General features: G+C 45.6%; 1 protein-coding gene and 1 long non-coding RNA gene across 3 annotated transcripts; both read left to right on the plus strand.

Annotated features, from left to right (window-relative positions):
- Positions 1-53,461: 53,461 nt before the first annotated feature.
- LOC129784341 (uncharacterized) lies at positions 53,462-70,925 on the plus strand. Its single transcript, XR_008746961.1, has 5 exons — positions 53,462-53,754; positions 55,324-55,434; positions 58,113-58,367; positions 65,601-65,659; positions 70,881-70,925. It is a non-coding gene; the product is annotated as an uncharacterized LOC129784341 (long non-coding RNA).
- A 5,004-nt stretch (positions 70,926-75,929) lies between these two features.
- On the plus strand, positions 75,930-121,428 carry CD96 (CD96 molecule). 2 transcript variants are annotated; one of them, XM_055802504.1, is made up of 16 exons: positions 75,930-76,025; positions 87,711-87,831; positions 92,356-92,575; positions 95,529-95,954; positions 99,458-99,567; positions 101,040-101,262; positions 105,545-105,600; positions 107,906-107,996; positions 108,365-108,541; positions 109,844-109,897; positions 112,475-112,549; positions 115,298-115,375; positions 117,072-117,152; positions 117,795-117,884; positions 118,876-118,999; positions 120,071-121,428. In XM_055802504.1, exons 3-16 carry the CDS (start codon positions 92,518-92,520, stop codon positions 120,177-120,179), a joined length of 1,752 nt encoding a protein of 583 aa, XP_055658479.1. In that variant the 5' UTR covers positions 75,930-76,025; positions 87,711-87,831; positions 92,356-92,517; the 3' UTR covers positions 120,180-121,428. The 2 variants fall into 2 exon arrangements, with proteins under 2 accessions (XP_055658479.1, XP_027642570.2); XM_027786769.2 differs by lacking the exons at positions 75,930-76,025; positions 87,711-87,831 and having other exon boundaries at positions 92,149-92,575.
- The last annotated feature ends 468 nt before the right edge of the window (positions 121,429-121,896 follow it).

A 121,896-nucleotide genomic window follows, 5' to 3' on the forward strand; every position in this document is an offset into this window, starting at 1 on the left:
CACTCCATGTGGGGCTTCACAAACGTGGAGAGAAGGAAGGAACAGTTTCTCTTGACCTACTGACTACACTCCTACCAGTACAGCCCGGTAGGCAGCTGGCCCTCGCTGCTGCAAGGGCATGCTGCTGACCTGACCCCGGGTGCTGCTGACACCAGGGTCCCCGGGTACTCCTCTGCAGAACCCAACACTTGCTGCCTGCTTTTTGGTCCTCTGGTTTTGAACATACAGCTCAAGTAAAGCTTCTGGAACAGAGGAACTGCGTCCTGCTAGCTGCTTGGTTTAGTGCAGCTGTGTACTGCGCGTCAGGTGATGGTGGGTAGTGGTCACTGAAATTTGACCTTGATAAAAATGGTGACTCCCCGATAAAGTGAGAGTTTGCTTTGTGTGTTTGGTTGCGCTGTGGGCTTGTGGTCTACTTGTCACGCTGCAGGGTCATGGTTCACTCCACTGCCATGGTAATGAACCAAAGGTTATTTGCAAACTGCACAGCTACGGTAGGTGCAGCTCACGACGAGCTCAGCCTCTTAATGGTGCCTTTAATGCTGCTTCATAATCTCCAGAGACCTGCTCCAGCTAAAATAGTTTATTAAGGAAAAAAAAAATCTGATTATTTGTGGGTAGAGGAGGGATCAATGATGCAGTGACACTTTATGGCCCTGTTTCTTCATAAATCCTGTTGTATGGACAGAATCACTTCAGCAGGTGATCACACAGCATGGCTTATTGTCATGTGTAACTTCATAACAGGATAATTTCTAGTAACTGTGTCAACATATGAACCTAACCGGTCTTTTACCTTTATCACAGGTTTTGGGTAATTAATTTTTAACTAAGACTTTTCATAGAACTTTTCCCAGTTTTCAGGAAGCTGTCTCTAACTTAGTAGGCGTATTAGACTCGTTGTGCAAGAACGCGTTTTTTCACGCTGCTGTCCTTGAATCTGCTTTGTTGTTGTGTTCGGATCTCAAAGGGGGAAGGCAAAGCAGCCTGGCACAGTGACCTGTCTGCTGTCCTGCAGGCATCCTTCCCTATCGGCAGCACGTGAATGTGATCTGGTTTAGGTGAAGGCAAAGGTGGGGTTTGCTCTCGGAGTCACTGGAGCACCCAGATTCAGTGTTTATGGAAATGGAATCATGTTGAGGGTCAAGGGTTATGAGTGGGAAGGAACATGGCTTGCTCTTTGTCAGGATAAAGACTGATGGACCTCTGTGGGTGTGCCAAGTCGAATTAAAAAATAATGTGCTATATATACACACACACACACACATATATCCGGTCCCTGAAAACAATCCCACAAGCAGCATGGTAGGGGTTGGTAACAAATAGTGAATTATTTGGCATCAGAAATGAAGTCAAGGGGTAGGCACGGTCCGCTTCAGAACTCTAATTTTAAACTGTGCTTGTCATTCTTTGTTGTTGATCTACTCTGCAGTTCTTGAAAATAGAAAATTAGTCTTGACCAGCAAAGGACACGAAGGTTTGAAAGTGCCGTTAGCTGCCGGGGGTTCGCGGCTCGGTCTGAAGCAGCCCCTTCGGTCCCCTCCGTGATGCAGCGGTGGGAGGTGGCTGTGCCCGGGCTTCACTGGGGCTGCCTCAAGCTGACAGCGCAAACAGGCTTGTCAGTGATGTGATGAGCAGCGAAAGAGGGACGAGGATTAGTTGTGTATTGCTAGTTAAGCATCTTAATGTCCAAGCAGATTTCTGTTGGAAACTCACTTGGGTAACATTTATGAACCTGGAGAAAAATGCTGTCTGAACTGACAGCAGCAGATTAAAGTGTGGCTCTGACTTACCCAAGCTGCAAATGAAATTCGAGAGAACGCAGGCTACTTGTTGCTTTGGGTGTAACAGATCTCATACCATGTACCTCTTGAGTCTTACAAAGTCCTTACTGCAACTTAGAAATTTTTTTCGTGTAGTCCTGGATATTTTATCTGTAGAAAAACCAAAGCAAGTAGTGTCCATGTTTCCCAGGGAACAGAAATGCTTTCATCTTCCCAGTTTGGATGGTGAGTTGATCAAAAGCCTGGAAGGTGAACAGTTTCCCTGTTTTTACAGACACTTGAGCTCTGAGACTCAGGTTGGTGCCTGGGGGAGGTGGGCATGTCCCCTGCTGAGACATACGGAGCACTTCAGAACTGGAACATAAGACATGGGGGATATCTCGGGCTGTGAAAGTGAGCTTCTCCACCGCCACAGCTGGCTGCTCTTCTGTTTGCTTTCACAGGCTGGCATTGCTTCCCCTGGAAAGCTGCTGTTCTGTGAAAGACTGTTCAAACACCTGATAGCTCTGCTGGCTGGGGCCCTCCTGATCTCCAGTGTGCAGGTATATTTGGCCAATCCGTGCTATTTACTTTTAAGATGTATTGTTTTCAGTTTGAATTCTTCCTTTTTGGTGGTGCGGTTGTTACCTCCTGGTGCATCTGTACGCAGCAGCTGCCTTTCTCCTTTGCCCTTCACTGGGCTGGATTTAAAAAGTAGAGCTCTCCATGGGCAATGCCAGACTGAGGGATGTAACCACCCAAGGGACTGACAGCTCCTGAGCCCTCCTCTGCCCCCCTTTGTCGAGAACAGTTGTTATTTAGGCTTTCAAATCTCCTACCAAATAACCCCATCCAATCTCATATGTAACATACGTGTTTTAGTAGCATTATTCATTAAAATGTACAAGAAGGGTGGGTTTTTCCCATCCATGGGAAACAGCATGGGGCATGTGGTTCCTTTGCCACATGTGGTGGCATTGTAAACATTCGCAGTGGCTGCCAGAGAATTAACCCGGCTTTAATTATTAGAAATGCTATTTTTGTAGGAGGAGGATGCATAATATGAACATGGAGGCATTGGGATGAAATTAATTCCATCAGAGCGGCCAGGAAGCACTGTAGACTTGTAGCGTAGTTGAAATCCTACCAATTAGTACTGTTGAGCTCTTGGGGCACTGCTGAAGTTGCTGGCTGGTGAGCTGCGAGTGGGAACAGAGCATCTGAAATCAGTCAGGCATTGCTGGAGCTGTAATTGCCTCTTTGCTCCCACCCGGCGTCCCCCTTGCAGCCTGCGCAAGGAACCTGCTGCCTGGGGGTTCGTTAATGACTTGTGCCACTTTTAAAGCCTGCTGCTTTTTTGCATCCAAAATAGATACTTGGTGTTCACTGACACCAGGGATGGGAAGCTGGGGGTTGCAACAGCAGTGATGCCTTTGAGTGAGGCTTCAACAGCATGCAGCAGAAACTGAAACCCTAGGATTTTTTACTGTAACTCAATTAGACAGCTCCACTTTTATGAGATACGTGAGCACCAAATGAGCTCCCCCCACCCACCCAGCATTTTGCACAATAGAGGTACAGCCGGCGAAGAGCCGGGGTGAACCTGTGCTGTGAAGGGTCCGCACGGTTTGTGGCCACCCTGGAAGAGGCAGGACAGGAGGCATGAGGGCAAGGACTGCTCTGAAATGGGAAGGTTTCTCCCGATGGAGGTGTGCTTTGGTTTTTTTATATGAACAATGAGATGTTTGCTAGAGAGGAGAGAAAATCCAATACCTTTATGAAGCTATCTGGTGGGCAGACAGTGATGTTTCTGTCCCTGCTCTGGTTAATTTTTCAAAACAGAGAAGTTTCAGCAGGGGATGCTGGGAGCCGGGCTGGAAAAGATGGGAGTAGCCATCAGCTCCCACATCGAAGCATCCCCGTACAACGGAGGCAAAAGTTGCTTGGAGAGGAGGTTTTGGAGTTGTTTTTTTTCTGGCTCCATGGTAAGTATCCTCATTTTACTGGTTAATTCTGGGGTTCCGTTTCTTCTTACAAAATAGCAGTAGGTCCCTGATTCATCGAAGAATGAGGAAATACTGCCAACTCAGAGCTTTTCTGCTAACTCTTTCCAGCCCAGGTATAGTCATGGTTAATTCTGTCTGATTTTGCTATGGTAATTCACTGCTTTGTGGCAGCTTTCGTGTCTTCTGCTAAGCAGGTATCACTGCAACTCAGAGGGGTCGATATTTCACTGCTGGGCAAGTTGTTGGATGTCTTGGGTGTGCTTCACCAAATATACAAACTGTCAGGATCTTCCAGCGTAGAGAACAGTCTGAAGCCTAGGTGCTGCTAGTATTACAAAGTAGGAGGTGTCAGAGGCATGATCGAGCCAGGCAACAGGGAAAACTTGAACCAATTCCTGCTGTAACACGGCAAGGAATAAAGGGCACCTCCCCAGCATCCCGGCTCCGTTGAGGTGAGGATGGTACCTGAGGTGTTACAAAGCCCGTGCCTTTCCTTTTGCCTGGTTTTCTAGCATGTCTGAAATAATGAGTCAACACGTGACTAACGAGCCGCCAGCCCCATGGCAGAGGGCTAGCTGAGCCTGGGCATGGCTAAACCCGCCGGTCGCCGAAGCACGGCACAAGTCAGCCCAGCAGCTCCCACCTGGTCGGGTTTGCAGCCCGAGCGCTCCCGCTGCCAGTGTAACCAGCAGAGCTGAAATCTCAGGGTTTGTGGGTTTCTTTTCCTTCTGAAAGTGAACTCTGCCAATCAGTGTTGCCATGGAGAAGTGCCACGTAATCATCAAGGGCAGACGATGAACTAATTAATTGTAGAAATCTGACTGCAATGCTGATAATACCCCTGGGGTATAAACCAGTTAGTGTAAAATTCAAATCACCGTTTTCAGGGGAGCAGTATTTCCTCAGATATAGTGTAGTGCTGGCTGATCAGCTATGACACATGCAAGTTTAGGCAGTGGTGGATGTGTAGCCAAGGATGTGGATGCTCAACTTCTTATAAATGAATAGACACATCCAATTTCTGCCTTTGTACAGACGTGGGCACAGGAAAGTGGAGAAAAGGTTCTTTTATGCCCAGAAACACACATATGCTTAGTTTCACAAACATTTATAATATGTAAAAACTTTTTTTTTGTGGTTTACCATTTTATTATTGGTCTAAACATGATACTCTGAAAGGAACTTGCTGATTGCCAGGGGGTTTCTATGTAATTATTCTCCCTTTTTTTTTTTTTTTCTTCTTCTTTATCCTACCTGGTTTTGTCTAGGAAAATCCACAGCCCTGCCTTCCTGTCCTGAGCTGCTTGCTGAAGAGCATTGTTAAGGAGCAGCGTGTAGCATTTAAATAGAAGCATTACTGGAAGTGCTGAAAAATAGATATTCCACAAAATGCATCAAGAAGTTAGTTTGGGAAACTGGATATCCGGTGTGAATTCTAAGGACTTTAAATCTTGCTAGCATGAAGGCACCGATCAGTCTCATACCAAGGGCACATCAAAAATCTCAAAAGGCTGGAGAAAGAGGTACAAGATCAAGTTGCCAGCATTTTGAAAAGGAAGTTTTTAGCTGTTGAGGAAAGCAGTTAAGCATGGGGGGCAGCCTGCCTTCCTTGCGGTGGCTGAGGGGAGATGCCACACGCAGCCTATGGGCTGGTACATCGGTGTCCTCCCTGCAGCTTGGAACGTGCCAGCTCATCCGTCGGTGCAGAAAAGGGTAGGGAGCATTTCTTTCCTTAACACTCAGAAGTGCCTTTGAAGTGAAGACCTGGGTTTTTTCTAGAAGGATGCAGGGATGTGTCCTTCCTGGGTATAAATCTGAAGTGACACGTATTGTGCTTGTCCTGGTTCTATCCCCTGCATCTCTGCTCCTGCACCTTGGTAAGAAAGGTCCATCTGTAGTTACAGCGGAGCCTGGATTGGTAGTGTGGAAGAATCTGGAACACAAACATCTAGATCCATTACTGAATAATAAAGAAAATTTTAACTAATTGGAGGGCCTGGAAGAAATCCTTTGCAGTGCCATGGTGTGCTAAGCAAGACGCTTGTAAGGCTCTTCCAAGTCCTGGGTAAACCGAGAGTTTACCCAGACCTGCCAAAGATGGGCTTGTGCAGCTGCTGTGGGGTTTGCAGCTTCATTTGCAATGTAAAGGTGCGTTCGTAAGTGCCTGGTGAGACGTGCCCGGCCGTAGCTGTGTGCTTTGCAACAGCACTGACCTGTCTCGGCTCCCTGGCGGTGTAAGGAAAGCTGGGTGCTAATGAGGGGCTCGGCTGTGATCCCTGCTCCCCCCGTCTGCACGCGGGGGGCTGCCTGGCCAGGCAAGGAGGGGTGCCAGAAGGGGAGCTGGGTGCTGTGGGGTGGCATTTTTCTATCAGCTTTATGGAGAAGGGTGCTGTGGGCAGACCTTGGATCGTAGGGAGGGGAATGTTCTCCTGACTCAACATCTCTAGCAGGTGCCTTGGTTTGGGGAAGAATATCCAGCAGGGAGGGCAAGCCTGCGATGGGTGGGTGCTGCCAGGCTGTGGTGCTGAGCCTGGGGCTGAGTGCACGCAGGTTGGTGTGACTTCAGGGGGCAAAACCTCTTGTGCTTCTGCAGGCACCTGCAGTGGGACAGCTTGGCTGTTGTTGCAGGGAAGTTACTGGGTTGGATTTGCCAGTGGTTTGAACTGGTGAGGGAAATGCTGCTTTCTCAAGGCTGTTTACCATACCAGTGCTTGGAAAGCTACTGGGTTTGTAGTGAAGCAGAGCTAAGGGGACGCTTGAGGAGAGCTGGCATTTGCAGAGCAGCAGACCTTCCGATCTGTAGGTCATCTCACTTCTAATTGCTTTGATGTTGAAAATTTAAAAAAAAAAAAAAAAAAAAAAATGAAGCAGAAGCCTCTTAGTTGTCTGCTTTTTTTTCCCCGGTCGTTGCAGCAGTGCTGGAGGGAACGCTGCCGATGGGAGCTCATTTACTCAGGGATCCTGTTGCATCTGTTCTGTAGCAATGAGCTCTGATATTGGAGCCCCTGTTCCTGGTACAGCACTGAGAAGGACGATGCTGGGGAAGGAGGGGAAAAGCTAGTGAGTCATTGAACTCTTCAGGGGGTATTTTGGTCACAGACAACACTTGAGTGCAGATGAGTAAATAACAAGAAATCTGCAAGAGGCTGCTGCATGAGGTTAAAGAATGGTGAAAAGTCAAATTAGCATAGAAATGAAAATGAATAGGTACAGGGAAATGAGAAAACTAAAGTTGCACCTGTGCTAAAATGAATTGGTAGGGTTGAGTGTTTTTACTGACTGGGAAATAAATAAATCAGAGTTCCAACTAAGATGGCATTGGAGCACGTACCCAGAGGCTAACCCAGCCTTTGTGCTGCCAGGATAGCTCCGCTGGATTCAAAGCTAGGAATTAGCTGCCCCGGGTGAGCTCCTTACAGAGACCAGCAATGGAGATGCTGCACGCAAAGGTCACCCAGTGCCACATGGTAATACAGTGACAAAGGGAGGCAGCAGGCGCTGCTGTTGTCTTGCCTGGTAAGACTGAGAGGTTTGCACCACTGTGACTTTCAGAGGCTCCAACAAGTCCATCGCTGTCTCTCCGCACACCAGAGGGATCTCCTGGAGACCTCCCCTCTGTGGCATACCATGTCTCAGGGCAGTCCAGGCAGCTAGCAAGCTCACAAAAATCTTCCACGGGAACTGAAAACCCTCCAGTGTGCTCCAGAGCTGGCTCTGCCTCGGGTGTGTTCTGCAGAGGCGGTTCTCTGCAGTGATGGGTTGGTACCAGCAGGCAGGACCGCCCGAGGAGAGCTTTGGGCCAGGCTGCATTAGCAGAAATCCATTCTTCACACGTACAGGAGGGCTCAAAGGTGGTAAGGTGCGGATGGGTTTTTCTCCTCCTGTAAAGAGATGATTTATTTTGGTTCTTGGTGTAGTTTTCATAGTCAAGTAGCATCTTTAATTCAAGTGTAATTGACTTCTCATCCTTTTTCATGAAAAGCAAAAAAGGTGCTTCAAGTAAAGGAGCGAGACACTCGGGTGGTGTGTCATTAAGCTGGACCCTGGAGCACTGAGGTCTGTTTCCATGGTGCAGTGGGGGGTTCGGAGTTCTGATGCTCACCCATTAATGCATCTGTCCTGTTTCTAAATTCTGCATATTTCTGACAACATACCCTCCTCTCATTGGGCAGTGGGCTACAGAGGTTGATCTTTTTGTGTTTTAAAAAAATGCTGCTTCTCCCAATTTCTCACGTCAAGTGCTATTGTGATCAATGCCATGGGAATACTCAGGACTTGGGTATATCTTCCAAAGTTTTTACTTCATGTAAATGGCTTAGGCTAAAATTAAAGCTAGGGTGTTCATCTCTCCCTGTAGGTAACCAGTCTGTTAGAGAATCTTTCATCCTCCTGCTCTACCTCCTCCCTACCACCTTCCCTATCCCAGCCAAAAACCAAGCAAACTCCTTCATCAGATTATAGTTTTACCGATCCTACTGCCATGCCTCAATCCGTTGCCACAACAAGGTGGAAACAGCTTCTTTTTCTTCTCCATTTGATAACTTAGCACAGTATGAAACCATAGTTTTAATTCAACTGTATAGCAGCTGATATTTGCAGGAGGCCGTACCAGTGTCTCAGCTGCTTGCTCCCACTGCGTCCAACAGTTCGTCTTGTCTGGCTGTCAGGAAAATGACAGATGAGTTGACTCCGATCTGTTTGTGGTTATTTTGAGGGGGTTGATATTCTTTGGCTGGATCAAAGGTTTGCACGGCAGCCGACCCCGTCGATGGGAGGTGGTGTGAGCACTCAGGACAGAATGGGGGTGGTGGTTGGGGGGTTGGTGTCCCTGGGGGAGCCAGCCCAGCCCTTGGGCAGTAGCATCCTGTTTGGCTGCATTGGGCACGTTCAGTCTGAAGGCTCTATCCATTGAAACTTAATGCCTGTGTTCATCTGAAAATTACAATATATGAGCAGTAAAATGATTTCAATAGGATAAATTCAGAGACTTCGTTGCTGCTTCTTGACAAAGACCAGGCACAAACTAATTAACCCTCATTGGAATGACTGGCCCTCAAAGTCTTTCTTCTAGAGAGACCAGTAATTACTGAAGGAAAGAGTGTGAGCTTGAGCAATAAATGTCTGCAGAGTTAATCTAGTTAGTTAATCTAGTTAAGCTTTCAGGAATTAGTCTCTGCCTCTGCTAGAATGTGAAATTACTCCATAATTTGGCAATTATTTAGAGTGCTAAAAGTGAGGCTGCTTTCTCAAAGTAAATAAGCTTATTGATATAGTTTGTTTGGATTTGTGCTGCTGCACCCAAGATGAGAATCTGGCTGGGAAATCCAGTGCCTTCTGCTAGGTGCAATCAGAACTGACTACACAAGGCACAGACTGGGGGAGCAAGACCATAAACTGGGCAGAAGAAGGGAGTTCCCGTGGGCAGCTCCAAACCCTTTTAGAAGTTCTGGTTCATTTCCTCACGGGGGGCAGTGGCAGAAGAGCTAAGCGTGTGGTGGTGGCTGAGATCTGTTCCCCATGAAGATGTTAAAAGCTCACTGGAACCACAGAAAAGCTCTTCAGAGGACAGTAGTGCCACAAGGTTATGTGTTCTGCTGCACAGATGCATATGCCTGATATAAAATCTCCTTCCCTAGCAAGGAAACAAATCTATTAACTTGATTTGTTTCGGCTTGAATCTGCAACAGTTATTATCACTCTTCCAGAGCTTAGCAGGATGATCTCTGAACTCAAGGGAGCCCAGTACGTGGTTGCTGCGGTGCAGGACGTGGCGGAATCTGTGGGTAATGCTCATGGCAACAATGCAGCGGTTTAGGGATGTGAGCGTACGGCCGCTTCTTGTCAACGCCTCTGAAATAAATACAAGTCAACCAACGTAGTCCTTGTGCAAATCATCGGCTGCTAGAAAATCTGTCCTCCAAAAAGTTTTCTCATCATCTCCAGTGAGTCTTTTTCTTTGATAATAAATCTTAGCTGAATGGCACGCTTGCCATCTCTCCTACTGAATTATTTATTCACTTCCAGCACTTACTTGCTCATTTGAAATCCTGCGCTGTCATGTATTCATCACGGGAGCTGTCTTTGTTTAGTCTGAGCAACTGCTCAGACTGTCCATATCAAAGCAGCTTACTCTTCCTGGGAAAGAGGATTGTTTGGAAGAGGTGATCTTCCTCCCTTCCACTTCTTTTGGCCTCTTAGATTTGGAACTGATGAGTAAAGCAAAAAGAAAATATGGTGTGGGAAAAGTGATGGACTTGGGCTCGGTGACGGTACAAGGGTTGGACCCTGTGTAGGGCTGAGGCGCCAGTAAATCCACCTGTGTCCGTGTTCTCATAAATCGGTTATGATGTTACATGGAAATGCCAAGGAGGAAAGATCTGCACAAGATCAAACCTGATGCGTGAGAACTCACCCTGGCGCCACATGAAATCGTGGCTTGGGACCGGACTGACACTGGTGGGACATGGGTAGCAAGGACCTTTCAGGATAAAATGGATGCTGCTGCTGTGAATCCTGCTGTCTAGGGCTGTATTTACTGTGAGGCCGTCTCAACAATTTTTGGATAAAAGCCTGAACCCACTTTCTAGTTCTCTGCCTCTTTATGACTAGCTGTAAACCCATTTACCGCCATTCTGGATGCATTTTTCATTCTTCTTTTAAACACTGTCTTCCCAGACCAGGTGCCTGTTCCAGAATCTGCCCTTTGCGAAGAGTAAGATGATGTATTTCTCCTGCACATCAACCATGTCCACTCAGTTTTGTTCCCCAAAATCAGCACGTGGGAAGGAGGGACAGCTTTTCCATATAGGTAGGTCCCAGAGTCTCCCAAAATAGGAAGATGTTCAGCCTCCCAGCAGAGTGACGTGGCAGGGTGAGACCCTCAGGGAGGTGTCCTGATGATCCATGAGCAGTGAGGTGTGCTCCCTGCTCCCATGCCTTGCAGCAAGGCAAGTCTGGGATTGAGCTGTACCTTTTTTTCATCACCCTGCTACCGAGTTCTATAGTACTGTCAGAGGCTTGAGTGAAAAAAAGAGCTTAAATGACGTAGTTTGGAGGTGGGAGGAGAAAAGAAAGGGAAAAAAGCAACAGGCTCAGTGTTCTTATTGCTGCTGTGCTGTTATTTAAGCGTGACTGATCGCTGTGGGCATTTAAAACTCATGTGGGCTCGGGACGCAGTCTGGGGAGGTTGATCCGCAGGCTGACAGCCCTGGCGTGTCGTGGTGTCGCAGGGCGCCAGGGGTGCCTGTAGATGCAGTTAATGCCGTATGAGCTGGCAACCAGTGAATTCTGCTACGTGAGTAGGAGTTAAAAGGAGGGCGCTAACAATAAACACTGTCAAATGCAAACTGTTGAAAGATGAGATGTTTCAGATTTCCTATGGCTTTTTTTGAAGGTTTCGTGCCTTGTTGGGAAAGGTGATGCCATTGATTAAACTTCACTGGCACTCCAAAGGTACTGCTTGGTATGCCGGGCTTGCAAACAAAGATTTCTTTGTAAAGATACTGTTTTAATTCCCATTTGAATAGCCTTAGTCTGAAAAGACAGGAGAGTGATATATTTTTTCTTTTCATTGTGCTAAAAATTATTCCCTGGTAGAAACAGGAATGAGGAAGAATAATATTGGCATGAAAGCATTTTTAAATAGCTTCTCCCTGGACTTGGCAACCTTTTTGGTATGCCAGATCATGATGTGCCTTGCTAAAAAATTATAGGTGAAGCGTGCTCGTAAACAACAGGGGAAGCTGGAAGGTTGCCCCTGGGAGGCAAATGCCATCAGGAGCTGACAAGCAGTGTGTTGTACCTCTAAGAGGAGGCAGGGCTCCTGGCAAAGCAGAGTTCGGAGTGTGCCTGAAGCTGGAGGCTGCTGCCTCTCCCCAGATGCCACAGCTCCCACCGGTGTCACTCGTGTCTTCTCACAGGCTGTGCTGGGCGGCCAGAGGCAACGAAGCCCAGAGATGGCTTTGGCTGAGCTCTGTTGTGATGCGTCGAGAATGAACTGCAGCGTAGGGGACCGTGCCAAAAATGTATTAATTCATAGCTCATGTGTGTAGCTGCCTGGGTGCTTGCACAGATCTGGCCACTTAAAGAAACTACTCAGAGAACTGTTGCTCAGGCTGGGGTGAATTTTCCCATTAAACCTTAAAATTCATTTTTTGGGCAAAAGATGTGCTTTTCAGTTAAATGATGATGCAGAAATCATAACAGGTAATTCCAAAGTTCAGGCACGTGCTAAAAGGGATGAATCATTGTGTCTGGCTTCTTAAAAACTATTGTATTAATACTCAGCATGTATTGACATAACCTCCAGGAAGTTTTCCAGCAGTGTTTTATCTCTAGCATTTTTGGATCAATAACACAAAATTAGAAATGGTAAAGCTTTTTCTCTAGTGGCTACTGCTGACTGGCTCAAATAGGATTCCAGTCAGCTGATATTATTCAGAAGCCGTTGTATGTAATTGTAAGATGCTGATTAGTTATAATAATACGCTGCCGACAATTGATGAGTCTTGCCAATAGTCAGATAAAGAGGTTTGAACAACAAATCTAAATATAGCATATAGAAAGAAACAGGAGAATCTGACGTCTATTACCAAGGGCATTGCTAGCACAGCTGTTGGAATACATGGCAGAATAGAATAAAAATTGTTTGCAGTATGAAAATGTCAGTAAAACCCTGCTGTTGCCTCTCACAGTGACTGATCTGACAGGTAACCGAGAAATTTATTTGAGCACACTTTTACCTATGCAATGCGCACTAGTGCCAGCGTGCTTATTGCATATGAAGTTTTATTTTGGCTGCAGAAGGTCAGATTTGGATTCTTAAAAATTCGTTGTTCTCTTCCCTTCTTCTATTTTACTTTTCCATTAGCCGAAGGGGCCATGAAGCCACCTTCCTGGGACTTCCCAACCTCAGAGCGTGTATCACGGTGTCTGGCATAGAGCCACAAGCCATTCGGGGGGGAGCTTGCTGACTTTGGTGTGGTTTGGATGTTCAGAAGGGGTGCTGCATCTGGGCAGCAGCTCCCTGGGGTGGCAGAGGGACAAGGCCCAGCTGTACAGACATCTTGGCTGTTGCAGGTCACAGCTGGATGACAGAGGCTGCTGATGGATCTGTCGCACACCACCTGATAGCCTCTAGCTATAGAGGAAGAAAGAAATCAAGCAAGCAGCCTGCAAGACGCAGCATCCAGAGGTGAGCTGGTTAAGAGGAGGAGCAGCTGAGCTGCTGGGCCAGCTGGTAAGTATAGCAGGGGGTGGTGGGTGCCCTGGAAGGAGGATAACTGGTGTCAGTGGTGTGCTTGGGGGTGCCAGAGGCTGGCACACGGATGTGCACAGCTTCCTCTAACAGAACTACTGTTTGCTGGCCTGACCACACATCAGGGGAATCAGTACATGCCAAAGTGCTGTCTCCACTTTGCTTTATCTACCGATAATTTAAGTGAGGGGGTTGTGTGGACCCAGATGATGCTTTTTGGTGCCAGTTCTTTTATTTCTTTTACAGAAAAGCTAAGGGCTTCACATGGAAACCTTTTTGAAAATCAGAGTGAATATGTGGCCCTTGAAGTTAATTGCACAGTTCGTTTGGATGTTGTTATTGTCTGTGAACCCTCAGCATCACTGCAATAGAAACAATGTTCTAGGTGGCATATGAATGATGAAAAGAATTCTCATTTTCAGGGATTATTATTTCTTTTCAAGAGAAGATCTGCTTCCGGTTTGTTTGGTGACCTACCAGCCTTCAACATGAGCATTTTTTTGGGCTTGTTGTACCCTGCTTCTTGCAATAATAATTACAAAATCACAGCTGCTCAGATTATAAGGTATTCTTTATTGATTCACCTGAGTCTGCACTTTCTACAAGTAATTCCATCTTGTTGTTTTGATGCATTAGGAGTCCCCTTTTGATCCTCGTCTACAAAAGATGTCCAATGGTTTACCACTCTGTTCTGGAGTCATGCCTTCAGCTGTCAAGTTCCCTCCTTTATTCCTTGTGCAAGCTACTCTCCTGGTAGTTGTGTAAGTTATAACGGGAAGGGGGGAAGTGTCAGGTGTACCCTGAGTGCCCTGCACCTGTGGTGAATTTTGCAAGGCACACAGCCTTGTAAATCGTACAATCATTTAGGCTGGAAAAGAAATACTTGTATTTCAAGTTCTTGAAGAGGGTGCCTGTATCTAACAGCTTTGTAAAAACAGTGAAGTAATGCAGAAGGTTAGTTTCCACATTAATTTAGAGCTTTTAAAAGTACATGAGAAGTGTACAGGAGAGCAAATACTGAAAACTTTGCAAAATATGTTAATGTTCCTTTTAAGAGTCTATAGCTGAAACTGTCTTGGCAAGTACAAGTGTTGCCAAACAGTAGCTTCACACTTCTGCTTAGACGGTTGCAGGAGAAATATGTGGCTGTGGAAAAACTTTGCTGTGAGCATGTGTCAGTGCAGGTTCTCTAGCATCGGCCCAGGGTTTGTGCAGCCTGTCTCAGAGGGGGCTCGAAGAAGCCCCTCTGCTTTAAGAAAACCTGCCAAAATAAGCGTTTGACAGAGCAGTGGTTCTTTTAGCTCTATAAGAGTTGCGTCCCTGTAAGCTTTATTTAGAGAGTGGGACATGCCTGAATCTGAGCCTCTGTTTTTACTGCCAGGGAGGGGTATTTGCATGCCTTCCTGCCCTCAGCTGCAGCAGCCGAAGCACTTGGCAGGATCCCAGATGAATAAGAAGTCTGAAGTGAGCCCAGCTGTGGCAGGAGCGTGTCTCCGCGCACAGGCTGCTGCGCAGGAGCTTGGTGCGGTTACATGGATGTGGGTGCTCGAGGGGTGTCACGGAGCATGATTTGGCTGGTGCTCGGAGGTTGCTGCTCCTCAACGGCAGAGCAGGTTCTCTGAAGGACTTGTGGTCCCAACATAGATGATGACTGATGCGTTGGAAGACTACTGATGTGTTTCGCTGTGAACAGCAGGTGAAGCAGGTCCCTAGGCACCAAAGCTGTGGGAGGGTTCCTTGCTCAGCCCACTGGTTACATGCCAAGTGGGTCAATGATCTGTTGTAGCTATTTCATGGCATGTTGTTCAAATGACTACGTTATATGTGGCAGATGAGGAATGATGACAACTTTTACCAAATTGGTTTAGACCATGAAGGAATGACTTTGGATGTCATATGAAGTCAAATGTTCAAAAGACTTGTGGGTGGGAAGTGTCATAATTTCGACACCAGAGCTCCACTGAAGGGAGAGAAGACAAGCTCGTTGGATAGCCACGTGCCTCAGTACATCAAAAATGTATTTGTTTGGGGTAGATGATGTTTAGCTTTGTAGTAAGAAGGAAGACAAATTAGTGCTAAAATATTTTCTTTGAATGTTATGTTCAGCACACTTTGCCTTTGTATAAAGCAAAAAGGGAGGTGTTAGAGCAATAACACAAATGTTAGTCATAATTTTCTTTCTTAGATCACCGTTAAGCAGCTGTCTTATTCATTGCTTCATTTCCACTAGGGGCCGATGATTTGGAATTGCAGTACTTTTACAGCTGCATCTGCCTGAGCCGCTTTGGAAATGTTAGCTTGTTAGCAGGAATCCACTCTGAAATGCTCCACCTTGCTCATCTCTGGCTCAGCACAACTGGTAAGCAGAGGAAGCGCAGATTTTTCTCTCCAGTAAGCTGAATAAAGGGCTGCTGTTGAGTTTTGTGCACGTGCGTCATGCAGGCTGCACTCGGGACCTCATGGCATGCGGTGGGTTGCAGCTTGGTCGCAAGCAGTCCTGGAGGGGTGAGAGTTGGCTGTGCGTGGGAGAAGCCACACAGCTTGAGTGGAAGCTGAGGATAAAACTGTTTCATAAGGTTTCTGTTGTTTGTTTTATCCAGCTGGGCTGTTTATACAAAGATCTCTTCTTTAGTATTACATGTGTTTCCATCATTACTTTCTTCTGCCTCTGTGAATCAGCAAAGACTTGTATAAAAGTTAAGAGAGTTAACTTGGCAAGTACTCAAAGGCTCTCAAGGTTGAAGAATGGTTGGAAGTGGATGTTCAAATTGACTAATCCTGTTTGTTGTCCTTCGGCAGCAAGGGATGCTGTCAGCCTGCTGTTGCATCTGAGTCTGAAGCACAGAAAACAAGCCCAGTGTAGGCATTAGAGCACAGCAGCCAGGGCAGTCTGGGGCTGTGCAGCCCCTTGAGGGTTCCCAGGGAGGTTCAAGGTGGTGTAAATTGCTGTTGGAAATTCCAAGACATGTTCTTGGCTGCTGGATCAAGAGGTTACATTGTCATACGTAAACCAAGCATGCAGCCAGCCAGGTGTTCTCAGACTCACTGGAAACAGTAGTTATACAGAAGACTATGGGAATAGTATGTCAGGTGTAAGGGTGGCTTAGCCAGTTAGTTGAGAAGCTTTCCAACTGCTCCCTGCCATTCTTCGGAGGAAAATAGAGTATACAAAATACCTCGAGGACAGCCAGTGAATGTCGGTTGCAGTACAGTTACTTGCCGATCCAGCTGTCTTGTGGTGTTTGGCCCGATGTGATGCTTGCACATCTTCTGGCTGTAGATGATCACCGCAAGCAATGAGGACTCATGTTCCTGCCCTGATGTGCATCCATAGGCTCAGATAGCACATCGTGCTGGAAAACAGTTTTGCGGACAAGGACCTGGGGGTCCTGGTGGACAGCAAGATGACCATGAGCCAGCAATGCACCCTCACGGCAAAGGCAGCCAACGACATCCTGGGCTGCGCTAGGGGGAATGTTGCCAGCAGGCTGGGGGAGGTGATCCTTCCCCTCTGCACACTGCTGGCAAGGCTGCATCTGGAGCAGTGTGTCTGGAGCTGGGTTTCCAGTGGAAGAGAGACATGGACATGCTGGATAATCTAAGGGCCATGGAGACTCATGGCTAAGGGACCAGAGGATTCTTCATGTGAGGAAAGGCTATAAGAGAGCTCTGACTTGCCAACCAGGAGAAAAGAAAGCTTAGGGGAATCTCATCAATTCTAAATATCTGATGCGGGGACGAAGGAAGACCGTGCCAAATTCTTCAGTGGTACTAAGTGGAAGGACAACAGGCGTAGTGGGCACAAACTGAAACAAAGAAAATTCCATCTAATTCCATAAGAAAACACTTTTTTTTTTTATTATGTGGGTGACTGAGCACCGGCGTGAGTGCCCCAGAGAGGTTGTGGAGTCACCATTCTTGCAGATATTTAAAGCCTGCCTGCCTGGACACAGTCCTTTGCAACCTGCTCCAACTGACCCTGCCTGAACAGGGCCTGAACGAGGCGATCTCTAGAGTTTCCTTCCCACCTGAACAATTTTTAAAACAGAGATGAGTTGTGTCTGACATGGAAGATGGAATGTGAGGACAACTTCATTCAAGTAGAATTTGGATTCAAGTGAACAGGTTTAGCTCAAAACAGACCAGCTGTCCTGGTTTTGTGAATATATGTAACTGTAGAGGATGCCCTTAAAATATTCAGTCTTCTACAAGCTGCACTCTGCGTGGTGCTTGGTGTAATGAGGATGTAGCACCGCAGACCCTGCTGGCCATAGAAGGGTGGGTTCTTCAGTGGCTTTCTGCTTTCCTGGGAGGCCTCAAAAGATAGCTGTAGGCAATTACTTGCTTTCACAAATTGGACTTTTCTGGATCACACCAAATGTATTGCCCTGCAAGCTCTTCAGTATGTATTAAGGGGTTGTTTTGCATGAAAATGTGGCTTTTTTTCTCTGCCAGAAGGTGGTAACATCTGCTTTTCTAAAGTACATTATACTTGGAAAAAAAAAGCCTATTTCATTTGGTTTATGCTGTCAGGACTTGACTGACTTTTTCACAGCCCTAGTAGATTAAGATCCACTATATTTAGTCTCTGTGAAGGCCAGTTAGTCTAGGCAAAAGAGAAAACCCTGCAAGTACTTTCCAGACTTCAGATACTGCCCATGAAGCATTGCATTCAGGAGAGGAAAGAGGACCAGCAGCTTCCCCTCCTACTCGTGCTCAGAGATGGACATTGAGGGGATGCTTAAAAAGTGGCATAGGCTTGTTTTGTGCTCTGCTAAAGCTACCGCTCAGTTTTTCATGGTATATTTCAGCAGACTCATTGAAAAAATTTACTGAAATTTGGCATCAAACGTGTGAAGGAAGTGAGGCTGCAACAAGGTGATAGAAGTCATGTCTATGAAACCTGGTCATAATGAGCACAAATGGTAACTGCACTGATAAACTTTCAAGTGCCAGAATCCAGCCATCAGCAAAATACATATATGTACACACACACTTATTTGGCTGACTAACAAGTGCAGTAAGTGCGCAGCCAAGAGCAGCAGACGTCTGACTGACTTGTACTTGTTTTTTCCAGAACATCTACTTTTGGGAATCACACAATTTCCCAGTTTCCAGCTGCTAAACTCATGATCTCCATCACTTTCAATCTGATCTACGTTTGTAGAAAAAAAAAGTAATCCAGTGATTCTGTGGAGCAAAGGTTGCTACTTAAAGAACCTGGTGCATTCGCATCCATTTATAGCTGGATCTGGGGTGGGTGGTTGGTTGTGGTGGTTTTTTTCTTAAATCATCTTTTAATTACCTCCCAAGCATTTGTTTTGCCTATGAAGGGACATAATTAGCTTGAAGGGGTTGGAAGCAACACAGAGAAGTGCACTCTGCTTTTCAATGGCTGCAACTGCACACAAAGCTTGAGGACACTTGTGTTTTGATACTTGGGGAAGGAGTGGGGTCTCTGGGTCATTATAGCCCTGTAACCTGCTTACCTTGTAAGCTTAATCACTTCCTAAAGCCTCAGGACTCTCTAGGCTTTGCCTGATCTTGTCTTAACCAGCCTAGAGCTTTAGTTTTGTTCGTTTAGCTGCAACATTTATTTATTTTTATTTTTTATGACAAGCATGCTATTGCCTAATTTGTTTTGCTCTTGCTTCATCTTGTATAAGCATATGGAATCACCATAATTTTATATAGGCAATTGTAACAAGTAGTGATTAGAATGAAACATTTATGGCCATAGCATAACGTAATGTGGGGTAATGCAGGCAAGATAGGGCAGTAGAGGCCACCAACAAAGTCATAGGGTGCAGTGTAGAGTAGAGGCACAGGGTGATGATGGAAGGGGCAGAGGACATTACTGGAGAACTTGGGGCTATTGACAACACAGCCATGCTCAGTTAAAGAACTGCAGATCTGGACAAAACCACTTAGAGTTGTAACAAGGAGAAAAGTAGCAGGTACCTGACTTACAGAGACAGAAAGTTTCCTACCTGTAGCAAATCTGGATGTAATCTCAAGTTGCACATCAGTGAAGAAAGATTGAAGTGTAAAATTGTTCTTGAAAGTGTATAAAAATACTCAAATGTGGGCCCTGGAGGGAGAAGGAAGAAAACATTGACAGCATGCTCCTCAGCAAAGGAGTGGAGGAAACTATCACGAGCATGATGCTCCTTCTAGCAAAGGACTGGGGATGCTGACAGCATGGTACAGCCCCGGGCCCCCAGCTGATTCTCGAGGCTGACTTACTGTCACACTTGAGAGCCGGAGGGGCAGGGTGAGTGGGATCATAACACCAGAGAAAGCTTTTGTATAGCAATTTTTTACTCTATTACTCAGCTGTGCGTTGTATTGTTTAGAAAATTGGGACTCTGAAGGTTGGTATCATTGTAACTGCACTATAATAACAGTTTATTGTATTTTAGTTAGGCTGTTAAGATTTTAATTAGTCTAACAATAAATTCTTCGCTTCCTAAATGAAGCGTTTCCCCTTTTGCCCGTAATAAGGCTTTGAGTGTAATAACTTGTCACGTAAGTATTACCAGGATTGAAGAATGATGACTGTGTTCATAGAGAATAAACAAAGGACTGTGCTGGTGCACTGCAAGAAATCATGGGGAGAAGCAGACAAAGCCAGAATGGTCTTCATCCCGATGACTAATGATAGAACACTTGCACTGTATTACTTATGTTATTTTAGCAATCTCCTGAGAAACCCAGTGGGAGGTGTTCCCGGTGATGTATGAAAGAAGCCAAAAAAAAATAACAGCTGTCTGAAAGAATTTTTGTGCTTAGGTAAAGTTGGGATTGGGATATGATGGGGGGGGGGGGAATGTTCAGATGAGATAGCTTGCATAATTCATGACAATTTCTGCTCTTAGTTTGGTTCACAGTTGATTTGCTTCATACCATTTGCAGGGAGGGGAAGCACTAAAGGTCTGTTTCTTTAATGTTCCCAGTATATTCTTGGTAAGTTGTGGGGTTTTTTTCCAGCTGGGCAAGTTCAGCGTTGTGATGGAATTGGGAAATTGCCATGAAGTTGGCATTGACTAGAGCCAGCTACAAATTTAATCGACGCCAACTGACAGATGAGGTACAACACTGTAATAAGACAGTGAGGAGATGTGAAGGAGACTCAGTCCAGGATGATTCTGATCTCCTGGAGAAGTATTCCAACCCCAGACTGTACATCTTTATCATGAAAATACTATTGTGCGCAGCTCCTGGCAGCTGTGGTGTTTTCGGATGATTTAGGTCATACACATCTGTCTTTACCGGGCACTGGCACCTGAAACTACTGAACAAAGTCAAACAACTTACAGCTACGTGTTGTGATGATTCCTAAGCAGCGATCAAAGCCTGTTGTGTTACTTGGATGTGATGTGATGCCTGAGGCTTCTCGGAGATGCTGGTTTTACGCTTTAAAACTTTACTGGCTTTCACGGAGACACTTAATGGAAACTGGAGATTGTCAATTAAGGCCATAAGGGGGTGAAAGGTTGCTTGTTTGCCTTGCAAATATGTGGAAACTAATTATTCCTTATATTCTCAATATCTGATCTTGAGCTTGGGGAGTGTTTTATCCATAGGGTTTAAACTTTATGAAAATAAACAACATAAACTAACACACACACAAAAAAAAAAAAAAAACCAAAAACCACCACCCAAAACCAACCAACCAAAAACCCCAAACAAACAAAAACCCAAGAGGGCAAAAGTAAGACTTTTGAAGACTAATGAGAATGTATTTGCTGGTAAGTGGAAAAGGTAATTTCGGGACTGAAACTTGCATAAACACTTGGACGCATCCTTGCTGTTCGTAGTTAACTGTATTTCATATTGTCTCTAAAAAAAGTTAAACTAAAATTCTTTTCCTTCTTTCTTTCTTCCTTCCTTCCTTCCTTAAGGAGATATGGAGGAAGAAAGCTTGTGTGTGTGTGTGTGTAATAAGTTCAGTTTCTTTTGAAACAATTTTTTCGGGGGGAAGAGTGTTAAATGATTCGATCTGTTCAAACCTGCGTTTTCTGTGTTGGCCCCCAGGACAGTGCTGCCCACGTTGCCAGCATGGAGCAGGCACACAGCAGTGCAGCGCCATTCCCAGCTCCCAGCTTTCCCTACAGGCTAGCAGTGCCAGAGGCACAGCAGCACGCTGGGACCCAGCTGCCAAGCGAGAGGAGAAACCAGGTTGGAAACAGCACAGAAAACTCCCATGGCTTTTCCACAGCATGCCGGTGTGGAGGGAGCGGGTGGGGATCGCATTCTCCATGAGCATTGCTTCAGACCTTACCGTGGTGCCAGCCTGGCAGGCTCGTGCTCGGGATGGCAGCCCTCGCTCCTTGAGCAGGGCATCTGGCAGGGTATGGCCGAGTACCCTTGGACAAGCACCATGGGCAGCTGGGAGCAGCCCAGAGAGCAGCGCCTTGTTCTCAGGATGTGTGGGAGGTGATGCAGGATGTGTCCCAGGGCTTTCCCATGGCACAGTCTTGAGCCAGGAGCCTTTAGCATGGAGGAAGGAGGAGATGTGGGGAGGAGGCACTGGTGCACCAGCAGCTCCAGGCGCTGAGCTGGGCCTGTCTCACTGGGGAGCTGGTGGGAGCAGGGCTGAGCCCCCCTTCTGGCTGCAGTGGCAGCCCCGAGCTTGGGGCAGGGCAGGGAGACCCCAGGATGGGGGTGCCAGTGTCCCCACGGCAGGGTGGCGGCATCCCAGTGTGCTTTGGAATGCTGAGACTGCCAAAGGGAGCAACTCCGGATCAAATACAGCATTTGCATTGCTGGGGCATATGGGAATAACGGCGTTTAGCACCAAACCCTGATGAAGACCCCTGTGCTGTGATACAGCTCCGCGCCCGGCATGCCGGACTGACCGGGGCACCGCAGGCACATGCTTCAGGCTCCGCTCCCGGGGCAGGAGGGCTGCTAGGATACAAAATTTTCCTCTTTTCCTACAAAGCAGGCAGTTAGCTGAGGCGCGAAGGAATTGATCTGATCTAGCAGCAGGAGCTGGTACTTCCTTGTGCTGCACAGCAAAAATCTTTGTATGGTGTGTGCGGAACGGACACAGGTCAGACAGACCTGCCTCACCAGCAGGTAGCAAAAAAAGAAAATACTGATTTCCTTTTACCTTGCACCGAGCTCCATGACATGGGGGGCTGTATTTTTAGTTTGTTTGGGTGGGGTTGGGGGGGGGGGGGTCCCTTATGGCAGAGATGGGCTCTCAGGTTGAAGCTGTGAGGTAAGTGTGTGCTGCTCTTCTCCTACAAAATGAGGTGCCAACCTCAAACGCTGGGGTGAGCTGATCTGCAGAGTGGCCTCCTCATGGATTTTCTTTAATCTAGAAAAGAACTTCTGCCTTCCAGTGATGCATCTGTTTAGCTTCCCAAAGTTGACAGCTATGCTGATCGAGTGTGCTGTTTGGTGCTACAGGAATGCAGTTTAAGAGAAAAGGGAGGTTACAAATGATTATTAATCCCTTGGCGTCCACAGGTGCAGGTAGGTGGTAATTTGATCTCCTCCACTGCATGAATTATTCACAGATTTTTTAGAATGTATAGGTAGACACTGAATGATTCTTCTGTACCCAGATGAGATGAATGATTGAAACAAACGTAAAAACCGAGAAACAAAAAACACACCTGTACTCCAAAGCAGTAAGTCAGTACAGAGTCTCATAATGATTTTGGGGTTTACACCTTAAAACTTTGAGTTGTGATAATCTGTCTAGTGAATTCAAGTAAGGGGAGAATGACTTATGAAAAATATGAAGGAAAATTTAGCAGGAATAAATGAACTCAGTACTACTTGGAGGCTGGTCTGACACAGGTATATATTCCTTCTGCAGAGAGGTTCTTGGAGAGAGTGTTTTAGAGGGAGGTGGTTAGGCATAAAGTATAGCATTAAGTCGTCAGCCTCGGAGCCATTGTTGATTTATTTGGATATGATGGGTGATGATGTTATAATGATGTTTTGGAAGACATGAAATGAAGTGCATTCCAGTATGTGGATGACCCTTGGCTTCCAATTCCAGCAGATGACAGTTACTGGGCACATTGGTGAGGGGATAGAGGGAAACTGGCACACTGTGCCAGTGCAATCACTGTGAAGCTGTGTCATCTGTTGGAGCTCAGCAGCAGATTTGGGAAGAAGCCAGAGGAAGCTCTAATTAAAGGGTGGGTGGGAATAGGTTAACAGAAATGCTGCCTTCATTCTTTATAAAAGTGGCTTTGATACGTTTAAACCTCCTGGCCTTCTGCTGAGAAGCTGGATCATGGGACGTATGATACCACATGTGAGGTAGCTGTTTTGCTTTTTGTCCATTTTTTTTGATTTGTTCCTTTTGTCTGTGACACACGGGTGGTTTGGTTATCCACAGTTCAGTTGCTGTGCCTCCTGCTAATACTGTTGTGGTGGTGTAAAAGAATCCGCTTTGCTTAGCAGCTCTGTGGCTGCTCCTCTTTCCCACCTCATTTTCTGAAGATAAAGATGCCAAATAAGCAATAGTCATGATTCTTGGAGACCTCAGGGGACGTGTTATATCGGAGATATGCTTGAACACACAGATTTCCTTTCAAAATAGCTGCTGAACACAGTATTAAAAAATTGTATGTACATCTTAAAGCTCCATCCCAATAGCGTGACAACCAGTGGGAACAAAATGTGGGAAGTCTTTACCATTGGAAGTCACCTTTCTCCAACACTAAGAGATAGCATTAATGAATCAGCTTGCTAAAAAACTGAAAGTCCTTTTAAAACATGAAATAAGACCTTTTTGATCTAACTCTATAGAGTGTGAGATCTGATTTCGGGTTGTGCAGGACTGTTGTGTCTTCACTTGCGCTAGTTGCAACAAAGGTGCAATACTCAATAGTGTAAGCAGAAGTATTTATCTATAAAGATATTTATTTTTTTTAATGTTAGCTCACCTCTCTGTTTACTCTGCCACAAGATCTGCAACAAAAAGTCTATCCAGATTTGCGCATCACTCTTTCAGGAAGAGAAGGCTCAATCAGAGGGAGCTTCGAGAAGCAAAAGGAGAGGACAAGGTCTGGAAAACTCTGGGTCACCCACAGGCGCCTCAAAGAGTAGACTGCCAGGGAGTGTAATGGTAGTCTTCAAATACGTAAAAGGACGTTGCCATATAAAGAGATATATATTTTTTTTTTCTTCATGTCCTTGGTGGATAAGTGGGAGCATTTACTGCGACACAGGAGATTCAGGACGGACTTCAGCGAAGCTTGCTAAAGACAAGAAAACATCAACAAAAGTGGCATGCAGTGGTACAGCTGTGGAGTCTACATTAATGAAAGTTAAGAAAACAAGCCAGGAAGGAGGCTGTCTGGAACAGCTATAATTGATAGGTGGTGTTAACTCTGCCTTGCTGCCTTCAGTCCCTTCTTAAAATTTGATATGATATTTCTGTGTTATATATAATGTATTTTTCTGTTAGAACATTGTTAGTAGATTGTGTTCAATTACAGTCATTTGTCAGTAAATTACCCTTCCATGTTCTGTTAGTAATAGTATTATGCAGCTCTAATATGTGAAGGCTGTGACGGATACTGGGAGTTTTAGCAGACAATAAAAGCCTGTAGGAAGCCCTCATGCTAACAAGCCTACAGCCTGAATAATAACCAGATGAAAAGTGTGAAATGGAGGTAATAATTTTTGCAGAAGGCCACGTTTTCCTTAGAAAGATGTGACCTGAAAGATGTCTTTTGAGTCCAGGTATCAATTTGCTGTTTATGAGTAGAAGGAACTTGCACTAAGGCTGGAGGTGGCATGTTTTACAGGGTTTCTTTCTGCTTAGTGATGGATTATAGCTCGAATACCTTAGCAAATTTGAGCTCAGAAATTATCCGTTGAGAGACATGAGAGAAAAGGAGGCTTTGCTTGTAGCATGAGAGGGAGAGAACAATGCGACTGAGCCGTATGGGCTTTGTGCTTACACGTGGTTTGGCTCCGCAGGGGACATCGTTCTCCGGCTTGTCAAAGCTCAGCACACAGCAAAAAGTTCTGATGTAACTGATATTCTTTTTGAGAGCAATCATTTTGTCTGGAGCCTGAGCCTTTAAAGCTGGCCAACAGGAAAATTCTCTCTGTTGAGACTTGACTGGCAGACAAACAGCACTGGAGTTTTCAGTATTTCTGATATCTCTGAAGGATGTGGGTTTCCTTTATAATACCTTAATTAGAAAAGCTATGCTTTCAGGATCGCTTTTAATTAAATACTCTTGTTTAGTTTCTTCCTGGCAAGTGGATTTCCCGACTCCAGCCCACACTGGCTAGCCAGAGGAGTTCCCTGCAGACTGAAAATCATTTAGATAGTCTATTTTACTATGTGCTTAACTCTTTGTACACCAACACATGTATCAGCTAATGGATTTGAGTCTATCAAATGGAGATATCAAATGTAGCTGTACGTGGTGATCCTTACGGATCCCTTCCAACTCGGGATATTCCATGATTTGATTTTCTATATGGAAAGGTCACTAACAAGGACGAGGCTTAAAAGCGGGGCCCCCAGCTCCGCCGCTTAAATGCTTTTCCACTGCTTAGGATTCCAGCTCAGAAAGATGGAGGTGAAAATTAATTCCTTTAACAGCAAGTATCTGCCTAATTTGCAAGCCCTTACAGTGCTGCTGAAACAGCACTTACAGGAGGGTAAAGAAATGCAGCCCGTACTTGAGACAAACACTGCAGCTAGAATCAAATGCTCATGGTGTCTTCCCTTGGCACAGCTTCCTCTGTGCTGGCATAAACATTTGGTGAACAAATGTCTCTAATCCCAGGGGGGAAATTTCCATCCCATCTGGTGCAGCCTCACAGCCTTGGCTGTGGAACAGGAGAGTAAAGGTTGCTGAGCAGGAATGACTTTGCCTGTGGAGTTTTCTGGTTCCTCAGTTTACATGTCTTGTTAGTCTTTGCTGAAGGTGCAGCCTCTGAAACACATCGTTACAAAGTCCTGTATGGAGGAGAGGGGAGAAAAGCACATTTGAAGAAATGTCATAAGAAGGGGAGTCATGTTTGCTTCTTGTTTTGATCCCACTTCCCGGCCAGTTTGGAGGCTGTATGCAGTTCTGATGAATATGTTGTTTTAAGTTCACCTAATCAGGGGAAATAAAACACTAGTTTTGTCTACTCATCAATACATTGCTGATAAAAGAAGGGTTTTGTTGTTTGTGGTTGGGCATGCCTGCTGAAGCCTTGGCTGAAAGCCTTTTGTTCTTGCTTTAAACATGGTGAAAGAAACAGAAGATGGGAAAAATAAAGTAGGTGTGATTGCAGCAGAGTTGTGTGGGGTTATTGCTTTGATTCTTTCCACAAATTGACCAAAATGGAAATGAAAACTGGCTGTTGTTTTTTAATGTAGTCAGTAAATCTGCAAGTAGGGTGTTGTGGGTTTTCTTAAGTTTCAGATTTTGGGTAATGAATGCACACAGAAGCCTTGGAATCAGTCATTCTTGTGTAATATTTCCTCTCTGCAATTCCACAATGAAAAATAGTAATAATAATAATAAAAAATATCTAGAATTCAGTGCTGCTTCAGAGGATTTTCATTTAGCTCTGAATAGGGTACTAATTGCAGAGATTTGACAGCTCTCAGGCATTCATCACTTACTCTTGCTCTTACTTGTTCTTACTTTAGATGTTTAATTTAGTTCCAAAGTAATTCTTCTTGAATTTGTTATTGTAATAATTGTCATTAATAACCGAGCAAGGTAGTTGTCCTTTGGCATTCCATCACAGCAAAAATGATAGTAAGATAGCTCTTGTCTGAAGACTTGGAAATCTAGAGAATTTTGGGGGCTGGCAGTGGCTGAGGGGGTGGTGAAGACAAGGAATACCAGAAATGAGACATCATGACAGGCATCTTGGGGTGTTTGCAGTTGGGATTTATGCAATAGGCTTATGTAATTGGGCTGTACTTCACAGAGAAAGAAGACAAGGCATCAGATGCAAAAGAAATAATAGGGAGGATGAGGAAGATGAAGGCAGAAGAGTGAAATGACAGGCGGTTGGGAACATTTTGGAAGCAGAACAAAGCCATGTGCTGAGAATAAAATCGATTGTGGCTCACGTGACAGTGGAGTAAGAAGTACGTTAGCATAGGTAGGTTGCCCATTTCAGCCAGATGAATAAGATATCTCTGTTATGGTGTGATGCTCCAGACAGTGAGATGGGCTTCCCAAAGTAGTAAGTCTAACAGTAGCTGTCTCCCCTTCCACTGGTGGTCTGCTGCTGGTGCGGTGGCCTGGCAGAAGGCACAGAAAGCAGCAGTGACCTCTCCTGAGGGTGCAGCAGAAGCAAGGCTGCCCCAGGGTGGCAGGGGGCACTGAGCCAGAAGGAGTGGTGCGGTCTTTCAGTGGCCCTGAGGTGATGCCCAGGGAGCCTGGTCAGGGCTGCAAGCAAAATTGTGCATACACCCAGGCCTGCCCAGGGCAAAATTGTGTCCCTGGGCCTGGAAAGAGAGGGGGACTGGAAGGGGGGGGTGGGGGGGGTGGGGGGGGGGCGCAGGATAGGGATGAAAGGCAGGTCACAAACTAATGCTTATCAGTGCCACTGGGGCACAACAGGGCTGGCCCTACCTTATGTTAAAAAGAGTTAAAAGAGGGTTGAGACTTTTAGCAGTAAATATGACCTGCAGCCACCTAGTATGCTGTCTGCCTTTTTCCTGAGGCTAGCCCTTCCTTTGCTTTTCCCCTGATGCTGCCTAAATTGCAAATGATTTTGGGAAGCCAACCTCAGGACATGGCTATGAATAAAAAAAGTACAGGGAGAGTGTGTGTGCCAAAGACAGAGGCTGCTGTGCCAGGCAACTGCTGGAGGCAGCACGGCTGCCCACGCCGCAGCCGGGTGTGCATGTAACTGAGCAATAGTCTGGAGCCAGAGGTCAGCGAGTCACGGGGCCAGCCAGCTCTCGGGAGTTTCTCGCTCATACTTGTGTCTCTGCCAACCTTCAGGCTTCTTGGGCATGAGTTGACTGTCAGGGCCTGTGAGTCAGCAGTTACTGTGTCTGGCTTGGGACGCTTGTGTTGTGGTTTTGTTTTAAACAAGGATCAGGATTGTTTTCCCCTCCTGCCTTTCTTGCCCATCTTGTGTGATGGTTAACAAAGCAGACTGAACACGGAGAGGCAGGGCATAAAGGCTCCACGACATACACTATCTCACTGGTTCTTACAACAAAATTAGTATGTGTGAGAGAGTCAGCAGTTACTGTTTCTTGCTTGGCACTCTTGTGTGTTGTGGTTTTGTTTTAAACGAGGATCAAGATTGTTTCCACCTCCCCTCCCCCGGCCCTTCTTGCCTATCTGGTGTGGTGGTTAAAGGAGACTGAACACAGAGGGGCAGGGCATAAAGGCTCCATGATATACACTTTTTTTTCTGGTCCTTACAACAAAATTGGTATGTGTGATAGTCAGCAGTTACTGTTTCTGGCTTGGGACACTTGTGTGTTGTGGTTTTGTTTTAAACAAGGATCAGGACTGTTTTCCCCTCCTGCCCTTCTTGCCTATCTGGTGTGATGATTAAAGCAGACTGAACAGAGAGGGGCAGGGCATAAAGGGTCCATGACAAACACTTATTTCGCTGGTTCTTACAACACAACCGGTGTGTGTGGGGCGGACAGAGGAGTCACTGCGCTCTGCCGTGCCCGGCTGGGGCTGGGGCTCCCCCGGGCCGCTCAGCACCTCGGACAGCGCCGGCAGCGCCCCGCTCCCCGCCCCCCCCCCCCCCCCCCCCCCCCCCCGGGTATGTTCCACCGAGAGGGGCAGTGAGGGGTCACCTGGACACAGTCCTCCCTCTCCAGCCGGTGAACTGCTCGAAGTGATTTCTGTCCCTTTATTAGAATGGAGAAGCATCTTACCTAACTTCTCAGTGAAATAGGGGATATTGTATCTCCTTTTTTTTTTTCTGTCTGAGCAGAATTCTGTTCTCTAAAACAAGAATTTGCATGTCATTCATAAAAATTTAAACCTTCCTTATTTAATCAGTAAGGAAAAAAATTGACCCTGCCTATCCTGAGCTGCCAAAGCATGCAAGAGCGGTGTATAGAGATCGTAGGTACCGTTAGAAAGCATCGATGTCTGGTTGCTTTAAGGTGAACCATGAGGGAAGATGCAAGTTATCTGTTCCTGCTGCTGTGGTTTCATTTGTCGATAAGAAAATCAGCCTTTGGTACTCACTTTTGCTGTGAAGAGGTAGGGTTGATTAATAAATGTGTGTTCCTTTGTAGGCAGTTGAAGAATATCGGTATATTTTTGCAGCAAATTCTTACTGGAGAATCTCAGAAACCTTTGGTTTGGGTTGGGTTTTTTTTTTTTGTTCTGATACAAGTGGAATAAAAATAAATTTCTTTGCTTCTCATTTGCAATTCTTGGGCTGCTAAAGCCTCTATATATCTTTTTTCAGTTGTAGCACAGATATTTGAATATGTGACCTCCAAGTTCTGTAGAGAAGTTGTAGCTTAAAAGGAGCTGTCATGACCCAAGGAGTGGCAAGACTGGACTACGTGCACAGAAAGTTCACAGAAACGATTCCCTGGCTTTTAAATCCAAATGGATGGCCTTCATTTGCCTGTTGAGTTTGTGAATGATGGAAAGTCAATGGCTTTCATTCGAAAAGGAGGTAATAACTTGATAAAACGTGGTAATGCGTCCGTCCTTGATGTTCTGGAACACAGTAAGTGTTTAGCGTGGTGTTCTTCCACCTGAACAAATACTGCCGGTTTGCACTTGGAAACGTGTCATTTCTGTCGATGTAACGTCTCTTTCTTGGCTTCTACCGCACCCTACTACATGTTGAGCATCCCTTCAGTAAAAGGGCTACTTAACTGAAACAAAAAATCTAATCAGGAACATAAGTCCCTAAAGAATAAGGCTTTATGCTATGGGAGAGAGTTTGCAGCAGATAAAAGCAATGGCCTGTGTAACTGCCAGGTCAACCCAGCCATGGAACAGAAAGCAAAGGCTTTGATTGCTGCTGCTCCCATTCCCGAGTACACAGTGGGCTGTCGCTGCCTCAGCCACTTCAGCTCCTGTCCTTAAAACCTCTTAAGCTGCCTTTCTGCTGGTGATTCATACTTCTAGAAACAAACTTGCAATAAGGACATTAATATATATTTTGAAATCACACTCATCAAGCCATTATTCAGATAAAGAAGCAAGATTTTAAAGGAACAACATTTTTTTTTCTCCTGGACATCTGACAAGAGACACCTTGTGTGTCTTTGTAGGCTTTGATATTTAATCATTAGAAGAGGTATGTTTTCTTTTGTTTTCATTATTATTTTTCTTTTCTGCTGAGACAGTCAATCTTATCAGTTGACTTCTCTAGGTTATCAGGGACATGTGTAGATAGAGGGCAGTTCTTGAAGGAAATCTAGGTATAAAATGTGCTGCTAGTGGCTGATCTTTGCCATTCAGATGAACATAGTTTACAGGATCTTTCTTCACTGTTAGAGTGATTCCTTTCACTCCATTATTTTGGCTGGGTTTTGGTGGTTTTTTTAGTTCTGGGGAAAGGAAAACATGACAAGTTGGTCAGTGATCCAGAACTAGCTCAAGTCAGCAGGAAAAGACAGCAATTACTGCCTGACTCCCACGATCTGTTTTAGCCCCAGCTAAGTTCTTAAGGAGTGATGTGAAAAGCCTTTAACATTGTCATGTTTTGTTGATAGTAAATCAACTCCTGAGCAGCCTCACAGAGCAGATGAAGATTTCTTAGTGACTAGTGAACTAAACTGTCACACTGATGACTTGACAGCTTATTGCCCCGGACTTGGGAAGAGAGCATTACAAATCCATTTGATTCACTCTGAGAAGAAAATGAAGGTTTTGGCTGTCAGTCTAGGACCTTACTAAACAGTCTGAGGAAAAGGTTGCTTTCTTTTGCTGCTTTTTCAATGAATGAGGAGGGAGTCACCACAGTTCAAATGAGCTTTGGAAGCTGTAGAGGTCCTGTTGGGGTCGGAGTCACGAGCTCAAGGCAGGCAGCCTGCACAGCGCTGCCACGTTGGTGTGTGTTGTCCATTACACAGAATCACACAGGAGGGTTGAGGTTGGAAGAAGGATCTTCTGGAGACCATTTAGCCCACTCCCCTGCTCAAGCAGAGTCAGCTAGACTCCACAACTCCTCTGGACAACATGCTCCAGTGTCTGACCACTTTCACAGCAAAGCAATTTTATTTCTTCTGTTCAAGTGTCATCTCCTGTATTTCAGTTTGTTGACTAACTTCTTACATGTTCTGATGTGTCTGCTGAACCTTTTTTAGGGGGGAGGGATCCTAAATTTCTAGAAAAAAAAAATATTTTTTTTTTTTTGGCTACTTACACTCCCTTTTTTTGACTGCTGGGTTTGCTGATTCCATCTGTTCTCTGAGGCTGCAGTCTTGTAGTTTTAAACTTTCTTCATTTTGCTGGGAATTTCTTGCCTTGTGAGGTGAAGGCTACAGGGTAACAAAACCTGTAAAACATGCTTTTTCTGTGTACCAGCAGCAGAACTTGAAGGCCTGGGGGCTGCAAATGAGTTGGTAGCACGTATGAAATAGCTGTCTTAGTTAAACTCATCAAAGATTCTTCTTTGCTATCATGTTGCTGCTTGCCCCCTATTTTTACTCTTTTTTTGCTTTAGTATTTGTCTCTCTCTCCCCCCTGTGGTTTGATCTTTGTGTGTGACCATCCAATTTTTTTCATCGGACTAGAGGAGATTTTTATTCTCACTAGCACTGCAGGGTGTGCCTTTAAATTTTCTATTTGTGACCAAATATATTTTGAGAAGACTTCTAACAGTGCACAGATCACCTTGAAGACTGAGCATTCCAGGTAAGTTATTCTCGGGGGAGGGGGGGGAAGAAAAAGGAAAAAAAAAAAAAAGAAAAAAAAAATGCAATTAAAAAATTTATCTGGGAAAAACGCTACCGTTAACCTTGAGAGCTTTGGAATACAGTTGTTCTCTTTTAGAATGGGGTAAAAAAGAAAAAAAAAGTCTTATTTAGATTTTTAGATTTTATCAGAATGGTTCTGCAATGTGCTAAATATTTCTAGGAAACGGGGAACAGGTTCAACCCTTATTCTAGAAATTAATTCATTTAATGAATGTAAAAGTATATATTGATTTTGAAGGGAAAAAAAAAAAGGGCGGTTATCCTTGCAGAAGCCAGAAGGATTGCTGCCTCGACTTTGCATCCTTTACAATCCTAATTACAATTTGATTCACCACTCCATTTGAATTAAAAAAAAAAACCAAAACAAACCACTAACCTGTTAGCTTGGGACTACATCTGTGTTTTCCAGAAATGCTGTTTCTTTTTGCAGAAAAGAAGTAATAACTTTATGTGTGTGTTTTAACTAATATTCCCCCATCTGTGCTTTGCTTATGTGCTCCCTTTGTGGGAAAACTGAAGTCACAACCCAAACGCCTGGCAACAGGAGCAATGGGCTTGATATTTATATTAGAACTGTAACACATGGACATCTGTTGTCTCTACCCTTTAAAAGTTATTGCTTCCAAAGACTAATATTTGGCTTTTTCAGCTGTGAGCTGTTGCTGGTAGACGAGGTTGGTGGCAGCCTGGGAAAGGACTGGGCTGTAGCCCACGGGGTAGCCCCTGCCCAGGAGATGCCCTAGGGTGGACGGATGGGCAGACAGGCAGAGGGCTTCTGTCATACCCCACAGCTGGGTAGCACTGGGTTGGCCTCCCAGTTAGTACTGGAATAGAGCTGAGTGACCCAGAGCCCTCTTTCAAGTTGGCTGCTGCTTTGCCGAGAGGTAATCCCTTCCGCCTGCCTCTGCATCCTTACACAGAAAATGAGAATATTGAAACCAATCTCACTTGATCAAATATATTTTGGGGTCTACTGAAGGAGACGTGCTGATGGCTGAGCTATTCATTGGTGACACATGCGCATAGAAAAGACAGAGGACCGGAATAATTTCAGTGGTACAGAACAATAATGACAGGGAGGATGCATTAAACCAGAGCAGAGTATTTACCCTTAATATGGTGTATATGTCTGAGCAAGATAATTACCTTCCTCCTGATTTAGGGTGAGATCTTTGTGGCATTCCATCTTCTGTTCAGTTTTGAAGGAACAGGTGGGTCGGCATGTCTGCGCTTTGCCTTTTTCCTTTGGGACCTCAGTGTCTGTTACCAGAAAATGTCAGTACCCTGCGCTAAAGGTCTTGGTAGGAGTTTCAGCCCCCTGATGCTGGGCTCAGCTCCCCAACACACACATTCACATAGCACTGCAATTCGAGAGCTGCCGGCATGGATGTTGTGCTATTTCTTGTCTTCCTTCTTAAACATACTTTAAGTGTGTTTCCTTCTTAAACATGCTTTAAGAACCCTGAACTGTGATTGTGAAAATGCCTCACAGCCGTTGCCAGGATGAAATGGAAATATCTTACAGCTACCACTGAAACTGTGGCCTGCCTTTAGAACAAATACAGCAAAGAGAAGACTAGTGTCTTGCTAAAGAGGTGTCGGATTGTTTACATACCTACTCCTGCATTATTTTGCAGGGGTAATGGACCTAATTATCCAGATGCAAAACAAAAGCAGTGGGAGGACCCTTACACAGACTCTTTGATAAGGCACAAAAGCCGGGCTGGGCCACCCAAACAGGGTGCTCAGCCTCTGCCCTGCTGCTGGCTGTGGATTGATTTTGGTTTCTGGAAGTTTCTTTGTGGCATTTCTGTTTAGGTAAGGGCATTTCTCAGGAGCTAGGCTGAGAGGCAAGGGGTAGAACAGGGAAGATGGCAGGAACATTTCACTCTGATTTCTTCCCACAATTAGTTTATTCCATTTTCCAATGCCATCTAAAACAATGTGAAGGGTTGTGGTGCCAGACTATCTGTCTGGCAGGAGTTAGCTTGCACTGCCTGTGTGCCTTCCCTCCTCACTATACAGCACTGTACACTTCCACCACCTCTGCAGCGCTCCCGGCCAAAAGATGGGAAGCTGTCAGTCTTGAATGAGCTCTATGTAATGCAATAAGCCTGGGGGCGAGGGGAGGCAGAATTTTTTCTGTGCAGAGAGGTGGGAAAGTTAAACTGTTCCTGGTACAAAGCTTGCTCACAAGGCTCAGGCAACAATACAAACAGTAGGAAAGAAAAACGTTGCATAAGTAAGACAAGGCACTTCGCAATGGCTATGATTCAGTGATAACCACGACCTGAAATGTTTGGGAGCTGACTCACAGATCTGTGACTCTTAAATCACTGGAGAAACAACACAAAAGAAGAGTTGGAGAATCCAGGCTGTTCTGTGAGAAGTTCTTGAAAGCTTTGGTGTGCTGCTTGTCATCTTGGAAGAGCTTACCCTTCTCCCCTGTACACCTGTGCCAGCCGGTAATAATTGCCTGAGCTGGAGACGTGCCATAGCCCATCACCTGGCAGTCCTTCATCCAGGTCCGAGGTTATTGATCCCCAACCGAATGTCCTAGAAATTAGAGCAGAGAGTGCAGCGAGGCATCGGGGTAGCAAAACGGTCCCATCCTGACTCGGAGCCTTGGGGAAGGAGGCGGCAGTGCCAGTGAATCCAGGTGCTGTAATCACCTGCCGGGGACTGAGTGGCAGCTCTAGCTATTGCTCCCTTGTCGAGGGGACACCTCAGTTCCCATCCTCTTCAGCATGCAGCAAACGGCCTCCCATGTTTCCCACCAAGTCCTCTAAAACCTGACTGGAGAGGGGAGAAAGGGCCTCAGGCATCGATCTCTCCCCTTCCCTTCCTTTGGTGAATAATGCTCATGGTGTTTTAATTGTATTTTGTGGGTTAAAATCATCAACATGGGAACAGAGTGGTTTATTTCAGCACAGACAAAACTAACTTCATTTATTTTTTTTAAAGACAAAACAATAATCATTCTAATTAGAAAAAAAATTTTTTACTTAACAATGAAGCTAAGAAATCAATTATTTGTGTAGCCCTATTTCATATCATCGTTACAGTGATGCCAAGCTGTTTCAGCTTAATTTCATTAGTGCAGAGTGTAATCTTAGCTATGTTAGTCTTGAGTTTGCTGATTTTTAAGCCTTTTTTGTAATTGGCAAAACTCTGAGGGAAAAAGCTTATGATGGAAGCTTCCAATAAATTCAATTGGCTGCAGACAGCTGAACGAATCTCTGCCTGTAATAAGTAAAGCTTGTGATAGTACATGGATTTAAAATGGTGAGTGGGAACTGTAGATTGGCTAGTTTGGCAGCTGAACAATTTAACAAAATAGTTAATTTAGGCTTGGACTCAAATTATCTTAGCAAATCCACATGCACTGATGGCTTTACTGAAATCATATAGAGTGTTACCAGAAAATGGGTAAATTCAGAACTTGTCTGCTTACTGGCGTAGCTCGATGTACTAGTAATGGGAGGAGTTTGTAGCAATGGATGTTTTCCTGATTCAGCATTGCTGAATATATCTGGCATTTTGCAAATTATTTGAAATCTGAGGCAACTTGCAAATGACAGAGTAGCAAGCATCAAAGGCGAGGTTACTGAGGCACTGATCAAGATTGACTATTTGTACGACTCTGTTTTGGTGACATGCCTCTTGATTTAGCCGAAAGCAAGCTGATCACATGCGTGGGGGAACTGAGAGCAAGAGTCTGCTTCACAGACCTGGAAAGCAATAGGTTGGAAGAAAGCAGAGGGAGCTCGGGGAGTCCTGCCCTAGCTGGAGCTGTCAGGGAATGCCTGTGGCAACGAGAGGTCAGCAGGATGTGTAAATAGAAAGAGAAAAAGAGAAACACCAAGGGGAGGTGGTTCCGCCTTCTAAAACATGTGAAGACCTTTTGCCCAGCTATCTATCCAGCCTGTGGTTCAGTGTTTCAGTTGTACTGGACAGCCCAACAGTGCTCTAGATAATATAAGGTGGCCTGAAAAGCTTCCCAATGAGACTTGACAAGTTGTTCGGTGCCATCATTGGAAGAAGGTGAGAAGCCTGGTGTCAGAGCAACAAAATCCAGTGGCTGAAGGTCCGTTTATTTCATGGCTCCAAGTAATGCAGGCTTTTATGTATTATCCTTCGGTATGCTTTTCCATATTGAATCACTTTGTTAAGGTAAGGGTCAGGTCTCCCGGGCTCAGGGTTTCAAATGCTTACCTTCAGGAGCTCATGTCCCAGCATAGATCTTCCTCTGAAATGCTGTGCCTTGACTGTGGCTGGAGATGGAATGCTGTAAAGAAAAATAGTGGCTTCAAATGGCAGAGCATCCCTTCCCTCCAGTTCTGCGTTGGTATGTTTGTATGTCTGCTCAGAGACTCTGCATCGGACCAAGAGCTATTAAGGGATTTCCTGCTGGGATGCCCTGACAGTGAGCTTTGGGGTCATTTATTTCTTCTGCAGCATGGTATGTAACCTGCATTGGGATCAGGTGGGTGTATTTGGTCTCCTCAGCTTTCTGTCATTGTTGGCCTTGTGCCATGTCCTGCCTTTGCCTCCTCCAACACGTCAGTCTTGGCGATGAACTGAAGATTTTGGTCCTCTCTTCCCCTCTTCACATGGAAAAATGTTCTGGAAAGCTTAACGATGTTTGCTCATCAAAGTGTCGCTGTGGTACGGGTGTCTGTTAAGGGAGGTAGAGGGCTGATAAGGGTTACAGATTTCAATTCTAGGCAACCTTTTGAAATATCATGGTGTTGTTCTTCCAGCACTCACTTGGTTTACAAATAATGCATCTGCTTTGCAGGAAGAATTCCTTACATATCTTATTTGTGACATCTAAGACCTGAACTCTGCTCTCTTCATCTTCAAAGCCCCTGCAAATGCCTAAGCTGATGGCAAATTCTCACACTTTTGCAAGTAGCAGACTTTGTAGGCAGCCTAGAGATAGAAGTGAAGATGATACAGCTTTGTTTAAAAAGGGGTGATAAGTTTGGGGGGGAGGGGTGTCATTGCTGTCTCATCTCCTTCCCTTCCAGCGATCAGAAACAAATGTTTCGTTAACACAGATTCATGACTGATGGTTGAAAGGAGATCAGGTCAATCTAAGGCTGTTTCTTTTGAGAAGCAGATTTCTAGTCCCTAGAACTCTTATTTGAAGTTGCAGCTGCACACCTTTCTACCTCTGTAGTTCAGCAGCTGGTGTAGTTAGGTTATTTTAGTGAATTGCTTGTTAATTTTCTACAGTACAATTGTGATCTACTTGATAGAAAATATTTTTTTAGAGGTATATGACCTCTCTGAAGCTTATGACTGCAGCTTAGGACCAGTCTGTTGCTGTGACATGTGAAATACATCCTAGTCCATTAAGATCAGATGAATGGGGCTCTTGCTGGCAGGGGCAGCATCTGCAGCCAAAAGTATTTATACTGATTAACTGCTTTTTTAGAACCCTATGCCTGGATTGCTAACCTCCAAATAAGTCACCCCTTAGGAGACCATCGATGACACAGCCATTTGTCTCAAAATTCAGGCGCTTGATCTTTATTGAACTTGATGAGCAAACAAATGATAATTGAGACACTAATTAAATGCTGTGCCTGGACTCTTAGCTCAGGATTGAAAGGAAAGACTAAATTATTTAATGGTAATTTGGGGAATTTACAGGTGTAGGTCTTCAGCAGACTTGTAGGGAGGAGGGGTTTGTTCAGGTGTTTGAACTCCATCTGCTGCCTGCTTCCCTGAATATCTCAGTTGATCCCACGGCTTAACAAGGGCATTGCTACGATCCCACTGGCCAGAGTTTCCTAGCGAGTGTCAGGACGTTATATTTGCTCCAGTGAGCAAAATCAAAATGTGGGACCTCAGTTTTGTTCTGCACTTTCTTGTAATCTCCATTGTGCAGTCTAGACACTATTAATCCATGCCTGCTTTTGTAAATTCACCTGCCTTTTGGAAATCATGGCCTGGCTTCTGACTACAATTGAGTTGTTTAATTTTATATTTTCCATTTCTTCCCTATTCCCTTCGTTTCCATTCCTAATAAATTAGTTGTTTCTTCCAATGTTTCCCGCCCTGCCCTTTACCACCGTCCATGTACATCCCTACATTTCTGCTCTTTTTCCTGCCAGACATACTTAGGGCATTTGTTAAGGTAGTTAGGGTATTAGACCTTATCAAAATGTCTCAAGCTCTTTAGCCAGTCACATCTAACTCTGTTCTCAAATGACAGTAGCTGACTGTTCCTCCCAACTTACTCATGTATCATTGCTACCCCGTCCAGGAACCAGAGGAGTGAGAATCATGCTTGGCATTTCCACAGAGATCTTGGAGGTAGGCAAAAATGTCATCGTTGCCAGTAATTTGTGCCCTGTGCAGAACAGATTTGTTCATCGGGGCCGGCACAACACATAGGAGCTTGGTGCAGCGCCAGTTTTGCTTCCTCCTCTCCTCTCCCTTCGGTACCGCCAGTGTGCAGCAGATCAATTTCCTTCGCTGGGGGGAGTCAGGAACTGCCACGGGAACAGATGCTAGGGAAGCAGATGGGGCAAGAGTTGATTTGGAGCAATGACAACTCTGTAACCTTTCAGCGTCAGCCTGCGATTGCCACTTTCCCCATATTCCCTAGCAGAAGGCAAGTCCAGGCACAGGCGAAAGCACAGGCTTAGTGGTAGGCAGCAGCTGGGCTTCTGGGGTGCAGTGAGCTGGCCCCAAAAAGGCAGCTCGTGGTGGGTGGAGCGGGGCTTTTTCCATCTTATGTTAGATAGCAGCCTTTATTGCAGCGAGGACCTCGAGCTCTTTAAGTTAAGTCTGGCAGGGCTTATCAGCCCAGCAGCATTATGAACTCTGATTTTACACGTGCAGAAACAAAGAGACTGACAACTGATCAAAAGTTGCTTCTCTAGTAAGGGACATCAACTCCTACACTGTTCTGAAAAGGTGAGGGATGAGTGTCCCCGGCCACCCGGAAGGTTGGGGCAGAGCAAGGCATGAAATGGAGATGCACAGCCTCCCAGCCACGCAGTCGGGAGGCAGCTCCCCATATGGAGCACAACTGGGCTTCCACAGGGGCTAAGGCGGTCAGGGGTGGTGGTCCTGTTTGTCTTTTGTTAGGGGGCAGGGGGGATGTTTGGTGTTTGTGCTTGCACATTGAGGGGGACAGAAAAAAAAGAAAAGAAAAAAAGAGCAAAACACAAATAATAAAAAATATTTTAAAAAAAAATTATCTAGTTCTCCACTGCAGTATATCTGGATGGCTCATAGTAGAGTGGAGAACTTCAAAAGTCTAACCTGCCTGACAAAATATTCAACCTCACACAGCATTTTGAAAGCTCCTGGACCTCAGCTTGCAAATGTATACTGTACCTGGTGTAGAGGAGTCATGAAACCAGTCGAAGGGAGTAAGTTTTCAGTAGCCAATTTAAATTTACTCTTTCTGCTGGGTGAAATCCTATTTAAATGTTGAAAATGGGAGTTTAAAACATTTAGTAAGGGTCAGGAAGTTCCTTCTTTCAAAGTATGTAACCCAGATTCCCTGTGTGGTTTCTTCAGGATGCTTTGCAAAAGTTTAGTTATGGCAAACTACAGGATTAAGGCTGAATAAGTGCTTTTTGGATCACATATTTATTCTTTCTGATGACTGATAAACAAGATTGTGAAGATTGAGATGTTCCTTACCTTTAATTTTAAAATTTACTGTGGACCTGGCCAAGTGACCATCAGAATAATTCATATTTTTTTATCCTGAGCTTTACCTTGATATATGTTTTAGGTAATGGAATTTTGTCTTCTGAAGTAGAATGACTTAACACAGAATCTGACTCTAAAGCTGCCTTCCTAAGCATGATTTATTTAGCAGGGAGCCAACGGTAATACATTAGCACATACCTGAGGATGCTCGGTCCCATTGTGATGAGAAGCCTTGAGAACTATGACATACATGTGATGGGACTGGGAATAAAATTAAACACAATTGTATATTTAGTGCGCTTGTTCACAGAGCTCCGAGAGATTTTCTTTATTAAGTGACTGTCACTGGAGAAGCAACAGAAGAGCAGAAACAGATGACTTTGTACAGCAGATCTTGGTTTGCTATATTACTCTTCAGCGTAAGATTTTACTTTGTGTCTCAGAACCGTATGACTCATAGTGAAGGGAAGCTGATGGCTTCCTAATGTGGTGGTGGTGTGTTTTTTGGTTTGTTTTTTTTACATGTGCCTGTCTATTCCCTTTTCCCTCCGTTCATCCAAAATGCAAAATTAAACTAAGAAAAAAAAAAAAAATAAAAATCAGGCATCTGGCTGAAATGCTTTTCTGTGTAAATATTTAAACCTGAATCAGAGACTTTCTGCAGTGCTGTGGGGTGGGTAACTCGGAATAAGAACGCTGCCCAGCTGATGGCTTGTGCTGGTCATACCTGCAACCCTTGTCCAACTTCAGGGTTTTCATGGTGCAGAGTGGAAGGTGAATGCAAAATATACCCACATGTGTTACCAGCTGTCACGCTGAGCTTGAGAGGCATGGTTACGGTCCTCACCCCACACCTCGTGGGGTGGGAATGCTGCGTTTGTCTGCAATGGGCAGAGGCCAGGCTCCTCGGAGGAGATGTGCCCAGAGCAGAGCTGCAGTGGTGGAGGTCCCTAACGTGACACTTGTCACCAGCCAATTCAGTCTCCAAGATGGGAGAGCAGTCTGAAGAGTTATTACATTACTAATGATATTACAATATCTGGCGCTGTCACACATTGTGCACTGATTTATAGTTTAAAAAAAAAAAAAAGTCTTAATCTATTGCTTGGTGAGAAGGCTGGTGGCAGCTGCTAAAGCTGTTCTGTGTCATTCCAAGAAGCCCAGTCTCATCCAAATAACTTGTGGAGGAGCAGGGATGTTTGGAGAAGAACTGTCACAACCTGTGAATAAGTTCTCTTACATCATGAGTGCTAGGAGACAAAGATGAAAGCCAGCTGATCAGCTAGAGGCAATCTTTACTTTACCTGCTGTACTTTACCATAGGGAAATGCTGGGTGTCAGAAGAGGGGAGGGAAGGAACGCCAAGGTCCAGAACCCCTGTGGGCACTGCAACCACCTGAAACCCCTCACCCCTACTCAAACTGCTTTTAATAAGCTTTAAGACTCAATACAAACAATGAATACTTGGTAAAACATGTTTTTGTAGATCATTTGAAATACTGTATTTGCTAATTTACCCTATTTATTCAGATGTAAACAGTCCTGAGTATATAGATTTTTTTTTTTTGCATTACTTGCATGAAGTGTTATGCTAAACAATAGCACACAAACCACATGCTATTTCTTCCCATTTTTCTATAGCCTGCTTGACTTATTTTTCAACAGCTTGCTTGACTTAGAAAATACAGTTAGCCTTTTTTCTTGGACCCTAGACTTTAGAATGTGATGCATAAACTTTTGCAGTAACAGTCGTATGCCTCAGAGTAAGTATTTAAAAGCTCCAAATGTGGTTATTAGTTAGGTACCTTTTTCAGGCTTTGCACTGAAAAAAATCAGTTACTTCCTTTATAAAGCCTTTCAGTTTCAGCAAAGTGAATCGCTGTCTGAAAGTTCAGTGGGAGCATGTTCTTCCAGGATGGCTTCACTCTTTCACAAAGATGCTCGGTGAGCAGCTCAGCGCGCTGGCAAGCCGCATCAGCCAGGCGTTTACTCCTACAAGTGCCACCTGCTCTGCTACAATCCTCGCCTTGCTGGAGTCACCGGCATCTTTCTGTTTGCTCTGTGGGGTGGCTCCCTCGCCTTGGACTTGGCTGCCATCTCAAGGGACGAACAGTTTGCTTGGCCTCAGGGAAGCCAATGCGTTCAGCTGGGGAGTGGACACACGTGCGTTCAGGGGGCACTGCTGTGTGCTCTGTCGGGTGGCGATACTTCACGCCGTGTGTGTGCCCTGGGGGCCCTTGCTGTGCGGTTGACGCAGCCCCCAGGCATCGCATCGAGCAGCTGGAGCGGTTGCCGCAGGAGGTTTAGTGAGGGAGCATGTAAGAGCCAAAGTGGCAGGCTGAATTGAGATATCGCGGAGGAGGCAGCTATTACCTTCCAGCTCTCTTTAAAAACCATCCTGAGGCTTTGAAGGTCTTGTGTTGTGCTTGTTGCTGGATGTAAGATTGCTGACTGCCAGGCGGTGAAGGTCACTTTGTGCCCTCCTCTTTAAGTCAGGTTGCTGCTGTTTCTATTAACGAGGGAGCAGGAGTGCTGGCTAACTCCTGGCACGTTAACCCGCATCTCTCCTGGGGAACAGGTCTCCGCCGGACTCCCCTAGGACCTTCATGCAAGTCAGAGAGTTGCGTATCACATAGATGTCAAGCCCGATCAGATCTTCCTTGTCAGGATGTGTTAGGGCAGCTGTCTGCAATTTGTGTGACAGGGTGCATCTCTGCCAATAAACTACTTTTGCTCTGCGTTGTGCTGCGTCTGCTGTCTGCAGTGCCGCTGGGAAAGCTGCCAGCGAGAGAGCAACTGCGTGCACAAAGGTGGCTGGGTGGCACCTCTTGTAATCTGTGTTCTGCACAGTGTATTGATTGGCTTTGTGGATGGATCCCAGGGGGTGAACACGAACATCACGTACCAGAGTGTGACATTTTAATCAGACAAGTTTAACTATTGGGAGCAGCTGTGGTAATGTCTACTTAAAAAAAAACAAAAAACTGCACCCAAAAAACCCACCAACCCATATGGTGGTTATTGCTTAGGAACTACATGTAGTTAAGTGTAGAATACAAATGAGTGGCTTGTGACAGGACTGAGAGCACTTTGAAGTAAAGCTCTAGTAAGTGCTAATCAGTGATGCAAGTTATTTAGTTTTTTTAAGTATATATAAAACCTGAAACAAGCTTTTTGCACATGCATGTGCACCCACCCTGGGTAGGCGGCGTAGCCTGCTCCATGCCACACTGTTCCTCCCTGCCAGCTGTAAAATTATTTGTTCCCCTGGATAGAAAGGTGTTTGTGCTGCGGGAGATGAGGCTGGTAAGGGGCAAGAGAGATTTAAAAGGAGAAGGTGGCTGGAGTTTGTACTGATAATGATACGGAGTCGTGAGAAAGATGGAGGTCTTGTGGGGCTGGTGTGCCAGCTCACCCCACAAGCATCATTGAGAAATGACCACCCTAGGTTATCTTAGGACCACCTAGAAGGTTATCCTCCTTAGCCTGTACCACGCTGTGTAGCAGAGGAGTTTAACCTGCTGTGGTAAAATCTCAGGGTCCCAGAAGAGCTCTGTTAACCTTGAAAGCCTGTGTAGTATGTTACTTTCTACCTGCAAAGTAGAAAGCGCCACTTATTCACAGGCATGAATGACACTGAGCCTGGTCCAGAGGTAGACTTGAAAGGATGTTCATCTGCTGTTTGTGGGAACTGAACTGAGCAGAAGCTTCTGAAATGCCAAAACACAGAGAAATGCAAAATTATTCCCAGTGCGCTGCCTGTCTGCTAATTAGTGGCCATCTCCTTTCATGAAAAGAGGTAAGAGATGTAGCTCACACAAACGCAAGTGCTTGCAGACTTCTAGGCACGACACTCATCTTTCTTCCTTTTGTTTTCAGATGTTTAAAATGAGGAAAACAACACATCGGAGTTGAGAGAAAAACCAGCCTGTTACCTTGGTGCCTGATGATGGAAGGCAGGCCCCCCTGTTCCCCACCCCCTCCACCCCCGGTGCTGCTGTGCCCCAGGGGACAGCACTCAGTTCAGGGCTGGAAATGCCCCTTTGCTCCCCCCGTGGCCACACGGACCGGGGGCTGCCCACCTGCCTTGGGAGAGCAAGGGACATAGCTTTTCCCAGTAGAAATGGAGCAGCAGCTTAGCCAGTTATCTCCTGCCAATAAAAAGAAGCAAGGAGATGAGTCTTGCAGAATGATTATTCCCTGGCTACTGACGTGGCTGAGATGGGTTTTCTTGTGAAGAACCACAGTAGGCTATAGCTATTAAGTAGCAGTAATTTATGAAATTCATGCCCAGTTTTGTAATTCAACTTCCTTTCATTGATTTAAAAGTGAGATTTTGTCCTGAGTACTGTAAGCACAGAAAATAATAGAAGCTGAGAGGAAAACTGTTTGTTCTTGATATTCAGTTACAACTTTACCATGTGTGTTTTAAGGCTCCAAACGTACTGGCTGCTGGCTGGCATTTCCATCGTGTTGGAGTGCCCGTGTTCCTCTTGTGTTTCTAATGAGGCACAAAGTATAGAGAGCATAAATGCCAGGGAAAAGGCTACCGTTTTTCCAGTGACCAAAATCATACATATTTTAGAGCTCTAGCCTAAGGTTAGAGCACAGCAAAGCAGCTAAAGTCCCTTTCACCTGCAGTTTACATGGAAACTAGGACCAAATTTCTGCCTCCCCAAGTAACAGAAAACAGCAGAGAGTCCCTGGTAAAAAAGCAAAGTCGTGCCTCACCTGGCACTGTAGAGTCTAAGTGAGTTATTTTGTAAGAATCCAGGGATACCTTTCTGTGTAGGAGTAAACCAGGTAAGGGCAGGGCAGTCAGAGAGCCAATGAGCCAAAAGAAAATGAAGGAAAAATTAAAATGAGCCAATACTGTGAAGCTTTTAGAAAAGCGTGTTACCACATCTGACAACATGAGACTTTAACTTGGACACCCATCACGTTTTTCCCTGCCTCACTAGACAATGGGTTGTGTTGATTTTGCTGTCAGAAATTACAAACTGCATCAGCTCTTCTAAGCTCTTAATGTACATCACACCTTTTGTATGATTTTTTTTTTTTTTTTTTTCCAGAACTCTAGGGCAATTTTCTGAGATGAGAATTATTTTTCACCACCTGCAAATTGCACTTTTGTGAGGAGCTGTATCGAAGGAAAAATAGGCGAGATGTTGGTGGGGCAAGCTGGCGCACCAAGGCTGCACAGCTGATGAACAAGATTTCTGACAAGGGAAGGTGTAGAGGAAAAATGAAAAGAACAAAGTTCAATTCCTGGTGACTCTAACAGACTGGTGAAATTGCAGGCTGTCATCAGGAGAATCCTGTTTCTGAGATACAAGCGAACAGGGGACACTGACATGAAAATGCCAGCGAGAGTCAGACCCTGAATTATGTTGTTAGGTGTAAATAGGCTTTATGCGGATCTTGGCAAAGGGCGGGGAGCAGGGTTTTTGGCAAGCTCGCTCTTACTGCTTACATGGCAGCAGCATTTAGAGGCATGTTCATGACCCACTACACCAACTGCAGTCTTCACAAGCAGCATACGTTGAAGGTATTTGCATATATGTGTACAGTGGTATATACATGTATGCATATGTACATGTGGTAAGGCCCTCTGAGAGCCATAAAATCCTTTTGGAGAGATGAATGGTGAGAAAGGGAATCAAAAGAAATGGCTTCTTTTCCATCTGGGGAGATGCACCTGAGAAAAATGAAACACTTAGCTAGAGTTCCAGGGAAAGCGTGACAAAAGCCAGGAAACATTTTTTGTCCCTTGCCCCCATGTCCTGCGTGTTTTACCAGGAGGTGTTATTGGAAAGCAGCGGCAAAGCGTCTGCGTGGTTTTCAGGGTTTCTTTTGCACTTTCCTGTGCACAGCAGAGTTTCTGCACGATGATAGAGCAGAAGCCCGAAGGCTTTTTGTATTGTCTGGACACACGGTGCTGGTGCATGAATTTGTTCCTTGGGCTTGAACTTCCATTAAGTCAACTCATGCTGAAGTACTAAAAATGTAACAAAATTGAATTTGGGGAAGATGAAGCTGATAAGTGATTTGCTGCTACTGGGAGTGTGAATCAGGCTTTTTCTGCAGCACATTTGCAAAGGTTACCCGAATGTTGAGTGTCACGGAAAGCACTGATCACAGAGACGGTGAACTTCTCTACTGGGTTGCAGCTCTGATCTGATAGTGGGGAGTTCCTATTTGTTTTAGTACTTAAGCAATTGTCTGTGAACTAGCGACAAAATGAACTATCCAAGATGTTTTTGATAATTTTCAGGCAAGACGGCATAATGAGCATCACAGCTATAGATGTATGCTTTGATATTAAGTCGTGCTTTTTGAGATGGTGCGGTGGGTTTAGCTTATATTTAAGTAATGCCTTGGACTATCATTTCTGAGATGTTTTCATGTCTACCTTTGATCTGAAATGTGTTAATCTAATGAGTGGGTAGAGGAAATGGGTTACCATGGGAACAACGTCTTTCTCTAACTTACTGCCCCAGTTGGATGCTCTGGTAATCGAAACACACTGCAAAATGGAGCGAGGCCACCAGAGACAAACGTGCATTTCCATCTTAGAGGGGACTTTTTGAGGCTGGGTTTGGGGTATGAAGGGTAACAGCCAGCCTCTGGGAGCTGTATCATGTGCTTAAAGCAAAACAAGAGGAGGAGGAGGGAGCTGCGATCTAACAGTGATAAAGAAAAACCCCAACAAAGCGAGAGTCATCTGGTGGGAAGGAGGCAAAGGCACTGCTGCTGTGTTTCTTGGAGTGTAACTGATAAATGATCATGGGCGGCTGTTAAAGCTTGAAGCTTTTAAATCTGCTCTCATCATCATCAATATGTTCCATTGTTAAGCATTTCTTCATTAAACAGCTCTTTGAGCTGCATTTGCTTCCTGTTTTCTGCTGTAGACTCACAGGAGAAGCCATCGGTACCAAACACAGTGGTGGGACCTCTTCTGCGCTGGGGAGCCACGGTACCTGCCGCCACTGCTGCTGACCCCGGCACGTGCCTTGGCTGCAAAGCACCTGACCCTGTGGTGGTGCTACATTTCCTCGCCTTACAACTCCCTAAAAACTACTGCATGATATAACACGCGTGGAGAGGAAAAAGCTGAATTCCTCATTATTGCTCGTGTAATCAGGGGGAGAAGTTTTCCCAGAGTAGAAATGTTTTAATCCTATCTTTGGCTCACTGCCTGCACTAGGCAAAGGGAAAAGCACGTGTCCATCCCACCTTCCTTCGGCTTGCTACCTCCCAGCAGCGTGTGAGCATTGGCTGGGTGCTCACCCCGACTTCAACACCCACAGGTGAGTGGGAAATGCTGCCTCTAGGCAATTCGTTACTCCGATAACTTCATTCCTGGCTACGTAATGTGTGTCACTTAGTTTGCCTGCTCTCGTGGGAAAAAAGCTGTCCATTTTCTGTGGTTAAATCAAATCAGGATCCAAGTAGTCTGATTTATGCTTTTTTTAAAAAAAAATGAAAAGTAATTAAAGAACAATCAGTGAAATACATGTTCAGGACCAATATCAACAGTGTAAACCACAATATGAGACATTAACATTTACAAATGCCTACGACTTTCTGAATTGCACTCTGCTGCCACTCTCCTCCTCCAAAGTCTCTCTCCACAGTCACAAATTTTCATACCATTTTATTTCTTTCCAGGCTGACTCCTGCTCTCAGAGCCTCTTGGTAGTCCCATGCTCACCGTGCAATCCAGCTGATGGTCCACCTAAGGAAGCTTTGTTGTTGGTAATTTCCTTCCAGCACTATCAGGTTTTGGGCGGGTGCCCTGTCAGACAGACAGCTGTGGGTCTTACACCGACCCCTGGGTTACACCAAGGCTGCCCTTCTGGCTGCTGTGGTGGTGGCAGTGTCGCCGGGGGATTGCATGGACCCCCCACACCTGCCCTCAGACTGATGCCTGCCCCATTTCCATCACTGAGCCTGTGCTTCTCTGCCTGCTGCCCACTGCCGTGGCACTTGGATTTATCCAATTTCTGGGTCTTTCTCCAGCACCCTTACAACCTGAGCTTCATCCCTCCAGTACCATTGCTGATGTTTAATCTTCTGCTTATTACTTACCTTGTTTATTTGCTGCTTTTGTCTGTATGCCTCTCTGTTGGAAACCTCAGGGACTTGTTTAACTTTCAGTTCACCTGCCCGTGAGCACTTAGCAGGGGTAGGCTGGGCCGCCCTGTCACACGTGTGTGTGTCTGTATGTGTGTGTGTCCCTCTGACTGTCTTATGTGCCACAGTCACATCCCAAAGCCAGCTAGAGTCACACCATGCCTAAATCTTTTGAAGAGAGGATTTATAACAACTGAGGCTGCCTTTCTTCCATGTTGAGGCTCGCCGATGAAAACAACAGCAGTAAGTACGGCACCCCAAGCTCCGCGTGTTGCAACACCTGCTTCCCCAGCCTGCACGAGCGGAACAGCAGCATCTCCCTACCTGCCTTCGGCACCTGTGCCTCTCCACCTCTGGCGTGTTCCCAAGCTCCTCTCCAGAGAGCTTTCAGTGGTGCAAAGATGTCAATAATACAAATAATTAATGTCAAGTGGCTGTCAATAAATTCTAGCTCTAAAAGCTTAACATGTGTAAACCATATTAATTAATTGCATCTCACTCCGAAATTTAAACAGTAAGCAAATTAAGAGGGGTGGTATGGTGAGAACGATCAATGCTTATTTTTTTCAGGGAAATGCTGAGAAGCAGAGCAGCTTTGGCACAGGTAATTCCTTACTGGAGTTTTATTATATCCAACCTTGTCTTGAAAATTCGCTTTCAAAATATTTGATAGTTAAGGGTATCATACTTGCTTTACAGAAAATAGAGGTATGCAATCACAATATTAAAAATTCCTTTAATGTATAAAAAGAGGAATACATAGAAAAGCAGCAAATGGGAAATTATATTTTATTTTGACACACAGACAGGTTTCTCATGTGATCTGATCCACATTCTTGCTATTTGTTGTTCATACTTAGTCCTTGCATCTGGTGTGCTTAGTCCACTCCAGTCCCCTGCTCTCAGAAGCATTCCAGCATCTTCTGCATGAGGTGGAGGGGCAGGGACTTCATCCTGGCACACACAGACCTTGGAGGGGGCTGCAGCAAACAATGCACATCAGACCAAGTCTCCACCACCACCATGCCAAAAAGAGCCCATGTGAAAGATCTCTTTTATATAAACATATCGATATTCATGGGGTGGGAGCTGGTGGGTTTTTTTCTCTGGTCTTTATAAGGCAGATATCTGATAGCATCACGTTCTGTTTTCTATGTTTCAAAAAAAATTTTGCAAAAAAAAAGGGTAGAAGAAAGAGCTATAGGAATAAAAACACAAGCTTTGGAAAGAGCTTGATTTTTAATATCTAAAATAATCTCACTACAGTGAGCAAGGAAGAGACAAATAGGGGAACAGACTAATTTATTTTTACCTTCAGAATTATACATGCCTGTTTAATCTGGTGTAAAGTTTTCAATGCAAGTTTTGGGTGTTTTTTTTCCTTTGCACACTCAGTGTGACCCAAGACCAGGCTGATGCCAGTACCAGCCCTTGGGTCTCTTTCCTGCAGCTTCCCTGCCAGTAGGTCCAGGATCAGGTGAGAGCGCAGGGAAAACACCCACCATTCTGGGGCCAGTTTTCGGAGCGGTGGGTGGCTGTGAGCATCAGTGCAGCTACGGGGGCACGGCTTTGGCGTGGGGGGAGGAAGCTGGAAGGGAGTGGGCTGGCAAAGACAAGGGCAGGGAGAGCCTGGGCTTGTGCTGCTCAGTGACCACCTTGCACTGGATCTGGGGGTGCATGGCCTGAAGGTCTTCCCTTATCTAGCAGTGAGTATCACTTCTAAGATTGGGAAGAGGTGGCTGGGAAAAAGCTGACTTTTCACTGGGACCTTTCAGAGCCAGGCACACAAGTTGTCCACCATGAGTGGCAGACCTGAATCCTGGGTTAAAGGTTGTACTTGATCTTGCAAACACCATGTTGGGTGGGAGTGTTGATGTATTGATGTGCTGGGGGCAGGAGGCTCTGCAGGGGGTCTGGGCAGGCTGGGCGGATGGACCAAGGCCAGTTGTGTGAGGTTCAACATGGCCAAGTGCCGGGTCCCGCCCGTGGGTCACAGCAGCCCCACAGCGCTGCGGGCTGGGGGCAGAGCGGCTCAAAGCTGCCCCATGGAAAGGGCCCGGGGGTGCTGGTCAGCAGCCGGCTGGACATGAGCCCCCAGTGTGCCCAGGTGGCCCAGGAGGCCAACAGCACCCTGGCTCGGATCCGAAACGGTGTGGCCAGCAGGGCCAGGGCAGTGCCCGTGCCCCTGTGCTCGGCGCTGGTGGGGCCGCACCTCGAGCCCTGGGTTCAGTTTCGGGCCCCTCAGGCCCAGAGGGACGTAGGGGGGCTGGAGCGTGTCCAGAGCCGGGCAGGGGGCTGGGGAAGGGGCTGGGGCACACGGCTGGGGGTGCTCAGCATGGGGAGGAGGGGGCTCGGGGGGGACCTGATCGCTCCCTACAGCCGCCTGACAGCGGGTGGTAGCGAGGGGGTGTAGGAGGTGTAGACATCTCCCAGGTAAGTAGTGGCAGGGCAAGAGGAACCAGCCTCAAGTCCTGCCAGCAGAGGTTTACTTTGGCTATCAGGAACAATTTGTTCATGGGAAGGGTGGTCAGGCACTGGCACAGGCTGCCCAGGAAGGTGGTGGCATCACCATCCCTGGAGGTGTTTAAAAAATGCATAGATGCGGTGCTCAGGGACATAGTTTAGTGGTGGGCTTGGCAGTGTTGGGTTAATGGTTGGACTTGGTGATCTCAAAGGTCATTTCCAACCTAAGTGATTCCATGGTAAGGACCCCCCTGGAGGATCCCCACCCACAGCCAGAAGGTGTCTGAGTTCAGCAGCGAAGGAGTGAGGAGGTGATGAGGGGTGGGATCCTGCTCAGCCATGAACATGCGGAAACGTGCGAATCATCACATCCAAGCAGGTCGGTCCCGTTGTGAGGAAACAGGCCTTTGTGAGAGGAAGGGCTGGGAATCACCCCAGGTTTTCCCACGCATCTTCTTCTTGTTCTTCCCTTGAACTCCCTGGCTTCCACAGCAGAGGAGGGACATGGCAGGTGTCCAAGAATGACCTTTTCTTGGCTAGCATTGCTGTGGGAAGCAACTGGAAACCTCTTATCTGGGAGAGGAAAAAAGTAAAGGAAGAGCAGGAAGAGGAAATGAAACAAAATATGCATAGGTCATTAAGCGTTAAGGAGGCTGTTAGGTGCCGCTGAACTGAAATTAGCTCTGTTGCTATGAAAATAAGGAAAGTTCCAAAGCAAGCTTCTTAATTTTGGGCATGCTGGATATACTTCCAGCTGAGCAGCACAATTTGTCGAGCACAATTTCTCAGATTGCTCTGCGGAGTCCCTTTGGATGCTGAGAAACTGAGCTGTTCTCCAGGCTGTGGTGGAGTAGCCAGTGTCATCGAAACATGGTGAGCTGCAGCAATTCCTGCAATTACTCATGACTGATTTGTCACTTGATTGTAGGAATTCAGTTTAGATTTTTTTTTTTTCCATCTCCCTTGCTCCCTAATTGATTTTTTTTTCTGAATCCTGAATCTTTGACTTCTGCTCATAAAACAGATTAGAGTCATTATAGCTGCATGCTTTTTAATCATTCTGCTGCATAATTACTGTTGCTGCTGTTGTCTTCTGGTTTACACTGTTTCTTTATTAGCAGCTCTTATTGCCAGAAGCTTTAAACGTTTAATAACCTGTCAAGGTGGTAATTTGTTGGGGTTTGGTTTTTGGGTTTTGTTTGGTTTTTTTTGTTTTTGGGGTTTTTTTTACTTGAAGACCTTTTCAGTGATATCTTCAAGCACCTGGCCTGGTCAGATGCTTTAACATTCACTTATCTCTGTCTGGTTGGCCCCATGTTAGTTTTAATTACCCTTCTTCTGTTAGCCAAAGTTACCTATTCATCATATAGAAAACGTAAGCAGGTCACACGCAGCTGTATCAGGGAGGAGGAAAACAGACCCTGCAGAAACAGTAATGAGGCTGATGGCCAAAGATGACACATGGGCAAGCCTTCGGCTGTGGTCACTAGCAAAAAAGCCTTATTGCAGCCTGATGCAGCATTCATAGTAAATTCAGACTGTAGTCGTTTCCATACACAGAGGGATTATATCACTATTTCTTTTTTTTAATGCTTTTTGGGGTTTCCATTCAGGGTCCCTGCAGAAATACAGCCAGCCTTCTCCCCAAGCTCCTGTGGGCATTTTCTATACAGCACGCCAGCTCTGGAGCAGCTTGCCTTTCTCAAATGCCAGACGAAGCCAGATAGTTCATGGGTGGTATTTTATCTCCACAAAAGGCTTTCCGATCTCAATTCTTGCTGACCTGAGCATAAGTCACAGGGCTGTGGCTCCCCAAGGAGTCCTGTGAGGCTGTTCCTCAACTGCTGCTGTGTCCATCAGCCTTTGGCCATCACTGATGGGCAGGGCTGCTGAATGATGGTCATCTGTGGCACTGACAAACAGCAGTCTCCTCGGGGGTCAAAGCCATGAGCTGCAGCACTGCCCAGCTCACGTGGGGTGCACAGCCAGGACACCTTGTCTCCCAGCAGGACAAGGCACTGGTGGTCCTGCCTCCCTAACCCAATGTGCCCGCTGGAGCCAGCATCCTGGCTTCTTGTATGGACACCCCCCCCGTGGTCACGGGATCTTAGAGGTGGGGCAGCACTCTGCAAGGCAGCTTTTTGTGCATCCCCGAGGCGATCGGTGACTGGAGCACATTGGGAAGGGCTGGAAGAGGTGAATAGACCAGTGAAATCAGGGACACGGTGGCTTGTCGGTAGGTAAAAGACGGCAGCAGCAAGAAGATACTCTGTTCTCCCCATCCTCAGTGGAAAGGACAAAATGTAATGGGTTTTCCTGGGCTGGCAGTAAGGAAGAAACTTCTCAGTACTGAAAGATGGTGAAGCTTGGGAGCAGAGCGCCTGGGGACCTGGTGGTATTTCAGCTGCTGGTGGTTACCAAAGAGTGCATGAGATGCCCTCCTGTGGAATACGACGCAGATATGGTGGGAGCCTCCCTGCTGGCCAGGCAGGTCAAACTGCCTCTGAATTCTCTTCCCCATCCTGCTTTCTGTGCATGGAAGTGCAGGCCAGATGGAACAGAAGTACTGGGATTTGCATGTGCTAATCTCCCTGGAAGATGAAAACAAAGATACAGGGTAAAAGTTGGGTCAGGGTTTTGATGTACACAGAAAAGAAAAAAATCCAAAGGAAGGCAGCAGTCATTTATGACTGAGAAGAATGAAGAGTCAATAATTACTTGTGGAAAATAAGATATTTAATTGTATTTTAAATAACATCTGATCGAATTATATCATCTTTACTTTACAGTTGTGTGTTGGGGAATTGGTTGCTGTTTTATCTTTTTTTTTTTGGTGTTCCTTCACCCATTTAGGGGTAAGTTTCTCCATTAATGGAAATAACTGCATTTCTTTTAGCACCTTGCCTGTGCCTTATTTCATCTTGCCAGAGGAAACTGGTAGATATTAATTCTTGGGGTTTTTCTTGTCTATATGATAATTTGGACAAGATTTTGACGATTTCAGTACAATAGCCTCCTCTCAGGAAAGCTTTGATTGCACTAAAACACACTCTGAAGTGCTAATCTCTTAACCTTCTGGAGTTCATTATTTGGACAGATAAAAATTGAGTTTAAAGTGACCCATAAGGTCTTCTTGCCAAGATATAATCTAGTTAAAATTTTCTCAAATTGAATTATGTGGACTACATACCACGTATTGATTTTAAAAAATCTTAATGGAGTCATATAGTAAGACTCTTGACATGATTTTTTTCCCCTTTTGACAGAGTTGTTTTTTTAATAGAAACTTCAGCATTTTGTTTTGTAAAGCTGTCACCAGCTTGATGGCTTCTCAGTCAGATAAAGCTTTGACCTCTGAGCCACTTCCTCATTTGAGGAAAGCACAACTGCAAAATTAACTAGCCCTGTGCCACTTCTTTGTAAGTTTCTCACACTACATCGATATGAAGAAGCTGAAGGCTGCTTTGAATTATCTCCTGAAGGACCGGTGCTGTGGCCTTAATTCAAGATGCATCCTTCACGCTTTTGAGATAGAAATTTAATGCATCCTCTGCTTTCTAAGTAGAAATTTTGGTAAGTGCTGTTTTCAAATGTCTCCTTTGCCATGATTTATAATTCTTCATTAAGTTCTTTTGCAGACTAGAACAAAACCAAACAAAGGAGCAGTTGAGTACATTGAGGAGACAGATTCAGCTATGGCTCATATTTTCTGGAAGGTGGGCAAGCAGTCAGGCAAGTTGAAATCAAGAGCTGTTCTGTTGTGTTGGATAAGGACAGTCCCAGCTTTATCACTGCCTTATCTCATCCCATCTATGGCTTTACTCTGCAAAATCTTTGTTTTGTGGATTTGGGACCTCTACAGCCATTGCCTTTATGTCCCTGGGCTGTTCAGTGACCTCTGCTGGAAGAGAAGAGGTCTGATGCCTCCACGTTGGTTAATTCCCAAAACATGGGGGGGGGGGCGGGGAGTGAAATGAAGGGGAAGCGGAGTCTGGAGACCTCTGCAGGGACAGAACTTGAAGTCTTACCGTGGACCTTAAAGGGCAATTTGAATGTGCCCAAGAATGATGAGTCTTTGAACTCTGTCTGACCTCCTCTAGTTGCTTTGCTTTTAAAAAAGGTGGCTCAATAGTGATACTGGGTTTCTGATGCTCTGTGGCTCATCTACAAAAAGTAGATTTGATTGAGTTGGCTGAGGAGGAAGGGAATAGGTTGTACTGTGTAAAATAAAAAGTAAGTTTTTAAAAAAATCCATTTGGGTTTAATTTTTGTGTTGAAAATCCCATACAAAAAGCTTTTCTGGTAGGCAGATCCTAGTCACTTAATCAAGACCATAACTTGGTTTCAGTAAAAATCAAAAATTTAAAACTGACTTGTCCTTTTTTAAGGATATTTTGTGGCAAACCCCAAGATGACAAGATTTGTTTGATTCATTGTAATTACTAGAAATGCTTCATCCATTCAGAAGCTTTCATGATACCCTCAGGGACTGCTAAGCTTTAATATAAGCTGGTTTTCTCTTTATCTCTGATTTTTGTCTCACATGATTTCCCCTTTTCTTCTGTCTAGATGTCTAGTTTCTTGCCATAGCATTAATTTTTTTCACTTGGAAAAGCAACAGCAATGCAACGTGTTTCAAATCTTTTATCTGAATTTCTAGGGCTCAATTCTTACGTAGAACTAAGCTGTTTCTTGCTAAAATTACGTTGCAGGTTTGCCAATGAACAAGCTTAATAAATCAATCGTTCTTGTTTGATAGAGTAAATAAATGATGTTGTGGTATGTGATAATCTCCGAGTTTTCCCACCACCTAACAGAAGGCACATACCGAGGTGGGAGTGTGGAAATGGAGGAATTGACAGGCCCAGACAAATGAACAATTAAGTTGGTGGACTGAGGTCTGTGGCAAGGCAATAGAATAAGGTAGAAGACGTGCCTGGAATATCAAGACCTTCCATGCGAGTTTAAAGTGTCCCAGGAGAGCTGCTGGACAGATACCGCATGGAAAGCGAGCAATATTCTCATTACAGCAGATTAGGTGGCTTATCAATGACCTAAAATACGGGGAAATGAGCCCAGAACTGTCTGAACACGGGAGCATGGGTATATATATTTCTAAAGCAAAATTCTGTTTATTTTCAGGAAATACATTTTCAAGGAGGATGAGGCTTGACATGTGGCGAGGAGCGAAGTGTGGCGAGTTCTCAGCGGGAGGTCCTTCGATCCCGGGTTGCAGACTGGCCGGTGATGCCTGTAAGTCGTACAAGTCGTAAAAGTCACAGATTTCAAATGTCATCATTATCCAGTCACATTCGCAGCGTCGCAAGCGGCAAAACGGCAAGGAGAACTGGATGTGCTCATGGTACCTCTTGCTTCTGTTTTACAGCCACACTGAGATGTTTGCTTCTATGAGATCTTCAAGTAATAAAAACATTTAAGTAAATGAGTTCTTATTTAAGTTCTTATTTAATTAATTAATGATCTTATTTAAATAACTAATTAATAAGTAATTCAAGTTATTTAAGTAATTAACTCAAGTTCTAATTTAAGGGTTTTTTTAAAAAAAACCCAAGAATTTAAAAAAATTAAGTCAATTTAAATTGACTACAAACACGTGTAGTCAGCGTAGGACACTGCCCTGCACCCCTAATGCAACATAAAATGCAACATAATTGATGAAGTTACATCAGCAAATGCTTGAGCAGATGTAAAAGCATTGCTAAAGAAATGGACCCCAGTGAGGACCTGATTTCAGTTTTGGGCTAAGTTGACACGTTTTCTTTGGGATGACATTTTTTTCTTCTGGATGTATTTCTTCTGTTAAAGCCACTAAAATGCAAACTGAATGATAGAAAAGAAACCGGTTTGTGAGTCATAAATGGGATTATTGACTACATACCAGTTGTAGGAGCTACGCTGCCAGTGCACGAGCCAAAAAGCACATCTTGACTGTACGGTTTTATTTCTATTTTCCTAAAAGCAGCAGTTAAAAAAATCATTATCACTTGCGTCTGAGCTGATCATGTTTGATTTGGAAGTCACTGGGATGCAATAAACAGGAAACCCCAGGGTGCCATTTTACTAAGGCAGCTTTCAGAAAGGAACCACAGTTTCTACTGCAAAGCGCTGCTGATTTACATGGATTTTCTTGTCACGTGTTTTGGCAAAATGTATCAGCTTGTGCTTTTTAGCATCAACAAATAATACTTGACTTGCAAACGAGCTCCTTGGCAGGTACCCAGCCACAGGAGGCTTGGAGACTTGACTGAACAAAAAAGACTTCCGTTTCACCAATTTGTGATCTGGCACTATCTCCGCCGTGGTAGTCTGAAGCTGCTCTCCAATTCTTGGTTTTGACTTTTGGATATTGAGGCTCTTCAGCCTGTTAGCTTTTACCAAATTCCAAGCCATTAAAATTAAATGTTCATTTTTCCAATTTCCATGTAATGCCTTACAGGACTCTCAAGCTCATTTGTGCTCTCATGTTTGGAACTCATCTTTTCTACCGTGTGACATTGGTACCTTTCCCCTCACTTCCAAAATGTTCACCTTTTAAAGGAAAAAAAAAACAAAAGCAGCTTGCTTTGTATTTTTCCTGTGCAGCCTTCATGTTCATAATGAGCTTAAATATAAGGAACATAAACCCATCTGGAAATAAAATTATGCGCTAGGTTCACTAAAAAAAGTAATTACATTATAATCAAACTGTCATTTTATGAGATAGTGGAAGATGAAATACACCATAAGCTGACAAAAGAAGAGGATGGCTTGCTCTTTTAAAATATCATCCCTGGCACAAAGCAGTGAAGAAACTCTAAATTACATAAAATGTAACCGGGAAAACTCTTGGGGCTGAGGAGGGGGACCACAGCACGAGGACCAGCAAGAAAGATAGGCTTTCTTCTGGTGGAATGGGGGAACCTTCAGCCATGCGCAGGCCAACGCGAGTGTAGGCTGCTACTGGCAGTAGACTGAGCACCCAAGGGTGTTTGGACACAGGGTAGGACACAGTGACCCCTGATTAGGAAACACACAGAATTTGGGCATCACACTTTGCACGGACCACCAGTCCCTGTGGCTGTGTCGGTTCTTGAGTTTCATCCTTGTTTGCTTCACCTGAAGCACTTGTGCCCTGTTGCAAACGAGTGGTTTAGGTCGCTGAAAGAGTCACCATCAAAGGTGTTAGCAAAACAGTTTTAACATGGATTTGTAGAAGTGCAGCTTAACAAAATTCAGTGGTAAGGTTCGCTCTATTACTTACTAAATGGATGAAACACAAAGGAAAACTGAGTGAGAACGAAGCTAGAATGTTTTACACAGATACCAAAGATGCAAAAAGGTAAGGGAGACCCTCCCGTTGAGTGACAAGGTTCAGAGTAGATCCCCTTGCTTTCTAAACTCCTGATAGAGCTTAGGGGCAGCTGGGTCCAATCTTAGTCTGAAACTTGGTCTACGGTTTATATCTAAAGGAACGCATGTGTAATCAGTTAAGATCACCTAAAGAACCACTGTCCAAGATACCAGCAAAAGGTGATCTTGATTCAATGTTGTAAAAGTACCAACTGACCACACATGGAATTTTTACACAGCTTTTGATCTAGCGGTAGTCTAAGGTTTACTCACAGTTTTAAGGTGACTCACAAGATTTTAGCAGCACTTAATCATTGACTAATTCAACATTTACAAAGTGAGTTAATGGGATTTACTACATAATTACAGATCCAAGATGGCAACATGCATACTATACTTGCTATAGGGTATCTAAATCAATTCACACATGCACGCACACAGACGCAAAGATAGCTAGATATAGGGATATAAGTATATAAGTGTATAGTTATATGTATATAAATGTACAAAGTATCCCTGTTAAAAGCTCCCCTTGAGTTCAGTAAAATACTCACTTTAAATATCTCTGCATTTCTCAACAGGTGATGGTTGAGCCTCAAGGAGTGGAGGGTTTCAGCCTCGTCCATTTCCTCAGCTTTTGGCAACAGTTCTCCAAACTTCACAAATCTGAGAATTAGGGAGCTCTTAGGGAAGCATCCCACTCAGGGCGAGATGCTGGTCACAACCCGCTGCAGCCCAGGAGAGCTCAAAGGGTCTTCACTTCGGACAACTTTTTATAGGGTCACAAGATAACTGGCTTTGATCATCAGTAAGCTTCCATCCTGACCACAATCCAGGTTGGTAATTACTAGAGTTTTCGTAATTCTAGTAACAACGGTGCAGTTCCACTCAGGTTACAATTCAGGGTAGAAGTGTTCCAAGGCTGTCAGGGGATGACTGATTACTCCTGCTGTTGTTCCCCACCTTGCCAGGCAAGAGTTCCTGGTACAGTCAAGGGACGCTTAACCACCCAACTCATGACACAAAGGCCAAACCTTAATGGGAATTCCTGAGATCGTACAACATCCCAGAGGACTAGGGGGAAATGCTCCACCACGTGCCCCACCAAGCTGCCAGCCCATATTCAGCAGAGGATGACTTGCATCTCACATTAAACATACAAGTGCACTGGGAAAATCTGAATGGGTGAGGGGTTGTCTTCATTCATGCCTTGCCATTTCTTGTGGCCCCTTCAACCTGCACTGCCTGAGTGGGAATGGATATGCCGTGCTTTGAGGTGAAATTCATGGTCCTGTGTAGCCACTGAGTAGACAGCAGCATTCAAGTGGGAGTGATTCTCTTTAGTCCTTCAGACTCTTGCCATGTGAGTTGTAGTTAAGTCTTTTTTCCCTCCTGATCAATTCTTTCAGATTTGAGACTGTTCCCTGCTTTCCATTCTCTGTCAGCAATGCACCCCTTAAATGGGCAGTCCCAGCAGTGATCCTTGCTCTGATGCTTGAGAGCAGATGGGTGGCAAGTAGTGGGCACCAACATGGGGCACAGGGAGAAGAGCCGGTGATGTGATCTTGGTTGCCAGCCTTGCCTTTCCAGCAGGGCCAGAGAGGGGGCAGGCGGGTGGCTGCAAGTTTATTTTCATGGATGGACTGAAGTTGGTGGAAGGCTGGTACCCGGGAGGACCGCTTTTGCTGCCAGTAATGCATCAAATGAAAGAGAAACTTGTTTTCATATAGCGCCTTTCTTCTGCTAACTGAAGGCAGCTTCAGGAATATGAATGGCTTGAACTCTGTCTTTTTGTAGTCTGATTTTGTTTCTATTTTGGTGATAGAAACGGTGACATACAGAGAGGTCCATGCTGTGGAAGTGACACAGCTGATACCTTTATTCAGTGTCGGGCTTTTCTCTTTTCATGCTATGAATACAGCGACAGAGCAGCACAGCATGCCGTGCCGGCTGTGCACGGTGTTACTTTCTATGCGCGGTGGATAAGACCCACTTTGTGTATTCACACCACATATCTCGCTGGCAAGGCACTGTGAGCCCCAGGAAAACAGGAGCTGGGGGAGCCCACTGGAGACTTCTCAATGCCGCAGCTCGTTTTTGTCGAATTTAAATCTCTAATTTGTTTAAGTACAATTAATTTCATTTTTCTAAGAAAACTGGAAAGATTTCCATTCCAAGAACATGAATGTGAAATGAAGCTTCATCAAAAAAAAGTAATAACACAACCTTGTCCCAGTGCCTATGGAACGGCGTAGTCTCTCTTTTGACAGAAATACCTTTTGTCACAGAAACAGCTTTTGACAGTAGCTCTCTCCCCAGATAAAAGCAACGGGTCTAGAGCTACCATTTTTAACTTCTGTCACCAAATCTCAGCACAAGCAACCCCACTCATGGACTGCCAGCACTGGACTGCTGGTGAGCTGTAAGCTGTGTATTGAAGGTCTCATGGGCTTACACTTAGTGTCATCCTCATTTCATGTTATGCTGCTGTTGCTGGCAACAGGCTTGGTTATAATGGCATCGTTTTCTTCTCATTAAAGTCACGCTCCTGTAGCCATCCTCATCATGCAAAATGTGCAACATGTCTTGATTTACAAAAAACCAAAACAAACAAAAACAAACAACAACAAACCCAACCTCAAACCAAAAAAAACCAAAGTATCCTTATGACAGAAGATGCAATTAAGATTTTCTTGGCTTTGATTATGCAGATACTTTCCTGAGGCCACTGTGGCCTGTCAGGCATCAGAACACTGCTTGAAATAGAAACTGCACCCTTCCCAGTGCCTTGGGTAGTCTTACTTTCCACCTCGTTGTTTTGCTGCAAGGACGAGGGCAGGGATGCTGGTTCATCTCCGTGCCCATCTCGCTGCACACAGCAAGACGCACTGTTGGAGCCCCAAAGTCATAGCAGAGCCCTGGGTGGAAATTGTGCTCCCTGGTGGATTTGAATCCTTAAGAAAGGTGGAGGATTAGCTCATACCACTTGTATTTGCTCCCCTTGAGACCCACTGCTTTTCTGGCTCTTTCTGGTCATTCTCAAATTGACCTCGAGTTGCAACAGATGCTGCAAAGAAAGGTTTCTAAATAGATCAGATGGTGCTCTCTTTTTTAAAAAAATCTGTTTGAACAGCTGGGGCTTAAGTTAAGTTGTAAAGGTCAGTCTGTGGCGTAGGTAAGCTTCATTGCTTCCACAGGGAAAGCTGAATTGGAGAAGGGGTATAATAAGCTTCTTTAAGAAAACAACTCACTCCTTAACTCTAGTATTGCTTAACCCTAGCACAGAAAGATGTAAGGCTTTTACTTCTGCCCCTAACCAACGTGCTACACAAGACTTTTTTTTACAAAGCTAGCAAGCAGCTTTGGAGATAGTGTGAAAGAATTGGCAATACAGTATAGTCTCTGGCTTTTGACTTGGCCTAAACTAATCATCATTACAGTCCTATAAACTGCTGCATCCTTCTGCTATCGAATCATCTTTGCCCTGTGAAGATCACAGCAACGCAATAATTTGGCTCAGATGGAAGTGACACTATAAGGCTAAATACTGTTTTACCTGCCTGCAGCAGCTGCTGCCTAGTGACCTAAAACTATGCATGCTAAAGAGGAAAATACAAATTTTACCTTAAAAGTGATGGGTTTGAGTTGGTCTTTTTTTTTGTAAGTGGAATCACAAAGATATGTAAAGACAAAATGACCCAGCTGGGCCTGGACCAGTGTTGTTGGGATGAATCACACTTACGGATGACGGTAGGTGACAGAGCTGACTCAGCTTTAGCCTGAAAGTAAGGGTGGCAAATCACCGTAGTAGGTTCATGACATCGTATGTATCTAGGGAGTCTGCACACAAGTTATGAATTCTGGCCTGACTCAAAGAACTTGTTTCTAAGACCTTGGCAATTGTTTTAGTTTCTTCTTTCTTTTTTGGTGTGTGTTTTTTTGTTGTTGTTGTTGGTTTGTTGTTGGGGTTTTTTGTTTGTTTTGTTCTACCCTCCCTCCCTTCCCCCTGTGTTGTTTCCTTCAACTATTGTGCTGAGTGGAAAGCAGGCACTTATTTATGAGTTGGTCTGCTAAGATCTATTCAAAGATCTATTCAGGGCATGATGGTTTTTCCTGATCCTGAAAGGAAGAGAGATATTGGAGCTTTGTATTCCTGCTTCTCTGCAGGGGCCAGGGCACAAAGTCTCTGGCCTAACTCAACATGTCTAAGGGCTAGACTTGCCCAAAATGTACAATAGAGAAGGATCATTCTCTAGTTGCTGGATGTATTTGCTGTGTACTTTCATTGGAGGTGCTATAGGTTCTCTCAACTGTCACCAAAGGTCTGCACTTTTCCTAGTAACCAGGCCTGCATGCACTAGTTCTTTTGAAAGCTGGGGCTTCCATCTTCATTTCTGCATGGCTGAGCATCTCCGGCTCTTCGGATCGCGTTGTTCTCCCTTTCTCTCCATCCCAGGGCTGAGATGCATCATATGGGCAGTATGAAACTCTGTTCTCCTTACAAGAACATGGTGAGGCTGTTAATTCACATAGCTTCTTTCTGGTCTGGGTTTTTTTTTTTCTTCTTCAAGCATGCTGAGACTGAGGAAAATTAATATCACACTTCTTATAAACCTGTTCTTGTGGTTGATGAAACCCTCCTAAAAGCATGTCAAAACAACTTGCTTAAGCGTGGAAATTTGTTTAAAAGTAATGATGCTGGAAAACAGCACAAACTCATATGAAGACGTGCAGGAAAAGAGCTTCAGCTATTTGTAATCTCAAGATTTTAAGTGGAATATCAGCTCAGAGGTGTGTGATGAGTTTCAATGGAGGAGAAATCAAAGAGGAAAGTTTTAGGGGTCAGTCTCTGATGTATTTAGAAGCCCCATCTCTGCAGTGTCTTTTCCCTGCCTGCAAGAAAGAAGCCTTCCTGATCCTTGCTCTTCAAGCAAAGGCAGCAAGGCTTGTTGACCTGGATGAAATAAATCACTGGTCTTAATACAGTATCAGAATGAAATATGCTTTAAAATCTAACCTGTGTAGGCCTGAGACAGTTGGCAGCTTTCACATGGACAAATGAGAAGCTGCTGATCTGCATGTGTATTTCTCTGCTGCAATTATCCTCATCTTTGTAAAAACATACTATCCCTTTTTTTTTTACTCTGTAGACTAAAGCCAGAACACTGTTAATAATGAGGATTTTCTCTGTCATTGTAAAATGCTCACGGCTTCATTAGAAGCAAAGTGAACTCTTTACACTCCTGACCTGACTTAAAATGGATGTGTAATACAAAACAAACACGATGGGAAGGGCTCTCCCATTCTCACTTGTGTTTGTTGAAGAAGGAAAACCCCCCATTATAATACTTACTAATAAGTTCAGCTAAAAAACAGAGGCTTAAAAAGACACCAATGTTTTTTCTGCATGGCTCCAAACTTCCTTGCTCCTATCAGCTGGCATTGGCACCAAGTTCTCTGTAACGTAAATCCCATTACACAGCACTTGAGTTCTGGCCTCAGAAATAAGTGGAGACCTGACCTCAGCAACACTTAATCTAGTTAGTTATTTTGTTAGGACTAAATCTGTTTTTCCAGCAAAGTCATCACTCTGCATGCAGGCACGTCAGCGCTGGACTCACATTTCCTAGTAGAAAGTGGCAATTCTTTTGAGCTTAGCACGTCTCCAGCTCTATTCAGAAGCCTGTGCTTGCCCTGTCCTTACTCTTATTCTAATTCCACCTTAAGTACTTTGTCTCCGCAGCCATATCTGACCAAGATGTGGGTATTTGCCATTAGTTATCTGTACCAATGCAAAGGCAAGACATAAGCTCAAAATCTGAGACACATACCTAATTACCCTGTGGGTGGTTGTTTGGGGGTTTTTTAGATTTCCCCTCCCTTCAGTGCTATTAATTTAATTGATGAACCTCATCATGCAGTCTTTCCAAAGTGGCTGCTTACCTCAGTGCACGATACCTGCTTGTTACAAGCACGATTTGCCCTTGCATACCCCAACGAATCATTTCATGCACAACTGTTCCAAAAGGGGGAATGTGATAAGCAGAAAGTTAGGGAAAATTCAGGAATCAAAAATAAAACAGCGTTTACTCCGAGGCACAGAGTCCCAAAGGAGCTTTTTATGTACAGAAGATAAATCCAGCAAGTTGTAGTCGCTAAGACACACGGATGTCAAGGCTCAGAACTGACTTGCTAGACGATTAATAACAAGCAAATTACACCCAGATATGAAACTCCAAATAGAGCCTGAGCTTTGCCCTTAAAAAGGTTTTGCACATTAGCACCATAACCTAGAAATTAATCTTTCCTCCTTTAGCGTTCTCATATCTATTGCAAATAAAGTTGCTATGATACCCGCTGAACTATCTTTCATGCCAATGCTCTTTGGCAGCCATACTGTGAAGATGCTGATGAAAGAAGAGAGGTCATTTTATACGGAGCTGGTGTACCAGATGAGCATTGCTCTGATCGTGTGCAAAGGAAAAGTGTGTGGCTTCATTTTATGGAAGCTGCCCACAGACCTGGTTGAAAAAATACAGTATTCTGAAAGATAGCCTCATCTTTCTCGCAGCCTGCCTAATTAAAAAGCTAATTGAAAATCAGCTCAGAATAAGCTTTCTCCCTGCAGATGTGATCTTTGCTTAGGCTTCAAGTAATGCTTTTGAAGCATCAAAATATGTTGACAGTGGTCATGGACTGAGGCTGAGAGCAGACAGCACCCTTTTTTAAGCCTCTCTAGGATGCCTTTGAGAATAAAAGCCCGTTCTGATTCAGCCTTTATTTGTCCTATGGGCAACGGGGAAACTTAGAGCAGTTTATGGGCTTTCCATCACTAAGACAGATCTGAGAGTCATTGGCATGGAAATGAAATTTCAGGTTACAATAATGAGGAATATATCATGAGGGCATAATAAGCACCCAGTAAAATGCATGAGCTTTTTAATGGCCCTCTGGAGAAAGGATGCTGTCTTAGGCTAGCCAGAATGTCCTCAAGGCTCTGCACCAGTGAAGGTTCAGGTAGCAGCCAGAGATAGGTAAGTGAGGTTGGATGGCAGAGCCACCAGGTATTTTTATGAAAAAAGGTAATAGAAGACAACTAATAACAGCAGCACAGTGTTACTGCTGTTGCACACATTCCCAAGTGAGTAACTGTGGTGAAAACCAACCAAAGCCATGACAGGCCACTTGCTGAAAATCTTCCCAAGTTAGCAGCCTGAAGCCCCCCAGTATTTCCTGCTAGCAGCCTACTTCTCGATTCCCAGCTGCACCTACGTGCTGGTGAAAGCCTGTTTCAGACCTGCAAAAGGGCTTGGGTGAAGGGTGGGGTTGACCGAACATCCTTCTCTGTTAAAATTTATTGCCTGTGCCGGAGGTCCGTGCATTTTCTCCCCCTCTCCTGTTAGTCTCGTGAATCGCTTGATTTATAGCAGCCCCAAAACGATGCTCCCATGGTCATTAATCTCCAGTCCCACCAAAGCCAGTCAACAGTTTTCAGACCAGTCTGTGGCCCCAGCTGCAGACACCAGACTCCCTCTGTGGCTCCTCTCGCCTCTTCCCAGCCTGGCCTGACACATCCCTGATGATGTGGGGACTCAACAGCTTCTCCCTCCCTTTGGCTCAGGCTCTGAGCCCTCCTTGAATGACCCCATTCCAGGCAGGAGGCTGAACCAGGGACCCCCAGGGTCCCCTCCAGCACTAATCCTGTGGTTCTGTGTCAGATCCCACGGGCACAAGGCTGGCTTGAAGCCACCATAGCTTTGAAATTGGCACTTTTGCTTGGCATAGCTGAAACGTGCTGACTTTCTGGGGTATCGCTGGCTGGAATAGCCAGCTTTGTCAGGCTGAGTAAGTAAGATGGAGGGATCCTGTCCTAAAGGAAAATAGAGGGCAAAGAGGAACTCCGATTTGTACATGGGAAGCTGAAGGATGGAGACATGAAGCCGGTTCCCCAGGTTTACAAAGCCTGTGGGAGCTCGAGCTGAGTTGGGGTATTTGGAGTGTGAAAACTACCTCTGTGTTTCTTTTCATAGCTACATAGAAAACCAGATTTATTTATTTTTTTCTTTCAGGAATACCAGCTGCCCTGGCTGGCTCGTGGCAGGACAAACTGTTTTCTGAAGCACGGAAGGTAAGACCACGATTTGCAGCTGAACTTGTTAATGCCTAAGCTTGTTATTTGTTAGTTATCTTATTTAACAGTTTTTAGAGGTACTGTTGTAATGTCTGTGAAGAGGACAGATGCGTAACAGTCAGTCTGACTTATGCAAATTAGAAGTGGGAAAATGGGTTTAGGTAATGGGGATGTCATAAATATCTGTGAATTATGGAGCGCTGTGTTATCAGAAAGGTCAGGAGCAGGACACGGTGATTGTTCGTGACCTCGTACTCATCCTGAGTCCCTTCTCTAATCCCTTTGTGCTGGTCCTTTTGTACCTTTGAAAAATATGCTGATAAGCAGATAGCTGGAAATCAAGTCTAGAGAGGATCACGCTGTGAGTTCAATTAACTCCACCTGAGGTGGATAACTCTGGTGGTAATTCTTCCCTGCGTATTGCTGTTAGAGTGTCAGGTACGGTGTATACTCAGATGCATTTCTCCGAGGAGGAATGAGGCGCATGAGTGATCATTGTGTCATGTAATCAAATAATTGTTTTGCAGCCTGCTGTAGGTTACTGTGGATGGCAAGAATTGCCAGGAGGCAATAACGCAGGGGAGGGATCAGTGTGTGCATGAGAGCTGCCACGGCAGAACGGTGATCTTACCCCAGAGTGGGGTGTAAAAAGCGTAGGGGGGAGGTGGGGTGCCCAGCAATGACTCCAAGCTGTCTTAATGTTGTAGCTTGCTTTTCTGGATTTCTGGGTTACTCCCAGGAAAGCCTGCAGCGATGGTGTGTGTTCCCTCCACTTACAGGCTGTGTGTTCTGAACTTGGACATGAACCTGGCGGTGGCTGTAAGGGCTTATCTGGTGAAGGAGTAACTCTTACTTAAGGTGTCCCTAAAGTTCAGATGGAGGAGGTAAAGGGTGGAGATTCTGGCCATGATGCACAAAAAGCAAGCCGGGTCAGTAGGGTACATCCGTATGGATGCTTACACACATCCATGTCTCGGGAATGTGGCCGGCACGTGCCTACATTAGATTTGGATGCCCATAATGCCTATCACAGATACCCAATGCTGGCTGCTTATCAGACCGGTATCTTAGGATAAGTATGCATTTCTGATTTTTATGCCATAGAGACGCACTGCAGGACTGAGGGAAAAATACAGTGGTTACGCACATTTAGAAATAGAAAAGGTATGTGGTGATTAATGGGCAAGTGCATTGTAGTTTTTGCTGCAGTGTGCTAATTAGTAGAATTTTTGTAAGCCTCTGGAAATCCTTAGATGTAAAAATATCTGTTCATTTCTTCTGAATTTTCCTTCATTGGCTTTTCCCAATTATTTAACAGTGGGGAGTACTCTGAGAACATCAAGTAAATCAAAAAAGTTAAAACAGCATGTGGATGGGCACACATACAAATAGTTTTCTATTTGAGAAATCATTTTTCAGACGAAAGTATTGAACTAATTAACTATAATTGCTGAATAACTTCATTGCACTTCTGGTTTAGAGTTTATCTTGCTCAGTTAAACTTCATCACTTCAATCAATAAGTTGTGTCTCGGGCCTCAATGAGGGGTAGAACATTGGGAATTAATAACTTTGTCTCCATGGAAACAAAATCACTTGGGGAACCTTGAAGTTTACTTGAAGGTTAAGAAAGGTAACGGTATTCAGCTCTAAGAGGATCATCTTGTTCTGTGTCGGTTATTTAACAATTAGGAAAGTGTGGACTGGCTTTGAAAGAAGCTGTTCTGTAGGCTTCTAGGCAAGAAGCTTATTATGAAGGTCTGGTGCCTAACACTTAGCAGCTGATTCAATGTCAGAGTGATTGATTTTAGGCTACGGAGATGTTGTTTGTAAGTTTAAAATAACAGGCAAGGATGACAGTCCAAGAAAGTTTCTACTTGTAATTTTTGCCCTTACCTTGTTGATGGTGGCTTGGTATTGAACATGATTTATCATACATAGGTGTTGATGATATGGAGGATATGAAGTAGAGTAGCCTTCTGTGAAGTTCTGGTTCAACAAACCTGTCACTTCACATTTCTCACTTCTGTATTGTTATAAAACTGTGATGCCACTTTCACCATCAGTCTGACTGGTCTGACTAATAGAATATTTAGTATAAGACTTGTAGCATACGTACAACCTTTCTCTGAACTAGCTGAAAGCCATCCAGATGAGTGTAGTGCGCACAACACTGTTGTGCTCAGTTGTTGCAGACAGGGACAAAGTGCTTAAAAAACTGAAATCAAAACAAATGCAAAAATGGAAAACCTCCTAACGTATTGGAATCTTTGCATAAGGGGACTCAAAGGTTGTGCGAGGACTCACATCTCAAACAGGATGGTGGTTTGCAGTCTGGATGGCAACAGGGCTCCATTGCAAGGGCCATTGTATCAGCATCATATCCATTATTGTCAAATATCTTAAACTACACACAGAGCACCTAACCACGCAAGGGATGGTGACCGTTTCTGCAGCTGCAGGAAGTATTTCTACTATTTCCAAGTGCCCTACCTATGCAAGACTTGGTCAATTCTGCAGCAGCTACTGCCTGGGGAGTCCCTGGGACAGCCAGATCCCCACCTAGGATGCTTGTCAGCACACTGAAGCACAGAGATTGCTCTACCCACAGCGTGGGGGAATCCAGTATTTTCCGAAATTCCCTCCTGAATAGCTTCTAAGAAAGTTAGTTACACATGTGATGGTGACTAGGAGTTCGGTCAACACCATGCCTCACATCCATCTTTTGTCTTACCAGTCCCTTGATTCTTCTGCACAGAGACTAACCAAGGATCTGCTAAACTAGTGGAACCCAAGGAATTAAGGATATAAATACACTGCATGTACAAGCAGGCACAGATTTGATTACACCACCATTATAATTACAGAACAAACTTGCCTTTCTTCCTCATATCTCACAAATAAAATAAATGTAATAGCTCTTGCCACACAATACACATGACAGTAATTTACAAGGTATATTTCCATTCTTGCTGGTGCCCCAGGAAATGGTAGATGCTTGTGTCCAAGCTCACACATCAGGAGCTCCTTCATTTCTGCCATCACTAGCTAAAATAAGTTATTAACATCACTGAACTGAAGCTGGCTGTATCTACATGCAAAATATTGTTGCCTGCTCAAAGCACTGCTCTCACACTCTGTAAATTGAAAAGACAGCTCCTTCTTCAGCTGTGCGTTGAATTTCAGTATGAATTAAAGCAGCAACATTTTCCAGGATATTATCTTATAAACTTAACACTAGCTACTTCAGCTTTCATTTCTTGTTATTTGTGACATACTTCTGTAACATCAGCAGTTGTTTAAAATGGTTAGGTTTGTGAATAAAACCAAAATTAATAGTGCTTTTTCTGATAAGATAATATCGGAAGACATGATTGGAAATGTCTAATGACAGTTAAAGCATCCAACTTAAGACACTTCATAAAAGATTAGTAATCGTTCTGTATTTTTGCTCTGCAACTTCATGTGGCAGAGGAGTAAAAAGCCACGCTAATGTTAAGCAGCCTTTGGCAAACATAAATGAATGTGTAGAAGCCACACAATTCAAATTGACATTTTCTACAAACAAAGGCAACTCTACACTCTTCAATAATTGAAAAATCCCTGTGGCATGAACATACATAATGATGGGCAGCGAAAATACTTCATCTTCCTTGCGGTGCTTGTTGTGGGTTTCATGACTGGAGCTTGCTGAATTATTCATTGGAAACAGTTCTTATTGTGGATGTGTCTCCTTTCTGAATTCAGAAGTCAGGAGATTCTGTGGTTCAGTTAGAAGAGGCTGTGATATGATACTTGCTGGGTCATCTCCAGTGCATAGATACTAGCGTTGGGGTGAGAGAATCAAAAGGTCCCTTTGAAGAATCACAACTGTGGCTTGTAAAAATTCAGTTTTCTCCCTAATTGTATTTAGTCAGTAGTTTATCATGCAACTAGGTGCCATGCAACTTTCTTTTCAACCTGAGTGCTGCTCAGCTTGCTACATGAATGAGTTGTTCCCTCCTCTCACACCACATCTGGACACACACCCGTGTCCATGGATCTCCATGCACATGTAGTGATGCGAGTGCACGGAAAGGACTGAACGCAAGCTGTGAAGCTTCACCGTCATAGCGGTTTCCCTGTTAGCCTCCTAACCACTTCAAGGCTTCCTTTGTTAACCTGACAGACAGACAATTACTTCTGGCAAGTGGATGTGAAACTTGGTTTTAAGTAACTAACCAGTCACTGCCATGCCTGTCCAAAACAGTTACGGAGAATTTTGTTTTAGCAGGTCATAGTTTTGCTCAGGTCACCAGCTTTGGAGCACAAGTTCCTTATGGCAAGCAAAAGGTTGCAGAAACTTCTTCAAAAAGTCTTGGCAGTGTTTTGCTGGGCATCAAGCAAGCTATCCCAGTCAACTACTGCGCTGTTAGCCTCCAAAGCAATGAATTATCCAAAACCCTAGTTCCTTGTGAGTCATCATCTCTGTTGAAGCGCAACTGGATTGTGACCATCTCATACACGGACAGCACCTTCCGTCAGTCAGCATCATTGCAGGGAAGGCGAGGAAGTTTCATACCTTTGGTTATGATGCCGGTAAAGGGCTCAAGCATCTTCATCTCTTCCATTCTAATTTGTAAAGAAATGGCTACAAAAATGAGATTCTTGCTTTGGGTAGAGTATTGTAAATCATAAGCAAACCACTGACTTGAGAGAGAGAAGCCTACCCGCTGGGTTTTAATAACTCTTGTGTGTCGCTATTTTTTTCCTAGAAAAACATTTTTTAAAGGATGTGAAATATTCTACCACTAAACCTCACCAACCTCTCTCTGCAGCGTGCCTTTTTTAAATTAAAAATTCTTATTTAGTTTGGCACATTATTGCAAGCAGGATTATTACTTTTTTTTTTAGTACGTGTTAGAGTGTCTTGAGATCTGCATGCTAAATTACATCGATCTGCAATGTACCTGAATTTCCAGAAGAATTTTTGTTATTCTCATGCAGAATCCATGAATGTTGTGGGGATTTTTTTAATTCTTTGAAGGTAGGGAGGGAGAAATCTCCATTTCTCCCAATATTTTTTTTTCATTTGCTAAGCCTTTTGAGGATTGTTTTGTATTATAAGCAACGAAGTTTGATAGCTCAGAAGGGGAAGGAAAGTTAAGCACTAATAAATCTACATGCTATAAATTTGAATGCCACCTATAAAAAATGTATTTTGTATTTGTATTCTCTAGGGGCCAAGAAGAAGAACTGCTAGAAAGAAAATGCCCAATCCTAGGTAACTCTTTTTAAGCTTTAAACATTTAAATATGTTCCTTCCAGGTTGTGTATTCCCTGCTGGTTGTCCTATGATTTTCTGTGCTCGGTTTTACAGTGCACTAAATATGTTGTGTCATATTATTTGCCTTGAGCCAAAAATCACAAGAGAGTGGCTCGTATACACATCTGTCAATGAAGCTGGCATGTACAAGATGTACAGTTTCAAACAAGAAAAGTCAAACAAAGGATAGGAAATGGAAGGAGTCTTCAGCACTTGGGAAGTATAAGAAAAATTTTTTTGTTTTTTAATATCATTAAATGTTAGCAAAAGATTCATGAGAAGTTTCAAATTAATATTTTAATAATTCAAGTAATTTAAAGATGACCAAAGTAATTGAGAAATTCAGCTTTTAGTTTAATCTGACAAAGGAAAATATTTGTACAGTAGAATGTTACTTTTCAATATGTGAAAAGGGAAATTACCATATACCCCATCAAGCTCCAGCTTCTAATTTTTAAAACCATCTTAAATGTAGCATTTTCTTTATGTGAAACAAAATTAGTTCCTTTTTCTGCCCCCACTTGTGGGTGAGATGGGTGAACAGGGGAATCACTGTTCCCCAGATTTCATTAGCTAGCGAAAAAAGGGGTGGCTCAGCCTCCGTTCTGACACCTCGTAGATCAAACCAACCAGACCACAACTCCAGTCGATCCTCACTTGTTCTGGTGACACCTTGACACCATGAGATGAACCCCCAGGGCACATCTATGCCCCTGGAAAACTGCTCCTGGACATCCCTCTGGTTTCCTCATCTCACCGTGCCTGCAGCTCCCTGCCATGCCCACCGTGATGGGGTGGCTCCTCGCCAGGGATGCTTTTAGAGCAGCTCATTCTTGAGGGTTTTCTTGTCTCGAGACTTTTTGCTCTCGGCAACCAGCTCTCAGGTGCCCAGGGGTTTTCCTTGTCCTCAGAGCATCGCTGCTGGCGTGGAGGGGAGGCCCTTGGGCCGGCTTCCTGACATCAAATGCCACAAAACTGCTGTATCAATCATTCCCCCATGTACCTCCTAAATCTCCTGTTCAATGACAAGAAATCATAGGTAAATAAGCAAGTAGCGCAGTACATGTACACTTGTGAGTGCAGCAGCTGAAGCTGCCTCGTAGGGGACCATAAATCCAACAGCCAGCTACATTTAAAAGAGCAAAAATAGTAAGGTCCATTTGAAATAGCACTGTGTGCCAATACCAATGGCTCTATATATGTCAGGAATGGCTTTTGAGCACCATAAATCAATCCTCTAGATTGCTAGAAGGAGAGGAGGTTTGGTCAGAAGGTGTCAAGAGATACCAGGCTGCAATAACTCATAAAGGCACCTGCCCTGCAATCACAGGTGGAACATTTCCAGAGATAAATATCGGGATAATGGAGTCATTATGTAGGCTTTCTTGCTGAAGAGGAAATCTTAAAGAACTGATTTTTTTCCTTTTTTTTTTTTTTTTTTTTTTTCTGGTCCCCAAGAAGCAGCAGAAGAGAGATGCTGCCTCTAGCGCTGCAGCCTGCTCCAGAGGCATGTTTGTGCTCAGTGCTTCGGTCGATGCTTTTGAAAAGTGAGTTTAGTTGCTATGGAGAGGGAAGTCTCCTCTCCCTTCACCACCCTCTCCTCCCCCCAAGAAATGTGAATGAGCAGTGAACAACGTGACTGTCTTCACCCTACCCTTGCAGCACATGTCAGCACTGTTTCCAGGCACCAAAGGTGTGAATTCCCATTTGTGTCATTTATGGAGAAGCCAAATGCGTGGGAAGCTGTGGTTACAGATCCCAAGGTGAGGACACGGTGCAGGAGAACACCAAGTCTCAACGCTGGCCTGAGACATCTCCAAAAGAGCTCCAGTTGAAGGCATGGAACAAAATGCAATAAATTGGATGGCTTTTCCACCATAGAGTAAAACCTACTGAAACCACGTGGTAAATCCAGGTCCTGGTGCAGTAAAATGCCACATTTTTGTAAACCGGACTCAAAACATAGTCGGTACAACCCAGAGGTAAGTTAAAGCAATAACCTTTCAGTGACTTTGCTTTGGCCAGTGTGAAATAATTTTTTTGGAAACAGGTGCATTCCTTACAGAAAGAGACACATTACTGACATCTCATCGTACAGAAAATTCCGTTGATCCTTGCAAGCACTCCCAGAGAGGCGTCCTGAACTGGAGCAGGCGCTCGACACTATTTATTCTGACCAGTCTTCAGAGGCGGTTCATTCAGGGTTAGGATAACGGCATGTTATAGCTTTTCTCCTGCTTTCTTCTAGGGTAAATGAAAATTTCTATACTTCAAAGCTGTCAGTTTAATGACCCTCGCCAGAATTAATACAGCTTTTATGGAAAATACAATTTGGTTTAATTGCACCACGAGGAAAAGGGGAAAATAAAGGGGAAAACAGGATTGTAAAATGATGCTTTCACGATATAAATATAACACATAACTTTTTTATAAGAGGGGAAATAAAAAAATAAAAAGGTGCATGCAATTTCTCCTGACAGTAGGATTAAGATACCTGATTAAATTTGTGCAGGAGACAGTTACAAATTTTTTGAGCTAGGCTTCAGTGTTTTCTTTAAACAAATGTTATTTAAAAAAATCCTTACAGGGGATGTCTCAGAAAATGACACTTTGATTGTTTTTCCCCTGATTAGGGGAAAATTGAACTTCAGGGAAGTGGTTGGAGCTGCAGCATTCCCACTGTGGATGAGTGCGGGGTATACAAGACAAATTTGGGTCAGCTGTTGCATTTACTCATTACTTAGACTTTTTGCATATAGATGAGTGTTATTTCAGGTCTTAAAATCCTGACTTTTCACCACAGCCTGTTTTTTTTAACCAGTTGTGCTTTACTAGGGAGGTATCAGCCTGCTTTAAGGCTTTGAAGCAGACGGTGATAGGAATAAAGAGGTTTTACACAGCCCTACAAATTTCATACATATAAAGCACACATGGAACAAGAAACCCTTTTCTTTTTCCCACACTATAGCAAATAAAATGATTGTTTATCAATAAATACATAATGCACTTTACAATCGCATTATAAACAGCGGGAGCTGAATGAATTTCAATTATGCCGGCCAACAGCACTGTGCCATCCATTATATAAATCAAACCTAGGCATAGGCCTGTAAGCTTTTGCTGCTTCACTGATTTTTTATTGCCATACAAAATGATAACTGGAAACTATATAGAACAAGGCAAATTAAGAATCTATTGGGGGGAAAATGCAATTGGAAATGAACAGCCTCCTGGAAGCTACATTCACCAGCCAAATGCCTTGTGAGATTTTATCTTCTGTGCACAATGTGATGATATTTCTGTGCATATATGGTTAAATTAATTTCCCCTTATCAGCATAAAAATGTAGCTGGCCAAAATAGATTAGAGCTGCATAATATGTTGGATCACATTTTATTTAGGTGGAGAAGAGCAAAATACTTAATTTCAGCCTGGGATGGTATTGAGCAGAATAAAAGATTGAGTTCAAACAAAGAGATGATGCTTCCCAGGTTCCTCTCCTTTTGTTGCATGGACGAACTGATCTGTACGTTCAGACAAGATGATGATTTTCTCAGTTGCAGAACAGTGAAAAGAAAATAAAATCATTTCTCTGTGGTCAAACAGAAACTTCTGATCCCACTGGAGTCCAGTCTCACTCTTTGAAGGATTATTGTGTTTCTTCACGTTCAGTCAGTCAGTTTGTGAAGTTTGAAGCTAAGGTGGGATGAGGCGGTCCGTGTCCTGCAGGATTGTCCTATAAATCAACTAATCTTCTAAAGACCTGCAAAATGTCCACATCTGTTAATAAAACCCAGCTTGGTCCACAGGGGATAAGCAGCTGACTTCAAATTAGCCCAGCCCAGTTGTACCATTAACCTGCCATTTGCTGGTAAGTTGACATTTGCTTTTTATTTTTAGCAAGTAGTTTCCGTTCCCATGTAACTACCCTGAGCAAGTGGCATCAGGGCTACCGGCCGAGGGGTGCCAGGCGTGTCCCTTGCTAAAGGCAATCAGCAGCCCTTGCAGCCCTGAGGATGCTGCCGCCTGTACACAGCCCCACTGAAACTGACGCAATGGAAGACCATTTCATTGTGAGTTAGAAAAAACAGCAGAGGAAGCGTGGTGGTATTTTTGTTTGTTTGGTTTTTTTTTCTAATTCTGTTGGTTTACTTCTCTTTGACATGTGTTTCTTGAGGTTGATTGGGTTTTTGGTGGGGTGTGGTTTTGTTTTTTTTTCTTTCTTTCTTCTGCCACAATGCTATGGAGAATTATTCAGCCTTCAGCTATTTTGTATGAAAACTTTTGGAGATAACAGCTAGTGCATGGCTTAGCTTCACGTTTCAATGACAAAACCTCCTTCAAAAAAGACAGAAAAATATCTGCAGTAGAAGGAGATTTATTTTGATGGCTACTTCTAGCTTCAGTCACGTAGATATTTTTTAATCCAAAATTCAAACATTATTAAATTGAACTGGTAATCATTCCAGATTAAGATGAGATTTAATTGCTTACTTTTTTATTTAATTGCTTAATTTTTTTATGTTAAGTATGTATTTCACTGTAATTCTTCAGTATACCGGATTTAGTTCATACCCATTTCTACTCAGTCTTTTAGTAGACAAAATTTTGTGTGCTGTGCTAAATGTTTTGGCCATTGTGCCCTTCTAATGGCCAGGTCTCAATTCCCTCTATGCCCTGCGTGGTGCAAACCTCCCAAGGGCAGGCAGCACTGCGTAAGTCCCTCAGAGGCTGATGGCACTGCTCCCACGTGTCTGAGCTTCTCGCAGACCTGAAGGGAAATCTCAGCTCTTCGGGAGCTTGGGAGCTAATTGCTGTTCACAGCACCTCATCAGGATGGAAAACCGCTTCTTCAAACCGCGTTTAATAAAACAGGTTTATCCTGAAAATGCCTTAAATAACACCCACGGTACGGTTCATCCCGCAGTAGTTCATGGACTACAGTGGACCAATGGAGCCTCCTGAGGAAATGCACATCCCGCTATACGCGTAACAGAAAGTGGATGCCTTTTCTCCAAATGCTGCAACGCCATGTCCATGCAAGACAATCAAAATGGTGGTAAGGTATCTTCGCTGTCATGAAAGGGCTGAGCTTGTTGGTATTCGGGAAGATGGACATTAAATAGCTTAATGAAGGGAAATGATTCCTTCAGAATGTAGGATTTTGTTGAAACCATAGAAGGAGTAGATACCACTTCTGCATAACATTATTAGACTAGGCTGTGTTTATTAAACAACAGAAGAATTTGGCTTAGCACAATATATAAGCTAAGAATAGCAAAACTGAGGTTTGCCCACTGTAATTTTGTTTTCAGAAGTTTTGTGTATCATAATCTAAAAATTTTCATAGCTTCTCAACTGTCTTTTGTGAAAGCCATTCCTTTTCCGTGCAGATCTTATATCTATAGACCACCATGTCTCTAAGAAACAGCCATGCCTTCTTAATCGAGGCACATCCTATTATTTGGGCACCAAGATGAAATGAGAGACAGTGAAACAGACTAAATCATGACAATTCACTAGGTATCTACCACCTGGTTCTATCAGTAATAGCAATGTATTTGCATAAACTTAGTAAACTAAACCTAGTTGAAATAATTGTCAAAACAAATTACTCAGTTTAAGTTCTTTGTGATACAAACCAGATTTTTTAAAAGGTCAATACTTACATTAGCGGAAGTTTGAATGTCAGTTTCAATGCATCATCCCTATATTTTAGGGAGGAGAAATAAGGAAGACTCTTCAAGACACCAAAGACGTAGTATGTAAAAGTAGAGTTCATTTTAAAAATTAATTCTTGGAAAAAATTGGGGAAAAAAAACCCACTCTTCCCCCTCCACCCACCAGCCTACCCCCAAGTGGAGAGTGGAAGTGGCAGCTATTGTGGTAAAACATTCCTGGGTCTATCTACATTGGAGGAAATGAAAAACTATTAAACGGATAATAGAATAAAAGTGCAATGAGATGTTCAGAGAATCCATCAATAAGAGGATGGCATGCAATTGCTAAAGACAGCCCTTTCTAAATGTAGCTTTATTGCCAGAGGAGGGAAAATTGAGAGAGAATTTGCAAACAATTGAATTTATGGTAATGGCATAGAAGCACATTGTACCACCAAAGCAAAGCTCGGAGCGAATATAAGACAAAATATACCAACGTCCCGTGGAAACCCTTGTATTTCACCTATTATTCCTTGGTACTTGAAACGGTAATATTCTGATGTTAAAATCAAGTGCATCGCAAAACGCATTAGGAGGCAGTGACTGGGTGATATCCTGCTCCGTGTCTGCTTTAAGGTCAATCGTTGCACTAGAAGCAATTCAAGATGCGAGCAATGATGAGCTTGCTCCTGTGGACTTAGGGTAGCTTTGTTCCTTACCTGCAGGCATACCTTGTCAGTCTGATGCTCTTACCCTGGCAGTTTATGGGTAAATTACCTCGGGATCATTTCAGTTGATTTGAATTTTAAACCTGTTTGAAAATGCACTGTCACTAGGTCTATTGAACCAGCAGAGGTGACTGTTAAATGACAGGCAGGAGAGAATAATTAACTGATGGGCTCAGAGATAGAGCCGCCCAATAACCAGATAAACTGGAAAGGGGAAAAATAACTTCTGCCGCAGGTCACAGATATCTTCTCTGGACAAAGCCCCAGACAAAGCCTGATAATGCTAAAACCCCATGGATGAAAAACCACAGGCACCAGGACGCCTAAGCTTGGAGACAGCCTACACTTGGCAGCGTGGAGGGTGGGATGGGGCAGGCTTTCCTGGAAGGCATGTTTTGAGTTTTGTGTGCAAAGAAATTGGTCGCACATTTTCAAAGACGTTATTTATATGTGGTTGGTTTGGTTGTTTGTTTTTTTTTTTCTAGTTTGGTTTTGATTGTTTTTTTTTTAATTCCACGTCCCTTCCTCGCGATGCCAGCAGCCTGCGTTCAGCAGCCATGCCTCCCCAGTGTCCATGGGGGCTCCAGGTGACCCTGCCCCTGCCCCATCCCCACCGCTGCCCCCGACTAACCAACCCCACCGCAGTGTGCTGGCTGGGTCAGGGAAACACCCCAGCTTTCAAAGCAGTCAGGGATTTTTTATTGTTTGGGTTTTTAACGTGTAGCCCCTGCTACCACCAAGCAGAGTCAGCCGGGGGGTGCTGATGGGATTTAGTAGGATGGGAGCAGGCGCTCAGTCCAACCCTTATTTCTCCCTTTCTCACCTCGCTGGCCTTCCACACAGCAAGGCAGGTGATGAGGAGCATCGCTCTGCTGCTGCCTCCCCATTCCCAGAGCGGTGCATGGCTCCAGCGGCAAGTGGCCGTGGGTGGGCTGCAGTGCTGCCAGCCTGCGCCCGCTCCTGCTCCTGCTGCCTTGGGCTTGCGGGTGGGTGGTCCTTCCCCGGCAGCCCGACAGCGGGCACGATGTGTTTGGGTGTCTCTGTGTTGCAGGGCAGTGGGCATTGGTGAAGTTACCTGACTGTGTTGCTGAGTTGAGAGTCTGGAGATAATTCTCGGCAAAGCACAGAGGGGGTAGAGGGTTTACTAGATTTATCTTCTGTAGATTTTGGGTTGGGAATAGTTGCTTGAAAACAGGACGAATGGGAATAAAATAGCCCAGGTCAGCACGTGTCGTTCAGGAGCATCGGCTCTCCTGAGACAGGCATAGACAGAGCTGAGCCTAAGTTCAGCTAAACTGATTTTTCTATTACTCCTCTGCAAAGACTGAACCTGCAAACAAGGCTTCCTGTACTAAAAAGTCCTAGTTTGGAGGAATAGAAAAGCAAAACCATTTTTGTAAAGAACCAACAATAATGATTAAAAATCTAACGCCTAGGAATTACTCCCCAGATCTCAATAGCAAACACCAAGGGTGGAAGGCGGAGAGTTTGGAAAATGGTAGAAGGTTGCTGTAAGGTGAGATGCTCGCTGGCTTTCAAAGCAGTATGGGACAAGGAGAGGCCAAATAAATTAACTGGAGAAATGAAAGTAAGTTGTGGCAGCCCATGCCAGCCTGGCCCCTTGGAGAGCAGAGCTCAGAGAATGCCACTAAGTGTGAATAAAGATGTGAGAGTGGCTGGCTGATGCCCTGCTGAGGCGGTGGGACAAGCTCCCGCCAGGCAAAATACCTCTAAGCCAAGGCTCTGCTTTAAAGATAAAACCTTGAATGTTAATGGCTTGGGCTGTGGCACAGCCTTGTCCCTCCCTGAAAACATTTCCTACAAATTTAATTACCATGTATTACAGTGTTGCCGTTATTAATGACTCTCCTGAAGTAAAATATTTGTGATTTATGAGAGGGGTTTTTTTGGTTTACACTGTTTTACCTGAAGCATAACAATTGCTCTATCCCTGGAAAGCCAATAAATGAGGGGCACAGGAATGTGAGTTCTGTTGAAAGATTTAAGCCTATCGTTCCAAGAAGTGTAGTCGTCTTGGCAGCAAACAAGGATTTCAGGACCTTTGAGACATTTGCTTTTAATTGTGGAGGAATGGCATCACCAGCTGCAAAAATGTTTCACCATAGGGAATGCTTGTCTTACCACTCAGCATCTCGCCAAGGCATCACTTACCACGAGGAGGGCTGGAGGGGCATCCAGCATGGCTGCTGGGGCTGGGGGGCAGGCAGAGCCCAGCCTGGCCTCAGGAGGTCTCTGGGACCTCAGAATCATTTATTTCTTCGAGTGGCTAAAGGTCTGTAGTGTGATCATGTAATATTACAGGCAGCAGCTATCTGTAACTTAGCTGAGAGGGGAAAAGTTCGAGGGCAGTCACAATCCTGGGGAGCGATTGCGGGGATGTTGAGGGGCTGGGGTGGAGGCTGGACACGTCCCTATATAAGGCACAATGACTGGGGGCATGTTGGTTGCCCCGTCTCTGCCTTGTGCATCTAGGGGTTTGGTGTATCTAGGGGTTTGGTGTATCTAGGGGTTTGGTGTATCTAGGGGGTTGGTGCACTTGGGGTGGTGCCTCGGGAGCTGCCCTGCGGGTACAACAGAGGGCTTGGGGAGTGGGGACGGGCTGTATTTTTGTTTCAGCCAGAGCATCTCAAGATCTGTACTCCATTTTTCTGTATCACCGAAGATCTTGTGAAAAAAGTTGTATACCTGGGGGAGGGTGGGGGGAAATCCATTTTCCCAGATTACTTTTTATATTGGGAAAAACTTGGTTGGCCCTGTCTACATTTTTTGAAATAAACAAAACAAATCGAAACCACACACTAGAAATTAATGGGAATAGAATCTTTACAACTGTACCACTTCTAATTATGAATGCTTCCATCTTTGCATGTCAGAAAGCTGTGCTGGACTTCCCAAGTGCTGATGTGTGGTGGTTGCTTTCTCCCCAGCCCCTGCCAGCGTGGTGGTGGTTTGATGAGCTCTGCCAAGGCTGGCTGCTTGAAACCACCAGCTAGTCATAGCGAGCGCTCAGCAGGCTGCCCCTGCCCCTCATGGCTCCGTCTGTTCCCTAGTCAGGAATCCTAATTTACTCCGCTATCTTTAAGCACAGGCATGATTCAGTATTGTATTGGTCACTCATCACTTTCTTGATTCAGGTAGAACGGCTGAAAAGCAGCAAAGGCAATGCTGCTCGTGGCGGGTCCGGCACTGCAGAAATGCCTGTCGAAAGGCTGGAGCTGGCCTCTACTTTTATAGAAATTAAACAAGTTTTTTACAGAGGGAACTGTGCATTGCCTTGTCAATCACTGCCTTCTGCCGAGTGCTCAGCTTTCATTCCGCTGTTTTCATTCAGTCTGCTCACCACCAGCCCTGTCTTCAATTTATTCTGTATAAATTGAGATGCTGTAATTGGACTTCTCCAAGTCTGCACAGCCTAGTCTTAAAGTACCCCAAGTGTCTTATCCAGGCTTCGATTGCTCCTTTGATGGACTACAGGCATCCTGCTTGTTTGTTTATTAGGCAGCTTCTTATCTCGGTTGTAGTCTTAAGAAACTCCATCATTTCAGTTGGGCAGCTCCAGTAATTAGGCTTCCTGCGTTCCTGCTCTGGCTGGTGCTACCTCAGCCTATATAAAGAAAGCAGAAGAAAGAGGTGTAAGAAAACATTACTACTGGTAGCAGTCAACAGTGTAAGGTAAGAACCCTGGTCATGCGTGTCGGATGCTGAATCCTGTAAAACTGGGGTCGACCAAAGAGGTGCTAACACAAGGCCTGAGACCAAAAAGATGAATAAGCTAAGGTAGATTACCTTTTCACAAAAAACACTGATTGCCTTTTTTCGTCGCCATATCAATTACATATTAGCTGGGAAGAGGAGCTTGGGGTTGCAGATACACATCTGAATCTTCATCAAGTGGCAACTTGTGCCTAACAGGCTGCTAAAGTGCAATTTTTCTGATTTTTCACCCGCAATAATACCTGAAGTTAGAAAAAGATTGGGGATTTATAAATGCCATTTATCCCCTGGAGACGGGAGCCTGACTTGAATGCATTGGAAGGCGCTGAAAATTAGAAATGTTTTAATCATGTATTCCCAGTGGTGAGCGCACATAATGGCAACAAATATTTATCCAGATGGATGAATGCAAGAATCAGCTTTGGCCTGAAGCTGGCACCGCTCCTAACCAGTCACATCTTTCACTGGTGGCTCTTGCTGACATGCTGCCTTCCTCGCTGAGAGCACCGGGGTGTCTCCAGCTGCTCACCAGCCCTTCCCTCTCTCCGCTGGGCTGCTCCCAGTCGCTTGGCAGCCACCGGAGCTGGTCCATCTGCTGGCCGTTCATGGAGGAACTAACTGTTTGGGACTCTTTTTTTCTGGAGGTCACAAGCAATGCCAGGATCTGGTATGACGTGATGCGCTACGGGCATGGCAGGAGCCTGAGGAAAGGTTGAACTAGAGACTTGCCTGGCACTGGTTTCATTACTCAGCAGGACGGTGCAGGGGCACTGCCTGCCAGTGCTGCTGCTTGTTTAGCCACCCTGAAATGCTGTTCAAGCAGGAAGGAGTTTTAATACATTATTGCTGAGCAAGGAGCGGGGATAGGATGCTGTGTCATAGAACAGGACTTTTTTAAATGAATTTCAGTCTTTCTGGATCACAGTTCAGCTTCTCTCCTTTCAACTCCTGCAGGGGAATTCACTCCATGCTCGGTGTTAAGGGTTTGGGGTTTTCCCCCCTTTGGCAGAGCCTCGAGTGTCTTCATTTTTCAAATAGAGAGGCCGGTCCCGTAACTCAGATGAGGGGGCTGCCTCGTAGGGATGCCACGCATGAGCAGGGCAAACTGGCCTTTATGGGCAGGGTCTGAGGCCCAGCGAGTGTGACTCACATGCTCAGCTTCCATCCCCCTGACAAGTGACTGGTTTCTGTAGCATGGTTAACTCTAGCCAATGTCATTTTCAAGCTGAACCCTGAAAAATTCTAGAAGGTGGCAGATGAGATTCAGTTGTTAAAAATGCAACAGGGTGTTTTGGAAGGGCTTTCTGAGGATGGTGATCATATTGGCAGCAAAACTCAGAGTTAAGTTTTCAGAGCAATTTCAATGCAAGTTTTCGGTCTCTGCCTTCCAGCTGCAAAAAACCCCCCGCACGTGTCCTCGCAACCTTTTCAGGTCTAGAAAACCGGGCACTTCAAATTGACTGGCAGTCTTGTAGTTATGGGTTAAGCTATACAAGCACAAAATGCTTCCTTCGACTGATCCTCCATGCAAGAAGTGGGGACTGTGGGTGCCTGCTGAGCTTTCTTGCTTGAGAGCCACAGGAGGCTGTGTGGAAGGTGATGCCAGAGGTGATGCAGCCTCTCTCCCTGCTCCAAAGCAAGAGCGCTAGCCTTGGCATGCAAACTAGTAGCCCCCAAAAAAACAAACCCAACATCAGCTGCTTAGTTCAGAGCCTTCTCCATTACTGATGTCTCCATAATGTATCTCTGGAAGGACTGGCAGGGCACGGGGTCTCAAATGCCTGGAAACCCAGGGTGCCAGGAAAAGCTCTGGCATCGCTGGCTGGAGGGGACGGCTGTTTGCAGGTGGCAGTGGCCAAACGGGCTCGGTGCAGCTTGTCCCTGGTGGCCTGGCAGGCAGGGCAGCAGCTCTGCTTCTTAGCCTTTCTCTGGGTTTACTGCTTTGCACATGAAATTAATAAGATTTGTCATAAAAAATATGCCCATTGACCATCTGTGTTAATAATTGACTTAACGAGGATCTAACTGCCTCTAGCCCATCCCAGAGAACTTAATTGAGGGGATTGTGTTTATAATCTGCCTTGAGAGTCCTAATCTTCTGTTCCGGCGCTGCCAAGCCACGGATTGATTGATTGATTTTGGTCTCTTGGAGCAAAATAACAACCTCCTGAGGCAGGCTTTGGCAGTTTCCCAAAGAGAAAGTACACTGCGTGGGGAACTGGGAGGGGGGGAAAGAGAGAGAAAAAAAAACCAAACCAAAAAACCCAACAGGTTTCTTTGTGGTGTTTAAATGTGGCTTGTTAAATCCTGCTTCCTGAAAAATGTGAACCAGTAAATGTCGAGCTCTTGAGTATGCTTCAGGTCCTCTGAAAAAGCTGTTGTTGTCAGCAGGGGACTTGTGTCTTTTGGTATAGATGATGGATGGTGAAGCCTGTTCGAGAGTTGGTGCGAGCGGTTTCAATACCACTACAACACGGGAGGTCACCCCTGCCTTTGGAGGGGTGTCAGGCAAGGTCTTCACCCAGGTAACTCTCTCCGAGGTCTGAGGACTTTATCTCCAGAAGAACTGCATGAGGAGCAGGTCAGGGGGTGGCAAAGCACGGTTCTGGGGAAGAGGGAAGGAAAGGTCACCCATAGAGACAGGCTGCTGGAAATGGCCACAGAAAAATGGAAAATTGCAGGCAATCACGCGGGAGAGCCTGTCAGGAGATCAAATTCTTCATTTTGTGCCAAAGCCAGACTAACTGCTTTAACTAATTTTTCAGTTAATAATTTTTATGGATAATAATTCTAAGCATAAGATAGCTAATATACTTGCTGTGTTTGATATTTTGCCATTTTGAAACAGCAGACTACTTCCCTGAAAAAAAAATCGAGCTCTTTCCTGTGGGCAACTAGTGTACAATGTAGGTGCCGATCTCCTAAAGCTGGGCATGTAGTTTTTCTGTTCAGGAAAAGTGCACAATCCTTCCCAGGATCCAAAGGAACACATTTATTGCACTCAGTGTTTTTGGACATGGGCAGCATCCACACTGTATAATAGAACATTTCTTCTGGGTGTACGGACCACATCCATGGACTGCTTCTTTCCCTTTGTGTTTGATGTATGGGTTGTTAGGTGCTTCTATTGTTCAAACCGCTGAACTATATAGTAATTTCTTTTGAACTTGCATTTCTTTCATTATCCACCTTGCCATCTTCAGCTTCCTGGGAACCAGAGCCAACACAATGCAGGAAGCCTGCCAGGGAAGTCCAATATTTGAGGGTGATATGAGATTACAGCCCAAACCTAATAAGGATAGATTAGTTTTATTTCCCGTTTAGCCACGAGCATGGCTGGTAGAACAAGATATTAAATCAGACTTCTAAAATTGTACCTGTACTCTGAGCCGTCGGTCAGCTGTACCGATCCCCAGCCCTGGTGCCTTCTCTTGCATCCTGAACGACCACAGCCAAGACTTTCCAGAAGCACTACAAGCTAAATGCACCTCTGGCGCATTCAGGTCAATCACTGAAATCAGCCTGAAATTATTTGGATCCAGCCTCCTGCAAACAGATCTACGGTGCTTCTAAGTTGTGTTTTTCATGCAGCTATGGGGTAGGATATTTTTATATTTTTTTTTCCTCCTTCACAAGCTCTTCGCTGCATGGTAGCATCTGTTAGAGAAATATAGTATGTGAGCCATTGCCATTTTAAAGGGAGGAAGGATGCCTGGTGATGGCTGCTGCTGCCTTAGTTTGCATCAAGTTTGCTGCTTTGACTGCTGTGCGGCTGAGCAGGGGGTAGGGGAGGGAAGCGTCCTCTGGAGAGCCTGACTCGCAACCAGCCAACTTGGTTCAGTTCTGTAATGAGAGATTTTTCCTTATTTGCAATTAAAATGTCAAATAACGTTAGAAGTATTTGATTTGTGCTCACAGCGCAGTTCTCCAGCTTTCTGACTTTAAGAAAAGTCTTGCAAGATGCTGCTTTTTTTTAATCCAATTACAGTTACAGACTGAAATTAATTTACTGAATCATTGATTTTCCAAGGGGCAGAGGGTGGCTTCAGCTTTTTGGGAAACAAGACTTGGGGAACACAATTTCCCTTTTCTACACAGTGGTGCTTTTTTGGGGACACAGTCTGGAAGCACCTAGGTGCCACCCATCGACCTGGGCAGTGCTCCAGTTAGGACCTTAAACCCACTGAGCCGCTGCAGATTCATTTCGAAAATGGAGGCAATCATGCAAAATAGAAGTTAACTGCTCTGATAGAGGTCTCAAATGATTTCATTGCCATTAGTAGCGTTGCTAAGCTTAATCAGCTGTGGAGAAGTTAAAGTGTAACCTCATTTCAGGCGGGAGGAAGAGCGGTGTTCGGTCGAACGATGCGTGTGTGTGGGTAGGCTCTTGGGAGTGGGTAGGTCACACATCGGTGACTGGGCTGGAAATAGTATCTAGGACAAGGGGTCGAACTGGGAGGAGAGCTGGAGGAGGTGAGTACCAGCCTACTATTGGTTTGCAACCAAAACTCCAGTTGAGGTGACGCTCGGGGATAATTTCCATGATGTGGTTGTCCCACCTTCCCTTTGGGCAACAAATGTGTGATCAGTGACTCCTTTAAATCCACAATAGTTGGGATGTGAAGTTTCATGGAAAGAAGAAGAGGTGCAGGCCCTTTCTAGCATTGCTTCAGGAGGTGACAGACTCAGCTAGAAACTGAACATTTATTTCACATGGGCGGTGACCCTTACAAACAAAAAAGCTAGAAATCTTTCTTAATTTTAGCGGTGGTCGAAACTTTAGGAACTCATACTGAATGCTGAAAGAGGTGCTATCTCTTGAAAACTATCTTAATTCCCCATCCTTTGCTTCAGCTACTTGGCCAAGAGTGCTCTGGAAGGAGATGGGTGCTCAGCACACGTTGCTGCACTAACAAGTCCTTGCAGGCTCCTTGGGGCAGGTTCACATTATGCCTTCAAGCATGGAGTGAACCAAAAGGATCCACGTCTGAAGTAGCTAAATGTTACTCTGCTTATGGTCTTGAAAATATCATTATGCAGAAATATCCCAGAAGTTTCCTATTCTCCATTTTACCTTCCAGCTACTCTTGTGCTGTATTTATCCCACCCAACTGCAGGCTGTTAACCCTATGGAGTTAGATTTAGGGATGCACTTGCCCTATGCTGCACTCGTATAAGGTGCACTCAGCTCTGCGTTGCCTTCTGGAGGCGACTCCCCTCTTCCCAGGGCCTGATGAGGTGCCCTGCTCTCCAAGGCTCCAGGCTAAAGCACCTCGGGAGTCCAAGCTCAGGCTCCACTGCAGTACAGTTTCTTCCCCACGGAGCCAGGCTCAACACAAGAAGCACCCTCTGCTTTGCTTTTCTCATTTGTACTTCACCACCTTTTCTAAAGAGACACGGAATTAGGGCGTAGGGGACGATACTATATGATGGATGTGATGGGAGAGAGATCTCGCTTTCCCATGGTTGCTTCTGACATGCTGCTAGCAGGGAAGGTAGTTATAGGGCTGCAGGGATACTGCACGCAAACAGATTCATTAAGGTCTGCTACTTTCAAAGTATTCTGTCAAAAAAAAAAAAGAAAAAATCCAAGTTACGGTTCTCAATGTCATTGTAGCTTGGCCTTTTACTGCTGTAAATTATTTGATTTTTTTTATAATGAAAAGGCAGCTGCTGTCCTCAAATTGTCACTGCTACTGTATCTGAAGTTAACTTCCAGACCTTTAATCTTTTCTATTCAATGTATTTCTTCAGTGGTGAATTATAACTGCTCTGCTGTGTTGAGCTCTGGCCCGGCAGCTGTGTGTCTGAGAGAAGGTATTTGCATACAATAGTATGGAGGAATTTAAATTAATCAGGGAACAAAATCCATTACAGACAGCTTGCACAGTAAAATGAGCTGTACAACCCATCTAGGTTTGCAGCACTTGGGATGTGAACCTGAGCTCTCCATTTCTGAGCGAGTGCTCCATTGCTCGTCTCGATAACTCCCTCTTTCACGCAGACCTCAGGGCAAAGCCCCACAAGTTGTGTTTATGAAAAGCCCTTCCTCAAGCAGTATCCTGTCCCCTCTTGCTGGTGTGAGTCAGGAAGGCTGCTCCCCTTCACAGGTTGCTGTGAAGCTCTGGCTAAAGCGACCAGGGGATGACATGGTCCTTCTGGGAGGCTTCACTGGAAACCTCAGCCTCATAGTCTAACACGAGCAGATGTTTCCCAGCACCGGCAGTGGGCTACCTTTTCCTAACAAATGCTTTTTTTAAAGCTATAGGTGCCATCACGTTCTGTTACACAGTTATTAACCTACTTATCTTATCAAAGGTGGAAGGTGAGATGTACAAGTGAAAAGCCTTGCGCAAAGCAAGGGGGGAAGCACAGGATGTGCTGTAGCTGGAAAAGAGAAAGCAACGAAAGAAAGCAGGGCTGGTCTCATATGTGCCATCCATTTCAGTTTGAAAATAATGACTGTAGGGGTTTCAATTTTTTGTTTTTTTTTTAATATCTGGCTGGCTTTCACAGAGTGGTTTTTCACTGATGGGTAGTTTTTGGGTCAGCGTGCTTTGTATTGGTTTGGTTTGGGTTTTTTTCCTTGGTTGCACTTTTTATGCTTTTTTCTTTTTTCAGTAACTTGTACTTTGCACAATGTAATGTTCATCCGCTTGCCCTGATGGACCATCGTTGTTCAGAAATGGCATTAAATGGGAGCAGAGGGCTGACAGGACCTGTGGCTGGAATGGCAGAGAAGGTGAGGGAGCTGATTCTCTTCCATGTAACCCCAAACACACACTCTTTTTCTCTGAAACGTGAACTGCAAGTAAGGCCACCTAATTAGAGAAACCACCGCCAGCTTTTGCAGACCCTTTCTTCGATCACAGAGACAGGGGGTGGGAGATGCGCACACAGAGGAACTCAGCACCGGATCACTCCCTGCGATCCTCCTGCTTTCCCCAAAGGCGCCCTGTTGCCGTATCTGGAAGGCTGTGTGAACACGGAGTGCTCACACAGCAGTTTTTCCCACAGACAGCAAGAAGAGAGGATTTAAGGCTGTAGTCCTGGCCTACCCACTGCTTTTGGCTTGTAGTCTTGCTCAAAAGCAAGTTCCCTGCTCAGAAAGTGAAGGAAGCAATATTCACCCATGGGATGAGCGAAAGGCATCATTAAAGAGCCACCATCCAGTTGGACTTGGCCCCAGAATGGCTACAGGGCGTGATGACAAATTAAACGTTTGTAGAAAGGGCTGTCTGGAATTCTGCTCGTGCCGGCGCTGGGAGCAGCGGAGCTGGGAAGGTGCTGGAGCAGCCCGGTGCCAGGGAAGCCAGGCTGGTGCAGGGAGGCAGCCGGGGCTGAGCTGTTCCTGCTTTTCTCCTGGACTCGGAGCTCTCGGTGGGGGAGTGGGGATGAAAAGCCCGTTCAGACCTTTAAAGATCTTTCAGCTGGATGTATGTATGACTTGCCGTGCTGCTTAAACACCCCAGCTGAACCCGGGGCTGCGTTATGTCAGACACAGCATGCAGACGTGCACGTGTAGCCGAGAGGGAGGAGGAGGAGGAGGAAGCAGAGTGAGAAACCCCTTTCTCTCCCTTCCTCCCTGCAGAAGATGCAGTGCTGCAAGCAGGAGAGAGCCCAAGGTGGGAAGGGGAGATGGAGGAAGCAGGGGGTTGCTGAAAAAGCACGGTGGGGACCCCACTGCCACCTCAGTGCCCTGTCCCCTGCCACACTGCCCACCCCAGCCCACACCACCCACTCGTCTAGCCCTCTGCGAGGTGCCGTGGCTGAAGTTGCCTGCCAGCCACCAAGTCATTAGTACAGTTTCCAAAGCAGTTAAAGACCAAAACACAATGACAGAGTGGGAGCTGCCATGCCAAGCGCCAAGTAAACCTGAAAGGTTAGTTTACTCTGTAATGAAATTCCTGCTTCAAAGTCTCCATCTCTTTTTCACTGGGGAGGAACGCTTTCTTTAAGCAATATTTAGAGGACACCAGTCTGCAAGGGTAATCATCCTCGCCTCTGGCAGGAAGACCTGGCTCACTAGCATTTCTGAATAGGTTCTCTTTGTGAATAATTGAATTTCTCTCTGGAGTTCAAGATTTTCTTGTCTGTGGGACTGACTGCAGCTCTGCTTTTTCCTTAGGTGCAGCTTACTGTAATGGAGGCAGAAGAATTGTATTGCAGTCAAGGGGTTTGTGAGCATGACGCATAATAGGGGTGATTGCTACAGAAAGAGTCATTTGTAGCGCTCAAAATGACTCCTCCAGTGGTGAACGGATCTGCAGAAAATAATTAGAGGACCCCCCACTGCCACCCCCACTCCCATCCAAGGGGAAAAGAAATTAATGTAACATGAGGCAGCGGAGCATCCCTGAGAGGCGGGCAGAGCCCCGTGCTGCAATGTGCTGTTGAGGCCCCATCCTGGGCGATGCTCAGAGCCCATCTGTTCCTGCTGGTGCTGCCTGGGACACAGGGGGGGGACGGACCAGCCAAGCCAACTGCTTGTCCAGCCCAAAATAAAACGCTGTGGTTTGTATATCTCCCAACCACATGTGAGTTTGCCCGGGCACAGCTGTTTTTCCTTTAAAACCTTGCAGCCTTGCAGTGGTTTCTGGGTCTCTCCAGAAAGGCACGTGTAGTGCAATGGGCAAACCTGCGCATCCCACCTCTGAGATAAGCATCCCTGCGGCTGCCCCACCAAGGAAAAGCCACTTAAAGGTATATCCTCCTGCCAGCTACCAATGTGGTCCACTGCCCATGGGCACATTTCATCCCTGCCATCCATAACCTGGAGTGGAACATCCCACCATGGCACCTACCAAGCGGCTGGTGTGTAACTTTTCAGAGAAGGGGTGAGGAAACTCTCATAATAATTTGCACTGCTGTGAGCAGGACCCTGTGCCTAGCTGCAGGGAAGAGGCAGCTCCTGCCAGCAGGCTGAGATAAATGCTGTTTCCAAAGAGGTTTTTGATGTCGTACGCAGAGGCAGGGCTTAGCTGTTCACGCACATGGGTGCCAGTAGCAGGGTGAATGACTGTTTCAGACTTTGAGCGTAGGGGAGGAATTGGGGCAAAGCGCAGCTCTGAAGTGAATGAAAATCCATCGAGCTGGGAGGTTTCTTTCTCGTCTGTCTTTCACCACGAAGCACAGCAGCAACGCTGGGTGGCTGCATGCAGCCAACACAATGCAACATGGCAGCAGTATATTTTTAGGATGTTGTTTTAGCAAGGGGAAACATATTCCAAGGGCAAGACATAGCGATCTAGTAACCCAAGCTGCTCAGGGATTTCTGTGGCTATTGAGTATACCACACGGCACTTGGGCTGCCTCGTCAAATTGTGATGTGTGTTTCAGATGCGTATTGGAGGCTTTTTTTGCCCCACGTTACACAAAGTACATTCTCTCATGGTACAAAACTTGCATGAACTGATCAGCAGGAGAAGCCAAGGTAGCTGCACTCAAGAAAAAGAGCCCAAATTCTACACTGAAGTCAAATCTGCTTGGGCTCTCGTACCTGCAGATAATCTCCGGGTTCTTTGTGGTCTCTGCTCCGAACTGGAAACCAGAGCTTATATCTTTACTATTTTCACTGTCTTCTGTGGCTGTCAGTTACACTGGCTTGAATATTCTGGTCATGCTCCACTTCAGGACTTCTTGATCCTCTGAGACAGATCTTTCTCTGTCAGGCTTCTGAGTGACAAGCAGAGATTTCACCCCCAGATACGATTCCCTTAGCAGTACCCTGAGCATCCAATGCATTTACTACCACAACTCGTCCGTTTCCTTGGGTAGGGGAGCAATGCAAACAAAAAAGGAACCGTGCAGCAGCTTTTATCCTCCAAGATGTGTCTGGAGGCCTGACCATAGCCTGGCCATCACCATTAGCTGTTGCAGCTGGAGACACTAGCCTGCTTAAATTTGTTACCAAAAGGTTGCATATGCACAAATTAGGGAAGCGGTATATGTTGTTTGTATTTGGTAGCGCATAAAGTAAGGAAATGACTGGTGAGGTCTGTCTTTTTTACTTTGAACTCGGTGCCTTGCATGCTGGAGGTATGGGGAGCTCCATGGTTAGCAAAAGTAGACAGGTGGGAAGGAAATGGAAAACAGTTGTGAAGAAAATTGCTGGTGGTGGCTGGCAGTTTCCCTTGGGCTTGCCTGAGCAGCGGGGAGGGATGCCGTAACAGAAAGGAGCCGACAAAGGCACCCAGTCCCTGTAGGAATTGTTTCAGAAAAGATATCAGGACCTGGATCACCCAAGGATGGACCAGCCACCCGAGGGAGTGTCTGTTTAATGATGGTGTCATCCAGGCCACTTGCTTTCCCGGCTTTGGTGGGTGGGTTGCCATCAGCTCTCTGCCAAGGTCCGAAGGGCAGGTTGTCCTTAGGCCACCAGGAAGGGAGTTATCGGGGCAACCAGCCTCCTGCGCTTCCAAATGCCCATCCAGCATGGGGAAGAGCCAGCAGATAACGTACATCCCCACTGTGTACATGAAGTGTTCTGCCCTGCTCTTCTGGTTTTGGGGGAACAAGTGTGATAAGCAAGAACTCCAACCTTCTGTTTTCTGAAAAGCCACCAACAGCAGGTCTGATTTCCATAAGAACTGCCTGCAATTAGATGTTTTGCTGACAGGCATGTGCCTAGTTGATGGAGATGCAGTGTGCTTTGAGGACAGTTCGCAAGGATTTACAGGTGATCTGCAATGAAGGCAGGTTGTGGAACTGGCAGGAGCCATGAGCTTCTGCCTGAGGGTGCTGAGGTCCCCAAAGCTGCCAGCTGAACAGGGTTGTGGGGGTTCACCACAGCAAGTGATGTTGTCATGCGTGATGCTGTAATTCTGCACTCTGCAGAAAATAATTAATGGTCTCCTTCTCAGGAGGGAAAAAATACAAAAAGATTAATCCGGAAAATTCTTGATTCACTCTGTTTTAATTTAGGAGGATTGGTTTTGTTATTTTGCTTTTTAAAAAAAAAAAAAAAAAAAAAGATAATGAGTGTAGAGAGTCTGCGCACAGTATATTTGAGCTATTTTGGACTAATTTGAAAGAAACAAAGGGGGGTGGGGGAAGTCAGCTTTTTTGTACACTATGTACCATGTATTCAACCTTAGATGTCTGACAGGTTTTGGCGAGAGTGTAAACCAGTAAACTGCTTACTTCGAGTTTATCTGAAAAGACAAGGAGGGAAAAGAAAAAATGGTCTGCACCTTGGTCTTGCAGTATAGGCCGTGTTTTTGACATAAAGGTTTCACAAGATGTACGGATTTTATTGCTCTGGCAGGAAACTGAGGCTTTCACATTTAATGAAGCATTTCTTTGAAGTCACGCTAAGAGGATGAGCGTGGCTGCGCGCACATCTGCCCACCTCGACTTCCTCTTCTGAGACACCGCCGGGAGCAGCCCCCAAGAGACATCTATTTATCAAAACTTCATCGAGTTGAAGATGGAAAAAAGACAGTTCTTCTCCCTCTTTTGTTTGCTCTTGGTGCCCAGCGTTGCAGGTAAGCAGGTCAGTGGGACACCTTGACTAGCATGTGATGGAGGGTGGCAAGGGGCTGGGTGGATATGCAGGTTGGGCTCAGTGTGTCTGACTAGGGCGAGCTGTAGCTACTGGTAATGATTTTCTGTTTCTTGACCACTTTCTAACAACCCTAGCTAGCAAGGAGTAAACTTTGCTGACTAGCAGATTATTCCAGACGCCTAACCTGTTTTCACCAAAATAGTCACTGAGTTGAGCTCACTTGTATTTAGGGCAACATGTGCTCATCCGCAATGGGCAAAAAGGAAAACTGCTTTTAAAAAGCAAATAAAAAATATATCCCTTTCCCACATACACATATACCTGTGTGTGCAGAGAGGGGAAGAGTTGCAACAACTTAAAGGCAAGGATGAATTGTACTGCTGCAGCCCCTGAAAGAGATTCATCTCTTCCTCTTCCCCACCCAGCCCTGCGTGCTGTGTTAAAGGCTTGAGAAACAAGTTTGTCATCGGCAGTGAAACTTTCAGAAAAGTTGAGTAAGAACTACATTGCTGTCACAGGGAGTTAAAGGAAAAGTGATTTGAGGAAAACCAAGGAAAAGCCTGATGCTCACAATCCCATTCACCCTCCCCAACAGGCTATGCAGGAGTACTTATTACCAGCTAGGAAGAAGAATTTTGTAGGATAGGTGTTTTTCCACTTAAGAAAGGAAAAATCTCATGTATTTGACTGGCATGGTAAAAAGCACCTTAAAACCTGGCACAGGCTGTTGCTATTTTCTACATCACTGAGGCAAACTGGATTTTTAAAAGCAAGGGAAATATTTCCTATGTGTATTCATAGAAAATAAAAGTTTTCAAATCCAAAGCAAGAACTAGAAGCCTCAGGATATGCACACGCAGGAAGGCAATACTATTCAGGAAAAGGACTTCTGGGTTTTTGCCCCTGAGGATGAAACCCTCATTGAAGTCACTCCAAAATGTAAGTGGACACCACCATACTCTTTCTGCAGATCGAGCATATAAATGCCTGGGAGTTACTCTATTAAATTTCAAATGGAGCACAAGTATGGGTTAATGGACAGCATTTGATTTGGAAAAATAAAACTGCTATAAAATGAAACTAATGATACTGAGATGCTAAATAAAAGTTAAGAACATTTTCGCGTGAAAGGGTTTCAGTTAAAATAGCCTAAAGTGCTAGGCTGCTAACAAACAACACAAATTAAAATGTTGTTTCTACACACATAACCTTTTCATCTTCATATAAAATATTCAAGTAATTTTGGTAGGTATTCTTTACATGGTCCTTTGACCTAATACAGCATCAGTATGAATATGAGAGAGAGCTTGCTATGTGTCCCTTGCCTGCTAGTCTGATCATAAGAGTGCCAGTCGTTTTTTCCTTAACTTCTACTGATGCAAAACTTGCAGTGAAATCAGTGACTCTTGCTGTAATAAGCTCCTTGGACTGAAAAAAAATAGTTTTCAGTAATTTTTCTCACAGCGCTTGTCACTCAGGCTTATTTTTATTTACTCTCTTACGCCATCCCGTCTCTCGGAAGTCAATTAAAAGATGAACAGGGCATGCACAGCCATAAAAATCAGAGATTAATGTTGGCCATGGCCACTCAGCAGCCTTGTTCTCCAGGCACCCAGTCTCTCCATGTTCGGGTCAGATGTCAACGGCTGGATGCCAGATCTCAGCCAGCTCTGCGGGGATGCAGGGCTCTGCCCTTGCTCTTTGTCCCAGTCAAACCAGAGCTGTGGGTGCTTCATGTCCCTGCCTGGCTCTGGGCTGAGCTGGCAGAGCATGGGGCATGCCAGCCCCACCACAGGCACTGCCGAGGCTGCCCAGCCCCTGGCTCTGGCATCCCGGAGCCCTGTACCGCAGCGCAGAGCAGAAGTCAAAGCAAAGGAATTGGTACCCACCGTTTTCAAGTACAGAAGGTGAGTGGTGTGCGCTTGGTGCTGTGGGGAGCCAGCGGCATGGCTGCTGGGCTGCGGGGCAAGTTCCCAAAGCAAATTGACAGGTGATGCTTTGATAACACAGGGAGGATGAAACGCCCTGGAGATGGGGGCAACAAGCCTGTACCTAAGAGTATCTGTGCACGCTCATTTTTTTCTGTGGACCGCATGTCCTTTAGTAAAAGGGACCTTTTGTGCATGGCTCTGTGGGTGTGATTGATTCCTTGTCTCACCACGACTCCCCCACGCATAAATTCTTCATCTCCTTGAGTCTGTCAGTGCCCTGCATGCAGGGGTTTGGGGACTGCGAGCTTCTTGTCCACAGGAGGGAGAAAGGGAGAGAAATCAATTTTACTACAGCAGCAGCAAAACCAAGTAGTACAGGCTCCCGTTGAAAGCTCCTTCATTTCACCGATCCATTACTCCTTTATGGCACACTGAGGACTGCCAGCATGCTTTATGAAATTAATTGAGGAAGGAACTGTACATGCCGGGGCAGCTCACTGACACTGAAGCGGACACTCCTTTAGGCCATGCAGGAGCTGTTTAATAATGTGGAGGTAAAAGAACAGCTTTCTCTGTCGAAGCAGCAAAGGCAATGGTGATGGGCAGGGGGAATGGAGCAGGGCAGAATTAGCCCACAGGGATAACTCATTTGTTCTTGTAAAAATTGCTGGGGAATAACTGGGCCCAGATGCTGCTTTATTTATAACATTTGAAAGATTTCCATTTTCACAGAGGCCCTCAGAGCTCCCATTTCTCTGCTGCAAGCTCGATGGGAGCTCCCCGCCCTCTTCCAGGCAAGGGCGCATTTGCTCTCCCAGTTGTCTCTCCACAGTCTGTACTGGTGGAGATCTGCCACGAAGCTCCTCGCTGGAAAGCCTCATTACACTTGTAGCGTCTTCAAAGTTGCCCGTGGCTAAGGCACCGAATCATGTCAGAGATGGCTTAGGAAAAAGCTTTGTTTAAATGTGACTCGTACTGAAAATGGTCCCATTTGTTTTTAAGGCCAGCCTGAAGATGTCATCACACGAACAGAAGTGGTCCACGCCTTGCCTGGTACCAACGTGACCCTGGTATGCACCTTCCCAAAACCACCTGACACCTACATAATACAGACACAGTGGTCCAAGACTGATGACACCCAGCTTACCAGAATAGCTGTTTATCACCCTGCTTACGGCACCCATTACTTCACCTTTCCTGAGGCTTCTTACAACTTTTCGGTATCCTTCAGCACGAGAAAGTGCTGCGGCTGGGATGTTACAGAGGCTTTGTGCTCCCCTGGTCAAAACGCCACGTCTGAATGCAATCGGTGGGCTCTGCATCTGAAAAACGTTACCATCTCCCTCAGCGGGTGGTACGAGTGCAGTTTTGCTACTTACCCATATGGGACAAAGGCTGCAGAAATTCAACTTATTGTCAAGGCGGAAGGTACGTGATTATGAATGAGATGTGGGTTTTTTTGTAACGGGGGCTGGGGGGTGGAACATCAGGATAGACGAACATTTCTTGGTCGGTGACGGGGACTGGTTTGGGGTTTGCAGTGACGCCACCGAACACTGCTGCCTACTGTTTCCTACTTAGCAAGCATTCTTTAGCTGTTGTTATCCAGCTGGTGATCGGCAAACTTTATTTGTTTGGAGGAATATGGAGTTAGCTAGATAGGAAGGCAAAAAAGGTGGTGAGATGGGTAGTTTCCACACTTTTTTTTTGGAGAAACATGCCGTGGAGAAGACTGGGCAAACGTCTCAGGATATGGTGAGACCGAGGATGCTAGATCCCTAAACCACGCTGGGCTGCTGCTGTGTGCGTGCAGCACCGAGCACCGGGAAAAGAAAACCCCTGTGTCTGGTTGAGGCTGAGGCCTGGCATCTGCAGGGCGTGCTGGGTGTTAGCTCAGTGGAGGGATGTGTGTCCCCACCATCAAAAACAAACTGGAGCAAAGCAGGGGGTTGCTTAGGGCAATCACAAGAGCGGAGACTTGGCTGCTTCTGGAAGCTGGAAAGCAGCCTGACCAGTCCTGGTAAGTAAGCCTTGGGGGAGAGTGTGAACTCCAGGGAGGTTATTTAAATTATCCTGGCAAAGGAACAAATGGGTTTAAATAGGACGTGAATGGATTTGACTACAAATTAAACAACAGTGGCAACTGTTAGCACAGGAACTTTGGGAACAGCTGTTTCATGGCAGCAGGGAGGGCAAAAGTCCAAACCACCATGAAGATGGAGCTGGGGTGGGGATGCTGGGCAAGCTTGCTGTAGTGCACATGAGGGACTGGATCTGATACCCCAGAAACCTCTTCCTGACCCAGGCTTCTGTTAAGAAGCCAAGAAGGATTAATGTAAATGCAACAAACCTGGCACGGTTTCAGTTCAGAGCTGCCAGGCCAACACGCTCCCTCTGCCCGTGCCCAGGGCTGTAGGTGCAGCAGACGTTCCAGGGTTAGGAGCAGGGGGGTGTTAGGGGTAGCGCAGGGCAGCAGCGCTGCATCATGAGGCCAGGCTGGTGGCAGGAGGGATGCCGGTCCCCACGCTGGATCACGTTGGTCCTGCAGCAGGAGGTACTCTGCAAGCCTCACACACAGGGACGTTTCACCCAAGCTGCCACCTCGTTCCCTGATGGCCCTCCATGGCGATGGCTCCAAGGATTTTGGGGCTGTTATCCTGGAAAAGCAACCCAGCAGCACCTTCCTGCCCTGCTGAAGGGAAAATGAAGCCAGCATCTTCACACAGCCCCGACAGGATGGGGTGTTGAAGCAGTACGCGCTGGATAACTGTGTCAAGGACCAAGCTGCCACTGTACCTGCCATACAGGGGGGTGATGGGCAGGCTCCCCTTGGGAATTTTCCTGCACTTCACAGGGCACAGGGGCTGTATCAGGCAGAGAGCAGTGAGGTACAAACAGTGCTGGTAAGCGTGTGAAACCCTCCCAGGCTTCTGTTCTTTGTGTGCTTCTTCTCTGTCTCTTCCTTAACGCAGTAATAGTGCTGATCAGGCATTGCTCCCTTTGCTGGTGCCCTTGGTTGATACCAACATATTCAACACCGTTATTGCTGCCTACATGTTAAATGTGGGCAGCTCTTGTTCATATCACCATCATTGTGGCTTTTTTCAGTAACTGTGTGATGCAGCGAGCTCTGCTACTGATGCTACTTGCTAGACAGAACTAAAAAAATTCAGTTTGCAACACACCTCTGGCAGATTTGTATTTTAAGGTAAACAGATTTTTGCAATGAGCCACTTCCACTCAGAAGAAGGCGAAAGACCTTAATCCATCCTATGAGTGGGGTGGCAAAGGGTGCTGCTCATTAAAGTACAGCTCCCAACTGCATCAAAGTGGATCCAGATGGATTCAACTTGTGCTGCTCATTAAAGTACAGCTCCCAACTGCATCAAAGTGGATCCAGATGGATTCAACTTGTAGATACTGCAAAAAGCCCTCAGAGCAGCAGGCCGATGGAGGACCTTAGCCAGCGGGCTGTTGATGGAGGTGGGAATCAAAGATGGGGGTGGGGGGGTGGGGGGGTGGAATAAGCAGCTGGGACCTGTGACTGTGAGAACAGATGGAGGCTGTTTGCAGGCAGAACTCCTGGGGTGGCTACTCATCCTTGTATTTCTCATAGGCTGTACGGCACTTTTGCATGGTAACTTATCCCAGCAAAGTCTCCTGTGTGGTTTTATTCCTAGATTTGCTTCCTTTGCCCTTCCTTTATCCGTTCCATGCTATCCAGCCCCCTGAGGGTTTGTGCGCTCTGTGTCCTGCTGTGACAGCTGCCTCCTCGGCTGCTTCGCTCTGGTGGAGAGTGGAAATGAGCTGCTTCTGCTGCTGGGTCTACTGGGCACCGCTGGGCACTGCCTGTATTCACATCCCCGTGGCACAGGCTGCGTGCTGGCACTGTCACTCCATGCTTGGGTGCCAGGCGTAAAGGAACTTAGAGTCACCAGCAAGTCCCCGCTGCCAAATAACCTAACAGTCTGGGACGGCTCAATAGTCTCCCTTCCCTCAAGATAAAAAAATAAATGAAATAGATCTCTATTTTATCGGAACATGCAAGCCAGAACTAGCAGGGGAGCAAAGCTCAAGAGCATCCCCGCGGTGCGTGCCTGGAGGGAAGAGGGGAGGCAGGCTGTGCAGGCAGGCTGCGCGGTGCTGTGCCTGCCGCCGGGCTGGCTCTCAGAGAGGTCAGTGCTCCCCAGGGCACTCGTAGCATCTCCTGGCCATCACTGCTGCTCTTCCTGCTCAAACACATGTGCAAACGCAGCCCTGAGGTTTAGACCACAGCTGCGCTTTACTCGGTGCATCACTCTGCCCTGCCACAGCTGGACCAGACCCTGGGCTGGGAGTAGGTAAGGTAGGAGATGCTGAAATGCTTTTGTAAACCGATGACAAAGGAAAGAGCGATGAGTTCTCTGCTTCTGGTGGTGGGCAGGTTGGAAAATAACAAAAGGAGCACTTACACTGAAAAACAGGGTTCATCTTAACATGCCTGATATACTGAACATCTTCCTTAGTGAAAAGCAGGTCTGCAGATATCTTCAGAGAAAAGGAAATACAGGTGCACAAAATTGATGTGAAGGTTCATCGCCACAGAAAAAAAAAAAATTGTAAGAGAAAAATTGAGGCTTCAAATTATTCTCGGCTCCAAAAGGAGATGTCTTGATCCTGCAGTTAAGCAAAGATTTTTATGAATTGCCCAAAAAATTCAGGTAAAGCCATGAATTAGAGTCATGAAACTGCATCTAAATCAGATGCAGGGCTTTCACTTAACAAATGTGTCTATGGGTAATGGTTGAAAATTATGGTTCCTTTCTAATCAAAAAAGTGCCTGTTCCTTGAACAGAAGACCAGTCAGCACTGGGTTTTAAAGCACAATGAACATCAAGTTTCTGATTGTCCTTCTTGGGCTTTTTTTGTTGTTGTTGTCGCGATGACAAAAGAGGAGCAGCGCTACGTGAAGGAAGTGCGGTTAAACCAGACTTTAGAAATTCCATGCCTTGAGGACACGACCTCAGATAATTTGTCCAATTACCCATTGAAATGGCTCGTGGTAAGTATTTTTTATCTCAGGTATAAAATTCAGAAGCAACCAGAGGGTATTTTTTGCAGATTAAAATAGAAACGTTAGATTTTACTGCGTCCTGCAGAAGCTCCTAAACAAAAGGTGTCGGTTGTGTTGGACTGTGATAATAAAGGGGGAAAATATAAACGTGGTTTTGCAACATAGAAACCACAAACAATAGCTGTTAAAGAAACAAAGAAGGGAAAATTCCATCTTAATTTCTTTTAATTTTTCAGGAGCACATGTAGAGCAGGTCTGTGGAAGGTGGCAAAGCACTTAGCAAATGTAACAGAACTAAAATATTCCTTGCATTGGGTTTCTCAGGGATTTTTGCAGTAGCAAAGCTGTAGTATCTCTGAAAAATACATGGTTACTGTGTAGGGTAGTAAGATATCAGGCTGCTTTGAAACAGAAAGAAAAAAAGGTGCTGACTGTAATGTTTTTGTTAGTTAATCCTGTGTCACAGAGACATGCAAACCCAGGTACCTAGCTAACCACATAACGACTATTTTTAAGCATTTTGCTGTGAATTATAAAGCTTGTTACATTTTTTTTACCGCATATCACTTTCTAGATAAATATTTATATGCTATATTTTAATGTAACCTTTTAGCATTAATTTCAATCAGTAGGGATAAGTATCAGCCAGCAGCATCCTTGAGGTTTGCCTGTGAATTTCTGTCTATTGCCACAGAAAAGCTGTAACTGCTGAGGTTTTTCTTAAAGGTGATTTTCAAATATTTTGGGTTTTTTTTAGGTTTTTTCCCAGCTCACAGTCTATTTAGATCTCCCCTTTGCAGCACATTCTTAATATTAAAAATCTTTGTATTTTTGTAGGGAGCATCCTTGGCCTTACTACTTTTTAGCGTTGCTGGTTCACTCTACAAAGTAGCAGAAGGAGGGGAGGGGCGGGGAACCAAACCCAAAGGTCATCACAGTGATATCTGTGGGCCACCATGCATCATTTAGAGTACAGCTTGCAAATATGTGCCGAGGCACAGATGTCCTGCTTGTGCTGGCTGCATCTGCATCTAACGGTGGCTGGCACAGATGACTTTTAGCTTTTATCATCAGGTTCTCTCTGATTAAAATCTAAAAGAGCAAGGATTTTCTTGGAATTTCAGTGATATTTAATATGTATGGGATGTTCAGCATAACTTAGAGATTGCTGCAGTGAGACAGCAGCTCTGTTGCCCTCTCTGCAAGCTACTCAGGAGTCACAGCTATTTACTCCATAGGTCATTGGTAAGATGATGACTGCTGTTGTATTTGAAGTTCTGGGAGAGGATGTATATGAGAAAAGAAAAAAAAAAAAAGGAGATGCTGCAAATGTCCACTTACTGCTACTCAGTGCTATGGGCATGAGGGAAGATTTTTATAGTGGGAATAGAGCTGGCTACACAGATGCTTGGGCTGGGGTGTCTGATCTTTACCCACCAGGTGGGTTACTCTTTTCACAGGGCAAAAATGGCAGGAGAGAGGAACTGGTGAGCAAGGAGCCCTCCCACCCTGCAGTGTACGGCAGCGGCAGCACGCAGTATGGGCCAAGAGTTCGCCTGGCTTTGAATAACACTCTGAAGATTTTCGCCACCCAAATCACAGATGATGGCAGGGTGTTTTCCTGCCACGTGGTGTACCACCCCCAGCGTGTCCTGAAGAGCAGCACCACCGTGAGAGTATTCGGTAAGGGGCTTATGCCAACGGCTTGAACTTGGAAAGGGAACGCGACTGCCTGTTTGCGAAGAAGGCAATAGCTTTTGAAATGCGCAGAGGTTTTTTATAGAGACCTATCTACATTGTATTTTTCTCAGCTGCAAGGAGTTAAAATGTTTGTAAATAGCCCCTTAGTTCTTACGAAGAATTTGAGGCCATCCCTTCAATACCTGGCATCAAAACTAGGCGATCATTGTGCACATACCAGCAGTGCTGGCATGCACATTGCCACCATCTCACCCCCACGTGTAAGCTTCTGTTGGCACTTTGCAAGTTTCAGGTAAGCACCTTGGTCACCAAGATGTCCATGATGCAGTTACAGAATGACCGTGCTGCCTGTGGTTAGGAGATGATGGCCAAAATTCTGGAAGCAGCCAAAGTGCTTTGGAACTACCGTTGCTGCGAAGTCGCATCCTGGAAGGCATGTGATGTTCAGCGGCTGCCAGAGGCTCTGGTTCTGAAAATGGGGTCCTGCCTGGAGGTCCCAAACCAGGCAGGAGTGGGAGGACCTGGGTACTGTAGGTGTGTGGGCTGGCATTTCAAGCTGTAAGTCTTCTCCATCTTCATTTGCTTGCTCTGTTCCATTTCTAGTTGCTTAGGAGCTGCTCTACAATTGCTAAGGTACAATCAAGTCAGAAAAGTGAAAAGTGGGCTATATTTTCTGCTTATAGGGCAGTGGGTCTGGAAAACATGTTTCCAATGCTCCTAAAATGAATGGGTGTTCAGCAGTGGGTCTGTCAACTTTCCCTTGACTGTAGCTGCTTGCCCAAGGAAGCCCACGTCTCATGGACAGAACAGCTTTTGCTCTAAAGGCAAAGATTCTCCAGGGAGCAGCAAAAATAATAATAAAAAATACCAAACCACAACCCAAAACCTTGCGTCTGGGGGCTGTTGGTCACTGATGCAAGAGAAATAAAAATAGAACATGATGATCTCAAATTTCCCCTTGCGTTTGCATGATTCAGACATGGATCTTCCTTTTAAAAATTAACATTTGTCAAAAAGCTACAGTGTTGCCTGGGTAATTCTGCAAGTATACGAACCTACTTGAACTCTCCCTCCCTGCTGATGCTCTTGCCTTGCATGTCTGTGAGCCGAAGAGGTTGCTTTATTTGGCTCGTTTTCTGAATTACTGTGCCACGTGTGGCTGTCCGTGCACGCACCCACATCAGCCCGCTAGCACAACAGGGGAGAGCAGCGGACAGGAGAAAGCAGCCATGGCCCTGGGTGACCAGCAGCCCATGGTGCTCCCAGTAAGCACTGGCTGGCTTCGGGCCAGTGTGTCCATCAGGTGCCATCAGCCTTGAGGGCAGGGTAGGGTGCAGGGGCTCCCCGAGAGCTGGTTTGCAGTGGGTGCTGAGGAAGGTGGCTCAGACCTAGAGTCCAGATCTCAGAAGAAAGTGCATTTTTGTGCTCTTAGCCCTCTCCCATCTGATATTTTGCAGATAAACTATCTTGCATGCTGCCATCTGATATTTTGCAGATAAAATAACTATTTTGCATGCTGCCTCACTCTTTTCTGTTACCATTCACTGAAGTCGCACTGTTTAACCATCGCAACACACCAGCTTTTCTCCATTTCCTCGCTCGTGCGCAGCAGGAGGGGAGCCCAAAAGCAGCCTGCCTGGAGCTGCCCCTGTGCCAGCCCCCAGCCCCTGCGCTGGCACAGCCGGAGCTGGCAGAGGGCAGGCAGAGACAGCCACCAGAACCACCCAGCAACCCCCAGCTGACATCTGGGGACAGACCAACAGCCACTGCAGACAATAGCACACCTCTTGTTCCTTGAGCCAAAGCTGACCAGGGAATGAAGAAACGAACATTTATGTCCTAGCAGGGTAGACCCAGCCTCAAATGGCCAGGGCAGGACCTGAGGCACGTAGCAAGCGTACACAATGTCAACAGCACATACATTGGCTTTATCTGTCACCCTGGTTGTTGACAAGGATGTAGCTAGAGAACAAAGGAGAACTGAAACCTGGGGAGGTTTTCCCATCTTAGCAAGCCCCGTCACCCAGATGTTTGTGCAATTGAACGCCATGGGCTGGGCGGCATGAGAGAAGGGCAGGAGGGCAGGCAGCTAGTGCTGCACGGCGCTGTAATGGGCTGGAGGAGGAGAGGAAAGTGCTGTCGCCTGGGGAAAGTTCCCTGTGCAGGACCCCTCTGACAAATGCTTCGGGGCAAGCAGAGCAGAGACAGCCCAAGTGTCAGGGGTGGCAGTGGCAATTCCCTGCAGGAGGTGGCCTGAGCGTGAGCAAGAGCTGGGTGGGAGAGGGTGGGGAAGGCATCAACAAGTGGCTCAATGAAGTTGAGAGTCTTGATAGGTTGAGTAAAAACAGGTATTCCATCGAGAGAGAGCTTTTTTTTTAAAAGAGTACTTTTGGATTGAAATGCTTATAAAAATATTTCTTTTCTAGAGTTTTTTAGATACAAGTTTCTGAGAAAATGTATGGGCTTTTCACATCTAACTTTGCCAAATATTGATTTTTCCTTTTTGTAAGAGTAAAAGCTCAGCCGTAGAAACTACTGTACTAAATATTGAATTTCTGCTAGACCCAAAACATGGGTAAATATCCTAGCAAGGCAAATGAATGTCAAACTGTTAAGAGGGGTTGGGATGTTAAATGGAAAAGATCTATTAGGTCATCCAGAGCTGTGCTTGAGAGCTGCCTGCCAGGGCAGTTACTCAGCAAATGTCTTCTGAGAAGGCAGAGGACAGCAGCCAGTACAGATGTGGAAAAGCATACCTGTTCTCACACACACACAGAGGAAAAAGAAAAAAGAAAAAAAAAAAAAAAAAAAGGCAGAGCAGGCACTAGACTAGATCTTATTTATTCTCCTAGCCAACTTTCAGGTGAGATTAGAAGACCCACTTTACCAGACTATTTCTCTACATCTGAAAAAGTATGGTTGTCTTCTGCTAGTCCCACCACCATCTGTACAGTTTTGACATAGCAGAAACAAGGATGAAATCTTCAGACATTCATTTTCTGATAGGAAGAATTCTCCCCACCACCCCAAAAAAATAAACATAAAGGGGAAAAAAATCCCTCAAAACCAAAAATGGAAATCCCACCTGAAAAGCACCCTAAGTCCAGAAAAACATAAGGCCACAATAATTAAATATAGGTTTCTCCCAGGCATAATCCATCAGTAACATTAGGCAGAAAAATGGAAATTAAAAAAAAAAAAGGAGGTGGGAGAGTCCTTGGTAGTTTGGAGTTTGACTATATAGAACAACGGGGAAACGTGAGCAGTTAGCCTCAGAGGGGAAGGTAATGAACTGGGGTGACCCTATATCAATTAACAGGTTAGGAAAAAATGAAAAAAAAAGAAAAAATAAAAAGAAGAAAATTGTCTTAATGGTAGAGATTAAAGTGAGGTTTAGGTTGGAAAGAGAAAGAATTACGGACGTCCTAAGTAATCTGGGGCTGTGCTTGATTCCAGTCCAGTTTTAAGGGTCAGAATGGGCCAGAAGCACCATCTAACCACGGCTTTTGAGACTTGCTATACATTAGCAGTTTCATCAGTCCTAACTTAACGAGTCTGTTAACGTTACCGCAAAGCGGTGATCCCAAAGGCTAGTTTAGAAATGCCAACTCGGAGAGGCTGACAGTACCTGATAGCTTTTATCTAGACACAGCCACAGTTAGAATCAAAAACGCTGCAAAACCAGAAGGAAACACTTTTTCCATTTCTTGTGGATGCGGCCACCAGCGCCCTGCTGCTCTGAGCGAAGGTGACCTCTGGGCTGGCTGGCACGCTGGGAAGCATCTGCGGTGTGGCATGCTCACACATCTACCCAGGCAACGGCCACGTGGGCAGCTGGTACCCCAAATTGATCAGTTTGGGGGATGGCTAAAGCCTTTGCAGACGGCTTGGAATGGCAAACACCCCGAAACCCCAACAGTTCGGGAGTATTTTGTTTCAGCAGGCGCAGGAGGGGTGGCTTTGCTGCCAGAGCTGCCTGCAGGATGGTTTTAGCTCATTTCTCCAGCAAAGCCTCCCAAGAGTGGTTTAGATAAGCAGTGAAATACATCACGGATCTTGAGGTAGTAGCTGCTGATATGTGCTTGTAAACCACTTCCTTGACCTCGAATCAGAGCTGTGCGAGCTTTTATCTTGCTAGGTGTGTGGGTGGATGTAGGATTTAATTTCCACTCCTTTAACGAAACAAGGCTGTTAAGTCTTATTAGAAGCTGTTACTGTGACCTTTGGTATCCGTTTCACTCACACACTTCTGTTTGCTTTCCAGCCTACCCTGAGATCTCCGTTAGCCTGCCGGAGGGCTCAGCTGGCACCTCGCCGAAGGTGAGCCGTTTTGGAGCAGGGAGCAACGCCTGTGGCCGCTGCCATGCCACCCCAGCAGGGCCAGGCAAGCCAAGCTGGGTCAGACGCAGGGGGGACTCCCAAAACTGATCGAGCTCACGGGGCAACGAGCAAGTCAATGAGTTAACGTCAGCCGTTTGTGCCCTTCCTCCTGAGCGATTCCCATCCCCACAGCAGTGAGCTGATTCAGTGAGCACAAACCGGAGCTAGCTAAGGGCTTCTTCATGGTATGGGCAAAAGCTGGGTTTGTGTTAGCCCTGGGGAAGGCTCCAGGAGAGGATCGAGAGGCTGTGAGGAGCTGATGATGTCACAGAGGGCTGTGATGCCCCCTTTCCCTCCCCATCTGCCCGGCTACCCCCCAGCAGCCTCGAGCTGCCTTCTCTTCCTCCTTAAAATCCCTCTCTGAAGGTCACCCGCTACCCGGGATGCTGCTGCGAGGGGCCAGGTAGCAGCAGCCTCCGCCTGCCCCGCAGCCCCCCGGGGTCAGGGAGGGGAAGGGGCTGCGGGAGCGATGCTTGGGGCACCGGCCTTGGCCTGATGTGTCGATGGAATGGCGATGATCATGTCAGCTGCAACGTGTCATGCTACAAACAGTCCTCAGCCGGAGCAGCGGGATGCCGACTGAGGGACTGGCTTTAAGGCTGAGGGGCCCTATTTCAGGCTGAGCCCCTGTGTTTGGGGGGCCTCTCCTTTATCACATGTTTGGTAATGGCAAAACCTAAAGCTCCGCTGTACCACGCTGGCCATACTTGGCATAAAACATATTTTGGCCCATATGACTGACCAGCAAGACACCCTGGCTACTAGCTACGGCGCGTTGCTTCCCGATGCATCTGGCCAGGTTGAAGCTTTTGATCTGTGAGCATCCCAAATTAAGGAAGTTTTCCTCAAGAAGAGCGCTTGTGGGCAGGTAGAACCTTGCATTAACCGTACCCACCTGCTTCAGACAAGCCATGAGTTGGTTGGTTCTGCAAAACCAGTATCATTTTCCTGGTGACCTATTTCCAGGGGTGGTGTTGGACATTGCAGGCTTTCACCCTGTTGAGCAGGGCAAGGAGTGCTGCTAATCATGGGACCGGGCACTAGAAACTCTACCAAGAGCCTCTGCCCGTTCCTCACCTCCCAACAAACACCAGCTCCTTGTCTTTTCCACCCTTTCTTGCAGAGCTTGAATCTCCTTTGAGTGTCAGATTTGTATTTCTTCATAGGAAGCATTCACAAAAATATGACGAACTAAAAGAGCCTGAAAAATAAGAGAATAATGAAAAGAGGGGGAAGCAATTGCGCTAGGAGTTCAGAGGTTATTTACCACAGCAAGGGAAGAGTTTCAGCTGGGTAGTTTCAGTCTTCATACTGAATGATTGACTTCGGCTGGCTGCAATGCGTCAGGTTTGCTTTCAACTAAGTGTGTGAACCACTTTCTTCAAAAGTGGGAGCAAGAGGGCTTTGTGCTGCATAATAGCACATGCTTTTTCTTCTTTTTTTCCTGCATTTTTTTTTCTTTGGTTAAATGGACAAGGCAATTTCTCTTAGCGCAATAAGCTGCTAAGTAAATGTAATTGGGAACATCCAGGCAGCATGAGGATGAGACCTCCCACCCTGCTAGTGCCCAGCCCTTCATCCAGCCTTGATTTCAAGGTCCTTCTCATCTATGGCTTGAGAAGAAATCAAATTGACCGCAAATATGGATTTTTGGAGCAACTGGAGTACAGTTAGGACTGTTGCGTGTACAGCACACAATTCCTTGTGACTTCTGGAAACCTCTTACACATCATGCCCTCTGCAAAGTTGTAGTATATATTTTGTACATTCAACATAGCACTGTGTCAGGCAGTCTTTTTCATGGGATTTGTCTCTTTACCTGCCTAATGAAGGAAGGATTTAGACAGCAGTCGGGAGGTATCTCGCTCTCCCCGCACACGGTGGGGTACCGATTCCTGTGGTTTTCCATGGGGGTGTTTGCCACTGATGCGCTGGGCTGGGGGTGTCACCCTACATCTCTCCAACCACAGCACACAGGACTGGAGGGTGTTAGAGTCCCGTCACCCCCCACCTGGCCCATGGTGGTTGGGGTGTCCCTGGGCTCTTATTCCACAGAATGCAAATCTCATCCAACTCTTCAAGCAACCAGAACACTGGGGGCGCAGGGGGGGAGAAGCGCAATAAAGAGGGAGTGAGTGCTTCCTTCCTGAGCGGGATGGGGGGTGAAGAAGCTGTGTCTGTAAGGAGGTTTGGCAGCCAGGAAGGATGTAGCAGAGGGTGACGGATGGTTTTTGCTGCCCCACAGCCTAACGTGAGCTGCGTCGTGAGGAAGGCGTTTCCCAAGCCAAGCCTTGTGTGGTACGTGGACAAAGCGAGCCTGGCGGAGCAGGCCGGAGGTAACGCAACCTGTCAGCAGGACCACAGCGCAGCTCTAGAAGTGGTCCCCAAGAAAAGTGATTGTTGCTCATCTGCTCCTGCCACAGGGAGCCTGGTGTCCGTCTGGGTGAAGGGGAGAGCATCAGGCCTCCTCCAAGGGACCAGCTGGCAAACAGCTGTGACCCAGAGCCCCCTGCAATTGCTAGTGGTGGGAGCAATGGCTTGGCATGATCACGCTGTTCTTGCCAAATCTTTGATAGCGACTCAGCCAAGAAACCTGCAGCCAGATGAGCTTGCTTTTCAGTACCAATATTTTGCACAGCTCTGATTTATAGTTTCAAATGCAGTGAGAGAGTCTTGCAGCTTTCATTTTTCTTCTTTTTCCAAGAAATTTCTGTTGAACAAGAAGACTCACAAGACAGTGAAGGTTTCTATCAGCTGAGATCAACGTTGTTCTTGCAAGGGACCCACCAGACACCTAAGACATTCTCGTGTGCATGCCTGTTTTCCTCCCTCAGGAATGGAACATGGACTATCTCATCAGAAGAAATATCTATTTCCTTCGGTAGGTTTTTCATCAATAGGACACATCTGAAAGGTAAAATGTTAACAACACCGAACACATGTATTCTCTGCTATTTAAAATACTGAAGAAATGCCAAGAGTATGGAAGCTTTGTTGTAGAAAGCTCATTGTAGAAAGTTCATCACACAGCTTGAACTTTCTGGCAGGTTTTTTAGCTTGAGTCTTGCTCAAGTCTCTCAATAAGCTAAGTAACTCCTGCGCAAACATAAGCGGCTTGTTGTTTGTTTAGGCGGCAGCTCGCTGCACTTCCCACGCCCCAAAATAACGCCCACTTAGCTGATCCACACAGCACCCGTGAGCTGTTACAAACGTGTTTCTCCCTGAGCACTCCCGGCAGAAAGCCTGTCTGTGCGCACTGCAGCTCTCTGGAAAACCAACCCCCAGGGTCAGGGCTGTTGTATATCTTCAGAGAAACCTGCAAAAGGTTGAACCAAGAGCAGCTGAACTATTTTGGATGGTGGAGAAGCTCCCCTAGAACCTAAACGGTAAGAATTAGCTCTGCATTAGGGAAGCGTGGAGAAATACTCTCTCACGGAGCTGGTGAGAGCAGGAGACACGGCACTGCAGAGGTTTAAGGCGTTTCTGAGGATGCAGGGTGGCTGCCAGAAGGGCAGACAGGTTTCCTTTAGCACATTCTCCGTGCATGCCTCCTCTTCAGGTGCAAATGCATATTTACACCTTTTTTGGTTGTTTGGGGTTTTTTTCTTTTTTCTCCTCCTATTCCCCCCACTGTGTATGCTCCTTGCTGCACAGACAATGCACCTGAACTGCTGGCCCCTTGGCTGCCTCCATGGGTACCTCACACACCACGGTGACTACTTGTAGCTCAGCTGTGCTCACCTGTGGCTGTGGATACACTTATTGGTATGTTTTTTCCACAGACTGCACCAAAAGCCAGAGCTTACTCCTCTGGAAATGTAGCATCGGAGGGAAGGGCAAGAAACAATTGTTTTTCTCCAAAATGACTCATTTCACCCAATTTGCAGTTTTGTAGAAATACGTTCGAGTCGGAAAGCCGTCAATTAAAGCAGTCTACATTCTTGCCTGCAGGCTATGCTAAGGCTTAGGTAGATCCACTCTGTGTAAAAATGTTGATGTATTTAGATGTGACAGAAAGGAAAGTATTAAATTAATTCTCAGCTATGTTCTGTGAAGGTGCCATACCAATGCACAGTGTGAGACAAACCCCAGACTAACTTTTCAGCCTTTATAACAAAAGCCTAACTACTTTTAAGAACTGCTTTCGTCTTTTTTTTTTATTTTATTTTTTTCCCCTCCACAGACAATAAGTCTAATGAAGCCACATCTGACGCTTTTAACACCATAACTTCAGAAGGTAGGATAAATCAGAGAACAAAATATCTTGGGTTATGTTAAAGGTGCGTCTGTAAATTCTTAAAGCTGTTGGAAAAATGGTTTTGCAAACTTGTTTCAGGATGGGTAGCAAAGTATCCCTTTCTGCAGCTATGACTTCAGAGAAAATACAATAAATAGGTATTTTGGTTGTGTAATCTATCATAATTAAGCCCAAGCATAATTAAACCCCAGCCCTGAGGGGCACTTAATGTTATTTCTGATGCTTCAGCTGGCATTTGAATATAGTTCTTTCAGCACTGAACCGATAATTAAAAATAACAGCCCTACTAATGGTTCCACCTTCTGTTAAAGTACACACAAGATCCTCAACGCTTTCGCCTAATTGAAGAGCTGCTGGGATGTTTCTTAATTTGCATAAATTTGGTAAATCCGCACTCTGCCCCTGCAAGTTTGTCTTATTATCACCTTAAAGCAGACAGGCACATCGTTCCCTCCACACCTCAGCTGAAGCCCTTTGGAGACGCTTCTCTGGGAGCACTTGCTCTGCTCCGCACAGGAGGCACCTGCCCCTCAGCAGTGGGTGACGTGGTGCAGGGAATGCTGCAGGCGACCGGCACAGGCACACGTGTGCGTTGCCATGTCAGCTTGCTTCTGCCAGCTCAGGCTGTGGCAGGGTCAGCCAAAACCTCGCCGGGCACCAGAAAGCCATCCCAGGTACTGGGGATATCTGAGAAAGGCTTTGTGCCCTGCTGGCATCTGCAAGGTGACGTCTCAAAGCAGCCCGTCGGGTCGGGTCACCGCACGCTGCAGAAGCACATGGCACCCGGAGGTGTCCTGCCACCCTGCTTTTGAGACCTGCTGCATCTTTGGGGAGGGTCAGCCAGCTCCTGTGAGATCCCCGTTAGTGCAGCTGGGGCACAGGGAAATGCAAATGGAAGAGCAGCACCCAGAAACAGTCAAAGGAGGCATGAACGCTGGCAAGGGAAAGCAGCTGGGGAGTTAGTGGTTACCTGCCCAAGCCAAGATCCTATCTGCAGGGGGTCACTCCCTGCCCAGCACCCTCCCAACGTGCCCAGGTGGACAGCGGCTGCCTTCCCAGGTGTGTTTTCCTGATGAGGTGTGTGAGCTTTCATACTCACCTCCTTCCTGGGGCCCTTTGGGGAGATGTAGTCCTTCCTCCTAGCTAGTCAGCAGGCACTTTGCCTCACCTCCTGGGGAAAAAAAAAAATAAAAAAAATAAAGACACATCTTTTCAGGATGAAAACACTGCTTGGGCAGGATGGTGTCTCTGCTGTGCTTGGCTGGCTGGTTAACGGTCCTTTAATTCCAAGGAATAACTCCTTCTCCCCTTCTTTGAGGACCTGGCTGAGCACTTCCCAGTGCAAAGTGTCCCTGAAAATTCCTGTCAGAGTTGTCTCTGAGGCGCCTCATGGACAGAGCTCTGCAGGTGCCACCACCTGGTCATATATGTTATTTCAACATGCGTGTTGCTAAGGTGCATCTGTTTGTATGGGATAAAACCATGTCGCTCACTTCTGCTTTTTGAGTTGAGCTGTCAGGGGCTCCAAACGCCTTTATCCCCCAAACCTCTGTCTCCCTAAGGGTTTCACAGCTTCAGGCGCTTCGTCTTTCTCCCTGGACCACTTGGCTGAGTTGTGCGTTGAAAAATTATTTGGAAATTGGGTGATGCACTCTCTCACTCTTGAACCTCGGAATCACCTGCTTTTCTAAAGCAGAAGAAACACCTTTCTCACCCTGAGTAAAAGTGTTTTCTTTGATTTGTTATAGACCTTGGAAATTCAGCACTTCCATCAGCTGTCATGACTACCTTAGGGGGGGGAAGCTTTCTTTATTACTCAGTTAATAGGTGTAGGGTCGCTGCTCGACCTTTGCTTCAATGTCACGTGCAGAGCCAGGGGCAGGCAGGGAAAGGTCGGCGTGCCCTGGTGCTGGCAGTGCCTGTGTGCTGCTGGACGGGAATTTGGGAGCTAGGAAGTTACCCAAGAAGAGATCTGACACAAATCCTGCCAGAGAGGTGCGTGTGATGTGTTGGTTTGTTCTTCTTTTTTTCCCCTTGACCCAAAAGGAGCGCATCGTTCCCATTCGTTAGTGCTATAAGACAAATAACACTGCTTTGCTAGAGCATGCATGTGGATAACTATATAAAATTATCTTCAGCAATTAAGAGGAAAACCCGTAAGCGCAGGTGATCTCCCGGGCTGCTGCATGCGCTCAGGACCATTCCTGGCCAGGCTCTGGCTAGGCGGGGGAGCACCGCCGTCAAGTGCAGAATCCACCTCACAGCAGTTAAACCTGAACCCTGTGTATGAAATCATAAATAAATAAATAACGCAGCTAGCGCACGTGAAAGGGCCAGCATTAATAACATCAGCTGTCTTTTGGTGCCCCATGAATTTGTGGGGACGCATTTTGAGCGTTTAACCTTAAATCCAACAGCAGGGTTCCTGCTGCAGAGCCTGTGTTTACCCCACAGCTACTGCAAGCTCTTTGATCCAGGTTGTTTTATGATTTATTAATAGTGTTTTAAAAGACCCTATTGAGTAAAGGTGATACCGTGCAATCTGTTTGTCTGTAGAGCACCAGTCGACATCTTTGGCCTCTCTGGATTTCGCAAGTCAGGCAAGCTTGGCTCCTGCTTCCACGACACAAGGTAATCAATGCAGCCAAAATGTTTTCTCTATTGCTTCAGGAACGTAGGAGAAAGATACATCAACACAATAAACACCTTGCATTTTCTGTAGCAGTTTAATGTCCGCTGAAGCCCTTGTCCTAGTGCATTACACACTAGGAAGTCCACAGGTCAAAATTAAATGTATGAGAAAATGCTGCCTTGATTTTATCTTTTTTAATGCTCAGTTAAGTTTATATGCATTAATTTCAGTAAGTGAACAAACACCAAGGATATATTTTTACAATACCTATTCCTTGTATCTCTTTATTTAAATATCATACAAAATTAGAATTACCTTAGAGTTGGAAAAAGTGCAACCCAAACGTTGGAGCACAGGATTACAAATACCAGAAAAGCATCGATAAACAAAATGTTTACAGCAGATGACTCCGATCGTGATTTCGTCTCGGGGCTGGAGGCCAGCAGAGGGCAGGGAAACCCACTCGGGGGGTTTAACCTCGCTTCCCCGGGGAGAGGCGCGGCACCCGCGGCGGGCAGGCACTCGGCACGGCAGCAGCCTGGATGGAGAGCAGGCAAGGCTGTGAGTCCTTCTGATCCCAAGGGAAAGGGTTGATGTCCGCCAGTCCCAGCAGAGGGTATTTTCTCATGGCACAGCCTGCCTGTGAACGCTTTTGTCCTTTAGAGCCTCTTTCCATTTCGAAGCCCAGCTGTCCGTCCCTGGCGGGCTGGCTGGGTTTAAGCAGCAGGCAGAAGGGTGCTGGGGCTGCCCTCGCCGGCAGCAAGGTGCAGGCATGGCACACGCTCTCCTTCCAGAGACAGAACAGTGTGAAACGGCAGCGCCGGCAGCACAGGGAAGAGGCAACACGGCAAGTTGTTGTCAACAGCCATCTTCCCCTCCACAGCAAGCACCAAAGCTCTGGCTCAGACATGGCCCACTGCTGAGCGGCTGGCAAGAGTGGATTTGGCCCTTGGTACTTGCAGCAGCCTTGTTCTCCCAAAGAAAAAAAAATTGACTGCAACAGACTAACTTTCATGAGCCTGTGGGGCACTGAATGTCCTCCTTAAGCTGCGCAACGCAATCCTGCAACCTTCGCTTAACCTACATTATGCTACAACAGCATTTACCTATAGATGAGCGAGTAACGTGATGGGCATGGGGGGGGGGAGGGTAATACTGGATTGATATTTACAATTGAATACAATAAATACACTTGAACACAAAGCTTCTCCTGCCCCAGCAGAGTGCTGCTTGGGAGCTGGATCGCTCAGTGCAAAGTCCTGGGGCATGAAGAGGCTAGAGCGAGGTATGCCAGGGCAGGAGCACAGGTTGCAGCAGCACTACAATTAAAGTTTGCTGCTTCTCCTGCTGCCGTTCCCGTCCCCAAGGCAGAGGCCAGCCTGGCTGAGAGCAGGGCAGCAAAGCGCCTGTCCGAGTGCGCTGACAGCCCTTCTGTTCAACAATTGCTCGACAAAGGGTATGAACATACAAGGTGAAGAGTTCCTTCTCCTGAAAGAGTTCCTTCAGTCTTGAGAGGCGCAAGACACAAGATCTGAAGAGTTCTCCTCGCTGGATTATACATCTCCACCAGCTGAGGAGGTGTGAGGTCAAAGATGTAACATAAGCCGGAGCTGAGCCATTTCTCTTCCGTAACTAGCCCAGGAATCCACTGCCTGTTACCCCAGGTGCCTGCCGCGTGGCAGCCGTGCTGTGCCAGCCCTGGGGCAGTGCTCCTCCTCTCTGGAACCTGCTGGTTCCCCAGCTGGTGCCACCACCAGCTTCCTGAGCACAGCCTGGGGGCTGCAGCCGACCAGGACGCCAAGTCCAAGTCTGCCCTTTTAAAAAGCAGGTTGGTTTGGTTCCTGTTATTTTGCAAGTTTTTAACGAAAATCCAAGAGACAGCTGGGAACTGGTAGGAGGGGAGAGCGCAGAGGTGTAGGCAGGAGAAGGAGGAGGGGAGGCAAAGCCAAGGCTGTTAAAGCTGCAGCCTGGTCTCTGCTTGGCTTCCATGGTAGCTCCATCTCTGAGCCCAGAGATGCTCAGGCTTTGAGTGCTGGGTTACAGCTGCATTTCACCTTCTCAGGTTTGTTCAGATGGCTTAATGATACTTTTCCAAAATGACACAGGTGTTAGGAAAGACGGACTCTCTTTAGTAAATGTGAAACGGTCCTCTTGGAAAACAGAGGTCTACTAGCTAAACCACCATCTGTCTGTGTTTGAATAGCAGGTAAATAGCGAATTGAGCTCTAGAATACTTAACACTTCAAAAAAAAAAAAAATTATTAAAGGCAACCATTAAATAAGTTGGCATTTGGCACCAGGCATCGCAGGTGTGACTCCTGCACACAAACTTCTTCAAAGCTTCTCTTTGCTAGTTGGGAAAACAGTTTTGTCTCACCAGAGCTGGTGAAACCCTGTCAAAATTCTGATTTATGCATGTTTGTTCATCACCCCACTGGCTTCAGGTCGAAACAAGCCAGTGCCCTTGGAACCACTGAGTTTCAGCTGAAACTCAGCCAAAATCCAAAAATGCATGCGTAAAGGCCCCGCATGTTTTCTTAAAGTGTATTCATCCATCTCACCAAACCCCACTTGAGTTTCTAGCTTGTGACAGACTTTCAAACCAGACACAGAGGGAAGCAGGCATCTGGAGTAGTGGGCAGCAACTGTTTGACCTCATTAGTCAGGAATCAGGGAAGAGAGAGAGGGGAAAATGAAAAGAGTTGTGGTCCTCTACAACAATTTTTACAAGCATGCGTATTTTTCAGTGGGAGCACCGATTTCTACCACAGAGGCAAAAAGCTACACCAGTGCCACAGCATCCACCGAGCGTCTGACGGCAGCATGTGAGTAGCTGGTGCATCTCCTTTGCTTCACAGGGCTGTAACAGGGGAGCTACGAGGCCAGTTGTGGGTGCTGCAAGGTGCAAACGTGGCACTGGCTTAGCGAATGTTGAGTTGCAAATCCACAGTGATCTGGGTTGAGTTGCAAATCCACAGTGATCTGGGTTGAGTTGCAAATCCACAGTGATCTGAGTTGAGTTGCAAATCCACAGTGATCTGGGTTGAGTTGCAAATCCACAGTGGTCCGGAGTACCTTGCAAAAAGTACAGCAGCAGGGACTCGGCTCTACACGGCTCTTGGTTTGCGTTGCCTTTGGCAAGAACATGAGCTCCACGGTGGTTATTTTCACCTGATAGATGATAGCCATCGCATCGCCATGCAAAATTTATTACTAAACATGGAAAAGTTGTGTCCAAGCAGAGGCCAAAAGTCGGGCAGTGTAATCGTACCAGTTTCTCAGAACTTCACAGAAGCAATTCCCCTGTCGCGTTGCACTGAATTAGGAGAGAAAGGCTTGAGTCTTTCAAGCCGTCGAGGATCTGGAGCGGCAAAAGAGGAACAAAAAAAACATTCGAGTATCCCGGTTTTATTAGCCATATTTAATTCAATAATATTAAAATTGAAAGAGTTGCTAGGCAAATTTAGTGAGTACTGAGGGTAGTTTATAGATTAAATAAATTACTGGAGAAGCTAAATAAAATCACAGAGCAGCAATGAAATAATGAGATAATGTGGGACAATAATGGCTGGCTAATAGAACTTTGAAAGGCGGCCTCATTAAAGATCAATAAATCAATAAAAAAAAACCCTAGGAGTGGACGTTTTTTCACAGATTTTTCCCTTTAGAAAATCGCTGCTCAGCAGCAGAAAGCTAGAAGTCACTTTCTTTTTTTAACGTCTTGCTTTGTCTTTGTGCTTTCAGAACAGGCAGGACCTGTCAATGTGCTTCTGCACTTGTACAGCCGTCGTCTTTTGGCTGAAGTGCGAACATAGCAGCCACTTTCCATTTCCTGAATATATTTTTGGCAGCACTCTGGTGCTTATTTACCCACCCATAACCCACACCCACACATTTAGACCAAAATCTGGTGACAACTTCTAATGCTTCACCGTCCTGCTCGTGCACAGCTGGCTGTTTGCAATTTTTGCTAAAAACATGCTGAATTGCACTGCTATTTGCAGGAGGTGCCATGCATTGCTACATAAGGCACAGTGCTATGGGATCTCTGAGTGTATATTCTTTTTTATACATATATATGTGACTTTGTAAAATGCCAGATCTACCACATTTATCCACCCAAAATTAAACACACAATAAACAAGGAGAAAAGAAGAACTGAATTAATGTCCAAAACTAAGTGAACTTTTAGAGCACCATAAAATGGGACTGATTTTGGTCGGTTTTTTAATCCAAACATACATACATACATACCCAGTGTCAGTCAGAACCAGCAACTCATAAGGATGAGATTTGCCTGGCTCTGTCTGCTTACTCATTTAAAGCATTGAACAGTGACTTTTTTTTCCTTGGATTTATAAATCAGCGATTATACTAGAGACTTTCAGGTATCTCTCTTATTTCATTTGTTGTTGGCATCAGAGAAAAACAAAGGGTATAAAATAGCCACAATGGAGCCTGATGAAGCAGTCACGTACAGACTTGTAAGATAATTGAAGGATATTATTTCTTTTTGTACAGATTTCAACTATTCCACCACCGAATCCCTGCAAAGCCTCAGGAATGCCACACACTCCTCCGAGGATACAACCCTGGCGCATCGTAAGTGCTGTGGCAGCTCTGGAAACGCTGGGCCATTGTCTAGTCGCATATTTTAGCTGTTATTTTAGAAGAGGCAAACACAGAGATGGTTAGAAAAAAAACAGGAACGTATCCTTAAGCAGCACCAATCTTAAACACAGGTAGCTTAGCTGTATTAGGAAAGGCAAAATATCTCTCTAAAAAAAAATGAAAGACGATTTTTGTGGTTCAGATGTAATACTTGACAGAGGAGACTGAGGTTTTGCTCGTTCATGGCAGAGGCAGACCCTTTGTGTTGCTGCTAAGGCACTTAATATCTTTAGCTTTTTCATTACCATCAAAGAGGTAAAAAGCCCATCATTCTCCCAGATCACTGTGCAGCTCAGTGCCGGCTTGTTGGAACACCTTAATAAGTGTTTTCTAACAGTCTTTCTTTTTTCTAACATTCTTTAATTTGGGAAAAGCCCATTCTTTGTCTAGCCCCAGGTTGGAGGCCAAAAATGTAGGCGTCTTGCCAAGAGAATTTTGACACCCTGCTTCTGGACTTTGATTCCCAGTCTTCAGCAGGGTGAATAACGGTGCCTTCAAAACACAACCTGCATCTAGAAAAAAAACACCCCACAAACAAGTTACTAAAAATGTTCTGTGCCCGTATCTTTTTAGGTAACCTGTCCTTCAGCATCACAGAGCAGACAATTTCAGTTACCAGAGGGAAAGCTTTCTTTACTACCAGCAGCCTGCTCAATAGTACTGGTGAGGCACTACCCCACAAGCCCTCTTCTTTGCAGCGTGCCCTTGCAGTAAGTGAGAAAAGCCGAGAAGCACGAAACCTGGAGCATCGTCGTGTGTTGGACCAGGGGGGTCCAAAAAAGGGAAAAGAGATGAAAAAAGGAGTCACAGCCGCTGTGTCCCCACACCGCTGGTTATCGCAGGCTGTTGGCATTCCTGCGTTCTCCCTGCATCCACAAGCAATGCCCTGGTGCACGTTTTCTTCCAGCAGCAAAACGTGGCTAGTCACACTGCTGTGCCCCAGGGGGTCACCCACGGCTCACGCAGCGTGGTGGTCTGGGTGCCTGGCCGCTGCCACTGTGGCAAAGACCCAGGCTGGGTGACACACCAGTATGACCAGCCTTGCAAAGTGGCACGGTGCCAGTACAACGGGAGGTGATGCTGAGGTGGGATCACCCACTGACTCCCCACACCCAGCCCACCGTGGCACCCACCATGGTGGCTGGAGGAGGACCATGCTCCTCCTTCCTCCCTGCACCCGGGACCCTGAGGGCACCTCTTTCAGCAACCAGCACCCCCAGGGGTGGCTGTGCAGCAGGGGGGCAGTGGGGGAGTCCCAGCATCACGGGGCGGGGGGAGAGGTGGCTGTACTCAGCTGGATGGTGACATGTCTCTCAGAAAAACTCAGGGGGGAACAGAAACAAAGCAATGGGTTTTGGGTGAAACGCTTGCTGGGCTGTGCCTGAGTAATCTTATCATGTGAACTGCTGGGTGGCTGAAATCAGCCCGCAAACCTCGTCAGAACAAAAGTGGGTTTAAATCCATAAATTCCAGCTGCAACGCTCAGAGTTTGGGATCCTCAGCCTGGGAACCCGGCAGCCCGGCATGGATTTGGGGCTGCCTTGTCGCCGGTACTGTGCCTGGTGGGGAGCAGCGAGCCGCGGGCAGCAAGCCCAGCTTTCCTTCCTCTCTCCGAGGATGGTCGGCTGAGCAACCCCTCCTGTGTCCCTTCCAGGCAGCGTGAGGAACACGAAAGCCAGCCACTTCCCCTGGCCAACCCTGGTAGCCATCCTGCTCCTCTCCTGCAGTATCCTGGTAGCTTTAGGCGTCAGGAAATGGTGTCAGTACCAGAAAGAGATGTGAGTACTGGGGAGGGGAACCGTGGGGGCGGCGGGGGTGGCCCAGAACACAGCACAAACTCTACCCCAGCTGTCTGGATTTACACGTTCTCATTTGAGACTGCCCGTAGCGACCGAGACCTTTGACTACGTGGCTCGCTAATGCTGGGTTTTTCCATACAGCAGTATGAAATGTGGAGCATTCTCAGCCCTTTCATCTGTTCTGTGGCCCGTCTATAAAATAAACTTTAAAAAAAAAAAAAAAAAAAAAGAGCTGCAGTGCAGCTTCAGGGTGTGAGGGAAGAATACAAGGCAATTTTTTTCCCCAGAGCCCCCCACTTCTATTAGTCTCCCTACCAGCTGCTTTCACTCTCTCATTTTGCACGGTTACTTGAGGACATGTTTTAATGAAATTGTACTTCTAGGGCAACTCTATTTGAGTTGTGAATAACATATATGAAAGTAGGCTACCTGAAACTTAATCCCAGTCGAAGAAGCATCGAGTTTGTAATTATTACCAAAGTTTAATTCCCTACTAAAACACTCGGAGATCTACTGATGAAAGTAGCATCTGAAAGCCGATGATTTTTAGTCTTACTGACGTTACTAAAATGTTTGAAAAATCATAGTGATAATGGCTCATTTGCAGTTCTAGAAAACCCTTTTGAAACATGACTGCGAACCCTATATATCAAAGGTAAAAATGGGGGTGATTTTTTTTGACTGAATTGGGATGGGACCTTTCTTTATCTTGGTCTATAAATTGGCAAAAAACCCAAAAAGTTATGAGTCTTTAAATATACCTTCAGAGAGCAGTGTGAGTAAAAGCTCTCTGCAAGGGTTTTGAATAGGTCACCGGGACATTTTAAAACATGAATAAAGTAAAACTGTGAGGTGGGAGCTGAGAAAGCCAAAGGAATGAATACCAGGAGGTGCAGAACTGCAACAGGGCAGTCGCAGTACGTCAGGGCGAAATACCAGGTGCTCTTACTGTGACTGGGTGTCCACCTGCCTCCTCCTGTGAATGTTTTCCAACAGCCTTTTACACGGCTTTGGTAACACGAGAGCATGGGGTTTTCTCTTTTATTTCAGTATGAGCAGACCTCCATCTTTCAAGCCACCACCCCCTCCGATAAAATACACCTCCATGGTGGAGTCCGACGGGACTCCCCCATCCTGCCACGAACTGGAAAACCTCTAACACCACCTGCACCCCTTGTGCAGCGCGCAGAAGACTGACACAGTTAAAAGGCTCTGTCTTTAAAGCAGTCATTATAGGAGTTTGGTGTTAATGACCCACATTAAAATTCAGAGCGCCTAAATGCCATTAACGCTGGAAGCTGAGCACTCCTGAGGACACTTACTTCATCCCGTCTCTCTCTATGTATGCATTACGTTAACACCAGTTTGAGTGTCACCGTGAGATTCCACGTGCTTAATTTGAATTGGGTGATCAGCTGGGAATTTGCTGTCTTGTTAATGGGAGCAGATTAATGCATCACTTCGCCAGCCTGCCTGAAGAGTGTCGAAGCTTTTTTGTTTTACTGAGCGTATAGAGATGACAGCTCTGCCATACGGACATCACAATTACATGGGAAATGTTGGCTTAACACAAGCTTTTTGATACCTACGTGAGCCATTCTCACAATTATTATTTTTACTATACAAGTATTGACTAATGTGGCCCAATATATAATATCCTATCACGGTGAAACCAACCAAAAAAAAATCAGCACCTTACAAGGAAAGAAAATAGTCTGCATCCCTCCTCATGGGGTTGCAGCACAGGATCGCAGGGAGGGGTTGGTGTGATGGAAGGGCCAGCACAGCCCTGGTGAACGCATTCGTGAAGAAGAATCGGTTGCTGTTGGTGGCCTCAAAAGTCACCTTTGGGCTCAGGTACAAGCCACCCATGGGCTGGAGAGTTAAGGACTGAAGTTAAGAAGGACCCTAACAAAATGGAAAATGCCAGTCCTTTTGGAAGTGTGGTGCCTTTGAAACAATAACTTCTCTTGAGCTTGAAATAATGTTTACAGTACATGTGAGGAAAGAAAGGAATATAATAATTTTATTCTCCTTTGGTCTTAACAGGCTCCTGTCATTTGCTGTCTCCACATTTGTCAAGACCTCAGGGGTAGCTTTCCAGGTGGCTGAAGCCTGGGGAAGGGTTGGTCTAGCCCTGCCTGGGCTGTGTATGTCCTTACACTGACACTAATGATTAAATGGGGGTGCAGAGGGTGGGATCGGCTCAGCCCGCCGCAGGGTTCCCAGCTGCCTGATCCCTAATGCCAGGCACACCAGCAGCAGCGGGCATGCTGCCCTTGGCAGCAGGGTGGTCGTACATTGCCTTCAGCCGGCCAAGATGCTGTCCCACCAAGTCTGTTTGGAAATGTATTGTTACCATAATGGTATTTCTGTAATTAATACAAATCAACTGAAATCCAATCACATCAAGCTTAAAATTGGTATTCTGATTTAGGGATGGGTTTTGCTTTATTTACTGCTAAACACCGGTTGATGAGTATCAGGGTTCAAAGCACTGTATTTCCCGAGAATTTAGATGAATGAATGAATTACAGGAAGGAATGATCTGACAGACCTTTTTAAAGTATTTTGTTGTATTATTTACCTTATAGCTCAAGCGGTTCTAAATCCATCACTAAGGGGGTATCTGTGCTGAACAGAAAACACCTTCCTTCCTGCAGAACTATATGGACTTTGTATGCACGGAAGGCTCAATATTAATTTGTTTCTTGTCTGTATGGGTTTTTAGAAACAAAGTAGTTTAACTTTTGTCATATTATCGGTCACTGCAAAAGAAGGTAGCTTTTTGTTCTTAAAGAAATCAGAGAAAAAATCCAGATAGCCAAATTCCAAGGGATGCGGAGAGCCACGACTTTCATCCCTGTCGTTAGATG

This window comes from Falco peregrinus, chromosome 4, assembly GCF_023634155.1.
Source record: "Falco peregrinus isolate bFalPer1 chromosome 4, bFalPer1.pri, whole genome shotgun sequence".
Classification (NCBI taxonomy): domain Eukaryota; kingdom Metazoa; phylum Chordata; class Aves; order Falconiformes; family Falconidae; genus Falco; species Falco peregrinus.

What these genes read in the sequence shown, in the direction of transcription:
- CD96 (XM_055802504.1), top strand. Translation starts at nt 92,518, where the DNA reads ATGGAAAAAAGACAGTTCTTCTCCCTCTTTTGTTTGCTCTTGGTGCCC. An exon ending in TAACACCATAACTTCAGAAG is followed by an intron (nt 109,898 to 112,474) that starts GTAGGATAAATC and finishes GTTTGTCTGTAG; the next exon opens with AGCACCAGTCGACATCTTTG. An exon ending in TCCTGCTTCCACGACACAAG is followed by an intron (nt 112,550 to 115,297) that starts GTAATCAATGCA and finishes CGTATTTTTCAG; the next exon opens with TGGGAGCACCGATTTCTACC.